The following is a 144179-nucleotide window of genomic DNA, read 5'->3' on the forward strand; positions in this document are numbered from 1 at the left end:
CCATGACACTCCATCATGGTCAATGTTGAATATCTTTGTGACCAAATTGTGGAGAGAGGTAGGGAACCTTGATATGACCTCAGATGTCAAACGGAAACGTCTGCTATTAATTAAATCGGCCAAAATAAAGGAGTGGTAGTAGTATAATCTGGTTGGTTTAATTCAAAAAAAAAAAATTTTTTTTTTTTTGAATTGTAAAAGTAATTCAAACAAAAGGTTTTATTCCTTATTTGTTTACACATTAGCTTGCTTTGAGGGAATTTAATTTGATCTTGTGGATGAAATTGAATGCATTTTAAAATTCTGAATGACATCCACAGTATATATTAATATGCAATGGATAACCATCTTTGTTCTGGCGATATTTTGATTTCAATTATGAGTAAAATGGAAAGTAGTTTATCATATAAATATTATATTTTTTAAATAATTAACCCATTTTAATGTTTTTAATTTAAATAGGGGCGTATTTTTAAAGTTTGCAGTTACCAATCCAAATGTTTTATTACATTTCATACAACTTCAAGCTGTTGGATGAATATTTCTATTGAAAAAGTGTTATCAAGCCAAGGATATATCCTTTAACTTACCAGGGCGTTTAATAACTCTTTGATAAATATAGCTTTTACAGCCTTCGTTTTCTTATTGTTCTAGTATTCATTGTATATTAATAAATAATATTACTTTTTGAGTACAAACTTTGGACACACGATTCTAACTAATCATTGATGGTTCTTAGAAACTGATTTATGAATTTATTTGATATTTTTTTATTAAAAACTAACTTGCAATAAACAAATATAATAAAAAATATACTCCTTCTCAAGCTCCATCAACAATAGCCGAAGTCAATCAACGGCTTTTTGTGCACCTTGCCGCCTCATAACCTTTATGGGCAAAATAATCATAATTATTACCTTCTTCTTCCCTTACCAAATATTGAACCTGGACCTTTTGAAAAAATAAGGGATTTGCATCGATTAGATTATCTGTTAGTATGAGATACTAATTTCGATTCTAGGAAAATTGTCATTGTGTAAATTTCTAGTCATTTGCTTACAAAATCAGAATAACTCGGCCAAAACTTGTTTTGTGCAAGTGCATGACCACCAAGCAGGTTAAAACCCCTGCTGCCACATCACAAAGAATGAATGCCTCTTCTGAATACTTCAAAATGAACCCAAGTTCATGGGTAGTTTAAAACTACGGTATGGTACCATTCAGGTGTAAAACCTTCACAAACACACTTCACGAAGAATTAAGCGACCTACAAGTACTTAAATATGAACCCTAGGTACATAGTTTTTAACCTGCTTGGTGGGTTTGCAATTGTACAAAACAAGTTTGGGCAGACATATTCTGATTTTGATATTAAGTGACTTGAATTTTACACACTGGCAATTTTTCCCGGGGCAATTTTTCCAAATGGCAATTTCCTTCAAATTAATTTTCCGTGCATTACTAATTTCATATTTAAAAAAACGTTGAATGATATTTCTTCACTGAGCAACTATTTTTACTGGTTATAGTTTTGTGATGAATGAACACAAAAACAATCATAAACAAATTAATGATATAGACAAAATTCACAATTAAGTTTTTAAATTATATAAACATACAGTACAATATTTTATTGATATATTTTGAAATTCAACTTCTAGGATGAGTTGATAACCCCAAGAATGATTACTGTAGTTTGAAGCCCTTATGTAGTTTATGAGCCATAATTTGATCTTATAATGACAATCAACCATAAAAATAATCAATTTTTTATCCTTTAATTATTTAAGGGTGAATTTTTGCTACTTGAAGTGCAATTTGTGGAACACCAAAGGGGTTAATAGAAGTATTTGTTGATAGAATTGAGGATAATTGGTCGAAAAATACAAATGTAATCCACACTTAATTTTAAGACAAATATATCTGGCTTTTAGCCATACGGACTGCATATATTAGGCTTCATCATTTTTGAAGCCTTGAAGGTATGGTCACTGTATGATTATGCAAAAGGAGTAACTTGAGATCAAGTTTCATGATTTCATCATATTTTATTGGCGTGGCTACATAGTCCACATCAGTTTCTTAATACCTTACAAAACAAACACTTGTCACTTCTCAAGTGAAGACCTGAATAGAGGGTCAAAAACGGTTCGTATTCCTATTCACTTTTGAGTTATTTTACATTGTATCTACTTGTACCTAAAACTCCCTTTTCAAGAAAAGAAAAAAATAATTTTCAATCCTTGAATGAGTCAATTCTTTCAGTAGGGTACAAAAGAATTTTAATTATTTTACAGTCCATTTTTCTTATGGGAGAGAGGCTCAAGAACAATAAAAAACAAAAAAAAATACTATAGTAAATTATGGGAGGAGTTTTATATTTTTTTCCACCAAAAATTCCTTGGATATTATGAAAAGTCAAAGCTACTCTGTTAAAGGAATAAAATCCTTTACTTGATACGAAGATTTTGTTAGCTCAAGACACGAAGTGAGTACTTTAGTGAAGTACAGTTATATCCATTTCTACATTTCGGTTGGAAATTTCTTTAGGACTGAATCAAACATTGATACCATCATGAGTATAATCCTTATCAATGTTCAAAACACATCTTTATTGAACAAAATATAATTTACAGTGTGGAAACTAAATACTATAAAAATTAAAACTAAAATTAAGCTTATATAACTCATCGAGGTTTAGAGATATATCAATAAAAATTTTGTAATTCATAATTGAACAAAAGATCACATTTTTGGTAATCCTTCTTTATTAGAAAAAGTCAACAGAAGCATTAAATCTTTCAGTTTGTTAAAGTCTGATATACATCCAAATATTATTTTTGGTAATGGTTAAGTTTTTCTCTGGAGGTCATATTCAAATCACAAAATGATCGTGCTTAAATGAAAAAAGGATCTGATTTGCTATATAGTATCTATTGAAAACAAAAATTGGAGTCATTGATGGAAGAAAGTACTATAAGCCGGACCTGTGATATGCTCATTATCATTGTGCTCTTGAGGTTCAAAATTAAAAACATTTATTACTTGAGCACCATTCTTGAGAAAGGTTTCTAGCCATTGTCCCATTCCCATTTAAGAGAAGATGTTTATACCTTTCAACAAGATGGTGCTCCCTTTAAAACATTCAATGTGATGTTTAAAATAATTGTGACACTTCTTTTCTTTGCTTTTGGAGAAACAACTTTTAGCCTTTATGCAGTGCGAATTTGAACCTAATGAATTTTTGAATATGCTCAATTTTGAAGAACAGGATCAGCAAAAAGACCTATTCAAATTTGGATGAACTGAAAACCTCCTTAATTAAGGATTGGGATAAAATTAATATAGTTATGCTTTACCTAACAAATTCAAAAGTGTAATTTCAGGAAATATAAACCATTTTGGATAACTATTTCATCATCTATTGGTATGATATCCAGTAGTCTTTATATACAAAATTTTAGGTGTCTAATAATGTAAATGAAAAAGTTATATACAATTATTCATTTTACATTATTTAGGGTTTACCCTGTGTTATGAATGAAGATGTATTGCCATCTCTAATCTCGTCCTAAATCAAAATTACTTCTTGTCTAATTTAGAAGAATAAACATACTCGGAGTTATAAGGTATGAATAATCATTTCCCGTGCTTTAAAAATTTGAACTATTATATGGATACTACAAAAAGATGTGCGACAGATTTAGAGTTTCTGACTAAGGACCAATATATTCATAATAAATACACTTCTATTGTTTATTGAATTTTTGATTATATTTATACTGGAAGTAAGCCAACTAACGAACATTTTAATAGGTTATAGCTGGCTAAAGTATGCCGAGTTTTTGAGATGTAATTAAATGATATCCATTAGATAAGGTAAAAACTAATTACTATACATGACCATAATCATCGAAAGAAGTTATTGAAGAGCTAGGCTGGGACTTAATAATTTTTTTTTAAACAGTAATATTTATAGACTTACTATTCGTGATTAATCATTAGCCACAAAAACTAGGCTCCCGCAATTATAAAACTGGATTTTACAGCACTGTTACCAGATGGTCTATTGAAAACTGAACACTTACTAATTCAATAACTAATGAAAGTTGAGTGATTCAAATTAATTCATAGGTCGATATATTAAAGCATAAATAACAGGTTAGAAACAAAATAAATCTGACCTCTCTAGCTTACGCAAAAGCCAAAAACACGAAATTTGAACATGATCGACGAATTTCCATTTGCGCACTCCAAGTGGTTGGGTGTCTCCAGTACCACCGTCTACATCCTGAGCAACTCCAAAAAGTTGGAAAGGAAGAAGGGCTCTGTCAAAAGACCAAACTGGAGCCGGAGGAGTTAAAGAAAACAGACAAGGCCAAACCCCTCATGAGGGCCAATTCAAGAGATCTCGGGGTTTTCATACAGGCTTTTCACAGAACTATAAAAAAGTGGGTGGAAAGAACTAACAAGTTAGGGTATACAAGCCGCTTTCACCATCAATGAAAGAAACCAATCTCCATTCTTTTGCAATACTCTTTTAAATAAGTCTTTTGTGTTCTTTTTTGACAATTTTGGCCCCCAAGATCCTCTTCGATTTCATCTTTTGGGTGCATGTCGAGAGGAAGGCCAGAAATGGGACACCATGATAGAAAACTACATTTGCAACGTGTTTCAGGCCTCCCACTGCCTCCTGAAAGCCATAATTGTCCCTAGGGGTAATTACATTAACTATTAATAGAGCAAGACACACATCTATTTATATTATTAATTTTGTTGAAATTCTATTGGTAATTAATGTTTTAATGTTGAAGTTAAAAATTCAAAGTGCTCAGATTTTAATTTACCACTTGGTCTATGCTAACGATTGAATAATAAACATAAAAAAATAATAGATGACAAAAAAGTATGAAATAGTAATAATTAGAGATATGAAAAGTGTCAAAATTCCGGTGAACGTAGTTTAAAAAAAATCAGTACATACTTGTGGCCTCTCAAACTATACACATAGGTGCACATGTGCACTCCACATTTTTTCAAGTGAACTCCATAGGATTCCTCAAATATCTATTGACTAAGAATTTATATATCCGATATCTATAAGATATTTTGTCCTACTTTTTACCAGTAAGTATTTGTTCTATTGGATGTGCATTCAGACTGTATCAAGTTTGAGAAATACTGGTACATACTGATAACTTAAAAGAAATTACTTGTTCTTTTTAATTGTGTGTCCATATTCTGAAAATTCAAATGTACTATTAAGCAAGGAAACTATAGTTTATAGTCATATATATCAGCAGATGTGTTGTTTCCCAAATATGCCATATTTTTATAAACTTGGCTTACAGGGGTTTTGACCTCTTTTACGTCTCTAGTAATTATTAATAAATATTAGATTTAATAATAAAAGAAAGAAAATACAACTAGAGAATATTTTTTAACTGTCGACCAAATGCACTTAATATTTGGCTTTAAAACTGCTGGGCAACTATGTTCAAGCATAGTTTTACTCTTTATTTGAATATAGTTTGCTATACTCATATGTTAACGGAACGTTTGCTAGGCAATTATTCTTAAATTATATATTTCTGTACTGATTATATTTTTATAAATTTGATTAGTTTTAGGGATAGTCACAAAGAAACTAGTACATTCATTGAGATAACCAGAAAAATACTATATACCCAATCCAATAATGTAGATTACAAATTACTCATAAGTTATATGAACTATACAGTTCTAAATTGATTTGTTAGTTATTATAACTATTAGGACTATCCATTTTTAGTTCTTTTTTACACTGGTCTTGTATACTTTTTTTGAAACTAACACAACATTACGTACTTCACACAGGTATATTTTTGAGAAATATTATTGTCGGTGTACGTTTAGACACCATTGACTTTTAGTAAATAATTTGGAAACAGTCCAGATTTAGATTTGCATTAATGAAGATGAATAAAATTAATAAAGTTTAATTGATTCATCGCATTGGATGTTGTAAAATGTTATAGGTATTTGTTCCAACACACTAAGTTGTAATCACCAACAGGCTAGTCAGCTACCCCCCCCCCTCACAAAACCGATACAAAAATACAATGACGTATCTTTAAATTATTAATAAATAACACTTGTGTCATGCTTAGTACAACAAAAATCCAATATTTCTAACATAAAAATCAATATTTTATCGCCTCCATTTCAAGGTGGCTCTTATTTTTTGCAAGCACTCATAAAAGAAGCAGCCCCTTTGCAATGTTCCAAATAATTAAAATTCATTCATTACTTCTCGATTCAAATTTCCGACATAAATTTATAACCCTAAAATAATTATTTATAAGGTTCAATTCCTTTTTTTAAATACATATATATGTACATGTACAGAGTGGTATAGAATTATAGTCGTCCCATTAACTTTGACGTCATTAAATTAAGAGATGTAGAGATTTGTTGACCCCAAGGCAGAAATATTGCAATAGCAGAATGGACCCAACCCCACACTGTAGAAGTAGGATGCAATTTTGACAATTTTGCGTACTTTTGGACAAAAACTATAAACCTCCCGCTTAATCTGATCTTTACCCCCTGACTTTGTAATGTAAGAATGGTCGCAAATTTAGATTCGAGGCTGATTAAGGACTCCTTGATGGCAGCTACCCTGACGAAATATTCTGGAAGACGTTGTACGTACTAGCTGCAAATCAGTAACGAGATATATTCGTCAAATGGTTCAGAATAAGGGCAATGAGGCATTAGTCAATTGTACAGAGTCTGAACCCAAAACTGTGCAGTAGCCTTTAATTACGACTCTATACACGTTACTAGTAATACCAAGATTTCATTACGCAACCAAACGACAGCCGAAACAAAAATAAACAAGTTTTGTTCTATCCTAAGTATCTAAGTGTAAAAATACCGTTGCAGAACAAAAAAGGCAACCCGTATCCCATCTTTTCTGAGCCGGTGTCAGTGTCGAGAAGGCTGCAGAGACTTTTGGTATCTCCATCCTGACCGTCCATAACAGAAATAAGTATACTAAAGCTCCATACAGTCAGTGTTGAGATGGCTGCAGAGACGTTCACATCTCTATCTGGACTCCCTTCAACGTCAACAAGCCAATACAGATCCGTACAGCCAAGAAGAACTAAAACTAAAACATTAAGTATATGGTTGACTTTTGGACTGCATTCATGTGGCCCTCTTGCAGCTCTGACCTCAACCCCATGGACTTTGCAGTTTGGGCCGTCTTGGAGAATAATGTTTTCCACAACTCTCATTGAAATTCAAATTCTCTCCGAGCTGCAATCATCACAGTGTGGTACAAGATAGACACGGCTTTCAATATCAAGAAACTTCCAATCTGTTTGCTGCCATGTTGACGCTATCATAACTTGTGAATAAGGAAATATTGAATACACAAATTTATAATTTACACATATCACAAATTAATTTTGAATTGTTTTTTCTTGATTTAAAAAAAAATCAAATCTTTGATCCTTACTCAGTAGAAAAAATATTAAGTCGTTAAAAAAGCATTTATAAATATTCCATTACAAACAATATTCTGCTAGTATTTTTTGATGGGTTCTAATTCTGAGCCACTCTGTATATTATATAAGAAAATAATAAAGAAAGGAATCTTGATATACTACAACTTAGGGCATTAATTGCATGAATGTCGGCATATTTATGGAGGTACCAACTTTTGTAAATTACATAGCCTCTTACTGATAAAAAATCCAACTTAAATTTCTCTTAAGCAAATAGTCTACTTTTTATTGCATAGATCCATGGCAATAAAGAAATATGTAGGTAAGTATTCAAGAATGCACAATAATAATAATATGCAGGACAGTTAGGCAGAAAATAATTATTTTTAGTTAATTTCATATGTTACCCGTCAACACAAAAGCAAGTTAGAATGGGATAAAATTATTTTAATGGAATCTGAATTGCATTTGTATTTTTTGACTACTTATTCTAATCAATCCAATAGGACCACTACAAATTGCACTAAAAGTATTCAAAATTCGTTGTTAAAGTTGGTTACCAATTATATCGTGCATGTACACGTCAAACTATATATATAAACTCTTTAAAGTTGATTAGAGGAATTCTCTATCAGAGCAACTCTTCTCTTGATGTCATATGAATGAATATAAATATAAACGTATACCTATGTATACACTTTACACGTACGATAGATGTGGTAACCGGCCTTAACAATAAAAGGAATTGAAATTGATATATTTTATGGCGGATATGGGGGTCAAATTAAGTATGATTAACCAAATAAATGCTCTAAGTTACAGTAAGAATTTTGGGTATTTTAAAATATCTCAGAAATTCGAATACAATACAAAAGTCACCCAAAATATGATCATGAAATATTGGGCTGTATTTAAATACTTTAAATTATATATGAGGCTAAAAAATTGGACATTTCTAGGACGAAGTTTTATTTTTCAAACGATCATACTAAGAAAAAATATTTAGGATCCTGATAGAACATTGAAAACTGGGCATTTCATGGACTTATAAAAATATTCTGGAATAGGATCTAAATATAGAATGAATCTTGATTTATTTAGAATCTATATTTTGGAAATTATTTTATTTTAGAAGTGGTCCTATTAATAATAGATATTTAGGATCAGGAGCATTGCTAGATTAAATCTTCTTCTTTTTTTTTTCTTTTTTTTGTGTGTGTGGGGGGGAGGGGGGCTGAGCCCAAAACATTATCCACACCATTATATAAATAGTTTTATTCTATATATTTACTAGGTGATGGTGGTAATTGTACATTGGGCATTGTAGGGCGGAATAGAAGAATGTAAACAAAGAATGAAGGCAGAGGAAAATAAACGGAGAGAGATGTAGAAAGAGACAGAGAGAGACAAGAAGAGGGAAAGACAGAGAGCAGGGAAAAAAAATTTCATTTTTTGTCAAAAGGAACCTTTTAATGACATTCGAGGCCACAATTATTATAAGAACAGGCTGGGTTATTTTATACTTCAACTTGCTAAATTTTATAATCATCTGCTCGACCTTTTTGGACCGAGATTTTACAAAAATTTTGAGGGTTCTTCATACACTTTAAGGGCGCCTCAACCCCCCTTTAAACATGGCTTGCAACATCACTGTTTTGGATATTGATAAATCTTTTAGAACAATGCATTTCATGGACTTGGGTATAAAAATGTTACGGAATAAGGGGTCAATAATAATTTATTCTTGATTTTTTATACAATATATTTTGTATATTATTTTATTTAAGAAACGATTATAATGACAAAAATATTTAGGATTTTGATAAAACTTTTAAAATCGGACATTTCATGGACTTATAAAAACTTCCTAGATAAGTTGTGAAAAGAGGACGATTGGTATTAAATATATGGGTGTAGGGCTATTACACCTAGACCAACTACCCCCTTCCTTTAACCCCCGATCAATTACTTCCTTTTACCCACAAGCCTTTCACCTCCAAGGCTCTCTACCCCCAGCATTTAATCCCTTATTACAACAAATATCAACTAGACGACCAAACATTCAACCCTTGAAACGTAATTATAACTTTAACCAAGGAGCCCTTGGCTTAACTTTATGACGTAAATATTAGTGATACGTACTATTATTAATTAATATATCTCATCAAATACATCTAAGTCAGTATTTTGAATCTTGTCATTACAAATTTTGGATATGCTGAACTCTATTTCCCCATTTTTAGGGAGTTATCAGGAAATTATCTCAGATTTTATAAAAATATAATTTTTAAACATGCTCAATATAATCCATCCCTACATTTCTCGTATAAATAACCTACTAAAACTCAATGTTTTACTAACTTTTTGTCAGGGGATTAAGGAAATTAGATTAGGTGTTATTATAAATACTTATTGTATCTTATATGTCATGCCTATCGTTAAACAATCAGGCTACGTATTCATTTTAATTGAAACTTTTATTTATTTTAGTATTAAAACTTTGATGATTTATAGAACTCATAATTACTTTCTGATTCGAACTTGAAAGTGTTGTAGCTCAACAACCACTCCAGATAACCATAACAGTCATTTATTATTTTGGCCCCCTATCATTTACTAATTGTAATTCTCAATAATATAAATAAAAAAGGATGGGGGGGGTTGAGGGTCCAGGGTTTTTTTGGTCGGGGTTTAAAGGCTAGGGGGGTAGTTTGTTGGGGGTTGGGGTAGGTGGCCTGTTCGCTATTTATACGTATGCCTGGTCCTAACATATTTTGCCATCACTATTGCTTCAAAGAAAACTCGATACATAAGTATGTAATATACTATGAATGTACCATAACACCAGCAGGTAAAACGAAAAATAAAAAATCATAATTCAATCCCAACCTTTACTTCAAGAAAATTAACAATCACTTCAACCAAAAATCTACCTGCTTTTATAGCAGGTTACACACCCAAATAAGTACATTTTCTTCTTGTCTGTAACTTCTATTAAGAAATTAAAAAAAAAAAAAAAAAAACGAGAGAGAGATATGTACTCGCATGTACCTACATTCAAATATCTAATTTCGATTACCTGAAATTTCCGTGGGCCCTTCTCTTACTCCTTTGGTTCATACTGGACTTTTTATTTTTTATTTCTATGGAGCTTGCCGTAGAATCATACAAATGCTATGAAATACTCCTATATGTTTTAAGACAGAAAATATGTATTGCTTTATTTATTTTGTTCAATTCAAACCTTGTGACGTCAATGACACCACGTCATTGAGCTTTTTATATATATTATGTAGGTTTTATGTCTAATAGCTTGCATTCTAGAGTGATTTGATTTTTATCTTTTTCCGAATTTCGATTACGGCTAGTGCTGAAAAATTGTCGTATGATTAGAGAATTACCTATAAGAATTTATTTGCCTGAAAAGGTCATCTTTAGGTCACACATCTTCATTAAATGATGAAAAATGCAAAGAAATCTTACAAAATGAATTAGATACTAACAAGATATTTTACATTTTTTGTATAAAATAGTTATCATAGATATTTTTTTATCCTATAAAAATACAAGTAAAAAGGGTTTTTCTAAAATTTTCTAATGGAACAAAAAAAGAGGAAAACGTTAGGAAAATTTGATAAACGGATTATATCGCGCATCCCTCTTTTTAAAATTTTAGTAAAGATAGATGGATCAAAATTATTATATGTTATTCTCAAATCAGGAAGCTTTAGATAAAACTTTATTAATATTTTTTATATGTTAGAATAATATCAATCATAATTAATGATTGTAAAATAAGTTTATGCTGTTTATTTTAATCATTATTGACGAAATAAATAACTTCTGTTTCCTTTCAAACTTTGAGCTAGATTACAAAGATGAGATCGTAAGAAAATAAAAATCTGTATCGCTTATTTTCTTACTAGACCCGAAGTATCTGTAATCGAAACTATTCCACATATATAAATATATATAGGTACATTTCGTAAAAATACATCTTCAAGATTCACTTGATGGTTGGACCACTACGTACGACCACCTTACCTGTCTACACATGTATTATTATTTTATGATTGTTCTTTCTTTTTCATCTACCATCATACACTGAACCGCGGAGTCTTACAGGCGAGCGAGCTTAAATTTTTTTTTATAATCATTTTTGACTTATTTTTTTCTTTTTCTTTCGTCTTCTTTAGTCTTTCAAATGATTCTCAATCATTTGAATCATCTGTGAAAATAAATAGTTTTAGTTTGTATTCAGTGATACTTTTTTCAACCAGTAAATCGTCACTAAACCTTAGAAAACCTTAAGAGTATGCCTTCAGATTCCAGCATCTAAAGAATCACGGTAAGAAAAATATAATTATTACACAAATATTTAGTAACAGTTAGATAATTCGAACCCTTTTTGCATAGTGTCAATATACTTTTATACATATTGAATTTTGTCATATACAAAATTCCAATAACTGTCAACAGTTGGGATTGTATATTTTTCTTTAAATGTATAAGTTAATTTACCAGCCAATAATATATAATATTCCATCAATTAAATTGAAGATAGCTATTTAAAATAATAACATGATTATGAAATTCAACCAAAAACAATGAGAGAAAACCTAAAGCATTCAACAAATTGGAAATAAAGTTCACTGAAATGGAAATAAATTTCGTTATGGAGTATTATAACTATTTATTTAAATCATTTTATGGTTTAAGAGATTTTTACAGTTAGTATTATTGAAAGTAATAAGAAATAGATATAAAGAATTATAATAAACTTGAGAGATTTGTATTTTTTTTATTGGTATCTTAAACAAAATTGATGCTGATCCTCTCCCAAGTTTGAGATCTCCGTTTGAAGTCTACTATATGTGATGTAGTTTCGTTGTAGAACCCCAAATCAGTCCAACACCCTAATAACTTAATAAGACCTAGATAATTCGATCCATGTTCTACACAATGTTGTTCTAAATCGATTCCACAAAATGACACGTTTTTTGGGGGGAAACTGAACATTTTTTGCAAAAATAATTGCTTTTTTAATAAAAGTCCAGGTTTTCAGAACATGGTCTAACACAGGGATGTCCAACCCGTAGCGCACGGGCCGTATTGCAGCTACTCTTAGTGTTTAAGTGTGACACATTATTCTCACTTGAAGTAGCTTTTTTTTTAATGTCACAATATCATCAAAAGGCATAGGACACGCATAATACGTACCAACATTTAAAAAGTATATATATTTGGCCTAAATTTGAGATAGATACGTATTTAATAGTTTTGTTTTATGAAGCCATTTTTCATTCAATTTAATTTAATAGCTTCTATGCCCCATTAAAATATTTCAAATGACAATGCAGCCCATTATATATTTAGAGGTTAGTCATCCCTGGTCTAAAAAAAAATATCGATCCACATTGCTCTAGAAAAAATCCTTTACGATTGAACCAGTAAAAAAAAGTATGTTTCAGAGGTCAAGTCTAAACTCTAGTCATTAATAGTGGAGTACATTTGATTAAGTGTTTGGTGCAATAACATTAAATTTAGGATGTATTAACAAACGGTAGAAATTGATATAACCAAGACAAACAGGTTAATTAACTTATCTGCAAGACATGCGATTTAATTATATACTTGTACATATTAATTACGTTTAATAGCTATAAGAAAGTATTCATGAATAAGTAATTAATAATAATTATTAAAATCTCCACTGAGAAAAAAATGTTATTCGTCAGTGAAAGATGTTTTTGAACAATAAAAAAGACATTGGAATACAGATAATGGTTGATGCCAATTCTCGTAATAAATTGTTCCCTAATAAAATTTAATACCTTTTTATTTAGTAAGGACATTATGGCCATTTTAATTTGAATGATTTATTTTATTGATGAAATTTAATCAATCAGACGATAACTTAAATAATTTAGGCTACGAGTATTTTTTTTTTTCTTAACAACCCTTGTGTATGTAAATTTGTATTAATCACAAAACTAATTAATTATCCTTCATATAATAAGTCAATGCGATGATTGCGTTGATGCACTGCAATTTGGGTTTAAACTTTGCACAAAAAATCGTCAGAATTAGGTTAAAGAAAGTGATAGATTCAACCTTTTTAAAAGATTATAATATAGGAGTAAAATAAAGGCTCATAAATCAAATTCTAAGTTTTATACCCTGTACTTATATTTGTGTATTTATCAATTAGTCCCTAAAATTTGAATATATTTTGTATTTACAAGATTGATTTTTTATTGACACACCTTATTCCATTTCATTGGTGCCATTGGTCTTTGATTGGGTGAAATTTTAACTGTTCAAGAAAGAAATTAGAATATAGTTAAAAAACTGCCATCACAAATCATTTCATTTGACTGCGATGTCTAATCAAAAAGAAACTGTGATTGTCCCATACAGAATTCAATTCTCGTTTTATTAACAAATTCAAATTTTTAAAATGATGTTGGTATGCAAGACCATAACATTGGGGTTGTTAGTTTTTTACTAACAAATAAAAAGATTAGACTTTTTTTTAGTTCTCTGTGATTTTTACTTTTGAAAAAAAAAATTAAATAAGATATTAATTCAGAGGACACTTTTTAAAAGAACTTTTAACAAATTGTTTGTTATTCAAAGTTTATAATTCTAAAAAAAAACTATTTTTCTAATGACATATCAATTCAAAATTAAAATATAACAGTTTTTTTTTATCAAGGTACATAAATAAAACATGAATATGATTAAATAGAGTCATTAAAATACTTTTGATGAGGATAATGCAATAATTGAACTCTTATTTGATTGTTCTTATATTAATGACGTAATTTTGGGCTTAATTTTTAATAAAAATTACTAATTGACAAGTAATATATGACCCATTGCATAGTTGAAGTGTCCACAATTGTATTACTTTTAAGTAGTAAATAAATAATTTACAAGAATAGATATTATATTTAAATATATCAAAATGAAATTGATAGTATCAATTAATAACTGATTAATAAAATGAGCTATTGTGTAATGTAGTAAGACGTAACTTGTACAATCTGATTATACAAGTTACAACTTGTACACTACATTTATGTACAGGGTGTTAAGATAAAATCGCCGCATTTTACAAATTTAAAAAGTCACTGAGGCAATACTTTTCGGCAGATTTACTTGAAAATTCGCTTGACTTGGTAGATGTGAATGTTGAGAAAGAGATCATTTGATGAATCGCCCTCCAGTATCAGTTAAGGCCTTAATACAGGCCCTAAGGAAGAGCAGGCGTTGAAGAGGAAGCTGTAGGTCATTGTTTCCATGAAGGAGACAATTAGAGAGTCATTGATGGCGGGAGATGTTCAATTTGCTTTTTTTTTCGACGTAGTCTCCGACAAAATAGTCCATCAGATTAGAATCCGGACTGCTGGGTCATATTTTATTCTCAATGATGTCATAGCATTGCTCTCTCAACTACTCTAGTCACTTGTCTGAGACATGCCATGAGTCTTTTTTCCAGATCAAAGGCCGATCTCTAGCGATTTGCTAGATCCAATGCAGAACAATAAAAAAAACTTTTTAGATGAATTTTCTTGTCTTATTTCTCCTCGTCAACTTTTTTATGGGTGATGACGGATCTGGGAAAATCAATCTATAGAAAAGTCTTAGGACTCTTTTGAACAAGCCGGTTTGGGACACTATTTATAAAGAAAACATCCAAATTTAGAATCTCCATGTTTTTTTTAACAAATTCAATTATCTTTATACATTTAGCAGCTGTCGCCATGACCCCAAAACTTCACTAAAGTTTGTTGAAACAACAAAATTTATTTTGGCAAAAAACAGGACGGCATTCGACAGCTGCATCATTACAAAATTGCCGGTGCACGCAAGTATCAATTTGATCTTAACGCCTTATACAAAAACGAATGAAAAATTGTCTTTTATAAGAGGTACATTGAATTTCTGAGAAACATAAAAGTATGTATGGAATGGCTCTATTAATATTCTGAATGTGGTAATGAAAGTAAAAAGGTTAAGAGCCACTGTTTTATTAATAGGAAATGCCATATTCACTTTTATTTATATAACCATGGTGTGCTCTTTTGCATCCAAGACAAAAAAGGGAAAATATTTGAAATTACGTGAGTAATTTTATAGGAGCATGACGTCATGGATCCATGAACATACCATGATTCATCACTTTTATACACAAGTAGTGTTGGATCGGTTTAAATAGACTGTAATTCCATCAGTCCGGTTCTAATAAAATTTTCGAGTCCTAGGGCCGGTTCTTATCGATCTTTTATGGTATTTAATGTAGCTACTAACTATACTATTTCAGCTATTCAGCATTACTTCTTTCAAAAAGAGAAGTAGTGTTGTGTCTGTCCCGTCCAGTTCTGTCCTAAAATTTATAATGTTCGGTCCTTGATAACATAACTCAATTTTATTTCCTGTTTTTTCTTTTATCAGTTCTAGTACTCACAGTCCAAAGTACTGGACCGGTTTCAAAGATTGATAGTACCGGTCTGAAGACTGGACCGAACCGAATAAACAAGAACTGACATAGCACTAGAGACAATATATCTTAATTTTAAAGTAGGAAATGTGTGACTCAATAGCAGGCATATACAGTCATGTTATGTTAAAATTTGAGACGTCTAAGTCAATCCAACTCAGAGTAATTGGCCAAAAAATAAAGTGTGTACCGTGAACAATTATATTGCAGACAAAAACGCTCAGTACTATTTGGTTGGTTTACAGAGATGGGAACATCTCTCGAAGAAATGTCTTGAGTTACAAGGATACTATGTTGAAAATAAGAATTCTGAATAAATGTTTTGTATGTTTGAAAGGTCGGAAACTTTTCAGGCCCTCCTTGTACAACAATCCCATCCATCTAGAAGCAAAGAAAATGAAAAGATAGAGTTGAAGGCCCGACTAATCGGTGAATTGAAAATGTTGACCGTTAAAAAAGATTTAACTAATAAAAAGAAATATGGAGACTGATAAGTGAATGAGTCCTAAGACGGATCCAGCACTATATACAAGTTGATAGTTTATGTAGGTGGTACCTTCAACCTTCGTTTTTCGTCACATATATAAATATCATACTCTATTTTTTTTTATATATTTTTTTTAATAAACAAGATTTTTAGACGATTAGCAGCAATAAGAAGATAGGTTATGTTTAATAAATCGTTTATGACTTTAAATGTATTTATGTTCTTTAGAAGATTTTTTTTAAATAATGACACGAGCCGACTTCTTATCCGTAATATCTTCTTTTTTTTTTGTACTTCTTACTTTTAAATCCTTATCTGTTGTTATAATTGTAAAAGAGACTGAAAGAGATAAAATATGTAATCTTTTTCTAAGCTTCAAGACATAAAAATACATAGATTTTTATCAATCTTTTTTTTTTTTTTGTGTAGGTGAACTTTTTTTCAAAGAACAGAAAATATATTGATATATTATATGACATACCGATAAATATATACTGTACACTTGAAAGTATGTATCTTTTGAACAACTAATCGACTTGTTGACGCACATATATATTGTATACTTGTTACACAGATGATGAAACTCTAAAATAATCAATCAAGCACATCATTTTGCTTATTTTTTTTTATATAAAAATGTTATTGTAAAATAACAATATTACGAGTAATAAAAACTTTTAGTGTCTATTATATTAAAGAGAAACATTTTAACGAAGAAATTATATAAATGTTTTCTAAAGTGAAAAGTTGTTACATCACATTCATTCCACGTATCAAAGTATGTACCGTGTGCGTACATATATTTATCTGCCATAGGTAAAAGGGAGTAAACCCTTTTGCAAGCTTTAAGAAATGTACACACGCCCATACAATAGGGTTCATCACTATGATGGGGAAGGATGTTCATAAATCTAAAAACTTAGGGTTGTATTGGTATTTTACGTCCCAAGCCCCTTCCTCTAGTCTCTGATGTTTGTTCTCGAAAAAGTATCACAAATTTAATTGCACCTTCTAATAGGGCATCATTTTAATCAAGATTATGGTAAAGTACTATGCGAGGGGGATCTGAAAAGTCTCCGACGTCAATTTGAAGATGACAGCACTTGTAAATAAAAGCTACTCACATCGATATACTATCTGTTATATAATAAATATTCGTTGTCTAAAGTGGGTGAAATAGCTAGGCACATCTGTTAGCGTCGTTGAGAGTTACTCAACAATGTTCCAGCCATTTCGGATAACAAATATTTATAAACAGCTCGATACTCAATTATGTCCATTTTCACAAAAAAAAAAACTCTAATCAACACACTCAAACTACTATTATATAACAACCACACCTCCAAAATGGATGAAACTTTGGTGAGTAACTGTTAACAGATGATAGATAGATGTGACTAGCTTTTATTCACGAGTGATACCATCTTCACGTTGAGTTCGGAAATTTTTCAGACTAAGCCCCTAGTTCTTTTAGTAAGTTAAAATACATTTCCCTTTGAACGCTTGTTCATACTAAAAACTGACTGCATTAGTTAAAATTAATGTTTTAGTTATGACAATAGTCTTTTATAAAGAGATAAAGTCTAGTCATACCCGTATTCATAATCAATCCGCAATTTTAACAAAAATTACCTAATTCATTAATTGATAAATAAAGCTTTTTATACTTTTAATGTAAAATTTCTTACTAAACAAAAGTACTCACTCCGGAGCTTCCAAATCTCGTGCAATAGGCAAGAAAATCACACAGATATACCCTTTCTCTATCAATTGAATACCACACATAGAATTTTGTAAAGTAAATAGAATAGTAAAGATGACCCATAATCAAAATTTTACAAAAGCACTGGTTTTGTTGGAACTTTCAAAACGATAGGGATCCCAAAGAAAGGCGTTGGAATTAGTGTTTTTGAATACGAAAGATGTTAATGCGAACAAAATTTCGAATTATGAACCTTTAGTTGCTGAGGATATAACTTCTGTTATCCTATCAGCTTTTACAATACAAGTTCCATTCTCTCTGATAGTTCCAGACACATTTGGATTGAAATATGGTGCTGATGTGATAAAGTATTACCATTTGATGTGGGGAAAATATTAAGACTCTTTAAAATCTTGGATTGTTTTTAAAATAATTAGTTTTACTATGACTGTTGGTACTTTGAATGGTTAATTTCTTTCTATATGTTATTTTTATTTACACTTTGGTCCTTGTTATATGCTTGTAATTGTCTTTCGAATTCTTTATGTTGACGGACTTTATTTAGTCGATTTTGCTTTGTTTTATGTGTATAATGGTTAGATAGTATTATTAGAAGAGGTATACTTATAAACTAAAAACTTTATTTATCTAATTTTTTTTTATTTGATCCTTTTTTCTTCATTTTTTTTATGTCATTTATGCAGATAAAATGAAATCCTCAATATAAAAATACATTAAATTAACATATATTCATTCAAATTTTTTTATGGTGGTCAAATTAAAGAGAATTTTGAAAGAGAGGTTACATAATTCAAAAGATGTGAGACCAGTTGGCTAAAAAACCCACATAACAAGTAAGTTTCTAATTAATTCAAAACTAATATATTGTTAATCCAACCAAAATAAAATATGATAATATTTTATTTTGGCATACTGACTTAAGAAAATATTGACTGCTCAAAGAATATTCAAAAATATTGTACCTAAATTCAGTGAGGTAGTAAAACCCCATTGCTCAGAAAGTCCCGTTTAGATTCAACACTTGTATGATTAAATAAATCTAAAAGACTAAGGAACTTGCAAAGTTTTACATTTATTTTAAATTCATTGGTTAGAATTATCTCTAAGTTTAAGTTCATGTAATTGTTGAATAGTTCATAAATTTCCTTTTTTATGAGTAAATAGACCTTTTAATCATTGCTCAAAAGTCGACCAATGTCCATGTTCCCTCTTCCGTATAAAATTATGATGTCCTTCACATAATATCAATATTTTACTCTATTATGAGACCCAAAATACTATACACCTAGATAAGTGTATGTATATCATTTTGAACATACCTTGGTAAATATTTTTGCATCCACCTTGGTACAACAAACAAATGACAAATCATTTACTAGGAAACATCATACTTAATAATTAAGCAAGTGAAGGTTGAAATTTTTTTTCCACAAAATATATATTTTTGAAAAATACAAAAAAGTGAGGATCATTAATTTAAAAGTTGATTAAAGATTTCATTTTATTATCTTCTTCATATTCTACTCATATTTTGCTAAACAAATGGAAGGGGATATGCTTTGATATGTATTTAAGTGATGTAATTAATCTGAAAAGGGGACATTTTGGAAGAAAGATAACAATCGAATTAGCTAGTATTGTAAATGAAGTTTGGGTATATGGCAGCCATGTCGAAGCTTCATGGCTTCAACGTTCGGGTAACAGATGCTACAGAATTTCTTCTAGATGTACGATCAGAAAGAAAAGTTGGGGGAATTGAAATCTACACTTTATAGTGGCCCACTTTTTGATCTATAATGACAATTTTTTCTGAAATTTGATTAATAAGAAATCATAAAAAGATATCTAAAACTTGAACACGTCAAAAGTTTAAAGTTTTCTTCTTTGTATATAGTGGTGTCAGGATTTTTTTTTAAACAGTTCTGGTATCAAAATTAGTTTCTGTATACAACAAAAATATAGTTAAGAACAATTAATATGCTCTGACAGAAGTGGTTGTTGGATTTTTTTATAATGGCAGTAGAAGTGGGCTCGTTCATTTATTTGATGACGTTATAAAAATTAATTTTCATTCATCCTACGTTTTATTTTCTGGAATATTTTCTAGCCAATATTTTTTTTTACTTTACAATAATGTATAACTTGGGATGCATGCATTCTTCCTCTAGTGCGTAAAATTTTAGTACTGAAGGGCAAAGCCAATTATTTCTTTCAGTTCAGAGCTGAACATGAACTTTTGATAGTTTATGTAATTTGGGACGTCAGCAAAAACGCTCTCCAGTTATTTGTTTGGATTTTTTCCATACAACTTATCTTGTAATGGAAGAAAGGAGAACAAGTTTTTATCGAAGAAATTGATCAATGCGTTACCTAATTTGAATTCTTATTAACCCTGGATATTTGTAAAAAAATATGCCATATAACATATATTTTGTGTTAAGTTAAGAAAAAAACCATTTCAAACAAAAAATCATAAATAAAAAACACCCTAAAACATGGAGGAAGAGGATCAAGAGACTAAAATCAGGGATAGAAAGCGATTTACTGTTCAATTTCAAACATCCTTGGGTTATTTAGATTTTAATACTCCCTGTAAGGAGTGTGGAAAAATGTTCAACACAGTTATGCATGTGTTTGCAAATTGCCCAACACTTAAGATTTTGAGAGACTGTATCCCACTAAACATATCTGGAATTACAGAAAAGTTTCTATCGCCTTTAGTTTTATTTGGGTTCTCCTTAAAAGTCCAAAGTGATCCTACAAGAACAAAAGCTATTGATTTTGCCTTATCAAGCTGTAAAAGCATGATTGTAGAGAAGCTGGTAGTAGTGGAGCCTTCCAGAATCGAAGAAATCAGAGCAATTCAAATAGTGTTCATTCATTTGTATAAAATTTTAAGATATTTTGTGGCTTTGCTTTGATTATTTACTTATTGTCGAATTTTTGTATAAGGCACGTTTTGGTGACAAGGGAGTGATTACAAACATCATATATAGTAATTTTTCAAGATGTTTGACTTTGGTTTAGGGAATTAATTTTAAACTAGAATGTTTATATAAATATATATTTTTTTATATGTAACTTCTCTGAATAAATAAAGTCATAAAAAAATTATGAGAAAACACTTTTTTTATATATATAAATACAGTCCAATATTTTGATCAATTATATATTTTGTATTCACAATTTTTGGAATTGGATGAGAGTTATAAAAAATTTAATTATACTCTAAAACCTTTATTTGATTACAGAAAATGTTAATTTGACCCCAAGTTATTGAAATTATAAAAAAATATATTTTTTCTAATTCTTCTATCTATTTTGTTGTTAATTTTTGCTACTGTTTGTAGAACTTGTGACGACTCTAAAGGATTAATCTGAATATTTATTTGATAAAAATAAGTGAGATTTCGTTCGAAAATACAAACGTAATCCGCATCTATTTCGAGAAAAATTATTTGAAATTACTTTTATATTGACGAAACAAGAAGTAAATAACATTGATATCCTTGAATCTTCATCATAAGATGATGCTATAATTTGTATGTTAGACGTAATCACATTTTGATATGTGTTTTTTTTTTGTAAATTATTGTTGTTCCAAGAAGATAGAAAAATGTTTTCGATCTTGTGGATTACATAGAAGGTTCGACCTTGAGTACAAGTACATACAAACATATAAAAAACTCTCATGTGCTGCAATAGCTTCTTATAGGAATGATGTAAACAGTTCTCAATGATAAATACCGTTTATATCAATCAATAAAGGTTGTGTACCACATATGTAGAAGTATATACATACATATATAATTATAAAAATACTGAATCAGAGTGTTCAAGTTTTCCCATAGTCAGTTTCTTTTTTTATTCATGATAATGCATTCATTATCATCAGCCGAATCAAAAATCATTTCAAAAACCAGGCTATTTAATCATCATTCACTAGTCTACATAAATATGTAATCTGGCATGGTCTCTATCATGGATCGAAGCAGTGTCAAAAAGAAAAAAATTTACTCGATGAACATAAATTAGTATTGTGACAGTCCGATTTTGGACTACAGTCTGATTCAACCATACCTAACAGCAGTGGCGTTACTAGCCATTTTTAGTAGAAGGGGTTGAGCCCCCTGAAAGGTTCTGAAGCCCCCCCCCCCTCCTCCAAAAAAAAAAGTATCAAATCTTATATATATAATCATACTTATTAGACTGCACTGAACTGATAAAAGTTGAAAATTTGGTATCGCTGGATATTTTTATTCTGCATCTTATTCCTCTAAACAAGAAAAGAACCATCAAACGTCAAAAAAAAAAAATGGTCCTTCATGCACGCGTTTTGATTTGAAAATTTGTAAAAGGTCGAAAAATAGGAAATTTTAATGTTGCTTCTTTAAAATTATCGATTATCGATTTTAATTCCATTAAGTATTATTGATAAAACATATATCTAGCAAGAGTATTTATTTATTTAGACGTTTCCTTTCATTTTTACTACTCAAATCTTATTTTTTGATACCAAATCGGAAATATATTATTACTAAATATACTTTCGTTGTTCATTTACGCCAAATAAAACACTCTATTTTACCAATTTATAATTATGATCTACAAAAACTGTCAATTAAACTCAATTTTATTTAATATTCCTTAACTTCTATTGGGGATTTGTTTTATACTTCAGCATATTTTTATTTTTATATTATAAAAGTTCGGTATTCTTTCATTTATTATGGACATTTAATTTCTTTTTTTTTCCAACTAATATGTTGACTTTGAGAAATGACTACCCTGATAAAACAATTTGTGGCGTTGTCCAAATACTCGATATTAATAATGAATGTATCATCCCAATTGAGATTTGGTAAATAATATGATCGAAATAAAACCTCTTTTCTCTTCTATCTTTCTTTATATCTCTCTTTCTCTCTGTCTCTTCTCTTCTCTCTCTGAATCTTTCTACATTCCTCTCTCTGTTTTTTTTTCTTCTACCTTCATTCTTTGTTTCGATTCCCCTCTGCAACGCAGTCGCCCTATGCTAGTATATAGATATATAATACACCTATTTATATAAGAAATAATATAAAGGTGTTGGTAATTTTTGGTGCTAATCATCCTGCCCCTCCCCACCCCAAAAAAAAATCCTTGATGAAGTTGTAATTTTAATATTTCTCATTTTCAATAAGATTTGTAGAGCAAATAAAATCTTCACAATACGTATGTATGTAAGATGTACTTCAACCCATAAAGTGTTTTTATGATCATCTCATACCAAATAAATTATTTTATTTGCAACTATGGTGATTATTATTTAACAATTAGCTTTTTTATGGCCAAGCCTTATACTCGTATTTCAATATTCAATAGATTTTATGGTTGTAATATAATGTCGACTATGTATATACAAAGTACATAATTTCATATATGGGAAAATATTTTGGAGTCTATCCCTTTTGTTGGAAGGTTATTAAATGAGGCAACAAATTTTAATAACAACGAATATATTTTAAAGCAACTAGCTGTAAAACTTGGCACCATCCTTATAATTAGGAGTCAACAAACAGACAAACTATGCTTTAATATTGTGAAAATATTTAGTGTGAATTAAGATTTTCATGAACACACTCATATGTGTATACAATCAATACTTATCATTATTTTTTTTTTCACTCATGAAGTGAAAACATCAAACTTTTTTGAGAAAAAAACAAACTATTCTTCTCGTTGACAACTAAAAAAAAAAATTCCTCCCTAAAATATGCTTAGGATTTACAACCAAGTACGATCGTTGCTCATCTAAAATAAAACTCCCAATTTTATATAAAGTACTTCCGTTATCTTTTTTCTTTTATTATGAGCTATATCTACACATACTCATTGCTAAAAATGAGTGTGTGTAGATACTTATATTTTATACGACTCTATACAGCCGGTGTTTCTAAAATAAAAAAATTTTTGGAAAAAAATTTCAAATATATTTAAAATAAAAAATTTTTTTTTAAAAAAAATTCCAAAAATTCAGAGCCATTCTTTAAAAATTAAATCTTTTGAAAAAAAATTACAAAAATCTATAACTATACTTTAAAAAAGTAGGAAGTCACGCTAACCTCTTTCTCCAAAATAGACTATACGGAGAAGTCCTTTATTTAGATCTAGGGAGGAAAGAGATTAAAAGTTCTTACATATATTAAACTCATTAACAAAAAACACACGATGATGACTTTCTTAAGTATTTGTCTGGATGGCATTCATTATTTAGCTAATTATTATTTCTTTCCTAATAATGGATAAGTCTGAATTATCCTTCACTACAAATCCACTACAAATTGCACACAAATATTGCAAAAAATCCTCGTCATGATTACAGGATATGATAAATTTTATTTGAAAGGCCATATGTAAATATCTGAGCCAAATAATCTCTCATAAATCAAATAAAGGTTGTTAAATCAGAGAACCGCAACTTTTCGAGGAATGAGAACCACAGTACATCTGTAGTTCCTCGTGGAAGGACATGCCATAATAAAATATAATTTAAAAACAAAAACTGTCTTATTTTTGAAGGTTTAATAGGATACATTCTGCACAACAACAGCGGATAGTTGAAATTCAATTATTGTAACCTTTTAATAATAAGGAAATAACTTCACAATGCGAAGAATTTATTATGGGAGTCGAGTGAGAGGGATCTCGACTTTTTCAAGATGTTCGGACAATTAGCTAGTTTGAAGGATAATAAAAGTAAATGGTAGGTCTCAGTGAGTGGAAGAGGTTTTGAGTTTGTCTCTTATGAAGTATTCTGGGGGATTGGGAGAAGGTTTCGTAGTCGATCTGTGGACTGAAGAATGAGGCCGGAGGAGATCACATCTCAATAAGTAAAACACAACAAAAAAAAATTTGCATCTACCATGAACCATCAAAATATAATTAGAGGATTAACGTCATAGGTATCATAGAGAGGAACTTCAATATCATTCAATTCATTAACTCCAGAAAATCACTAAAAATATACATTAATAGAAATATACAGTAAGAAATTCAATGATTATCTAATCCTATTTTGAAACTTATACGAGCAATTATGATCGATTAAGTCAATATTTTTCTCCTTCTACTTCAATAATATACATTCTTTGCTTTGCAAATTTTCTTATTATTAAAAATGTTGCTATACTGGGCCGTTCAAAATTATTTACCGATGATGTCAATATACTTTTTAAGAGGTTTTGTGGCAACCAATCTGATTGTTTCGTATTTTTACTGTTAAAATAAACAAAAATCCTTCCTGTGAGAGCGTAACAACTTCCACACGTGAGACAATGTCCAATCAGGAAACAAAGAGGATCGAAATCGCAGCCCTCCTCCGAGCGGGAGTGCCTCATAACAAAATTAAGGAACAGGTTGGGGCCTCGTTGAAGACAATTTACAACGTTTCCAAGCCCTTGGAGGCTGGGGGTGATCTCAAGCATTCCCCTGGGGCTGGCAGGAAGCCCACTGTCTCAACAAGGCAAGTAAAGGCAGTGTTCAAGAGGACTCCCAACAGGGGCATTGCCGACATGGCCAGAAAGATGGGAACGTCGACATCAACTATTTCAAGGGCATTGAAAAGGGATGGAGGAAAGTCCCTGAGGCGTACTGAACGCCCTCTGCTAACTGAACGTCAGCGAGAAGTCAGACTTGAGCGTGCCAAGAAAATCTTGAATGATATCTAGAGCTCATCTGGACGCATCATCATTTTTTCAGATGAGAAAACTTTTACGGTCCATCCTGTTTTCAACAGGCAAAATGACCATGTTGTGAGCTTTGGAGATCCAACGGGAAGGCCATGAAGCCGGTATGGTTCCCCATTGGCTACAGATTAACAGCGAAGGATTATGTGAAGATTCTGGCGTCCAAGGTTCTTCCGTGGATCAAATCCATAGTCGGCAACTCTCCTTGGGTTTTCCAACAAGATAGAGCACCCGCTCACGCTTCCAAGAAATCTCAGGAGGGGCTCAAGGACAACATGAACTTTTGGCCAAGGACTACTGGCCCCCTCAGAGCCCAGATCTGAACCCACTAGACTTCTCTATCTAGGTGCACGTGGAGACCAAGGCCTGCAAAAAACGACACAAGAACATAAATGCCTTAAAGGCTGCTGTCAACAAGGCCTGGGCCTCCATGGACACTGATTACATCCAGCAAGTCTGTGGCAGCTTCAGACGTCGCCTGACCAGTGTCATTGAGTCAAATGGTGGCTACATTGATTAAATTTGATCACAAACTATTTTATTATTCAAAAAATGTATGAATAAATTGTCATTCGAAATGTCATTATTGTCCGCAATATGTTCTGAACAAAAATCGGTAAATAATTCTGCACGGTCCGGTAGTTGAATTTCAGCTATCCACTGTCACTCTCTCCAAATTTGAAAGAGAATGTATAACGTTTACTTATACTTTATCAGTATCACTTTTTCTGAATAATAAAAGGTAAATAAATAAAAAATATGTCATTGTCACTCTGCCAATTGAAAGAATATTGGGAAAATGAGACGTTTAGTTGTTATAACTTCTTAGTAAATACCACTCCGTATCAAGCAAGGATATACAAATGGAGAAATTAATTTGATGTCGTTTCTCAATTCTACTCTGAGTCCAGCGTAGGCTTACACTAATTTCCCAAATATTTCTTTCTGTTACTCTTCGTCATTCATGAGCACATGCCCTGTTATGAATTTATACTAGGATGTTCCCTCATTAATAAATAACGAATAAGAATAATGAGAACAACTTGGGAAAATAGAAAAAAAAAAAAAAAAAAAAAAACTCGCGTGTACTTTAAGTCATATTTTCAACATCTCTATTTATAACACCCACTTTACTACTGTGATGCTCATAAACTAATCCAATGAATTGGGAATTTCTCTTTGTATTCCTATTTTTGTAGATGTTTGTTTTTTTATGACGCATCAAACAATATGGAGATTAAGTTACGTATGTATGTGTATGTGCTAGACTTTTTAATGTTACAGATTTAGAAAGGTATGTACATCTTTATTTCCGGAATAACATGAATACATAATACCTATCTATGCAGCAATGAAGGAAGAAAAATAAAAGTTCGATAAAGTCGTTTTTGACATTTTTATTTTTGTTCATTTTGAAAGTTTCATAAACAATTTACGAAAATCTTAAGCTGTAGGGTATCAACATATATTGTGTATATACAGGGTGGGAAAGCTATCGATGACTTGACTTTGGTACGAACTCTTGGGAAAACACGTGCCCTTAGCAGTTGATTTTTAGTGCAAGATAGCTGGTTCACATTTGCCATAGTTGTAAAAAAATTGAATCAATTGACAAATTTGTTATCCCAAATAATTAATAAATACACGGAGGCCTTCATTAAATCTGCACCAGGAGCAACAACATAACAATTGCTCGAAGTCTCGGACTCTGTGAGACGTTTGTTTGAAAGATTAGGAGGTAGTTTCAGGCATCTAAAGAAGATTTTGAGGCAACAGCAATGCAAACAGCGATTAAAGTTCGGACACCAGAATGCGTGGACAGAATCCAGCAAATCGTCACTGAGGACACAGTTAAGTTCATCAGGGCAATTGCTCTGGTAGGCAGAGTAGCTTATCCGACTCTGCATTCACGGAAACCTGAGTTATTACTCATACAAGATGAGGAAGGGTCAGATCTTGACAAAAAAGGACAAACAAAAATGTTTAAAGCACTCCCAATAGTTTATCAAGCACCCACTTCATCAAGATATGCTCTGGGTTTTTTTTTCAAAGTTTTTCTCGTAAGCCCCAGAAGGTCAAGAGCCAGACATACAGGTAATTGATCGTATGCCAAAAGATATGCCCGTCGTCATGCAGACCAAGTTCCCAGCTCACGTCATGGTGTTTGGAGTGATTAGCTCCGAATGATATGTCATGTCTCCTCTTATATTTCCCCAAGGTATCAGGGGCATCACTGATGGTTAACTGGACGTGCATGAGACCCAGGTGAAGCCATGGATCGACATGTTTGCCAATGGGAGCCCTTACATGTGGTAACAGGACTCAGCTCCCTCTCATACCTCGAAAAATGTCTTAAATGTCTACAAGATAATTTTGACGAATTCAAATCGCCGGATCTAAATCTGATGGATTTTTTTAATTTGGGTTGCGATGGAACAACAAACCAACCAAAGCCCTGCAAGAACCAAAAAAACTTTTCAGTTGGATCAAGAAATAATTCCAGGATTTGCCAGGGGACCAAGTGGAGAAGGCATTTTTTCGCTTTTGGCCTCGTTTAAAGACTATAATTAAGGATGGAAGTGATTTTATAAAATAAAATAAATCAAAATCCATTAAGCTTTCAAAATCTGGTTTTATTTTTTAAATCTGATAACCAGTTGGAGAGAAAATTGCTTCAGTAAAAAATCATTTTCGCAGCACACATAGCTTACACACCCTGTACAGGTTACATATATAAGTCTTTTTCATTTTTAAATTCTTGATAATGTAAAGAAGAAGTATAGGATATTATATATATGTTATGCATTAAAAAGAAAAAAAGGACTAGAAAAGTGACATGGGGATTTGTTTGTATTTGTGTTCTGTTTTGTTATGTTAGATATGTCGGGCGTCAATTTAATCATGGAACACTTTATATTAATGAAATATGCGGTTATAATTTATATTTCAAAACCAACGAACATAAAACTAATTCAATATTTGTCAGATTAATCGTGATGAGCAGACCTTAGTAATACAGCCTGGCTCAATCTTCCTGTAAAAAGCAATACTTCTTGACGAATGACAAAAATCCAGCAGCACATTTGGATCATCAAAGAAAACCTTAACAGTTTGAGACAATTCTGAGCCGAAAAAAAGCATTTACAATACAACATGAAGCTGATAGACGTGGCCTGTGGGTGTGACAACAAAATGGTGTATCCTGCCCAATTTCTGACTAAAGATAGGACAGATCCGGTTCGCTTTGGATATTTAGACGTAAATACTTTAGTGAATTTTGCCTACTCGAACTTTTGGATCTAGATCTGAGATCGAATTTAGACAGAAACTCTATGCTTATTTTACGAGCATTTACCAAAAGTTCAAATCCTAATACAACAGATTACTCATTACAGATGCTAAAATAATGCGCAACTCAATGTTATTACTATTAGAACGGCATTATTAGTCACTAATTATTATTATTACCATTGTTACAATTTCATCGGACAGGTATTGTGTCTCTCAAACCTATCTTCCTAAAGAAAATAGAAAAAAAGGTCCAAAATCAGTTGGTATATAGCCAATTATAACAATGTAATTATTATTTAATAATTGTTCACAGCTTCCTAAATCTAAATCGTATACAACCAATCAATGTTAAGAACATTCATAAGAGGAAAAGAAGAACAAACATCGGCAGCTGACAACCAAATAAAGTATACCTTTTTGTTAGTGAGGTAACCGTGCGTTGCAACTGTTTATGTAGATGTGGCTCCAATAAATGATCAAGATTAATAGAGATACGTTGTTTGCTATAAATATTTTTTTTATTACTAGGATTAATTAATACTATGAGCTTTTTTAAGATCCAAAAAATACCTCATATCTTTTTCATGAACCATGGAGCTTCGAGTACTTGAATCTGGTTAGGGTCATAAATCTCGTATCTTTTCCAATAATACAAATTTACTTATATGTACAGTACTGTGTAGTTTGGATCCGGATCCAAGAAACATCCTATTTTTAAATTCTGACCTATTCCAAAATAACCTGAAGTAAAAATTGGTATCTAATGGATTCTGGTTGAAGGAGTTTTAACCACTTTAATCTTCCTATTTGAACCCTTTAGATTATTAAGCTTGGTCACATGTGAAGAAAAGAGCTTGTGTCAAGGCTATCTCTAAATGTCCATTGACGATACTTAGAAGACATATACTTTCCGAAAATTAAATTAAATTTGCACAAACATTACATTAACGAAGAAGGGTTGCAATACAATATAAAGATAACCTCCACCATTTATAAATCATTTTTGGTCTTTCTAAATATTCTTAATCAGCCCCAGGCCTAAGGGTCCTAAGGGAGATTGACAGTGCCCAAAGTCATGATACAGATATCTGTCTCTTCGTGCAGATCCGTTAATTATAAATATCCGAAAAGAACCACAGGACAACAGATTCTAAAGGGTATTGGCTGAACTAAATATCGTGATACAGTTAAACATTGAATATTCTTGCTGAGGAGCCATTTTAAATATTCAAAATAAAATTCTGGACCACATGTCGAAAAAAGCATGACATGATAAGGACACCCGTCGCCATATGTATACAAATTAAAGGGGCATCCTAAATTAACCCAGGGGCATTAACTTATTATACGTATATTAGGTTATTCCGAATATACGTAGAAATACGTTATTTTTTATTGTACATTATAACTAAAATTTATGTTTGCGGCGAGTATTTTCATCATGCTTTGTTTCCCTGTGGTTGACTTAACAACCTCTGGATTTGCTCTCTTGAATATTTTGAAAATTGCCTAATAGAGCAGGAATTTCCCTTAATGTCCGAGCAATTTGCAAAATGTCTGACTTTCCACATTGCTCGTAACAAATATATATCACATTTATTTGTAACCCTATTTGTTATAAAAGTTCTCACCCCTTCGAAATATATATCTATCTCTGTATGTTGGATAAGGATAATAAATAAAGAAACAAAATCTATCTATAAATTACCAATTTTCTGTCCATGTATTTTTGTTGGTTGTGTATTCTACAGGGATGAATGAAATTACGTGTTTCTCTCTCATGTACCATTGTAGTCTATTTGTGCCTAAAAACAAAACAATAAGCGGAACAGAGAATTTATGAACCCTTCATGAATTACAAAGATGTATATGTATAAAATGTTACTTTTTCATATATGAAAACTTCCCTCCCTGGATAAATTCCCTAGTAATTTGATTTATATGTAAATTTGTTTCTACATAAAAGTTGTAGAGAAATGATTCAATATGGAAATACTTTTAGATATTGATTTTCATAGTTTTTGACAGACATTCTCATTTCATCATCATTTTATTGTAATTTCTCGTTCTTCATATCTATACCTAAGTAATCTAAAGAGTCAGGCAATATTTCTTATATACAGGGTCTACCCTAAATACTGTAATTGAATAATTGTATATAACTATTTCATAGTACATATACCGGGTTGCTCTAATGTAGTGGAACACTGAATTTAAATTTAATGAATCGAAAATATATTCGTCGATTGTTTTCAAACTCTGTGAAAAATAGATTATGTATTTTAAGATTCCTTATGCCAAGTTTTGACCCAATTAAAAACAAAATAAATGAGAACGAGTAAAATGGAGCAACCAAGGAGGGAAATTTTGTAGCTTTTCTCGAGCGGCATGTCCCCCATGGCCATATCGAAGGAGTTTTGGTGTAGCCTTACGACTGTTTATCGTGTCAGGGACTTATTCACCACCACACTGATCTAAGGCGTTGTAACCACCAAAGACAAAGTCTACCCTCTCATTTTTGTGGGGAGGAAGGTGTGGCTCAATGCAGAGGGTTACATCAAATTCTGGATAACAGAGTGCTTGAGTGAGAGAACAACTTTTTGCCACTCAAGACTAAGCTCCAAGTTTTCACGTCGCTAAAACCCATACCATTCTGAAAGACAACTTTCCGGGCTTTTGAGACCTCAACATGTGGCCACCCTTCTCTTAAGACGCGAACTCCTGTATCAAGGCGCATCTGGAGGAGAGGGTATGTGCTACTCCTCACAGGAGTGTCCAGTCTCTAATGGCGTCCATGAAGAAGGAATTTACCGAGCTCGAATCTAACTACATAGTTAATGTCAGGAAAAGATTTAGGCCTCGTACTGAGGCAATTATTAGAGGTGAGGGCTCACATATTGAATAAAAGCTTTGCCATGTACTATGTTCAGATGATTTTGTTGAATAAATGTCTTCACAAAAACCTCCCATTTAAATTTTAGTGTTGAAAATATTAAAATATGAACCACTAGATAAGATCAACCCTGTATATTAGTAGAAATCTACAAATATTATATAAACAGACTATCTTACAAAAAAATCAAACAAAAAGGTATCTTTTTGCCGAAATTACAGCCTTGAGTGTGTTAAGTAAGATATTCGCAGCAGGCACGGACCATCTCCATGGGAATATTGCCCCATCCTCAAATTAGGGAGGTTTTCCAAGCATCCAAAATGAGATGCAGTTTCTTGCAGGCCCTGTCTCCAAAATGAAACAGATTTGAAAATCCATCAGGTTCAAATCCGGACTGGATGGATGCCAAATGATAATGCTCGAAAAGCTAGGGTGATGAGTCTTGTGAAACACTTGCGTCATATTGGACGGTTTAGAGGAAGCGCCATCTTTTTGAAAGATCTTAGTCTCTTCTTTGAGGTAGGGAATATCCCATGAAAGAAGACATTTCTCCAGGATAGGGTTTACGTACTCTTAGATGTTAATTTTGACTCCAAGTGGGAAAAGACAAAGGTTTCCTTACCGTATCTGTTGACAGATGCCCTACCATCAATGAATGTAGCTTTTGCGTCTGATTATCATATACTTTCATAGCCAAACCCCAATCATTTTGAGAGTTTGATATAGCCTCCACCAAAAAAAACTAAGAATAACTTTAACATACTGAGGATTTTCTTGATTTGGCTTACTCCAAAAAAACAGTTGACTTTTTTACAAAGGAAATTTTTACAATGATATCTCGAAAACTCTTTGACTGATATACGTCTTTGTTACAGTATTTAGGGGCAACCCCTGTAGATTTATTTATGAGAGGATTTTTTGATATCAAAAATTAATTGGCTATAGAAAGAAAATGTCAATATAGATAAATAGTTTCCTTTAAATGTCAATTTCCTTCAATGCATAATTCAGAAAGACTTTTGTTGTTATTACAAAAGGAATATATATTTTGTTAAAATCGATACATTTAGTCAAGGCACATGCGACTCGTCAACACAAAAGGAAACTAAAACAATTTTTCACAAAACTAAGTATGGACTACATTTGTATTCTTTGACGAACTATCATCAATTTCTAAAATCAAATTTGTCTCATTATCCACGGCAAAAATAGCACTTCAAGTACTCACAATTGATTGTAAAAATAAAAGAATTAGAAATCGACAGCTTATATTTAAAAGGACTTATCAGGGTCAATGAAAGTATTTTACATCGAATTATAATTAAATTTTTGTGTATCTTAAATCATAACAGTAATTCGAAATATTATTTGTAATTGAACTTAATATGACCATTTAAATTGACTGTAAGTATATGTATATGAAATAAAAAATTAAAAGGTACTTTCTTCTTAAATTGATTTTTGTTCAAGATTGTTTTTATGTTAATGCATCACGTATGATATGTTTAAAATTGTATTAAATTAGAAAAGATTTAAAACAAGTTTTTATGAGAAGATATATCTTATGTAAATGTCGAGTACAAGTTGCAATCAAAAAATGATTTCAAATTAAGAATTTAAATCCTTCTTATCTTAAGGATAATGCAATAATCGAACATTTCATGTTTCATTAATTATTGATGTAATGTTTGACATTGTTATTAAATACTATTCATTAATAATTAATCTTTGGTACATTATTTAGATTAATAATGTGATTATAGGTTCGAATTACAACTTTTATACAATAATTATAACAAATAGTAATTGAATTGTATTCGTGATAAAGAAAAGCTTTTAGCTTTTTAGTCTTTTAAACCTAATCCCTACTTGATGGGTACAACTTATCTGACTAATAGAGAGAGATTTCTTTTTATTGTGCTTTTATTAAAATTTAATGCAACAATATCAAAAGTGAAATAATAATACAATACATCAAGAGTGATTGCAATACAATTAATCATAAATAAACCCCTAGATCAAAGCCTAACCCTTCAATAATAATAACTTATGATTTTTACAGACTACATAACATATACTATCGTCAATCATTTTGGGTATATAAAATATGAAAATAATAAAATTAAAACAGACAAACAGAAAACATATTCGATGTTCTTGTCCTCATCATCAGGTATCTTCTTACTAAACGTTGAAGGGATGATGCGAACATACATTACTATTGTGGGAAAATCCTACTAATGTCTGCAACGTATTTACGTAATACTCCGTATCTTGTTGCAGATGCAAAGAAAGTTTTCATCGGAAAGTGAAAGCTTATTGGACACCCAGAAATGTGGCAGCTAGCTGTGTATGCTTCAGTGTTAACTAAAGCAAAGCAGACAACCCTTCTTTCTGGGGTAGCATTTTCCTTCCCTTTGAACGTTCTCATAAGAGTGCAGGCAAACGAGTACTGGGGATGGTAGTCACTCAAATTAAAAAGATCAATATTTAAATAGAAGAAATATCGAAGACCAGATAATGCTGGGCATTTTGAAATTGAGTTTAAAATATTTCCACAGGCAATACAAAGGTGAATTAAATTAAATTAAGGCCGTCGAAATTTGGAACTAAGTCGTAAATTTCCTATCCTCCTTGACAAAAGTGAGAGATACCATTGTTACCTTTTCCCATTTTTGCGGTAGGTCAAGAATATCATTATATGTTTTACAAATTTTATTTATATTATGCTCTAAGGGAGGCTGAAGTAACATGTTTAACTGCCAAGGAATACGGGAGTGAGATTAATTTATCTAAGATACACTCCTTCGAACATGCCTCTTATCCATATTTGAGGTGCCCAAGATACTTTTGATCGAATTTATTTTTTATAAAAAAAGAATGGACCTTAATCCATTTAACATCATTTACTCTGATCGTTAACAAAAAAGTTAAACATAATTTGAATTTGTTTTTGATATTGCAATTTGATTTTTACCTTTATGTATTTGTTCAGTAGTACTTGAAATTTTAGGAAGCAGTGTGTTTATTGTGCATACATACATATATAGAATATGCAACAACTTACATTAATTAAATTAGCTACAGCAATTATACTAATGAATATTAGTGATGAGACGATTAATCGGAATTGGGATCTGCATCGAGAAAATAATGTTTAAATTCCAATTCCTATTTATTACTGGTATTTAATTATTTATTACTTTTCTAAGTAATGAAAAAATAGCCCCCAACCAAATCAAAATATTTACTTGTTACGAGAAAATTGATTTTTTAAATTTTTTGTTAATAACCCTGTATTTTTCATCTATTTGTCCAAAAAATTTAATATTTGATTTTTCAAAAAGTTTAATTAAATTTTATTTTCAATTTTTTTTTTTTTTTTATTCAGATTAGCTGGGGATTTTTAATTTTTTTTACAAAATATTTAATATTTGTCATTTTTCTTAAAAAAAATTTAAAACATATCATGAATAGTTCTCGATTTATGAAATTGTTTTGCAAAATATTTAATTTTTTGTGAGGAGGGTTGGATTTTTGAAATGATTTCCAAATAATGTAACTTTTTCAGGGTAACCATGGGCTTTTGAATTTTTTTTCTAAGAAGTTAATTATTTTGATAATAATTTTTGGATTTAAAAAAAAATTTTGAACAGCAAATTGTACATTTGATTTTTTTTTTCAAAAAATTATTAATTTTATGATTTTTTTTTCAAAAAAAAATCCAAAACCCAAATCCTTCCTAAAATATAATCCTGTGGACGTCCTGATAGCAAAATTATATGATGTTAACTGTTATTTAAAATATTAAAGAATCCACATCGATAATGTTTACCAGAACCGCATCGGAATCGACATCGAGATTTTCTTTGGAATATTCCCATCACTAATTAATATTACTCTTTTCATAAAGGTGGAATATTTTGGAGGTACATATCAATGTATTTGTAATAATGTATAAATGAACGTTAGGAATGCAAATAAAGTTTATCATATGCTAAAAAATTTATGTTACAACCATTTGCATTTTTGAAGGGTAGCGAGTTTAAAAAACAACAACTATTTTTCAAAGACTTTTTAAATTATCACATGTAAAAATATATGCAGGGTGCGCAAGATATCTATGCTCTCGCTTTGGAGAACTCTCTCTTGGGAAAACACAAACACATTGTCAGCAGATTTTTTTTTGTTATATAGCTTAATCAAACCTGCACAAGATGTACTTATCAGTGGGATATAGAAGGACTCCAGGATTTGTCAAGGGACTAAGTGACAGAGGCAATTTTGCGCTTTTGGGCTTGTATACAGACTTTAATTGAAGCTGGAGGTGATATCATTTAATACAATTGGATGAGCATCAATGAAGCTGCAGAACTTCATGGTCTTTGGGGTGGTTAGCTCTGATGGGAACTTCATGCTTCTTCATGTATTTCCCCAATACCCCAGGGCCTACACTGATGCCTACTTGGATGTGCTAGAGACCAAGGTGAAGCCCTAACTCGACATGGTTGCCAATGGGAGGCCTTACATGGTGCAGTAAGACTCAACACCCTACCATACCTCGAAAAAAGTATCAAATAGGTCCAAAATAATTTGACGAATTCTACTTATAGGATCTGAATCGGATAGATTTTTTTTTGTGTGTGGGGCACGATCGAACAACAAACCTACCGATACCCGGCAACAGCAAAGAAGAGCTTATAAGTCGGATCAATAAGGATTTCCAGAATTAGTCAATAGACCAAGTGGTGAAGGCTGCTCACACTTCAGCTTCGTATAAAGGCTGTAATTAAAGCTGGATATATATTTTTTTAATAAAACAAGTCTGAATGCGTAAGGCTTTCAGAATCTGATTTTATTTTTTTAATCTGATAAGTGGTTGGAGAGAAAATTACATTTAAAAACATACTTTTTGCAGCACAGATAGCTTGCTCACCTCGATTTTATTATTTATCTTAATAAATAAACAATTTATGCAGTATAATTTAAAAATTGACGATAATATAAAAGTATTATTCCTCAATAAACCATTAAATATGAAATTTTATTTCTCTGAGCAAATTAAATTTCTCATATCTCTATAAATCACCTTCTGTTTTCAAATTATGCTGCATAAATGGTAGCATAGTTTTATATAGTTTTTTTTATTAATACAACCAAATAAATTATAACAAGATACAATTATGAATATTACACGTGAGTTAGTTTAAAATTACAATATTGCTTAACTGTCTATTGAACTTCTTAAAATAATTGAATGAGAGATTTGCAAGGCGAATATTATAAGATTGAAGTAGGAGGAGAAAGGATCTCGACTTGATCAATCACAATTTCTCGAATAAGTTTCCAATCAGGATTATACAGTCATTGGAGTTTTTAGGACGTAACGTGTCGTTTTAGTAAATCTGTATCATCTTTAACTACATCTTGAACAATGAGGAAATCATTTCACTCAGTTATTTCAACTTTACAGTTTGAGGTTTAGCCTTTGCTTGAAGTAAATTGCGCAACTGCTAATTCAAAACAGGTATTTAAGATGTAAGAGACCTGGAGGAACAGAATCATGTAAGTTGCTTGAACAGAAGATAGACCAGCATGCACCAAGAAGATGCTCAAATATCCATAGAGCACAGTCTACGACGTCTACAGCCACTGGAAGGAGAAAGGGCATATAAGATAAAGGCACAAATATGTCAGAGCATGGATTACTTAACATCTGGATAAACACATGATATGCAACCTCGTTATTAAAACTTTTAACTCACCCCTCAGTCCGCAGATGAACTCTGACCTCTCCCCCCAAAAAAAAAAAGAAGACAAATTCACAAGTTCTTTCAAGGAGCAAGACTTTCCCTTTACTTTCATGATCCTTTAAAGTGCTAATTGTCCGAATATCTCGAAAAAATTGAGATTCTTCTCTACCGAATCCAATAATATATTATTCGGTTTGTTAAATTATTTCCTTATTATTAAAAGGTTGCAATAATTGAATTTGAACTATTCATTGTCGTTGTCTCTAATTTTGAGACAGAAAGATTAAGTATGGTATGCGGACAAACTTATACATTATATTCGTTACAGAAATACGTTCATATCAATTACCTTTGAAATAATTTATGCCTGATTTTTTTACTTATTTAAAGAAATTTCTACTTCTAGCTTGTTTTTGTGTATATGAGCCACATATATTATTAGGCTTGTCAACTTTCATTCGGGAGGGGCTCTTTTTCACATCCCTAGATATAAAATTGATGTTGTTCTTTAACTGTTTCTAATATCAACAGTTCCTGCAATTTTCTTTGCACTATTCTTAACCATATATATATATTTTTTTTCTTTTTGAAAAAGAACAAGGATTTCACAACCTTTCTGTAGATGAGCGGTTTGATTTTTAACTTGTTTCGAATTTCGATTATAAGTATTGGGAAAAAGTTGTCATATGGTATGAAAATGACCCTTGAAAAATTGACTTGTCCTACAGGATCATCTTTAAGTCGTACATCTCGATCAAATAATGAAAAAACTCTTTACTTATTAAATATAGATACAAAAATAACTTTTTTGTGATTTTGCTGTCAATAGTTTTGACGCTCATTATTTTAATCTATAAAAAGTATAAAAAAAGTTGTCGTTTCTTTCCTAAATTGTCTTAATCATTAAAAAAAAAAAGGAAAAAAAGATAGTAAAATGTGATAATCTCCGTATAGCGCGCATTATTTTTTTTATTATTTTTTACATTTTTAGAAACGAAAAATCTAAAATAACTTATGTAAATCTCTGTTTTTCTCCATAAGGAAGCTTTAGAAAAAACTTTATTTTTGTTTGTGTAGGTTTTAGAATAATGTCCATCATAATAAATATATGCGAAATAATAATTAATACTGTATTTTAATCTTTATTGACGAAATAAACAACTTTTGTCTTCTTTTAAACATTGAATGAGATTTACTAACAAAAGAAGACATTGTAGTACAATAAAATTTTGCATAGCTAATACTTTTATAAACTAGCCGTAATCGAAATTTGAAAAAAGTAGAAATACAAACCGACCTAATTTATAGCTTTTGTACATAGGATATTTAGGTATGTAGATACATTTTTATGACAAAATCCATTTGTGTTTTTTTTTTCTATCTCTTTCTGTGTTTACAAACATATTTATTATGTTATTTTGCTCCTAGTTTTTGGTTCTCATAATAATAATATTTTCTGCTGTTCATCTGGAAGAAAATAGTTGGTGCCTACACAGCGACACAAAAACTAAAGAACCTTGAAGATTTTATTTTATTTTTTGCTTTATTTACTTAGCATATGTACATACATTAGGGCGGTTTGATTTTCAACTTTTCTCGAATTTCGATTACAGGTAGAAAAGGAAAATGTGGGATATGGTAATAAAAATACCTATGCAGAATATCATTGCTCTAAGATCTCATCTTTAGATACTAAATCTACTTCAAAGTTTGAAAAGAGACAAAAGTTCTTTATTTCGTCAATAAAGATTAAACTACAGCTTTCATCATTATTTGCCCAAAGTGAACTATGATAAACATGCTTCTAATCAATAAAAAATATTAGTATAGTTTTTTTCAAAAGCTACCCAATGGATCAAAAAGAGAGAATAAATTAAGAAAAATATGATCCTTCTTTTCTTTTTTACGTAAATGAATCAAATTTTCCTAACTTTATTCTCTCCATAGAAGAATTAAAAAAAAAAATATAAAATATTTTTTATAGATTAGACAAATGTCCATCAAAAATATTTTTTGCAAAACAACTAAAATGTCTTTTAAGTATCTATATATATATATTAAGTATATATATATTTTCGTACCATATGACAACTTTTCCGCAGTAGCCGTGATAGAAATTCCAAAAAAGTTGAAAAACAAACCCCTCTAACCTACGTTTAGAGCTGTATCAGTCCATAGTCTATAGGACTAAAGATAGGAGGGATCCCCATTATCTCGGATCCGAGTCGTTTCGGATCTTCAAACCTAAATACTCGAGGGTCCAAACTTTCGGATCCAGATGAAAAACCAAAATAAGACGTATAATTTTATCGAATTTATAAGCAGTTTACCCAAAATTTAGGCCTAAATAAAATAGGTTAGATTAGTTGGGATATTTCATAAGTTGAGGCTTGTAAAATATGCAAAAAATCCAAGTTGTACTCACCAAATGTGATGAAACATATATAATGAAAATTTGCAAAGGTATTTTAAACACTATGTAATCTTTCGTCACCTTTCTTTCTTCCAAGAATATCAAAAATAATAAGAATGACCCAACATCATTTTAGAGTAGTTTTGGATTAAACCTGGAATTTTGGATTAAAATGTTAAACTCCTGCTTAAATTGTAGTCTTGAAAAAAGGAAAATCATAAAATGTAATCCATCACCATTATAACTTCACAGAGGATAGACAAAAGGGATTCACGGTTTGTTTTAAAGATGTAGCCTTACGAGACAATCTTATCCATTTACTGATTCAAGATCCTTAGGTCTTCTTCCAACTTGTCATAATGAACTTTGTTTACAGATTAATGATGATTGATGACTCCCTCTTTCCAAAAATTCAATCATCGACAGATGATGATATACAGTTCTCACGAATCAGGGTTATTATATTTACTTGATATTATCTCATGTTTTGATATTTTCAAAAAAAAGTTATTTGTAAAAAAAATCCTCCTTCAAGGAACTGACATGGATTTAAAAATATATCAATACGTAGAAGGGTGAAATAATACGTATATTAATGACTTTCTCAAACTTTCCTCCTCGAAAAAGAGAAAAGAAAATGGCTCAAAATCAGTTTGTAGTATACTTTTTACCATCTATTTAAATGGCTCGTATACTAATTAAATAATTGTGCATGATTTGCAAAATACCAGCTAACACACAACATAACATATGGGCTGAAAATTCCCTGGCTTCTCACATACATGGTAGTTTTTAGTCCCCATAATTTTCAATTAGTACCAACCTTCAAAATACTTAATATGGTTAAAAATTCATGATAATTTTTTTATAGTTTGTGATTTATTTTGCTAATAGTAATCTAAAACAATTTCCTGCTTTAATTTTAAACTGCTTCTTGATGTGAAAAATATCTTTCAAACGAAGCAAAGGCTTGAAAACTGTAAATGAGTCTCCACTACTTAAATTGAATAAAAAAATAAATAATAATAATATTTTAAATAAACCGATTTTGAACAAAAAACAACGTTTTTTTCTTTGTTTAGCACATAACTTTTAAGCCCATGTGTTACATATTAGAATACATTCATAAGGAGGCCTAAAAGGTTTTTTTTTTCTTATTGTATATATTTTTTCCTTTTATTGTGTAACATCAGGTGGTATTTCCGAAGGGTTCTATTCCTCGGAAAACAGATTTCTATTTAAGTACAAAATTCCCATTTTTTCCCTTGTCGTGGTCATCTGTCATTTAACCTTTAATGTCTCCAGTCTGTAAATTTGATTTTCAAGAAGTCATCTGTGTTTTATTATAAGTATTATTATATTTTAATTTGTGTGTAAATGTTTGATGTACTTACAAATAAGGGTGTGCTCTTTAAAAATGTACATAATAATCCATTGATTGTACATTTGTTAATTTGGGTATATGTTATTGGTAGATTACATAAATAGGTTTTTTATTTATAAAAGCTTAGGATATTATAAATTAGGGATGCAAAGTTTGACTAAATATTCTATAGTGATACCCATCATAAGTATTGGGACAGCAACTTCAATATTATATTTCTCCTAGACGGATGTCTATTTTTTAACTTTGTTTCTTGCAAAAATATCCACACGACCTATCTCTTTGTGTTCTTGAGCCTCTAAAACGACATTATGAAGCCGGAAAAAACCATCATTTCGATTTATTTGGAAGTGGAGAGCTGGAGCTAGCTTATAACATCCACAACGATCGGGTGCTGGGTCGGAGCATTAAGGATATTACCCTGAACAAGCACACCCTGTTCATGGACCAAAAGCCGCCCTTCGGTCATGGTCTGAGCGGTCGTTATCTCCTGCGGGATGAAGGCGTCCTTTATCTTCATTCCCTAGGATGTGAAGGTAAATCAACGTGTTTATCTGGATATTTCGGTCCTAAGTATTTCCCTGGATCCAGAAACAACACTGAGAAGGGTATATTGCTTCCATCACAAGTTCCTTTTATCACATAATGCAAAGACTGTGCTGGAGTGCTGTGAAGCCACTTTTGAGCTCTTTTGGAGCAAGCCCATATGGCACTCTTTTGAAGGAAATTTCACGTTGATTTCAATGGTGTAACAATATGTTTCGAGAAAGGAATATTTGTGTACTTTCTTGTCTGTGGAGCTTGTCCTAAGACATATGGGACGCCCTGTCTAACGACATAATATATGTTACTTTTTTAAATGACAAACTACAACTAAATCATTTTCCCGGTACGTTGATCATAAATTGAGTTTAAGTTAGAAATTAAGTAAAATAGACCAAATAATATTTTTTGAGAATCAAATAGCTATAACCTTTAAGATGTTGAGTTCAATGTATTATAGCAGGCTAAGATTTATACTATAGAGTACTAATTAGTACTGATACATTAAAAAACATCACTCTCACAAACTCATACGTGTTTTACACCTTGTTAGTTAACATGGCTGCTATGCAAATGAAAATATTTACAAAAATAATTAACAAATCCTGGGAAATGGAAACACTTGTTGAAGCAGTTTACTTTGTACTGAGAATACAAAATATCAAAATATATTTACTCAATAACTGTGTTCTGAAATTTAACAATAGTATATTTACTGATAGAAAAATAATTAATAACTCAAATGATTTAAGTTTCAACAAAAACAAAAAAAAACGAACTGTAAATTTTGTGGTTGAAATTTCGTTGCTACTTATATTTTTGGTCACATAGAAACTATGCGTTATAAGCTCCATCTGTTGAATCCAGTTGATAGCTTGGTATTTACAGGTATCAACTATATTTCAACGTTTTGTTATTTACAAGTTATTTGTGTATTTTATAATGATTTAAAGAATATTCTTTCCTTTAAAAAATGGAATTGACTCGTGAAAACATTCGAAAAATCATTTTTTGTAAATTTCGACGTTGGTTATCAACACAACAGTGCATCAATAAAATTAATTCCTTATACAGCGATCATGTACAATCCTACAGTATAATGAAAAACTAGTATAACGAATTCAACGAGGCCGGAGTTCGTTCCACGACAAATTTAGTGAAGGTCGTCCAAAATAGATTGTACTGACAGAATACAGCGATGTTGTGCATGAACTAATAAAACAAGAACTTCATGTGACTTACCGGGAGATTAAGGCATCTTTGGGAATCAGTATAACTAGCATATACAAAATATTTCATAAAAATATGCCACGTAATTTAACAAATGATCGAAAGAAGGGCCGCGTCAATTGGTGCATGGAAATAATGAAACAATTTGAGAGAGGTGCATCAAAACCTATGTTTAATATTTACACAGGTTCCTTTTTTCTGCTGCAAGTCTTCAAGAAATCCGAAAAAACAAAAGAAGAGGCGATTCATTCTTTAATTATGACAAAGTAAGTGATTCCACTTACTTAACCTCAAACAAAGAACATTTTGGCAAGTCATCGTTTGGCATCGAAATGATGGTTCATCTACCGTGAAGCCCTGATTAAGCCACAATTGATTTTTTTTATATTCCCATACATCAAAAATAAATTATGTGGTCAGCGGTTTTCATCACTAGAAGAAGCCACTATTGTATTCAAAACCTAAGTTTTGGAATTACCTCAATCAGAATGGAAAAAATGCTTCGAAGACTAGTTCAAACGTATGCAAAAGTGTATTGATCTTGATAGAGAATATTTAAAAAAATATAAAGGCACCTTTGCTACTAACTCTTTTTTTTTTTTTCATTATAAAGACAGAAATATAAATTGCAACCTACGTAGCTTTTTTGATGTTAAAGAAGCAAACTTTTTATTCATCTAACGTCTTTTGACTGTTAAAATATGCTTGCCATTAAAAATATACATCATTATATTCTTTGTCAATAGGTAAACTTAAACACTCGGGAAGGGATCAAATACTTATTTCCTCTACTATACATGTATACAAGCATTGGTTTTCTTTTGATATACCTACTCCATCTTCATTCTGTAAAAGGTGCTAATTAAAAAATACACACCAGTCAAGAGAAGTATTAAGATACTCTCCTAAAACTTATGGAGCTCCCTATATTTTCCTCAACTAATTATGCTTCTTGATCTTTTTTATACACTGCAAATTGCCTTAGAAGTTACAAAAATAATTGATTCCCACAATTGATGAAAAATATATATTATAAATTCTATATGAAATACCATAACGGAGGCAAATACTTATAGTCTAATAAATTAAATGAAGGCTTTTGACTATATATTTAATATTCCTCTTGGAAAACTCAACTTATTCCAGAAATGTAATTATAAAAGTCATAATTGAGCAAAATACGAGGGTGGTATGAAAGTTTCCGACCTCAACGTGAAGATGGCAACCCTCTTAAATAAAATTCAGTCGCATCTGTTGCAGATCTGTTGACAGTTACCCACCAAAGTTTCAGTCTTTTTGATGGTACAGTTGTTCTGTAAAAGTCGTTTGAGTAAGTTGATGTGAGTTATTTTGTGAAAATGGACTAAATTGAGTATCGAGAAGTCATGAAATATTTGTTTCTGAAAGTTATCTTTTAAATTAATTCAAGTAATAAGAGACAAAGGAAAGGTTTATTGTGTTTTAATTTGACGCGTCTAAGTTAATCAAACTCGGAATCATTGAACCCAAAATAAAATTTGTCTCGTGAACAATTATTTTGCAGAGAAAAACGCCGAGTACTATTTGAACTGGTTACAGAGATGGGAGTATCCCTGGGATAAGTATGTAGAGTTACAAAGAAACTATGTCCAAAAACATAAATTTAGATAAAATGTCTTGTATCTTTGCTAGGTCGGAAACTTTTCAGACTCAGTCTATGAATTTGAGAATCGTGTATTTCTAATTTTCTTAATTTTTGTTCAAGATTATTAATTTACCATATACTTATTTTGTTAATCAAAGATCCACAATTGTGTGTTCACTTCTTTCGAGCTTTAAGATGATATATTCATTTGTTGAAGAGTGTGGAATTATTTGATATAAATATAATATTTAAATGAACTTAATTTCTGTCATTTTCGTCTAATACCCACTGAGATAAATGTAGACCGAGAAAAAATATTATAAGCCTTTCAGGCAAAAAGTGTTTTAATGTATAATGTTACTTGGGGCAACATAAATATACAATATGTAGATACGTTTAAGTTGCTTGGGTAAATGAAATATACAGAAATGGAGCGTGAAAAAAGAGTTGAGAGTCCTCAAAGAATAATATTTTTTATGTTCCTTAATTATATACAGATAGATGGAGTTTTCTGCTCCCTTCAAACATAGAATAATTAAAACAAACGGAAGGCTTGGGTTTAGTTTGAAAATTCCAGACCGGTCCGAGACTGTTTTAGCTTTTTAAAGTCTGTCCTAGAGAATTTTTTGGGTCTAAATTACTCCATTATTAAAATTTGTTCTAGAAAAAGTCATTCAGACCGGACTGAAGAAGTTCATTACTGGTCCTTATATTATATTTAGTGCTGCATCAGGCATGTCTACCATTCAGCGGTCTTAAGTACCGAAACGTCAGTGCTAGCCATCTATTTATTTTCTTCAATCCTTGCTAGGATTGAATAATGCAAAAACGAAGAAAATAATAAATGATAGCTAATAAAAAGTTCTAGTACCACATTTACTACTTTGAACCTAAGTATTAATTTCAGCTGTTGGAGTACCTTTACAAAAGTGATAGGGACCGTTCAAGTCTACAAATGTTATTCGGACCGAACTGATAGGACTGCAGTCTTCAATATTTTTTTAGACAGATCCAACACTAATTACATTATATTTCCCCTGAACCGCATACGATTTTTTCAAATTTTCTAAATAAAAATATAGATTTGTTCATACTCAGGTATCAATATATGCCAGGGCCGATGTCATCCCTTTTTAAGGGAGAGGGGGGGGGGTTTAAGCCCAATAGTTATCTTCACTGTAATATAATCTTTTATATTTCTAATAAAATTTATGTGTGTGTCTCTTATGGGTGTCTATTCCATTGGGTCTAGGAGGTTGAATTTTTTGAATGGGTTCCTCATTTGAACCTGGTTGGGTTAAGACAAGGGTCCTCATTTTTGGAGGGCGGGGTCATATAAGGGGTTTATTCTATATCCAGAACATAAAAATTGGTTTATTAGCTCAATGAGACTAGATAGGGGTTAATTTATAAATCATAAAGTGGCCGGCGTTCCATAGAAAGAGTACAAATAAGGACATTTTCTAAATTTATTCAAATTTAGACAAAGTTATGGGTAAAACGAGAAATCAGTAAAAATTGCACTTTCGTTTTTTGTTTTTTTTTGTATTTGCATAAAAATTGAAGAAGATGATGGAATATTGGTTTCTAGAAATTTGTCTGGAGATTCATTTGCATATATATTTGATAAATAAAAATTGATCATTTTCTAAAAAAAAATTCTCAACTATTTTCATTTCCTCCCTTTTTTCATAAAGATCAAGTTTTAATTTACAAGAATTAAGAAAAGTTATATAATTATCTTATTATATATTATCTTCAACTTCCGTAACATTTTAATAATCAATCATTTGCAAAAATGAACAAGTCATCAAGCATGATTTGTTTGACAACATTGTTTTCCATAACTACTTTGATTTTGAAACTACGAAAAAAATCTAAATAGGTTTATTTTCCTCTTTGCCTACTTTATTTTAGAACTTTCACAAAGTTCGCTAGCAATCAAAAAGTTTAACTTTGGATTTATATTTCCATAGAGGAAAATATACAAACATTTTTTATTCAACCTTCTGAGGTCCATCATGTGTTTCCAGAAATATAAATATTGATTATTCCTTATCATGTGGCTTGTTATCATATCTCTTTATTTTCAAAAATCAATGTTTCCATAACATTGATTTTTTTTCCAATTTAAAAAAAATAATATTATATTTAGTTACATAATATGTAAATTAAGTAAGTTTGAAAAAAACGGTTAGTGTTCATCTCACGCTGCTAAAAAAGAAGGATCTTCAAAAACAAGAATAACCCAAGAAACTTTTATCGGGCACCTTAAAAGAAAATATAAACAACTTTCTAAGATTTTGAGTCCATATATATATTCATGTTTATGAATATATATATGATGAGGTAAAAAAGAAAAAAGAAATGCTCCATTGATTTTTTCACATTATATTTAGATACAGCCCAATATTTTTTATAGTCATATTTCAATCAACTCTAGCCTTTGCATTCAAATTTCCAGTATGAATAGAACTACCCATGAATTTGATCTATATATTCAAATCTTCCTGGGATGTGTGATACTTAATTTGTTTCTGATATGACATCATTCAATTATAATAATCCATCAATTTACTTATTCCGTCAATCTTGATTTTTTTGTATTTTAAGTGACGTTGGGGGGGGGGTAAGAAATGATATATAATTCATAGAAAAATTCAAATGTATGTAATCCAGACTCTATTTTTAAACAAAAAATATTTCAAGATAATTTTTGTGTTAACAGGTCAAATGTATAGTTGAATAAATTTAAAAGCACTTTCTATTTATACCAAAATGCCAATATAAAAACAGTGTTCAGTGTGCAAACTAAAATCAAATGGGCCAAACTTTAGGATGAATGAAAAGGAGAACAATAGTGAGGTTTATCAGAGACTTCTTTATTCATATATCTTATGGCCTCCAACCCTGGCCTAACAACACTGCAACACTTCTTCTCTACCCACTACTGCGTTACAGAGGCTTTGTGGTCATTCACATTGCGGTGAGGGGTAGAACAAGCTCCCTTCTCGAATCCACTTCAAATGGAATAGTCGAAGGAAGAATAGTTTATGGAGGAAACACATTATTTGACCCATTATGCTTTAAACAAGTCAAAAATTTCTGGCCTCTCTTGAACCAGTTGACCCAGTTGCTGGCGAAGCACTTGCCAATCTTGTCATACATAAGAGGTCTTCCCCAAATCTTTCCCATATCTCCTCACAGTTCAGTCACTGACATTAAGAACCTTGGCTGGCTGTCTCATCAACTTGGCTGGACTTTTGGTGATCAAAGTGTCCACATCCTCTATTATCCAAATTTTTAATAGTTTTATTATTGTTTATTCATCAAAATAGTCTCTACTTTTTACTTTGCAACCTAGTATTTTAAAGTAGTAACCCTAGAGTAATACAGATTGATTTAAAGTTAGGTCCTTGATTTGACCTCGCACATTGTATTGCTCGTAAAAGGTTGTAGGTAGTTTTTTTCTTATTGCTTTTTGATTCTGTGGTCACCCTGAATTATTTTTTTTTATTGTGACCTTTTACTTTTAGTTGCATGATAACAATTTTTTACATCAGTATATAAATTAACTATATAAATATATTTATAATAAACCATATTTTTATATTATTCGTTTTCATGATATTTTGTAGCAATACTTGTGAGTACTTATAAAAGTATTGATATTTATAAGGTAATTAGTTTGAAATATAATGATAGTACTTGTCTGTATTTTTTGCAACAATTATTCATTAATGTCACCCTTCAAATTTTGACTCTGTTCTCGTAAACCAGGGAGGGTTTTAACACTTTAGAAAATCAAGTTGGAGTTATAAATTAAGAAAAATAGAACACATAATATTTTTATGAATAAGTAGTTATATATTTTAATGAGTTAAGTAATTAACTGCCAATGTAATACAGTGTATTATAATGTAATAAGATTTACATATGCATATTTTAAAAGGTTCTAGGAATATTGGGAGGAAATTGCTCGAAGACACTTTTGAAATAAAATACAAGGGTGGTTTGAAAAGTTTTAGGCCGAACAATGATACCAGACATTTTTATGTTGTTTTTTTTTTTATTTTTCATCATAGTCTCCTTGTAACTCTACACACTTCTGCTGAAATGCTCCCCCCATCTCTGTAGACCGTCCAAATAGTACATGGTGTATTTCTTTAATATGAATATTCCTTTTTTATGAAGTCAGTGGATTGCCTCTTCATTTGACAAAAATCTTTTGAGTCCCCTGTTTGGGCTATATTTTTGTTTCGAAGTTATTCACTTACAGTAATTAATCGGCCCAAAAGCACGGATTTATTGTGTCTACACTGCAACATGAGGACGATACTCGATTTGGTCCATTTTTGCAAAACAACTCACATCAACTCACTCAATCAACTGCTACACAACAACTGTGCCCCCAAAATGGCTGAAATTTTAATGAGTAACTGTCACAGATGCTAGATAGGTGTGACTAGTTTTTATTTAGGAGTGATTCACATTGAGGTCAAAAACTTTCCACACCACCCTCGTAAATGAATATCTTTTTGGAGATTTTGGAGGGTGGTGTGTTTCTATACTGAACATAATTATGTACATTGTACATATATTTTTTAAAAGGGCACATTATATATTTATGAGGAATTAACCACAAAATGCTGCACATATCTATATATATGTATGTATTTTGTTATTCACATAAACATATCATTATATGGACTGATACGTCTTCTTCCCCTTTCCAAGAAAAGATGCTATAAATATTTTCCAGGACATTAATCACTTCTCACTCTCAATTTGTGTTTTTTTATTTTCATATTGCACTTTTTCTTTGCTTACATTCTGCCCATTATTTGATGTTTCTACAATGGATATAGATATAAGAAGAATCTAGACCCCCTTCGCCAAAAAAAAATAGGGAGGTTTGTTTTTCAACTTTTCTCAAATTTTGATTAAGACAAGAGACAAATCATTGGCTCGAGCATTTTTTCCCCTAAATTCTGCCCTCTACTTTGAACAACTCGAAGGTTTGAAGGTTCTTATGTATCCACCCTACAGTTCAGACCTGGCACCAAGTACCTTTTCTTGTCTATAGCTAACACGCTTGGGGGTACCAATTTGGCCTCAGTAGAGGGGCTGGTAAAATTGGTTGTCCTAGTATTTGGTCAATAAGGACAATGGGTTCTAAAGAAGGGTATAATGAAGTTGCATTCTTGTCAGCAACAAGCTATTGAACAGAACAAGCCATCTTTTCCTTACATTGGATGATTGTAACACATATTGTAAAGCACTGAAATAAAGTGTAAAATACGAAATTACTTTTCCCTAACCTATCATGTATTGACTTAATAAAACAAGTCATTTTTTTTTTCAAACTGTGACCTAAAGATGGCATCGCTGAAAAATGAAATTTTGCAAAGGTCATTTTCATACTCGAACTTTTGTTCAAAAAACATAATCAATTATAGGATCTGAATTCCTTATACAATTAACTAATAAAAAACAATCACACAAAGGCATGTTAAAAAACACCATCCATTTAGAGCAGAATATGGACTGTAATTTCTTAAAAATCATGATTTGTAATTTGGCAAAAGGTTGCCATTTAATTCAAATCGGCAGAGGCTCGTAGTTAAGACCATTAAAGTTTTCTGCGTGCGTGTGTCTTTTTAAATATATATAGTACATTCCAAATGCATCTCCGTACACCAGGTTGAATTTAATCTCAATAAACGTTATCAAGTTCAAAAAACAATAAACAAACAAACCACTACTCTATTAAAGAATCTTCCTCAAATCCACACCAAAATTAAACCATCTCATAAGACCCATTCAATATCGTTTCTATAAGCACATACATATATTTGGGATATTGTATTTAAATATTATGACTTGGCAATAATGATTCTTTGAAGAAAAAAAAATTCTATATTGTACATATAAGAACGAATCTTGGCAGAGGGCGAATGGAAAAATCAAATGAAGAAAAAGAATCATTTGTTTGAGCAAACTTTCATAAAGGTATTTGCTTTTCTTCAGATACAAGTTGTGTGTACGTACGTCTTTTTCTTTCCCTGCCTTTATCCTTCATTAACTGATGACCTTTTACTTTATAGGTCTGGAATATGGGGTAGGGGGGGGGAGAGTCAAAATGAGCCAAAAAATGGGATAGATTACTGTTAGTAAAACATTTATTAATTGTACCATGAACGTTTATAGATGGTACATAGCCCTCAGATTTTACGTACGTAACCCCAAACCCAATTATGAAACAATATGTCAATTTTTGGTAGAACAAGAACAACAGTCAAAGTCAATGTCTTATTGCATATTGGGCCTCCCCTATTGTTCTTAAGCCAACAAAATGAGTTTTTACCGATAAAGTCACGAAGCCGATATTTTAACCTCAAAAAAATTAAACATGTCCTTTCTCAATTTCACTTAAATTTGTATATCTTAATTTGTAATATATCATAAACGTATAGAATAAGCTTTTAGAGATGCATACGATTCCACTTAATTACTACCTACTAAAAACCAAGCATATATATTGCAAAAACTTGAGTTTAGTATTTAGTATATTGTATTTAAGTGGAATGGAGTGCATCTTTAAACACTTATTTTGTATGTTTATAATTTATAACAAATATTTACCTCGAGGTCTTATGGGCAAAAACTCCTTTTGTTGGCTTACACATACAATGAAATACATCAAAAGAATAAAATAATTATCTATTAAATGATTTTGAAAGAAGATCGATATCTTCAAAATCATTCAAAAAGCAGCTATTTAAAGATAGTGTAGGTTCCTTTGAGGAGAAAACTTTAGAGGCCTCTAAATCCTGAACCGGAGGGCAACAAAAGTCTAAAGCTCTGGATTTTTGAGTTCTTAACTAATGATAAAATATGTCCTAAATTTGAAATTCCCAAAAATCGAAGATGAAGCTGTTTTTGAGTGATTGATTTGGCTGGGAATGACCAAATAAGTAGATTTTTGGTGGAGAACAGGCAAATTAGAATATTGCCCTATTGCCCATTAGATATCTCCCTAGTGTCCATATCATTTTTAAAAGATTTTGTGGAGTATGATTTCATAGTTCTACTTAGCCTATTTGTACAAAGTTTTTAACGTCATATCTGAAGGGTAGTTTTTATGAGACTCTTGTACAACTCAAGCCCAATGGAAACGTTATTAATTAATTATTTTATATGAATGAAGAGTTGAGCTCAAAGTTAGAGAAATGTTAGATTTGATACTGAGATTTATTTACACATGATCCATTCATTATGAATTTGCAGAGGTCCGAAAATGATGACACATATGTATATTAAACTTTTCTCTTTAATTTTTAATTTTTATTAAAGTTAAATACTCAACCAAAAAGCGACCTAAAGGCCCAACGGAAAAGTGACACGGGCCATAGGAAAGGTTTCATAGGGCAATTTAGTGTAGTTCAACCCCCCCATTGCTCCACTAAAAATCTACCTACTGTGAACATTTTCTAGAATTGCCCCATTTCTGAGTAGTTTAGTAGGTTGAACAGGAGTTAAGCACTTTTCCTCCTAAATAACGTCATTTTATTCAGTCTACTGTTGGCAGCTAAGTAACTTTGGATACTTTGGAATTGGCATTCAGTATGCCAATATCGTTTTGTATCTAAAAAATGATTTGAGAAATTAGAAAACTTAACTTTTTGTATATGCAAATGAGAAAAATAAGAGCGGAACTAATATTATATATTTTAATTTATGGATTGTAATCCAGACAAAAATCCTCTTAAAAAAATGTCATTATTCTACGTGGGTATTGTAGCCAAATACAACTAAAAGCATCACCTTATTTTCAACAAAAATGTTACTTGTATTCAAAGTGTATCAAGAAAGAAATAGATTTTTATATGTATACTTAATATGTAATTAAATTTTTACCATATTTTGTCCATTAAATCATTCATATGTCTTGGTTTTTACACATCTATTTTACCATAAAGTCAAATTATAGCGTCAATAGTTATTATTTAAAAAAGAAAACAGAGCATAAATGTAATCATTTTTTCCCCTGAATATATTTTCAATGAATTTTCTACATATCTTTTTGAATGTACATATTTGTATGGTAAATTGTTAAAATTTACAAAGTTGCTTATTGAGTAAGAAAAATGGTTTCTAAGTCAAAATTGTACTCTCTTGAGTCTTTGGGGATGATGTTTTGTCTCTCTAAGCCAAACTTCCCAACTTGTGGGGCACGATCCCAACCTGTGGCTCTCAATCCCAAATGGGGTCGCGACACCAATGAAAAGAGTTAGTTAATTGATTTTAAACACGATGAAAAACATATTAAGACAGTTTTTATAAATTCATACTATGAAACTAAATTTAACAGTTACTTAAGTCAATCAACACAGATGAGCCAGTATTGAACATGATAGGTTTCTGTTTCGTTTTGGGTTGCGCCACTGATGTTCTTCCTTCTATCGGGATTGCCAAATTAGCCGATTCTCCAATATATTAGCCAAATCGGCAACTGGTGGATGTTTTTTTCACGTAGTAGATAGATTTATTGTAAGAATACCGTGTCAATGATGATCAAGGCTGTTGTTAAGAAGTCAAGGAGATTTGCTTTAAAGGCAATTCTTGACTCAAAAGTATCAACAATTTCGTATGATGCGTTATAGGGGTCTTCCTAATAACATCATACATTTTTTTATTTGTCTAAAAAAATTCAAATCACAATTTGGAAAGAAAATTATAAAACACTTTTTGAGCAAATTATACAAAAAAAAAAAAAAAAAAATCATAAATAGTATTTATTGGAATGGCAAAGAGGAACACAAACTTACCAAACTAAAATTCCTACTTGCAAAAAAAAAAGTTATGGAGAATAAAATCGTCGAAAAAATAACGATCGATAAGTGGTTCATTTCTGTAAATATTGTTAAAATTATATGATAAATTGTTCTGGAAATTGAAGATATAGTAATGTGGTAAAATTGACGATTGATGGAAAAAAAGAGAGAAAAAAATTATAAAAATGATAAAAAAGAGAGAAAAAAAATATAAAAATGATAAAAAAGATCTTTAAAAAATCACAAATATTTCAGTTGAGCATCAACTTTTTTTAGCTAATTTATATGTAAACAAATTTCCAGCTCAATTCTTACAAACTTTACTTAATTTACGAATCCAATTGGAAATTCATCTTCTTGTAATTGGAAATAACCAAATTGCAATTTACATCGATTTCCTTTTTTGCCCTTAACTTCTGATGGAAAATTCAACAGCTTATCTAGTCTTCTTGTGCTTCATATTATTTTTTTGAGTGTGTTTTGGATATAGAATAAGCCCCTATTATATGAAACCCCCCAAAAGCGTGTAACTCATCTTATCTTAGCCCAGTTCAAAAGAGGCACGAATGCAAAGTTTGTGGGTAAGGGACACACACAAATCTGTAAATATATACAGATTTTATGAATTGGGATCGTTTTCTGATTGGTTCTGGGTAAATGGGTCGCTATATTTGAAAGGTTAGGAAGCACTGCTCCAAGTGTTAAGTCTGATACAATATTCTCTTTTCTTTTATAATATTATCTTTCTCATTTCCCCTGTATTAAACAATGGAGCCACTAACCCCTAGAGCAAACACTTCGGACATATTTTTTAAGGACAATAGTTAAAATGCATCTAGAAAAGATAAATAAAAGACCTAAGAAAACAAAGTTGATATAGACACAACAAACATTCATATAAATAGAATAAGGATAAAGCATTAATAAAATATGGCGAACATAAGTATTTTATTTCATTATATTTTTTTTATAGGACTATACATTAATATTACATAAAGATACATCCACAAATCCCGGAATATAGGACATAAAAAGAAGGATGGGATGTCTTCGATGCTTTACGAAAGTCAAGTCCTTTCATGTCAAGATTTTACTTTTGGATAAACAGGAGCTTATCCAGGAAATTCAAGTGAGTGGATGATAAATTATGATATTTTGAAGATTCTGTTTGTTTGATTGTTTTTTTAAAGGAAAAAACGACGGGGCAAGATCTTTTGGACAATGTTTTTAAATATTTGAATCTAATCGAAACGGCATATTTCGGACTCCGCTATCAGGATAATAAGAATCAAACTGTAAGTTTAACATTTAGCCAAATAAATACAATGTATGCCCAATAACTAATCCGTTAGCATTGGTTGGAGCCGGGCAAGAAAGTATCTCATCAAATCCGTGGAGTGGCTCCCATTACACTTTATATGGGAGTCAAGTTTTACGCAGCTGATCCTTGCCGCCTCGTTGAGGAAATAACACGCTACCAATTTGTTCTTCAAATCAAGGCTGATATTCTCCAAGGGAGATTACCTCTTAACATGGACTTAGCCATTGAGCTTGCGGCCTTGGCACTTCAATGTGAGTTATTTATCATAATAGTAATGATTATTTGCAACGTCTCCTTATTTCTCTCATTGATGGGGTTTAATTCAGTCTTATTCAGACTATAATATTTATAATAATGTTGGACTATGTAGATTTCTAAGTAATCATCCCTATTTTTGTGTGTGCGGTACATAAGGCCAGCTTTTGTTATTTTGAAATTCATTCGTATTAAATTTTTCCCTTTTCCTTCATACTTAAATACCTCTTAATTGATGAAAAAGACTCTGTGCACTTTTAATGGCTTTTTTTTATTAATATAAGGGTAAAATGTACAAAAATCAGCTGAGTTAGTATCAGATATTATGTGTCTTTGAAAAGAAAAACACATCCAAAATATAAATGTGACCACTACATTGTATTTTGTTATGAACCGTTGAATTTTCACCTAATTCCTCTGTCAGCTTTTTGAATATCGATTGGTTGAAAAGTTATAATTACTTATTGTTAAGCTGCTGTAATCCATTTCTATCCATTATTCAATAATAACTATTATTATCTCAGTCCTACAGTCTTAAAGACTTATAAAGTTCGGTACTTTATGACGGCACTCTACTATATCTCTTTATTTTAAATCAGTTCTATTGCGGAAAGTCCGAAGGGACGACAGTTTTAATAGTCGGTCCTAAGACCTGACTGAGTAAATAAGGACGGGCACAACAGAAATAATAACTCCACAGAAGTTAGAAAGAATTTGCTGTCAATTTTATGACTATTTCCAGCTCTCGGACTATTATATTTTATTAATTACAATAATATCAAAGACACTTCTTTCAAGACAGCTGTTTCGACACTACACATTTATAATTAAACATCCTGTGATGTTGATGAGAAGGATGTTAAAAAAATCAACCTTGTCTCTATAAAGGCCATTGTTTTTTCAAGTACAAACAAACAAATGTTTAAATTCATTTAATCAATATTCAAATCACATTTATTATATCTAGGAATCATGTGTATGTAGACAAATCAACAACTGAGAAAAAATATTGAGTAGTTGTGATATAGTTATAAGTACCACTGTTCCATTGTGCAATAATACTTCTCTTAGACCATAACTACGTGCAGTTCTTTTATAAAATAAAATATAGAAATTTCTTTTGACAAGTTTATTTTTTTAAATAATTAAAAAAGTTATTTCATTTTATTTAAAGAATCCATTTTAAGGAGGAAAAAATCCATAGATGGGATTTAAAATTATTTCATTGTGGACTTTTGATATTTAAGTATTATTTTTATAAAAGTGCTTTCACTTTTTCTTTTTTTTTTTTAAATAAGGGTAGAAAAGCATTTGGGATATTTATTATACTATTTTATTAGACTGAATTGAATCATTACATATATAGACTTGAAAAATATATTTATATATGTTTGTAATCATGAAGTTAAAGGTAGTAGTATACATATTCATGTGTGTACTGGGTGTAAACTAAGAATTAAACTCTCCCCCCCCCAAAAAAAAAAAAAGGAGGTTTATCAAATCTTGTATATATTTATTAGTCTGTCGAAAGTGTTCTCACACCTAGAACACAAAACAGTCGAACAAATCAGTCAAAAACTTAGCAAGTTGACCTATTAGATAACCAAACAAGTTTCTAGGATATTTTTTTGGGACTCTGAGATAATTAAGAGCCTGTTTTGGATCAACATAAAAACTTATTTTCCTTCTTTAACTATTCCCGTTTCTTCCTTCTCTCTATGTATATTTCCACATCCCCTTCTGTCTCTTCTCTATCTGTATCCTTCTACATCTCTCTCTCTCTCTGCCTTCATTTTTTGTTTCCATGCCCTCTATTCAGCCCTGCAAAGGCAGGCACCCTCTTCTGGTATATACATAAAATAAACCTATTTATATAAGTAATTATATATAGGTGATATATATTTTTGGGGCTAAGCCCCCCTCTAAAAAAATTGTTAAAGCTAGCAACGCCTTTGCTTGAATAGCTCAAATATTTATTTTAACAAAAATATTATTTCATACAAAATGATCTCAATGACTGTTAGCTATTGATTTATTCAATTATGTTAGCATCAGTTGTTACTATGACAGTTATTTGATAGCAGAAAGAGTGCTGATCTATTTTAATCGAGCCCTAGTCAACAGCTATCTTACTTGCCTTATTTTAAATGCCCTTATTTGTAGCCAGAACGAATAATTAAGATGACTAGTTTTGAGGCTTTAGGGTCATCATTTTGACATCTTCCAATGATTTTCTTGAGGTTAATAACATTGAGAATTGGTTTTCTGGTACTGCCATCCTCTTCCAACTTATTTTTTATTTTATAAATAGTATTTTTGGCCACTCCAATAATCTCTAAAATCTGCACAAATTAAAGTTGTGATCTAAAGTTTTCTAACAGCGGATATTTCATAAATATAAAACAGGAGGGACATTATATGGTGTACATGTTGCACCTCGTAAAATGTATATACTAAACGAAAAGAAAAGAAAAAAGAAAGGCAAATCGCTTATAAGATGGATGAACTTTCATTCAATCAAGAGTGGTAAGGAAAGAATAAATAATACTACCTTCCTACTTAGTTAATACCATTTTATTCATTTATTTGTTTGTAATTCCCCCACCCAACCATCACGATTCTCATTAGGGATTCATTTAATTTATGAATGTAGCCATCTCGTATTACGTTGTATTTGGATATAGAAGGAAATAAATATACATTAGACACTAGCGTAATGACAAAATTTGAGAATTTGGTATCGCCGGATATTTTTTTTTATTTTGCATTGTATTTCTTAAAAACAAAAACATAACCGTTAAACATCCAAAAAAATTATCCTTTAAAGACGCATTTTGATTTTAAAATTTGTAAATGTCGAAAAAAAATGAAATTTTGATGTAGTTTCTTTAAATTATCTATTTGAATCCAGTTACAGGGTTTTTATCTTATTAATTATTATATATTAAACATATATTTGGCGGAAAAAAAATGAATTTTAAACTCTTAAGAAGACAACCATTTTATTTGTTATTCCTTCATTTCTAGGCCGTACACTGATATCTCTCAAATCATTTAGATCCCCTATTTGTCTTATTGTGCATATCCCGAATTGTTAATCTTCTTGCTTAGAGCTTGATAGTAAAGCTCCCAACTTTTTTCATTAGGGTACATCCTAATTTATCAATATTTGACAATTATATATAAATATCATAATTTGTAATACTTTAAATAATATTGCAGCTGAGTTAGGGGACTTTGACCCATCTCGTCACTCCTCTGGTTACACATCCGAGTTCCGATTCATATCCAATCAATCAGAGCAAACGGAAGCGGATATTGAGGCAGTTCATCAGAAAATGGCAGGTCTAAGACCTGCAGAAGCAGAAATGGCCTATTTGGAAAAGGTCAAATGGTTAGAAATGTATGGAGTGGACCTGCATCCCGTTATTGTAAGTTAATGAATCCTTATTATTTTCTCATATACTGAGTTGTGTATTGAATTTGTCAGAAGTGTGACCCGTCAATACACAAAAACGAAGTAAGATGATTTTATACCCCATCTTTTCATAACAAATTTTCAATATTCCACATTAGCGTGTTGCTAACTAAATATATCAAGCTTTTGAAAGGTAGTGTATTGCTTTATACATACTTGTTAGTGTCGATATTCTGAGCTAAAAGAGACCTTGATGTTGGGTAAATTACCACTAGGTAATAGCAGTTTCAACATACTAGCATGCACATTACAGTGGTTTGACTTTCAAAAATTTTTGAGTTTTGATAACAACTGGTAGGGAAAAGTTTTCTGATGGTATGAAAAATTACCTATGCAAAATTGCACTTCCCAACGAGTTCATCTTTAGGATGAACATCTTGATCAATTATGAAAAAGCAAAAACTCTTTACTTAGTGAATATGGATACTAAAAAGAAACTTTTAGTAATTTAGCCTAAAGTAATTTTGATATGCATTTGTTTAATTAAGAACAGTTTTAGAAAAAAAAAAATAATAACACTTTTTCTATGGAACCAAAAAAGACGAAAAAAATTGAGGACTCGCGTATAGCACATATCGTTTCTCTACCGGAGTTTAGCTCACTTTATGGCAAGGAAATGTTTGTTGGGTTTTTTTTAATATTAATAAACTATCATGAATAACCGTTTGTAGAATTTTGAAAATTGGATATATCTATTGTTAAAATTACATAAATAGATAAATTCTATCTAAGAACCAAAAATTTTCATAAGGGAAATGAGGAATCTAAGTTATAGCTTAAATTGTCTTCTAGAGTATTCAAACCCACCCTAGAGAATTAAACTTAGAACCCAGAAAAATCCAAAATAATACGTTCATACATTTGCTATATAATCATATTATGCAATAATAATAAAAATAAAAGTAAATTCAAGTGTCAAATTTGAGATTTCTTTGAAAAAAACAAATTAAAAATCAACAGTTACTCATAAAAAAATTCAAAGATCCATTGTTATTTATAGAAATTAATTTTTGTAGAGGAAAATTTCAAAATTCACTGCGTTTCTCGACTACCACCATATACAATACTAGGGAGGAACAGTCTGTGTACAGATACAAAACTTTTGACCCATTATGCTTTAATCGAGTCAACAATTTCTAGCCACTATTAATCGCGTTCCTGATATTGTCGTACATAAGAAACCTCCTCACATTCAATAATAGCTTAACATACGAACTTTAAATCCGCGTCATTGAGGGCTTTGGCATACTGTCTAAAAGACTAAGATAGACCAAGTTTAATAGAAATACTAGGTTACACCATAACGTGGGTACGATCGATGTTTGACTTCCACCGCGCTTTTTAATATTGACGTCATAGTGTATTAGTGGTTGTGTGTTTTCTTAAAATCTGTTTTTCTTGCCCAGCAGTCGGTACGATACATTCAAATTGAAAATTCTAGCAATAGTGACTTCATAGACTATAAGTGGTTGCGTGTTTTGTCAAATCTGCCTATATGGCCCAGCAGTATGTCCGATACATCAAATTGAAAATTCTATCAAGCACAAATGCATAATGATCTAACCTTGAGTAGGCTATATGATGCCGATTGTCTGGAGTCTACAGCCGCCAAGGGACATCACAAGGCTCTGATCTCGACATTCATAATCTCCTACACACTCAAATAGGCGTGGAGCAAATCAGATACCTTTGGCCTTTTCTCCTTCATGATGAAACCCGTTCATTTTTGAAAGTGTGTTTTTCATTTGGTTATTAACTGGAATAGTCCCTACTTTTAATGACGTCACCTAGTATTTTAGAATATTCAAAATAATCATCTAGATTAATTTAAAGTCAAGTCTAAGATTTTACCACGCACACTATATATGTACCTACATACAGAACAACAAATAGATTTTTTCAATTATTTTCTTCAAGAAATGTGTCGTCCTAGTTTATTTCCCCCCTCTAAGTTTCTCTCTCTCCTTGTCTTCAGAATAATCACTTATATCTTCCCTCCATCAACCTGTCCTCTAATGATAGTTCTGTCTCCTACTTCATGGTATTGTCTAATGTGTTAAATATACATTTAATGTTTTAAAGATATAAAGAATGTAGAACAGAGAGGAAGGAAACAAGGTTTAATTTTAATTGCTTTCTTTTTTTTTCTATTTTTTTTTTTTACAATATCCTATTAAGATATATTTTTTTCTTTCTTCTTCATGAATATCTTGCCTACTTTTTTATTTAAATAAAGAACAGATTTAAAATAAGAAAGATTAAGAAGAATCGCTCTTCCGACCAAGTATGAATAAATTGTATTCTTATTAAATGGTATTAACTGACAATTTTTATAGGTAGAATGTAAAAGGGTAGGGATTTGTAGCTACCTGCATTGTTAAGGATGTACATAGAACTAGTGTTGTGTCAGACCTAATTTATTTGGTCAACTCGAATCTCAGGACCGGTAGTATCAGTCATTGGGAAAGGTACTAAGGTCTGGCCTTCCTTTGGACTATCAGTACAATAACTGATAAAAAAAGAATAAATATATCGGGTGTTCCATTGAAATCTGAACACTTACTAATTCAATATCTAATTAAGTTTGAGTGATTGAAATGAATACATATTTAATTATATGAAAGCATAAGCAATTAGTTACAAAACAAATCAAATCTGAGATCTCTAGCTTACGTACAAGTCGAGAAAATTACACTTTAACTTGAGCGACGAATTTCCATTCGAACACTCCAAGCAGTTGAGCATATCAAAGACACCCTTCTACGCCGTCAACAAATCGGAAGGGTTGGAAATGAAGAAAGGCTCTGACAAAAATACCAAACAGTACCCGGATGAGTTACAGAAAACAGCCAAGGCCATGCAAGAGATCTCGGAGTTTCAACACCAGACTGTCCATAGAGCTGTCAAAAAATATGTGGGTGGAAGGACCCTTTTTAATATGGAGAGGCCAAGTTAGACACCAGCTATGAAGGAAGGCCATCTCCTCTGTTGCAAGACTTTTTTAAATGAGTATTTTGAATTCTTTCGAACTCTATTTCGTCACATTTGGACACCCTACAGACCTGATACCAATCTCCTCAACTACAGCTTTTAAGTACATGTCGAGGGGAAGGTCTTTAGTCTCTGTCATCCATAAGTATTTCCAATTGATATACGAGGGGTGTCTAAAAAGTTTCTGACCTAAAAGTGAAGATGGTAGCACTTGTAAATAAAAGCATGTCAGATCTATCTGGGATCTGTTGACAGTTATTCGCCAATGATTCAGACATTTTGGAGGGGCAATTGTTATGTAACAGTCGTTTGAGTGAATTGGTGTGACTTTTTTTAGTGAAAATGGACAATATCGAGTATCTCTGTGTTTAAGTGCAATCAATCCGAACTATAGTTTACATCCTTCTACCTAGAATATCTCAAATCCTCCCCAAAATTAGATTACAAATTATATAACTCAGCAAAACATTTCTGTAAATTGTTAGGCTGTATTCATATATCATGTAAAAAGTATAATTGAACATTTGTAAATAATCAACATAATCTTGCACAAATAAGAAGAAAAACTCATATATACATACACTCCCATAAATTATGGTCTTATTTAAATCAATTATGGGCATTCTATTCAATTTTGTAGGATGGGTTAAGATACGCCAAACAGTTTTAACTATAATTTAGAAGCTTTTTTTATTTAAAATACTTTGATTGACTTGGATATGGCCTTTTAAATAGACTTTTAAAGTAGCTAATTTTCATTCTTTTATTTCGATAATCAATTTTGGCTACTTTAAGAGCAATTTGCTGCGCCTGAAAACACTATCATGGCTTGTGTATCTCTTAACAGGCCACAATTCATTTTTCTCCATATTTTTGTTCAAGATTGTTTTTATCTTGACTAACTCCAAAAGTGCTTATTTTTCAAATATATAATTATTTACGTATAAATGTGGGTATAATTATTATTTTATTATAGGGTGAGGACAATATTGAATATTTTCTGGGCTTAACACCAAGTGGAATTATTGCTCTTCGGAATCGTGCAAAAGTTGGAAACTACTTTTGGTAATATTAGTCAAATACATGGAACATACATTTTCCCCCGTTTCTATTTATTGACCAACTAAAGGCTATTTTTATAACAGTAGATTGATTTGGAAATGACTGAGGGAATTGAATTAAAATAACTTTTTTTTATTAATCATTTTTATCAGAACATACGTAAATATATCAACCCAAAAAAAATATTTTAGCTCCTTCAGAGATTCATTACAATTCAATTCACTTCCTCAGTTTTGACTATTCTACTCTTTAATCCTTTGTTAGTATAGTTAACAAATATTATAAAATTGATTGAAATCTTTTCAAGGTAGATTTTATTGCCGGAACTTTAAACAATGTTCCTGAAACATTTATTTGAATAAATGAAACCTTTACTTGACGTAAAAAGGTATTTTATTGGAATTGTTGCTAAATATTTCAAATTTTTATCAATATTTTGATGAATTTGTTTAATTATTTAGCATTTTTAATCATTCTTTTGCTTTATTTATTATTTACTTTTATTCAATTTTAGGTATATGCACGCTACTAATGGAATATTAGCTGTTATTTTATATAGCATACTCAACTTTATCAAAATTAATGAGGAAATTTTTTATAATAATTTCATTTTTGACAAAAATGAAATTATAACGTTTTAACTAAAAAATAACAAACTGTAATAGATGAAGAAAAAAGTTTTGTGCGTTTTATCGCTTTATTTTGAGAATAAAAATAAAATAGTTTGGATTATCCGATTTAAATGGTTCCAAATGGTTTTCCGGGTAATCTTCAGTTCGTGGGAAGTAGAGTAAGGGATCAAATGCCGTTCCAACTCGACAATTTCCAGAATGTTACCGACATTTTCGACGTCCATATTACCGGAACGGGTTGGAACCACCACATTGCTCTTGCATTTTGGGTTCATAAACAGGACAACTGTTTTTTACCAGCCTGCTGCATTTTCCCCCTTGGTTGTAGAGACACTGAAGAATGTATCAAATTTTCTCTTTTTTACTTCTATGTTGGAACGTTATAACACTCAACAAGCTTCACCAAGGACAAAGCTGTAAATGAGCTTTTTTTAAGTGTACACTTAACTTTTAAGCATACGTTAAGCTTTTCTTGATGCAATGCATCAATCATGAGATATAGCTCACTAAAGACATCTAGCGAAAAACGCTCAGAACTTTTTACTTAAATTAATATCTTGAAAATATGATATTTTTTTTCCTTGTTTTAAGCACGTGAAATTATTTTGAATATATAAAATTCGATGATTACATATTTCAAAATGAATGAAATAGTCAAGACAATACTACAAATAGTATAGTTTTGAGGCTGTTGACAAACAGAGGGTTAAAAAGTAGTTGGTCAAAGAAGGGAAGGCAAAAAATGTCTTGTCCATGTAAAAAGTATTCCTCCTATTAGTGCATGTAATAAAATTATACAATGTCATCTAATTTTTTCCCCTACTTTCTTTTTGGTGTTTCTGATTAGGCCTCGAATTACAAAAATTTACTTCAAAGGGATATACTTTATGCTACGAGTAAGGGACAAGAATGTAAGTATTGTGTTTCAACATTTTATTTTATTTTTTTATTTTTTTTGGGGTTTTTGCTTCTCCTACTTCAAAAAACTTCCTTTTCTACTTCTTCGTCTTCTCTTCTTTTTCATATTGAAAAGAGGAAGAAGGAGATAGGGAGGGAGGGGTCCCCTCTGTATCTTCTTTGTCTTGACATATTGATGTAAAAACAAGTACATACATACAATATACACACTGATAATAAGAAATTGAAGCAGGAAAAGACCCCTCACTTGCCTTCTTCTTCTCTTCTTCCCTCTTCTCCCATGAGATTCCTCTTCCACAACCTCTACTTTACCTTCAATATGGAGAAAATAAGGAAAGGAATTAAGGAAATAAACTTTTAATTACCTACTTTCGATTGAAGATCATAACAACCTACCCATTATATGCAGACATGTAACATAAATTGAGTAAATAGCTTATACTTTTGTTTGAAATAGCCACCCTTTGCCCAGATTAACCGGCAGAGACGATGAGGCACTTGGCAGAGGGAGCAGGTACAAAGTTGTTCGCCTTTGAGACCATCCACAACAGCTAAAATTACTGGGATTTTTTTAGTGTACTCCTTAGGAGCACTGCATCATTACCAGGTGTCAGAAGCCTGGCAGTGTTTTGCTCTGGGCCTGTATTATCTAATAATAAAGGAAGAAGATGACCCACATTTTCATTGAGGAGTGTGTTGATATCAACCAACATGTCTACAATGTCCACCTGATTCTTACCTGGCTTAAGGGCACATATGCATTGGCAACTGCATGGGGTGGGCTTGAGGAAGTAGCCACCTCCGAAAATACAGAATTTGTGTCTTTTACAAGAAAATTTAATATTTCATTTTTTTTTTTCTAAGAATTTAAAAAATTCAATAGCAATGGATTTTTTGAAATTTTTTTCTATAAAATTTAACTTTCTTTGAATATCTATATATTTTTGAAATTTATCTCCAAAGATATTAAATTTTGAAATTTTTTCCAAAAAAATCAATTTCACTAAAAGTTGTATATTTTTGAAAATTTTCCAAAAAATTAATATTTGAAATTATTTCTGAAATCCCTGGATTTTTGATTTCTTTTATCAAAAATTAAATTTTCTGTGATTAGCCTTAAATTTTTCTCTGAACAAATCAATAATAGAAATTTTTTTACAAACATTTGTTCACTTTTCTATTTGATCAAGCCTTGAGGCCTTCTACCAAGAACCGCCCCACCCAAGACTTTCTGAAGCTTGCCCTCATCCAGAAATTGGCAAATATCTCTGAAAAAAGGTCCGTGCTGCCTCTTCCTAAGTGCCTCTTTGTCTCCAACATGTAATCTGGGCAAAGGGCGACTATTTTAAACAAGTTGGATCAACTTCACAAAAATTTTATATTCATTAATAAATTATTATTGAATTTATAAGCTAAAGTATATTTGCACGAACTTATTCCTCATCCTGTAAGTATTTGATCTCTTTCCAATTCTAATTAGTTGGCCTTCTGACAAAGACAATAACAGTCATCAATTTTAGTGGTAGATATACCTTAACAGTGAGAGACTGAATATGAACAATAAAAAATACGATGAACTCCTCCTTTCCCCTTAACAGAAAAACACCACCAAACCATTATTTTTACAGTTTTTTTAGGGTTATAATTACTCACAATGTTTCCTCTTCCAAACACAGCTAGTTAAGTATATGCCAAAAATCTTGATTTCTGTCTCATCTGTCCACTTCATCTTCCCCATTTCCTTATTTGAGCCATTTAAATGTTCATTGGTAAACTTCTAACGGGCCTGTGGGTATTGATAACTTTCTTGTTATGTGATTTTCTAGATATTTTTTTTAATATTCTGACTCAGACACTTAAAATAAGCATATCATTAAAATAATAGTCTGTTCTTTTCTTTATCGGTGGTTAAGCTGAAACATCGCTAAAAGTCCTCCACTTTTTATTTAAAAAAAAAGAGAAACCGAAAAATGACATGTTAACCCTAACAATTTGTAAATGTTTAGGAAAAGGCAGCAAAACTATCAAGATTGTTTCTTATATTAGCTACAAGGAGCTATGAAAGATAGAAAACAAACACAAATCCCACTTTGTATCGAGTTGAGACCGAAAATACCCCTATGTGGATTCACACTTTTAATCCTAGTACAATTTAACACTGCATAACTACTTTAGAAATCCTTTACTTTTATACTTCGATGTTATCTCCTCAAGAATTTTAGAATAATGATAACACCTCCGAAAAAAACAATGTCGTGCAGATTACCAACTATGAAAAATTTATAACCCTAATCTCTGTCTCTCGTACTTAGAATGAAGAAAAAACATATGGTTTTGAGACTCCATCCCGCTCCGCCTGCAAGCATTTATGGAAGTGTTGTGTTGAACATCATGCCTTCTTTCGATTGGTACAGGTCTCTCCCTCAGGTCTCTTTTCCCTAGGATCACGCTTTCGTTATTCAGGAAGAACAGAGAAGGAGGTTATGCAACAAGTCTCTTCAATTCGTCGCCAGCCACCTCAAGTAATTAATCTACAATTTAATATCTATGATAATCTTCTCTAACTATTTAAATATTTGTTTATTTTTAATTTTGCTTTCTTTAGTTTACTCGAAGGCCGAGTCAACGCTACTCTCGTCGAAGTAATCCCGAGCTTGGCTCCCGACAAAACCTACATCAATCTCATTTACAGCAACAACAAAAACATTCTGTCCATCAACAACAGCTCCAGCAACCGGCTTTCTATTCTTCAGACATTAATCAAGAAACACCAGTGAGTCGACCTTCTCATTTGATTGGAGTTTCTCAAATGAATCATAATCTTAATTCATCCGGAAATGGGTAGGCTCAAAACTAAAAGAAAAAGTGTTTGATTCTAGATACCACTTTCAAAATGACAATTCCTTTACAGCGACGTACGAAGCTATGTTAACTCATTACCACGGATATCTCGGAATCCGAAACTTCAGAATCGGAACTTATCAGCACAATCCCTTCAGTGGTTAGAAACCAAAGGACTCTACGGGTATCAGCGAGAGAGGCGCAATTCTGTTCCAGATCAATCCCTTCTTTATCAATTAGGGTAAGAGCTTTTATTTATTATAATACCGGGTGGTCATTTGAAATCTGAATAATCTTAGTAATTAGATAATTATTGAAATTAATTCATATTTCGATATATTAAATTATAAACAAATAGTTACAAGATAAAACAAACCCAAGCCCTCTAGTTTACGTTCACATGTCAACATAGTTACAAGTGAACATGATTGACGAATTTATATTCGCACACTCCAAGCAGATGGGAGTCTCCTGGACCATCGTTCACGCCGTCAGCTAGAGAGGATCAACAGCTATCCCAAAAAAAAAAACTGGACCAGGTTGATCTGAAGAAAAAACCCAGGACAATCCCCATATCCAATAAAGCCCATGCAAGAGATCTTGAGGTGTCACACCATACTGTCTAGAGAGCTATCAAAAAAGTGGATGGCTGTAGCCTTGCAATTGTGGAGAGGCTACTTTTGACACCAGTAATGAAAGAAACCCATCATGTCGAGGCGAAGTTCTGGTGTGTCCTTCATCCAAACACTGAGACCCTCAAAGCTACTATCAGCCTGTACTGGGCGACATTGCAGAGGACTATATCAGCAGCAGGTGCCGGGCCTTTTTTCCGCCACCTAGAAGCCATTATTGTCTCTAGGAGCAGCTACATTAGCGATTAAGAGAGTTCCACAAATCTATTTATACCATCAATTTTGTTAATTAATAAATTATATTTTGTACAAGTTTAAAATTCAAAGTGTTCAGATTTTAAAAGACCACTCGCTATAGATATATGTATTTGCTTTCACTCATCTCTACCATATACGTAGGCCCAACCGACCCCGAGCTCGGAAGTCAACAAGTGTATCCAGTTGTCATGGACAATCAGATAATGAGTCAGATGCATCAGGAGTCTCGTGGAGCTCAAAATCACGTCATCGACAGGAGGAATCAACAGAAAGCACTGTTGGTGGTGTAGGGGGGGTGGATATGGGAAGTCGACGCCGTGGACGAAGAAAAAGGTATGCTAAAACCTACTATTTTGAGAAAGGGCAAACGTGAAGAATAATTAATCAATTTGTATTTAGACAAGGAAGTTACAAGCTCATAGACCCAGAGGATCAGCTGCAAATACTTTCAGCTCAACAACAACAGGGCCCAGAACGAGTATCTCGAAAATCAGCCTACTCACCACGCGGAAATAATGTGATACAAGAAGCCACAGTGGTTCGGCGCTCTGGATATTTAAACTCGGGAGCCGATACTGAGACAGAGACCCTTGTTAACTCGACGACGAGTGTCAGAAAAAATCGTAGACGTCATAGGTAGGTATCATACTTATATACATGGCATTATTTAATGCATTTATTTTTAGATCTAGGTCAAGATCCCCTGGTGAATCTCGAAATCGAATACCACAGGAGCTTATCAAACACATGGAATTTCAGCTTATAGAACCCAGTTCTGATATGCAAAAAGGGGAAATCCCATTTACAAACGTTGAGACAAGTTTGCCCGGACGACCTCTTCCTGGAAATAATGGTCTTATTCGGTCCGACTATAGCACACATCATCTACAAACAAGGAATCTCATCAATAAAGCTCAAATGTAAGCCATGAACTACAAGTGGTAGATTTATTGTAAAAATACAAAATTTTCTTGCCTTTGGGAAAAAATAACAAGCATTGAATTGTATGTATCTGAGAATGTTACTCAGACAAAGGGTGTTGTAAAAATTCTTCTGAGAGTGTGTCACTTTTTTACTCAACAGAAATAAAGGTATAGGATTTTCAGTTAGTACCAACCTTCAAAAGACAGCTGTCAAAATTTCATAACGATATCTTCTTTAGTTTGTGAGTTACTGTACTAAGTGTGACGCTACATTTGTTGTTTCCAAAACAATTTTGTTTTAAAAAATTTTTTACCATATCTGCATGTCAATGGCTTGAAAATTGTCATGGGTACTCTGATCTATAAAGCAAAAAAATAAATAATAATTAACTTAATGTAAAGTAATCTCTAGATAAAAAGTTTCCAAATATGATGAACTACGAAGGAACTGGCATTATAATAAATATGTCATGGGTACTCCCTCCAAAATGTCTTCCTTCTATGATATTTAATAAGAGGGCCTTCCTCCATACTCACTAATAAAGGAGATATGAGATTATAAGTTAGATCTGAAAGGAATAGAAGGAAATTCTATTAAAAAAATTACCTCTTTCTTCGACCAAATTTATATCATACTCAATTATTGCTTTTGGAGCACTCTTTCAAATTTCACCCACAAAAAATGCAATCTCTTATCCTTTCCCAGTCCCATAATTAATTAAATCGCAAAGGATGGTTATCCATGGACGATTTGATCAATTACTGTCTGCGCGCTCATGATTCATAACTTTTTAACAAAATTATATTCTTCTCTTTTACAATTGTTATCTTACATAAATTATTTATTTGCAAAGGCTCTACTAATGTGGAAGCTTGGCTAGTATTTATTCAGCCGTTAAGTAATCTAATGTTCAACCTGGGTCTTTTCGGCCCATGGGGTAGACCTCTAATTGAATATTTTTGGATTCCAACTAAAACGAGGGTGGTCTAAAAAGATTCAAACTTAACAATAATAGACATTATTTCTTTTTTCAGCATAATTTCTTTGTAACTCTACACACACATCCATCTCTCTAACCCCTCCAAACAGTACTCACCCTTTTTCCTTGGGAAATAATTATTCACGAGACATTTTTTTTGTTTTTGGCACAATGACTTTGAGCTGGATTCACTTAGAGACGTTAAATTCAACACAAAAAGCATTTTATATGTCCGCTATTGTTTAAATATATATTACAAAGTTGCACTTTCAAAAAAAAATGTTTAATGACAGCTCAAACGTCAAGTTTGTCCATTTTTAACAAAACACTCACATCTACTCACTCAAACGACTATTAGATAACAATCCTACTCCAAAATGGCTGACAGTTTGTTAATTTAATTGTCAACAGATGTTAGATAGAAGTGACTCGCTTTTATTTAGGAGTGCTGCCATTTCAGGTTAGGTTGTTAACTTTTCAGACCCCCCTCGTAATTAAGTACAAGAATTACGTTGTATATACATAAAAAAAGTCATTGCAACTTTCTATTCTAGTTCGAAATTAAAATTTGTTATGAGATTAATAGCATTGATAGCAGGTTGTATAAATATATACATATACTTTGGTACATACGTACGTAAGGAGCAAGTCTAATAAAATTACCCAGGAGCAAGAAAAAGGTGGAGGAAGGAAAAGAGAGGGGGCTGGAGGGGAATTTAGCCTTGAAAAACAAAAAACAAAATTATTCTGCCTACTTCTTTCTCATCTTTCTTTATTTAAATAATAATAATATTATTACAGAGTTTCTCCAACACATCGTGGTAGTGCCGTTGAAACTAGAGGGGACGGAGAAGAGAGAGTCATGAGAAACGAGGGCTTTCTCATGGCTAGTTCTTCTTCATGGCCTCATCAATACCACCATCAAGTACTACCAAGTAGCAGTAGCACTCCTTTGGCAGGCATACCTTCGGCGGATAATAACAATAATCACAAAACCAGTCGGCCTCACAAAACTAACACCAACATCCATGCCTACTCAAACAGCAGCAATAACAATAATCACAACAAGAACACTACTCCCAGCTCTTCCTCCCACCATCTAGAGACTCTACAACCAAATGAATATCTACAACACTATCACCATCACCCGGTAATTAACACTCAAACACATCCAACATAATATTAAAAAAACTTTGATCATGAAAATGCTTTTAGAAAAACTTTATTTTCTCTCCTCTAACTTTCATAATATGACTATATATATATATATACATTTATAGACAATGGGCGTTGTCGAAGGGAAACATGGCCCACCTCCTCCTCCTAGGCCTTCTTCAATCATCATCAGCGGCTCTCCATCTAAAATGAGCAAGGTATACAAACAAGGAGACGAAATGAGTACAGAGCTGTGAACGCCTTTTTTATTCTTTTGTGTTTTTTTATGTTGGTTGTTTTGTTGACAAATATACATACATTACTTAACCAGTCTGCATAAATTGTTTTATTATTTTATTATTGTATTATTTATTTGGCTAGTTGGTAGGCGAAAAAAATAAAAAAAATACATCCCATAAATCATGAAATGTAAGGGTTTTTCTCCTTTTTCCTTTTTTTTCCTTCATAGCTCTTTTTCTTCTCCTTTCTTCATTACCCTACCTAAAAAAAAACCATGAGCTGGAAGACTTTCTCGGTTTCTTCTTTTTTTGCGAAAAAAAAGAAGAAAAAGCAAGATCTGTAAGGCACGGCATACTCACGAAAAAGTATTGATTTTTAATTATTCCTCAGTTAAACTTTTTTAAACAAAAAATATACAATAGCAGTAAGTAGAAGTAACCATGGATAGGGGGAAGGGGGTGTCCATCGATATTTATGTATGTACCATTATATATTCACCTTCACATGGTATATCCATTATTATATTTATTCAAGCACAAAGCAACCTCCTCTCTGCAGAGAGAAAGAGGTGGAATTCATGACCTTTCATATAGGTATATAGAATCGTAAGTCTTGGATTTGATTGTTTTAAATCAATCTAGTTAACTACTAATTTTGAGAGGCTAAGAGTCTATTTGTCTACAATTTTCCTATGAGCAATGTTGTAAAACATATAATTATCTCTGGATACCAAAGAAAAACATTGTCGTAGTCGCCACACGTTACGAGAATAGGATTGAGACAGCAGAACTCCTCCACGCAAGATTATCCCACAAGGTCATCGAGGAGCAGAGTGTGGCCTCAAGGAAGACGATGTACAACGTCTTCCATGCATGGCTATCTCAGTCCTCTTCTCGTACTGAGTTCTCATAGCCGCGACTATTACAATGTTTTTCTTATCAATCTAAAGCTATTTATTTGTTTTGCAACAGAGTGAATAATACAGTTGGCCCGGTATGTGGTTCTCGGGACCTGTACGTATTTAAATTTCAGTCCGGAGAATAGTTATCCAAGGTCTGGCTCTGGATTAACGAATGTATTGGTCTTACTTACAATACTACGACTAAAGCAACTATGTAGATCAAAACTTTTTACTTTCCTGCAGTGGAAAAATACCCCAGAGACTTAAAATATCCATGTTATATCTTATGTATCATTTTATGATTCATCTTCCTTATAAATTCTTAATTAGTCTTATACCTTCTTTATCCTATTTTTTGGGATTATATTTTATTTTAGTTTCTGAGTTATTGAGAAATTATATAATCAGTTATTATCGAGATTTTAAAGAAAGTTCAAATGCATTTTTACTATTTTTTCACTCCAACGATGAGTATGAAAAGGGGAGATGATAGCCTTATTCTGTATAGAAAATGTTTTGATGTAAAATAATATGCTTATTACAGCATAATATAAGCTAAAAAAATGTAATATTCTTTTTTCTAAATACTATTTTTGGTTGTAAATTTACAAAAATGTATATGAAAAATTGTGCACATAAAATTGCCATGGAGAAAATTACTAAAGAAAATTGGCAGTCTGAATTATTTACTAACAAAAAAAGAATACCAGAGTCCAAAACTTGTTTTGTACAACAACAGAGCCAACAAGCAGGTTAAAAGCTAACACTTCCACTTCCCAAAGCATTTAGGCCCTCTCCAAATACTTAAAAATTACCCAGTAGCCTATGGTTTTATTTTTGTTTTCACCTTTCCTCTATATGTACAAAGCAATTACGTAAATAAATAAACATTATCATAGTTTAAAGTTATTGCTTCATATAAGACCTTTCGAAAAGGCCAAAGGAAAAATAAAAACAAAACAAAAAGCTGTGTATTCTAGTGGGGGAAATTAAGTGTCATTGATTTAAATAAAATTTTAAAAATAAACATTCTTAATAAAACACATCTATAAAATTTACTTTATAAAAATAATTGAAACCAAAATAAATACTAGCAATCAAGAGTATGGTTTAGAAATTCTAAAACTTCTGACAATTGACTTTAGTAGCTTCTTATGTTGGAATGATACTGATGGATAGAATTTCACTTCTTTTGCCACTGGGATATGGACGTGTTAACTACATTGGGGACATTCAAGGAAAGGTTTTATATCTAGCAGTGGATGCCATAAAAATTGATCTAAGTTCGGTAAGGTATCTTAGGATGTAAGCTTTCCAGCAATTAGTGCCTTAGAGATTAATAAAGCAAAATCAATGGCTTTAGACTTCTGTGGGGACTGATTCTTCCTTTGAGATAATCTGAAGAGTATAGAATCTTGGATTAAATTCAATGGTCCATTTTCCAGATCTTTAGTACTGATGGAGACGAATCTTTGCAGAATTTTGACAGTCCTGCAATCCACAAAAGCATGCAGTATATAAATTTTTTTTTAAATCCCTCAATGTTTGCATTGTTTATAAAATTTGATACAATTGGCAGAGATCTGAAATTGAGCGGTAAATTTCCTACCATCCAATTTATAAAAAAGAGAAGATAAAATTATTAATTCCTCCAATTTTCTCAAAGTCCTAACAAATTTAAATAGTATTCAAAAATAGATTCAGCTTCGTCTGTTGGTTTGATAAAAGTCATTTTAAGATGCCAGGGTCTAAGAATAATAAAATCTTTTGTAGCTCTTTTTCAAGGGTAGTAAAAACAACCATAGTCAAAGGGGTTTGCTCCTTTAGGTCAAGAAAGGTGAAAATATTTTTTTCATGGGCTTCTTCCTCTAAATTCTTCGGAGTGTTAGGATTCCTAAAGGAAACAGGCTTCTTAACTTTGCCTCGGATTATATCCAGAATAGAATCCCTATTGAATTTAGGAGCAGCTGTTGGTGTTTTTTAAACAAATTGGTGTCCTTACGGTAGTCTTCAGGGGCCATCCATAAACAACGTCGGTATTGTTAACCTCTCTCCACTCCATGACGTCTAACAATCGTTTTTTACGTCCTTTTCTTGTTAAGTTATCATTATAATCAGTACAAATATTCTTGGAACCCTTAAGAACTTTGAAAGCATAAAATCATTGATAAGATATGGGATATAATATCAAAATCCAGATTTCCAAGTTGGTCTTAAAATAAATATTTGTTTTATATAATGATACATATATATTTTTTTTTTTTTGGTATAATAAATACATAAACTGAGATAAACTATAGAAATGGATAGAAAAATACCAATGATCAAACATCTTCAAATGGTGATAATAAATGTTCTTCTAAATTTTCCACTACTGGCTATACATCATTTAAATGATATTCCGGTATTTTCATCATTCTCATTATGAGATTTAAGATGACACTTCATTCCCGCGTAGGAAAGCCATCATAAATTACATTTTGAACAAATACATTCTTCTAATTTGGACTTGACTGAAGGATACTAAGATTAATAAGACATTGGTTTAAGGATTTGGTTTTGGTTTTCCATTAAATGTAATTTGGTTAAAAGACGCTTTTGCAGATACCAAAAAAATGAAATTTGACAAATTCTCAAAATTTACACAATTTCTATTCCACTTGTACCATATTTGTAGACGGAAGGAGGAGGTGACAAAATATGTCCGAAAAAACAATATTCCAATTGGTTTGAAAGGACTATATTTTTAGTCGAAGCATTTAACTATTCCCAATGCATAACGCGATTGAATACATGCATTGAAAGCCATTAAGCACTTGGTTCCTTAGAAATAAATTCTGAGCCTTTTTTAAGTGGTAAATAGTCAACTAAATCATTATCAATGACAGTGTTTGACCAACTTCAGAGAGAGCTTCAGATGCAGTGAATTATTTTTTCTCCAGTTCAGGATTGATAGTTTTTCCAGATTCATTTAGATGAGAACCATAAATGTCATGGGGTAGAATTATACCAAATAAGTAATGACTTAATTTTGCCATTCTCTTTTCTACTGAGTTAAAAGCAGAGAATCTAGACGCATTGATTCCATGTATCAAAGGAGCAAGCTTTATCTCTTTGAACAAACTGACAAAACAATATAATGACTTAATATTCTTTGGAGCCTCCTAAAAAAATACATTGGCAAACATAAGATTTGATACTATAATACAATTGATTTAAGTGATCATAATATGGCTATTTAATAGTCATACGGAGATTTTTTAGTTGAGTTAATTATATTTAGTAACGTCTAATTTGAGAAAAAAAAATACTTTAAAAAATATTATTCAGAATATATATATATTTATATATTTTGTGATTCTGAGACATAGAGTCAACAAAAATATAGAGCTTCGACCTACATCCTGAGCCCCATCTGTTTCAACAACAAAAATAGTGGGAATTTTTTTTATTGATCCTAATATGAAAAGGTTCCTTAAGTCAAAAGCATGTGTACAGGCAGTTGAGGAATCATCTTTTCCACCTTTGACTCTAATAAAGGTTTTTCTGAATAGGAGACTTTTCCCTTTTCCAAGATTTTATACTCAGCATTAGCCAATGTCTTGTGTCAGTGTATGTCTTGTGACAACTAAAGTTATAATCTGGGAGTCTGGCTTTATATTTAAGACTCATCAGAATCTGAGCTTGAAGATTTGCTGCTGCAAATAGTAAAGGTACTCTAGCTTTATCATCATGAGATAAATAATTAAAGGCTTTCAGGTCCACATAGTGGATCCAGGACCTTTATAAAATCACTGAAAGAACTTGCAAACATTCTGTCAGCATTGCTCTTCCTCAAGCTGTTCTCAGGTCTAAAACAATAATGATTATGTTGAATTATTTGAAAAAATCTGAAGAAATTAAGTGTATTTGAATTTGTTCATTCGTCTGACTTATTTCAAATTTTCTTATACAGGGTTGGATTTTCAAAAATATTAGAATATATCAATTGCCTTGTTAGATCATGGGACAGATTAAAATTCCATATTCTTTTCTTTTGAGTACTAGGTCTACACAACAATGATGAATATGCACGAAATTGAGACCATAAATTCATTTTCTTTGCCTTGATACTAGCAAAATGAACTGAAACTCAGTCATTTCCGTGCCACAATTTCAGGATTATGTTGGACTCCATTCCATAACGTCTGAGCACTTTCAAATTGTGATTTTCTTACTTTGGTTCGGATGGGCATGTCTTAAGGCTTCGCAATATTTATGGTATCTTCCATAATAATCGTCTCTCTGACTCATGATGGTTTCATATTTAACTCTTTATGAATGGCTTGTAAACTGTATAAATTGCTATATTACGTTATTTTATGTTTTATATTTTATACAACTATATAGTTTTAATACGGTCGATAACTATTTTATATTACATAAGTTATAAGTTATAACTAGCACGGCGTATTTAACACCCGCTCCTTTTCATTTAACTCTACCTCTAATTATTTATATAATGCTAATAAACATCGTTATTTTTCAAATCCCCCCTTCTTGTAGTCAACAAACATCTACATTGAATGTACCCCCTCCACGGTCCTACCAAAGCTTCCGGCGCCTTTTGACCAAGACTATCAAGAGACGCAGATTACCACTATCTAATGATTGAAACTCCGATTATATTATGGTACAAATCAAGACTGGTCGAGATCGAATTTGGACTGAATTAGTTTTCTCTAAGAAATATGATGAACGGCTCACTCTTCTCAAGAATTTACAGTCTGCAAACCAACATTAAAAATGACCCTTTGACTCTTAATAATAAATTCAAAAACAGATAAGTATATTGTGTTCAATTCCAACTTTGGTTCATTGAGATTAAAGAAAAAATGTAGCAACTATTCCTGGTCTTCTTTACTATTCTGTTGTTGATGTTACTCACATAAAATAAATTTTATTATTCTGAATATGTAATTAATATATACCTTCCTCGCCTACATCTAGATATGAGAAGAAAGTCGTTTGAATTTGTTTCTTGTTAACAGAAATGGACAAATATGTATATATATATATTTTTTTTTTTTTTCAAGAGTTGAAAAAAAAATAGTAACAAACTTTTAAAGCATAAAAGAAAAATAAAACTTTACCCTTTTTTTACCTAGGAGATAAACCCATTCTAATAATCATAAAAAAGAAGACATCTAATAGCAACAGAAAGAAAGAATTCCTTTTTTGTCCATGTACTTTAATTTTGGAAAATATTTTTTAATATAATAATTATAATATATTTTCCAAAAAATTAAATGCAAAGTAGTCCATTGGATTAAGATCTACGCTGCCAGGTAACAGTAGATCCTTCCTAATCATGCCCTACAAATATATTCCAGTGACTGACGTGATTTTAGTAGATCATTTGTGCTCTCTTAGATATTTTTCAAGATCTTTATGGATTTCACGGGATCATATACCTCCTTTGAAATCCCTGAACATTCCAAACGTTATTTTCAGATTAATTTAACCATGTCCACAGACGAATTCGAACAAAAGACGTTCTTTACCGGTCTAACGTGTTAAAGGTGGGCATGGCTACTAAGGTGAAGTCAAAGAAACTTGTGGAAAGGTCATTCTTGACTAAAAAGCATCAAAATACCCAATTGTAAGAGTCTTCTAAATGACGTTAAACATTAACTCAGAGACCGGACCTTAACCAGTCACATAGGGACGTAAAGGGAGTTCAAAGCCTGTGGAGCAAACCCCAGCAGCATTGGCGACAAGTTGAAAAATAATGTTTCTCTGTATGGGTTGTGTTGAAATTGCAATATCTATACAAGTTACAACTTATTTAAGGAAATTGTACAAGTAACAATTTCTTCCTCTATAGATACATTATTTTACTACAACCTTGGTCATGCTAATTATCAACTCTACATTGATACATCACGGGCATCTGCAAAATTAGATACATTTATATTTGGGGAATGGGATTTTTTTTTTTTTTAATTTAAAAAAATTAAATTTTTTATTAAAAAATTTGAACAACAATTTTTTTCTTCTTAAATTGGAAAATTCAACTTTTAAGAAACAAAACAAATCAAAAATCAGGGTTATTTATATAAGAAATATTTTTTTTGGAAAAAATTGAAAGCTATTTTCAAAAATTAAATTTTGGGGGAAAAAAATTAGATATTATATTTTTTTTAATAAAAATTCACTAATGCACAATTATTCACAAAAAATTAAAAAAATTTTATTAGTTTTTTTTCTACAATCTATAGATATTCTCAAACTATTAAGTTTTTTTGAAAAAAATTTCAAAATTTCATAACCATTCACAAAAAATCAAAAAAATTCAAATTAAATTTCAAATACTTTATTTTTTAGTAAAATTAAAAATTCCTTAATTTGGAGGAGGGTTATACAGCCCCTCCAGCGCACCTCTTGCAGACATACATTTAATTTTTGATGTATTAAAAATACATGAATATTATGGAACTATAATTAATTGGCATTTGAACATTAAAATGTACCAAAGAATACTTATATATTAGTAATTTTGACTAAACCAGTCAAAAATTAGACCATTAAAATGTCTATCATCCACGGAATATTCAATTAAAGCATAATTCTCATCCTAAGTACAGTAAATTTTTCATTTCAAATTATTCATCTCATTTTCTATTTGCAAATTGTATAATTTCCTTATTTAAGCTACAACTTGTACACAACATATATATTGAATAAATGTATCTTTCATGTCCAGCATGTCTGAACTTCCGTGCATATTTAAAAACAAAAATGTTTGTTGTGCTCAGATTTGAATTAAGGATAATATGTATTTCATTATTAAATCAATATAATTTAGTGTAATTCAAAATAAATACATAATCTGATTAAAATGAAGTACAGGGTGTCTCCAAATATCCCGGTTTTTGGGAATAAGAAAAATCATATTCGTTCTAAAACCCGGAAAATGAGCGAAATTATTTTTCAAAGTACAAACACTGTTAAAATTCTTTAGTCTGTTTGTTTAGTATGATAAAGATAATAAACGCATTATATTCCGGATAAATTTCCTAAAATAATGTATGTCAGACAAGATACTTGTAAGAGGATGGTAAAATTTAATCTTAATGTTATATTTACTTGATTTTTAATCCGGTCATTTCAATTCTGTAAAATTTATATAATTGGAACTCAATTGATATTTATTTAGCATCTTTTTTGATTCTAAGTTTGTATAGTAAGTAATAATCAAAAGTTTTAAGTCTAACTATCAAATAAAATACTTAGAGAACACTCCCTCTTATGTAAAGTTATAAACTTCCATTAAATGGATACTCTTATATGGGAATAGTATGAACAAACTCATCAAGAACTACAAAAATTCTTGTTTACCTAAATATATAGTTATTAATAATTTATTATGATAATAAAATAAAAAAAACGTGATATAAGCGAATGTACCGCAATATACCGAGTGGTCCATTCAAATCTGAATAATTTGAATTTTTGAAATTTAACAAGAAATAATTAATAAATTCTGTCATGAAGTCCTTGTGCTAGCTGACAGTGGCTTTGAGGGCCTCTGTGTTTGAATGAGGGAAACTGGGGTTGCATCAGGGCTGTAGGGAGGCCAAAAGAAGTCAAAAGACCCATTCAAAAGAGTTTTACAACGAAGGAGATGGTTTTTTGCACTGCTGGTATAAAAAATGGCCACTTTACCCTCACAAGGCTCCTTCACCCACTTTTTTGTATCTCTCTGGATAGACTGGTTTGAAACTTCCAGGACATCTTGTCCAGGAGACGCCCAATTGCTTGGAGTGTACAAAATAAAATTTGTCAATCACGTTTGAAGCGTCATTTTCTTGATTTGTAAGTAAGCTAAAGAGGTCAAGTTTATTTTGTTTTGTAACTAATTATTTATGCTTTAATATCTCAACTTTCATTAATTATTGAATTAGTAAGTTTTTAGATTTAATGGACCACCCGGTACAAGGTGGTGCAAGACATTTTCTAATAACTTATTCTGTATAGCAACATATTAACCAATTTTTTCTACTTTCTGTCTAGGAGATGTTAAGATGGAACTCTTTGAATTCATCTTATAGTCTTTAATTTTTAACAAATATATTTTTGATATATAACTTATTCAGGGCTTCGATGATATGGGGGTTATTAATATATAAGAAATCCCAATAGTTGATTTAAAGCCAAATTGCAAATTAGGAAGGTCATAAAATTAGTGAGCACGGGAATCAAAGTAAAAAACCTACTCCTATACATTATATGCAGAGAGTTTTTATATAAAGTATATATGTTAAAAAAAGATAGAAATACCATTAAGATTATTTTTTCTTCTTTATTGTTGATAATTTATTTTATGTTTATTTCTCACAATTCTACATATTATGTATGTATATTATATATAAATAGTTTGAATGACATGTACTGTAAGAATTATAATTTCTAAGCATTTATTGCACAAATGTTTTGTTGTAGTTGGCATTCGGAAGAGTTGTTGTTTTGTTTTGTTTTTTTCACAGTTGTTTTCATTATTCCTTCATTTTTGGGGAGAGAACAATATCTTAGTATGCAATAACTAGGTTTGCGTGTACTCATGAATGATAGAGAGTAATAAAAGTATTTCTTGGGTTGTTATGAAGGAGTATAAAAATAGAGTGTATTTTGGGTATATTAAAAAATAAATCTAGAATTAACATGGTAACACTGAATTTTTTTTTGGAGGGGAGCAGGTTAGCTGTCTTGACGTTTCATTAGATAAGCTAAAATCAGCTGAAATAAGGGAGAAGGGGGTGAAGGAAATAAACAAGGAGTTTGGCAAGAGTTACTCTTACTACTCATAGTCCAACAAGGACTTACTACTCTCCAACAGAGACCATATAACCATATACGCCCGTCTTTTATAAGGCAGATAATTGTTCAATTAGGTTTTGAATATAATTGAATTTATTTACCGTATGCTGCGAAAAAAAAGGTTGCACTTCGTTTTTGCTACATAAATCAAAGTTGTTTTTTTTAATGGGGTAAAATTGTTCCGGTCAAATACTAAAAAAAAAACCAATAATATCTTCCTAAGTGTCTTAGAAGCCAAGAAAATGTCATCTTAACGTGACCAACGAATTTTTGTCCGCACACTTTTGAATGCTGACAAGAAACCAAAGGAAAAGAAGTTGTTACTATGGGCCCAGGCCCGGACATGAACGTGGTGTTCCAGCAGGATGATCCACCTACACACACGTCAAAAAATAACAAAAGTAGTTGAAGGACAACAGGGCCTTTTTGGCCAAAGAAAATGTGTCATTCCTACTCACCAAATTCCAACCCTTTGGACTTCACTTTTTAGGTTCATGTTGAGTCTAAGGCCTGCCCCGTCCGTCCCCCAAATATCAACAACCTCAAGAACACCGTCAACCAGCTTTGGGATGCAATGTCTGAGGACCATGTCTGCAATGGGTGCAAGGCCTGCCATGGCCGCTTGGAAGCCATCATTACTGCCATGGGGGACTACATCGATGATTAGGGTAGGCAAGACATCATTTTAGTTATTTTTATTTTATTGACATACGTTATTACAACTGGTTGTTGAAATAAATCTTGACTTGAGAAGAACTAAAAAATTACCATTTGACATATTTTTAAGAAGAAAAAATACACATTTAAAGCCCCTGAGAGTCTTGATATTGGAATTAAATAATTTCGTAAAAACTACGATTTATGAATTTCAAAGGACTGATGTATATAAATGTATATGTTAGAGTATTTAAATCTAATAAATACTTTTTTCCCCATAAAAATATGACAAATGTTCCACAGATGGCCTTTTGATCTTAGTTTATGTCATTGTTGCAATTGTCAGTTGAGCCTTCACTTACAGGTTTCTAGTATTATATGAGTACACCGTCTAATCATGCTGAATAAGTGCAATCCTTGCACTTAGTGGAAGGAAATACAGAAAATTCCCGAAAAAAGTAAGTGAATTCTTGGGAAGTCCTATTTTATGCATTTATCTCTCTCTCTCTCTCTCTCTCTGTCCTCTCTTTCTTCATTTTATTTTTCTTCTTTTATCTATTTTTCTCCGCAGAAAAGAGCAAATACTCCCAATAAGGCATAGAGTATTGTGCTGGGACCATGGCACGTTACGGCCCCGTCTTGGAAGACCCCCTTGCTATGCACAAGAGTTTCTTATTTCGAGAAAATTGGTCCCTCAGCAAGATCTTGGAAACATTATTGGTAGATAAATTATAAATAAATGGCTGAAACAGAATGGGGCAAGTATTTGCAAGCTTTGTAATGAGCTCGTAGAGGATGATTTTCATTTATATCAGTTGTATGCTATTCTAGACTTGGAAGGAGAGGAGATATGTAACATTTGGAACCCTAAATATGGGAAATTTGAAGAGACTTCGTACCAAATAGGATTAGGCTTAATTTTGTCTCTACAATTATCGACTTTTATCCATCAACAAAAGAACAAAAGCGCTGAATGGAAGTTTTATTTCAACACTTATTTGTTTTAAATATATATATATTAAAGGCTTGGTTATTGCTTTTTAAAAGACAAAAATATTCCTTTTCATTGAATGAGTTTCATTTGAGTATCCCCAAACTCGACGCAAAAAAAAAAAAACCCTTGGAAAAAAAATTCTTAAATTTTGGGATACTACGAAATACAGGAATAAAATAGTCATTAATTAAAGTTTGTGAACATTAATTAATAGTTAATATTGAAAAGAGAATTTTTCAGCCTTGCACTTTGGAGAAGTAAAATTATATTTACTGTACATTACAGCGGTTTGATTTTTAACTTTTTTCGAATTTTGACAACGGGTCAAATTGTATGAAAATTACTTATGCAAAATTGTTTTGTCCTACGAGGGGATCTTTAGGTGCACATCTCCATCAAATTATGAAAAAAAGGCAAAAACTCTTCACTTAATGAATATAGATACTAAAAAAACCTTTTTTAGTTATTTTGTATAAAATAATTTTGATAAACAATATTTTAACCAATTTGAAATTTAAAGCAAGTTTTTTTTTTTTCATTTTACCTATGGAACAAAAAAGGAGAAAAAAGTTCGGGAAATTTGATAATCTGCGTTAAGACGGCATAATTTTTTTTACATTTTCAGAAAGAAAGGATCATAACTTCCTTATGTTAGTCTCTTTTTTTTGCTCAATCAGGTAGCTAAGAATAAACTTTATTAGTGTTTGTTATAGGTAAGAATAATGACTATCATGAATTTTAAATGCAAAATAATTATTAATACTGCATTTTATCTTTATTCCCGAAATAAATGATTTTTGTATCCTCTCAAGTTTTAAAATAGATGTGCTACCTATAGATGTCGTTTTAGACCAATTAAATTTTGCATAGGATATTTCGCTATCATACCATAATTTGTTTGAACTAGCCATAGTCAAAAATTGGAAAGAAGTTGATAAACAAACCAAAACAAAGAGCGGTAGCACTTTCAGTATTTCTTCAACAGGCTAATGCTCTGATTATAATCTATACGTTTTGGACCTCCAACTCCTTTTTTATGGCTCTCATGTCTGTTAGAAATAGACAGATAAGGAAGAAACTACTAGGTCGGGGAGAAACCTCACAAGAAAATCTAGTAAACAAAGAGTTGGGCAGATTAGGTCTCCCAATGTCTGACATCGATTTAAGAACACTTTTTAAAAACCCTATAACTCCGTCTATCCAAAAATTGATCCGTTACAGAATCGCTACTTCATCAATTTATAATAATAACTCAAATCATCAAGATGAGAAGATAAATTGCAAATATTATGTAGCGAAAAACTAAAAACATCAGTATATATTCTCTACGAATCTGATAAAATTTATCCTTAAGTACGAATGTGTAAACAAAAATAAAATACAATCTAAGAGTCACCACCTCAAAAATTAATTGGGTAATGGCCAGGGATCCAAATGTTCCTATGGCTCTGAAGGTGGAGGCCATCATCAGCAAAAGGCATGATATTCTTTATTCATGCAAATGCAACAAGATACGAATTCCAACAAATTTGGAATGTATAATTGCTAAAGAACTCGACGTTTTGGAAAAAAAAAAAAGATTTCCGACAAGGTCATTAATTCGGACATTTAAATAATTCATCTAATAAAATGAAAAAAAAAAAAGACCTGTGATTTTTAATGTCGTTTTATTCTGTATTTCTTATGATTTTATTTTCTTGTTAGATATATTTAGGGATTGTATTTTACTAAGTTAAATTTTTGTTTTTTCCTAATGTATAATAAAGATATGCTTATTAGGCTTTTTAAAAAAATAAATAGAAGAACATCAATTATATCCGGAATTTCTCGGGAATTGTTCGTAGGTATAAAACTCCAGTATGCTCCTATATACTTCTATGAAAGCTAATGGACGAGTAACCTGAAGTTTTTGTAAGTTAATGTATGTCAAATAAGTTCTTTATTGTATGTTAAATCTTTTTTCTTATCTTACTTCAATAGAATTTTCTTTGAACAGATACTCAAAAAGAAAGTTCATCATCCCTCGAAAATAAAATAAGCATAGTTAATTACTTTATTCAATAAAAATAAATAAATTGTTAGTACCTGCACGTAAATATCATTAATTGTAAAGATAATTTTCTTAAAAGTAAAATAAGTAAACCATCCCTAAATATGATTCATTTCTTTTGAAAACTAACTCTTTTATCGATAAATATAGATAAAAAAGTTCTTCAATGTCTTTGTTTGTAAGTTGAGGACATTTTGTTTGCTTTCATGTCCATTTAGGGAAGAAAAAAAATAATGTCTTTATGAACATTAATTTATAAATTTTGATCAGGAATATTTACTTATCCAAAACATTTCAAATCAGGTACTCTGATTAAATGAAGATCCACAAGATCAAAATATGTATGTTGATGAATCCAAAAAACAAATGGTAAATTGAAAAAATTACCAAAAGTATAGATGTCAGAGAATTGGAATTAAATGAATATGGAAATTAATTATTTCTTATATTATTAATTATATTATGAAGGATTGTCAATTTCTAGCTGTAAGCGTTCTTGATAATACAAATGAAAATACACAAGATTCATTCATTTATGGTCTTAAATCTTTTCATTCAGACAAAGAATCTTGGAGAGTGCTAAAATGACATTAAACGAGTCGTTTGACTAAATCTCTAGTAATGGTACTACAATAATCAGTGACCTATGATTCTGTACGCGTAGCTACCGTTGCAAGAGATAAAAGGAAGGTGATAGACTTATGGCTGCAAAGGATGGTTATTTCTTCTGTGGGAAGGGAATTCCATGTCCAGCTGCTAGGAATGCAACTTTAAGAAGTGCACTAAACTAGGATATTTTGCACTATGAGACACGAGAGCCTGAACTGAACGTACACGTTGTGGCGCTCACATCCTTAAGAAAAGTGAAAAATAAAGGGTCAAGATTTTTGCTAATGGAATTGGGGTAATTGCTCTTTTAGATTCCGGACGCTCTGACAGTTATATTAGTCACAGTAAAGTCAGAGAGATGAATCTAAAAATGAAAAAGTCAGACAAATTAATTTTGATGGCTTCTAAAGTTTGTCAAACTAATACCTTCTATGAGCATGTCAGGTTGTTTTTTCTTTCAGAATTATGGACCAATGTGACCTTGGGATTGGATTTTTTAGGCCTTCATTCAGGATTGTACATGATTCTGGGAGGAAAGAGGTAGCTTTTTCAGATAGCAATTTGATGTGTATCAAAGTTATTTTTTTACCTGCATAGTTTCAAAACCTTCTTCCAGATGTTAAACCTATGATAACAAAGATCAGAAGAGGATAGAGAGTATATTCATCAAGAAGTGAAGAGATTAATGAACGAGGAAATTTTTGAGCCCACCACGTCAGCATGGAGGGCTAAAATGCTGATTACTGAAAATGATAGAAAAAAGAAAAGAATGATTCCCAAACTATATATAAATTTACCATGTTAGATGCATATTCTCTCCCACAAATTGAAGAGTTACTGCATAAAGCGGCCATGAACAAAATTTGCACAAAGGTGGATCTTAAATGTACTAATCATCAGGTCAGGATTGAAGAGAGTGAAAACACCTTTCTGTCTCTGCGTTCTTGGATCTATCAAAAAATATTTTGGATATACTTTTGGTATAATTCTATACATCAAGACCAATCCACTTCCGAGTTTGTCTTAGGTATTTTCAGAGCAGGTATGTAACTCCAGTGAAATAACTTCTTCAACCAACAATTTTCTTCATCAATTGGGTTCTCAACGAACCAAGGATGTTGTCTTATTTTGTATGTTAGGAATAATTAGGAAATGATAGATGTCCATCCTCTTTTGAAGATTGAAACTTTAGCATTGGCTAAATTTTTGTCTAGAAGGGAAAAATTAAATGATTAATTAATTAAATTAAACTTTATTACAGTTATAACAATTCTATGATTATTTATTTCTTCTATTTTGCCGTTTTTCTTTTTAAATCATATTTTTGTTTGTTAATTTATTTTTAACTTATGACTTGAACACTCTGATAAACGACCAGGGTTGATCATATATGGTAGTACACATTTTTTTATTTTCAAATTTTCAAGAGAAAAATTTAAACGAGATTTTTTGTGAGGACATTAATTTAAAAAAGATCATCTAAAAATAGTAATTGGCACAACTTTTATTAAATGTTTGTGAGCCCTCAGTTCTTGCTGGGTTTGACTATCTAGTCAGACTCAAGCTTGGTACACTCCTTCTTGACGGAAGCCTCTAGAGACTGGGCACTCGTGTAGAAGTAGAACACAACATTTTCTCCAGTAGCACCTACATTGCGTAATCCAAGGGATTTGCATTTGGAGAGGAGGGTCCCAAATGTCCTAAAGTTGTCACTCAGGAAGGCTTGGATCTTAACGTTGTATATTTATTTTTTTAATTATAATTCCCTTGGGATTATTCCAGTTGGTTGGGGCTTTGGAAGGAGATGTAATATGTAGTATTTCTATATGTCCAAATTACGATTTCTGAACTACTTACATTTTCTACGTATCATTGCGCAATATTTAATTACATTTTGTAATTATTAATTGCTTTCACCTTTTTTGTCATGTGTCATTATCTTTTTTACGTATTTATGAGTAATATAATTGCCAACATTTGACCTTTATAATGTAATAATGAATACTTTCATTTGGTAATGTTTATACGAAAAAAGTCAGCAACTCTATTGTTAATATATTGAACATCCATAAAATATTCTATAACTGCATTATTATCATCTCAAGTACTATAAATTCATTGTTTTAAAATTATTCATCTGATGGAAAAAATAAAGAAAAATGTTGATATGACAAGGTAATAAGAAGTTCACGGATCTGGAATCATAATTTTATGGACTAGTTGCAACTTTTTCAAAAGTGTATGCTCTTAGTTGATCTTTGAGAAGAATGTTAGAAACTCCATCTATACATGGAAAGAAAATAATCTTTTAAGAGTTAAAACTAAAAATAAAGTTCAAATCTATAATATAAAATATAAAAAGTCAGAAAGATGTATCATATGACAAAATCTTCATAAGACGAAAATTTCCACCACAAAATTAATATAATGTGCATCCCTTTTATTACACGGTTAGTGAACTGGGTAAAAAATAAAACGTATTTCATTACACTATAAAAAGTTGAATAAATGCCCGGTGTTCCCCGAGAAATTAAGAAATTAAAATTAATTTAGAACTCCTCTGCTTAACATAAAATAAAGCCCGTAAAATTTTAAGAATTATTCACATGTTCGTTTTATGAGTATGATTATACTATTTTGATGATTAGTTCCTTATGTTTTCATAAAACACATATTCCCTACATACCTACATATTTCATGCCTTGATAGTGGGGAAAAGATTGAGAGAAGAGAAAGTTGATGGCATAATAATATATACTCCTTTTTTTCACAACAATATAAATGCGTACCATAAATAATTTTATGTTAACTAACTAGAAAAGATATAAGATAGATTCTTCTCTGCTTAGTGTCTACTAACTTACATATATTCAAAGTATCATAATAAAAAGCTAATGTGTTTTTTTTGTAGGGGGTCATTTATGCGGTAAAAAAATTGAATAACTATTATTCAGTGGAACACTCATTTGTTAAAAAGAAATTGAAGACAACATACGAATTTATCTTTGAGCGCAGAATCCAAAACTGGTCTCAGTATTTCTCTCAGTTATCTGAATTCTAAAATATCTGGGATTATACTAAATTCGGGACTATTATCGTTTAGAGACGTTATTCACCATTAAAACAGTCCCCAAATTAAAAGTAGGATTAATAAAACTTATAGAAAAGGGTTTTTATTGATTCCGTATCCCGTTCTGAACGGGATATATTTCCATTTTTAGGCTGAAAAATAATCAACAACAACACTCTTCTTCAGACCCTAATAACTTATTCATAATAAATATAGATAAAAATATCACAGATTATATTATAGAACAATATTATTTAAAAAAAGATTTATTTAAAAAAATTGCATCTCCAAAGATTTTTGTTCAATTTCGTATTTTTTAAGGGATCAAATTTTGAGATATTAAAATTATCTACTCATCGTGAATGGATTGCTTTATTATTTCAATCCTGGTATGTCATGCCCAAAGAAGGAGTCCACTCTACTCCTTGATGAGGTCTAGTAGTTTTCCTCGAATGAATTTTCCTCCTGCCGTCCCTTGTGGAATTCTGAATCCGAACAACTCTTGAGATTGATGATCAAGTTAGAAGTATGTATCTTCTTTTTAATTGCCTTGATCTTCCTTTTACGAGGCATGACGTCATGAAATTGGCACTGAAATTGGAAAAAATATGATGATAATGTTGTCTATTTGCTAGTACACCCATTAAAAAATTGGATCACAAAAAAGTCCTTGGAGATGCATATTTTTGTTCATTGGTAAATTCGATTGTTGTCTTCAATTCATTTGTACAAAATCCCCCATCCCTATTGTTCCCTGTGTAATGAACTATATGAGTTGAGTTCAATATATAACACACTAAAGATCAATAGGTTTTATGGGTGTTTAGTGTTGAGACTCGATCCAAGACTGACTTTTTTTTCCTACAATTTAGTCTTATTTCTACTACACCAACGGTATAGATTTACATAGAAGGGGTCTTAGACTTATACGTGTACGGTAAAGTAAACTTATATTATCCAAAAATAACTGAGATCCAGCCTGGCTTCGGGTAATCAAACTTTTATTGATTATAAAAAAGATCCCTGGGATTTTCAAGATCTTAAAAAGCTTATGTTATACATCTGTAGCTTTATAAATCATGAATCTTTTCTGTATGTCAAAAAAAAAAAAATGAAAACTAACAGGGTAACCTGTACAATGGGAAGAATGTTTGAGAGGAGAGAAGCTCAGCTGTCATGGTGTTTTATAACATTAGCTGCGAGCAGATGTGAAATGAAGGAAAAATACACAGGTCCACTTCCGTATCAAGGAAGGACATAGGCAGGAATTACCCTGTTTTCGAACCTCCATTCTACTTTGAGTCAAACCAGAATTTTCACTTATAACTTCACAACAAATCTTCAGATTTACTCTTCGTCACACACAAAATCGTAGTTACACTTTATACTAAAATGTTATCTCCTCAATAGTTAAAGAATAATGAAATGACGTGGATCAATGGACAACAGGCTAGGGAAAAATTCCTCTCTTGAATTCAAAATGTGTAGCTCCGCGCCCGGTCGTTCCTAGATAAGGAAATATACTCCATGTTTATGGACTTCAAAAGAAGATACCTTGGTCAAATGGAGTAAATGTAATAGCAAAATGTTTTACTTATACTTAATTAGTACAACTCTGTCTGACCAATTTAGTAAATAAAAAAAATTACAGCCATAGTTATATGTAGATATATGTCGGGTCTTGTACCCAGATCCGATGTACCCGATTACGGGATACGTAAATTATGTTAGCCAAAAAGATGACGTCTTTGGGTACGCAAACTTTTAAGGGTCATAAAAAGATCCGAGGGATTTTATGGATCTTAAAGTGCTTGTACTATTGCATAATACTTTATCCTTGTAATTAAAAAAGATGTTATCTAAATCGAACATACACTCTATTTAACTTGATTGGAGTGAGATCTATATAAATAGTTGCATCGCATAGTTGTTTTACACGTCGTGCTCACAAACACAAAAATGTACATTGTATTTGTTTGTCAGCTGACAAAGTTTCTTCTCATTTTTCTCTAATCAGCGGTCTTCAAATTGATTGTTTTGATACAAATTAGTTTTTATTAAGCTGTGAACAGTTTTTTTATTTATTTGAAAGTTTAAAACTCTATTAAAAGCTTGACCATGTTTCAAGCCTATCAAATGTTTTATAATATCTTTTTTTTACTTTAACAATCTTTTTATTTATTGACATAATTATCACATATTAGAATACAATAAACAGGGGAGTGAGAAATTCCTTTTTTATAAAATAAAACTTGAACAAATATTTTTTTTTATCCAAGCAAATAGATCCATCTAAAAAATTATTAAGAAAGAACTGTAATTGAATGTAGCGGGTGATAAATAGTTGTCAGAGTTAGAAAAGGATGGTCTCATTTTGATTAAGTGAATACGCATCCAATAAAAAAAATGATCAAGAACCACATAACAGCAATTATTTCAATTGGTTCGATATACATCAAAAATTGTAAAAGATAGAAGATTACTAAAAGTACAAAGAAGATTTAAAAAGAAAGTTCATTAAGAGAGATGGATACAAAAGTCACCAGTATTGGAAAAAGAAGGAATTTATCAACTTAGTCCACAACTTTTCCAAGGTAAAAAACACTTCCCCAATGATATTTCCTTAGAAAAGAGGTCTCAATTATTATGTAACCCCATTGCAATTGAGCCTCTCCGAAGTAATGGTAGATTTTTTTTCTCAAAAATCAACATTGAATAGAAGAAATGGTAAAACGGAAAAAAAAATTAAAAAATCATGGATTGCTTCAACATTTTTTAATAAAAAGAAGCCTTGGCATAATTGCTCCAAAGAGATAGAGTGATAGTCATTAAACCTGCTGATAAGGGATCGGGGATTGGCACACGGACTTTGAAGACTACATAGAGTCAGCCAAGAAGCATCAGGACAACCCAATCTATTACAAGAATATTAATGAGAAAGTACTGACAAACACTCAGTCAAGGATCTTGCAAAGATTAAAGGAAATTGGAGTCACTGATGCCATTTGTAAAGAAGATGTCAAGGCTTTAGATCCAAAAGAAAAGCACCAATGCAGATTTTACCTTCTTCCCAAGGTTCTCAAAGTAGCAAAGACAAAAGTTTCCCTTCAAGACCAAACATTAATGGGAACAACTCTATCACCGAGAACATGAGTATACTTGTAGATCACTCTGCAAGAGATCTAGTAAAATATAGTCAAAGACACTCCCCACTCCTTAAGGGACTTGGAAGAAATCAACAAATGTGAACTACTTTATAACAATACCTTCCTAGTTTCAGTGGATGTTTCTGGACTTCACTACAGCATACCCCCCATAATAAGGGAATGAAAGGTATTGAAGAAGCCTTGAATACAAGCAAGGACAAATCAGTTCCTACAGCAGTTCTCATGACGCCCTTGTCCCTGGTTATCACCTGCAACATATTTAAGTTCAACAAGGAGTTATTCATTCAAGTACAAGGGACTGCTATGGGGACTAGGGTGGCTTTAGCAACCTGAAAAAACTGCTCATGTTGTCTACAAAAAAAAACTCACTCTCTAAAAAATGCTTAGCCTTCAGAACCATTATCAAATTCAATTTTTTAGAAGTTCTTGTACAAATAAAGTATCAAATCAGGGATGATGCAACTTTGGTAGATCGAGAAGAAAAGTCCGGAAAGAGACATGAGTAATATTAATTTAAAAACTTTTTTTGCGTATCAATTGCATGTTATATTATTAGGAAGGCACGGTGTTACCTTCATCTCACTTGATACGTCGTGTCTATTTCATAATTTCTTATTTTTGATTGAAAAGGAGTAACATACTTATTATTACTTATACTCTGTTTCCAAAAAGACAAGAATATAATTTCTTGTGGATCCCTAGTTGTTTATGTGTTACGGACAATGTGAATGATCGGGCATTTTTCAAAATGTTACCGTAACGTAAAGTAACATGTGTCAATATTTAATATAAATACATTTATGCAACAGAAGTCTACCATATCGTCAGGCCCAGTCAAAATAAACTCATATTTATATTAATAAAAGTCCTAGTATTGTTATTTTGTTTCATACTGTGAAAAATCCCCCCGTAATCGAATATCACAAGGTATAAAGGATATCTTTAGAACCAGGAGGATAGTAAAAAACATTTTAAAATGAACTCCTGGTATCCATTGCTTTTTACAACAATTGGGCATGGGGTTCATTTAGGATAACTAAAAAAAACCCTCAGCAGATATGCATAGGTGGGTGGCTTCATTTATCTTGCTATGCAGCCTGCTGAAAAGCTTTAGATATCGTGTACCAGGAGGGTCATTTGGAATGAGCCCTCAACGAGTTTTCATAAGGCGGTGAGGGTCTTTATCATGTTCTGCAGTCCCACATTAGCCTTTTTCGACCAGCAGGATAGGAGTTAATTTAATATATTTCGAATTATTTTCTCAGAAACTCTACATTTTGGGGCGTTAATCTGTATCATGTTGTATGGTTCAGCCAATCTACTATGGAATATGTTTACCTGTGGCTCGTTTAGGATATTTATAATGCCCCTTGAACGTGTCTGCGTACAGAGGCGAATATCTGGATCATATTTTGGGGCCTCCACTGATTTTTGTTTGAACCCGTCGGTCTGGGTTGAATTAACTATATTTAGAAAGGCCCTGGAACGCCTTATATAAAAATTAAATAGTTAGATCGATGAGGAGATGTAATCAGAAGCCACTCTGCCAAGGACACGATAACGTTGAAAGACTCATCAATAACACCATGACGTCGACATATTGTGTATTTTATTTTTAGCATTGCCCTTCAACTCAGGGGCGCCCACTGGGATTGGGTTAGAGGCACTGTAGCCCCTCCCAAAAAAAAAAGATAAAGGAATTTTTGCTTTTTACTAGAACATTTAATATTTGAAATTTAAAATAATTTTTAATTTTTTGTCAAAAAAAAATAATTTTCTCTGAATAGCTATGGATTTTGAAAAAAAATTCCAAAAAATTTAATTTTTTGAGCATAGCAAAGGATTTTGGAAATTTTTCGACAAAATTTAATTTATTATTTTTTTTCCAAAAATATTAATTTTTCAATTTTTTTCAAAAGAATTCCAAAAGCCCCCTTCCTTCAGACACCCCTGCAACGGGTCTCCATACAGAAGCAAATATCTGTGTAGTCTATTGGTGCCCTGCTGATGCTTTGTATAATCTGTTCATTTAAGATCATTAGATCGGGCCGGTCAGTAGGTATACATTTTCGTATGTCATGCTATACCACCCTACATTTTTCAAATTGCCCAATAGAGGGTCATTTGACATAGTGGCCAGGGCAATTAATGCCCTTAATATATAAATACCCTTCAAATTATTTTATGAATACATTTTGGCTATTATATACAAATATATAGCTATTCTTTGGATAAAATATTACATAGAAATGTTATGATACCGTATTTAATAAAATACAATGAAGAATTTATAAATCAGGAAATATATACATATAGGTATATAATTCATTTTAAAAATTGTAAGGACAGAATATGACAATGATAGTGTGGGAGTACAAAGGAGGGTCGTTTGAAAAGTCCAAGAGACGGCACTACTGGCTCGTATATTTGTTTATATAATGTATGCATAAATATACATATCTAATGTATTTGTTAGTTAAGGTAGGTCACCACAAGCAACGTGCCAGTCCAATGTATAGTTGTATATATACACTTACTCTTGTTATTTGATTAAAAGACGTATCTGTAAACCAAACACGCGTCCCAAAATCGCATACACAATATAACGGTTAGGACAAAAGTCCCGCTACCATTTTGATTGCTATAACTTTATTCAAAGAAAAGATAAGTAAGTTTGGTTTTCATAAAAACTTAATATGGTCTTTACATTTTTTTTTTTTATTATTATGATTGGAAAAATATATCGGCTAAATGGTGACCACGATTCGAAAATAGACGAAAAATCTTCAATTTCATAATATTAGGATTGCATTAATGAACTCAACTCGTTGATCATGATCTTTCGGTAGCAATTTATGGAATAATTGAATTTTGTACGGGAACATTTCATAATAAGTTTTCAAAATTCACCTTAAACTGCGTGGAGAAACGTGTAACTGGTGGTATTTAGATGTAACATATGATACTAAAAGTATCAGTGAACAAATTTAAAACTTTTTTATTTAAATATACTATAGCGACTTCTATTACTTAAACTAACTAACCAGGTGGGAATTTCGACGGAAAAAAAAAAGATTCTAAAAGACACCACAAAAAATATTCATCTTCGGGCACTTTTTAAAATAAATGAAGATCCAGGAAAGATATATACGTCTATGATCAATCAAAATTTTAGAACCTCGAAACATACTTTACAAAGATAGTATCTCACTACAACACGTAAAGGAATTGAGAATAAGTATTACTTTATTCTTGATTAATTAAGGTTATTCGAACTTGGAATAAGATTAAGTAGACCTTTGATAAGCTTAAGAAAGAAAGAATGTCTGTTAAGACTTAGTTACAAAAGTTATAAAGATCTAATCTGTATATATATATATATAATAAAGTTTGTGTGTGTCCTTTATGGGTTCCCACACCATTGGACATCTTACATTTTGTGTGGGTGCCTCTTACCACTTTGGGGAGGGGGGATGTCTGAAAAGGGGGGTGTGCATATTTTAAATCCAAAAACACAAAAGTCGTTTTTGGAGCTCAAGGAGACTAGAGAAGGGGTTGCGTTATAGAGCAAAAAATAACGGGAGTCTCAAAAAACAACTATAGGAATAACGACTTTTTCTAAATTTACTCAAAATCAAAAAAGTTATGAGCAAAATAAGAAACTCTCGAAAATTGCACTTTTGGTTTTTTTCAGGTGCAAAAGAATGTGTTTTCAATGAAATATTGGATTTGAACATTTGTAAAAATTTGTCTGGAGATAAGTTTGCATATAAATTTCATCGATAAAAATTTCTATTTTACATAAATAATTATCTTTTTCTGATTCATTTTTCAATTTTTTTAATTTTATTCCCTTTATCACATCAAACAGTAATTTTCAATTTTTAAGCAGAAATGCCACAAAATGATTAATTTTGTAAATAAAATTTGAAGCTCTAACTATAAACAGTTGAGTATTGTCAATTTGCAGAACATTAGCAATTTTTTTTGCAATATTTGCATTAATGAAAGAGTTATTGTGTGTTATTTTTTCGACAACATTATTCAAGATAACCTTTTTGCTTTTCCAAATTCCAAAAAAATTATTCGTAGGCTTGTGTTCCTTTTTACAATTCCATTAAATGCTATTTATTAATTTTTAAACAAAATTAGTGAAAAAAAAAAGTTCTTTGCAAATTTCGATTTGACAATTTGTTCAAAATTAAAAGATGGATTTCTCATATAGACCATTTTTTTTATTTTTATATCTTGGTATGTTATTTGAAATTAATAGCCTACTATATTTTTTTTTAATCCATAATAATAAATACATATATTGTAATGCTCACCTACGCAGAAGGAGTCTAAACTTTAGAAATAAAATACATAAAGTGACGACATTTAGCAATAGTAAGGGAAATTCTTTGATGCCGTCACAGCAGAGAAGAGAATTGTTTACCAAAACATTTGAAAACATAGTATTTCCATCTCTAAGATCCAACATTTCTTCTTTCTTTTTTTTTCAAATTAAAGTAATGAAATCACATCAACCCCCATATCATTTTTACACTAATATATTATTCAAATAAGATATGTATATATATTTAGTCCCAGATTGAACAAGCTGACATTTGTGGCCTGTAAATATACCGCCAGAGCGGTAAGTTTTTCAAATCCTCCAATTATGGGAACAATTCTCAGATCCATCATGAAGATTGTGACCCCCAAGGAAAAAATGATTCAAGAAACTGTTCATCAAATTAAGAAACAGAGTGAGGTATGTCCCATCAAGGAAATTAAATGTTTTTTCGCTGATGTATTTTAATATTAGGACTGATTTACTATTTAGGTCTCTGATGAATCTGAATATTAGTATCATAGATCTAGAGGATCTTTACTACTTTTTTCAATGATCCTTATTCAGTATAAATAGTTTGGGTTAGATTCTTACTAAAATAGTAGACAAGACAAAGTTTATTATGTTAATATAATATTTTATTAAAATATATCCTTTGAGAAAACGTTAAAGTCAGAAAATTCAAGGGACATAAGTTTGGGCCATACTCATGAATCTTATTCAATTTAAGAATAAGAAATTATTGATCTTTAAATGGAATTAGAGTGAGAATAATCTCCCAAATTCATTTTTATATTTTGAAAGGCTACATAAAGTTATATGTAAATTAAAAATTGGAATAAAATATTAAACTACTTTATAAAATAATCTGTTTTTAAAAAATACTTTAATAACATTGCTGAATTTATATAATTATTACAATACACTTTTTACAAAATAAAATGTTTTTAACATGTCAAACAATTACAATTCGAATGTTTTTGCAAAATATTTATTTTTAATTTTGATGGTGTCAATTACTTCATTACATCATCACTTTATGTATTTTATCTCTAAGGCCCAAAATAGTAAATCAAAATCTTTTAATTAATACATTTTAATGTATTCTATAGGATGTGGGGAATTGATGTATATTTATATTGATGATACTATATTAGTATCATAACATTGAATTCATAATATGAAACAGTATATTTTGTAGACATTAGAGTAGACTGGTCATTTTTTACTTTTTTAAATATGCATTTTGTTTACATACAAAGACTGAAAATTTCTGAAATGTTTAGAGGTTGCCCAACGTCCATAAAGCTTTGAAAATTAACGGTTTCTTTTCGAAAATTATTTTATTATCTTTGAATTAGAAGCAAATATGATTAAATTTATTTTAATCATATTTTGTACATAAGTAAATTATCTTTCAACAATATTGATATTACTTTGTTCTTAAATTAGTTTCTTTGATTTTAAACGGAATATGAGTAAAGTATATTTTTAGCCTATTACTCAGAGCGTGGATTATCTTGAAGAATAAACAAATTATTGATAAATAATACATTTTCTTAACAGAATTAGACTCCGATTTCCCTTCTTCATAGTCATCAGTGGAGTAGATAAAGAATAATAATAACAAATCACAAAATTATTTGAAACCTCGATCAACACTGATTTTAGAAAATATATTGTGAGAGAGTCCAATCTTCAAAATTAGAAATGATAGCATCTAATAAATTACGAGTTTAGATAGCAGGTGTAGCAGAATTATGATAAATTTATATTAATAAAGAAAAGTGTGTCTGCTTGCTTGCCTTGTCCTCCAAGACGCACCAAACAGAAAAGTCCAGGGGTTACTGTCGGGCGAGGACGAAGGCCAGAAGTCTGCCGGTCATAAGGCAGCCATGTTCTTCCTGCAGAAATGTTGTACCTTTTTGGACTTGTTTGCCGGGCACGGTTTAGGTAAACAGATAGTTGTCCCTGGGGAATGTGCCCTTCAACCAAATGGCAAAACATGGTACCCGAGGACCTTATAATAGAGGTCCGTGTTGACTTTCTCCTTGGCCTTGAAGAAGTAGGGAGACAACTTGCTGCCATCGGACGCCATGACGACGAGGACAATGACCTGAGCTGGATGTTTGATCCTGAAGGATCCCTCGATCTGAGCTCTTGATTCAGCAATGACCCATCATTTTTTCTGTTCGGTGTCCACTGTGAAGATCTTCTTGTCGGGTTCTTCACAGTGGACACCGAACAGAAAAATGATCGTTCATTGCTGAATCAAGAGAAGAAAGTTCTGTCGTTCTTCAAACACCATGGCGACACGCTCAAGTTGTCGGAATAAATCTTGACCGTGTCGCCATGGCGTTTGAAGAACGACAGAACTTTCTTCGCCTTCTCCAGCCTCTAGCTTTCATAGACTCGTTCAGCAGATGCCTCGGAAACTGGACGAAGCTTTTCAGACCCAGATTTTCGTTGATGGCCTGCCTGATGGTCTTGAAGTCGATTTCCATCTTGCTTCCACCTTCCTTATAGATTTTGTCAGTTCCTTTTCCATTTCCCCTTGACCATGGCCACAAACTCGGCACTCCTCTTCCTATGATGACCTACGCTTCCAGGCTTCGTGAAGACTAAGTCAAAGTTGTTTATTGCCTTCCTTGTTTTGGAGACACTGGCCAGGGATACGTTGACAATGGCCAAGATCTCCATGGAATCGAGTTAACACACCCTCTGCCATTTTGTTTGTTGCTCGGACATTGTCAACTCTTTCGAATGGTGCCAAGTAAAAAATTGTCAGACTTTTACTTCTGATGCTTGACGACCTCAAAGATGATTCTAATTTTTGAGTCGTCGCCCTGTATATTTTGGGATGTAAATATTAAGTCTTTTATACCTGGCAAATTTTGTAGTAGTTGAATACATGAATAATGTTTTATTTTTTCTGAAGCTTTTGTCATTATGCTGCCATTCTTGAGTAGATAACCTCTAAGCATTAAGTAACTACGGATGAGAAACAGAAAGCTTTTATAAATTTTGTTTGTGACTCTAATTTCCCAAATTGAAAGAGCAATAAGTGATTGCGCCAAATCTTTTACTAAATAAAATAAATATTTTTAAACTTCAGTACACAAAATAAAGAGAGAAAAAACTGTCTTCCTTTTTCTGTTACTAATTATCCTTTTAATATAATGTTAATAAAGTATTTAAATTAGAAAATGGCCACATTTAGGGTGTTGCAGTTCCCCCAAATTATAGATCATTCTCAGAATCAAATTGTCATTTCTATACTACTGCAATAACGTCAGTTGAACACATATACAGTCACGTGTATATTCCTCAAACTCTACTGTGTTGTAAGTATTCATTTCTTTATTACAAGTATGTATATACTACTGAGTAATAAATTTGCATACACAGTGCAAGAATTGTTCATTAGTAGTTTTGGTCAACTTATGATTGTTGTGTTAATCGTGTGTGTAGTCTGATTCATTATTTTGTCGTGTATTTTATTAATGAATTAATATGTACACTAGATGTTATGATACTTGCTTGGATTTTTTACTTGAGACGCCAGAGCTCAAACATAACAAGATAACTGGATCTAGAATCCCAGTATGGAATCAAATTCTGCTATCTTAAAAGGTACACGCGGAGAGAAATCAAAGAGGGAGGATGTAAGAAAATCTACCAAAATTTTACGGATGGCCTGTTGTGGAGGAAGTGATGCTACATTACCAAAAGGCACACATTATTACGATCTCCAATATGAAGATGGCTGAAAGGGTATAAGCTCTGTACCAAGAAGATGATCATTACAAAAATATTTATAACAAAAGGAGTATTAACTATCCAAAAATCAAAGAATTTAATTAAAAACTTTTAACAACAATGGTATTTTGGGCCAAAACATTTAAAAAATCTTCGAATAGAGTAAAGAACAGGGTTAAAATAATTATCCATTTTCGAAAATATCAGATTTTCAAAGAGTATATATGAAGACTGATAGGGCATATATGTATTGTGGAGAAGATATAATTGCTCCAATATGAGAAGGAAAACGTCTTTAGCCGGCTGTACAAGAAGAAGCACAACTTCTTTAGGAAAGTGAACGGTTGTCAGGGGTAAAGGCTCAATCATCGACGTAGAATCATTTTGTTGAAGATGAAAAATATGATGGCAAAAACAAAAATGTGAATCATAAATCCCCTAAAAGATCACACAAAAGACTTGTTAAATCAGGTACAACTTTATTTATTCCTCACGTCGTTTTGAGGTCTATAAAGTTAGTTTCAACATCTGTAAAAAAAATAATCGATAACTTGTCGATGGTAAATATTGAACAAAGCTTTGGGGGTCAATTGAGAAAAGAGAAAAACTTAATAAACACCCTTCAAATCGTTGAAAACGATAGATGTGTTCCCCTTCAAGTTAAAGAAACAGAATCCAAAAAAAAAGTAGACGGTATTTAAAAATTGACGAATAATCTATTTATATGTGTAATGTAGTTACTAATTTAATTATATTTAAAATGTATATTATTATCAAAATATGATGATAATTAGTAAAAAAGAAAATAACTAAACAGGGAATATTATTTGTTTTTTTCCTCTTTTTTCTTAACTAATGACTTTCTTAAATAATGTCTTCTTTATTTAATAAACGGTCTAGGTGCGAACAATTATTTCTTCCTACCCTCAAGGAATGTAGAATTAACGTGCATAAGAGGTACCCTAATAGATATATGTATTTGATTATGTCTATCAGTTAAGGCAGGTCACCACATGCAACGTGCCTGTCCCATGTATACACGTAAATATATATTAAATCTTGTTATTTGATTAAAAGACGTCTTTGTAAAAGGAACTCTTCTTCTGATATGATAAATATATGTACGCGCGAAGGCACACAATAGAACCTGCCTTTGTATGAGGTAACGTCTGTGGTACAGTGCCTTAGTTCCTTAGTGCCTTCCATTAAGTTAAACAGTCGACGTTATTTATAGGTCTATTAAATATTGTTTTAGATGTGGATTCAAGTCCGAAAACACAACTTAGGTCTTTCCTTTGAAAGGATATTAGTGTATTTACTCACATTGTCATGGAGTCTGGGATCCATCGTACAAGAAGATTTGGTGATCACCACAAGAAAAGGAAAGATCCGAGGTGTTACTCTGAAATCTGCAACAAATAAGTAGGACCTCAATAATGAAAATAATCAAATAAATTGCATTTTGTGTACTAAATAGGGAAGTAGATGCATGGTATGGGATTCCATACGCGCAACCTCCCGTGGGTAATCTTCGATTTCGTCACCCCAAAGACATTAATGCCTGGGATGGGATTAAAGAAACGACCAAACATCCAAATTCTTGTATTCAAGTAGTTGATACATTTTTTCCGGGCTTTGAAGGCTCAGAGATGTGGAATACGAATACTGAGCAAAGCGAGGACTGCCTTTACTTAAGTGTTCATGCCCCTAAACCCCGTCCTACAAAATCAGCTGTTCTGGTATGGATCTACGGTGGAGGATTTTATTCTGGAACTTCAACTCTGGAACTCTATGATCCACGAGTTCTTGTGTCAGAAGAAAACATAATCTTCGTCGGCATACAATATCGTGTTGCAAGCTTAGGATTCTTATTCTTTGATACGGAGGACGTTCCTGGGAATGCAGGGTTGTATGATCAAATGATGGCTCTCCAATGGGTAAAGAACAATATAGAGGAATTTGGTGGTGATCCTGATAAAATTACCATTTTCGGAGAGTCCGCCGGGGGTTGCTCCGTAGCCCTTCATCTCCTTTCTCCACTCTCAAGGAACCTGTTCTCTCAAGCCATTATGCAAAGTTCTTCAGCTCTTGTTCCATGGGGAGTCATATCAAAAAAAGAAAGTATCCGTCGTGGTCGAAGACTTGCAGAAGAGATGCGCTGTCCTTATGGTGAAAATAATACCAATGCTATGATTGAATGCCTGCTGCAAAAGGACGCGACAGAGTTGGTCAACCAGGAGTGGAGTGGTACCGTCTTTGGGATTTCAGAGTTCCCATTTGTTCCAATTGTGGATGGAAAATTCATGGATAAAACCCCTGAAAAATCTCTTAAAGAAAAGGACTATAAAAAAACCAACATTTTAATGGGAGCCAATAAGGACGAAGGGAACTTTTTCATCATGTATTATCTTCCAGAACTCTTCAAAAAAACGAAAACGTTTATATTAACCGAACAGATTTCATCCGCAGTGTTTCAGATTTGAACATCTATGTGAACAATGCAGGAATAGAGGCAATAATTTTTGAATACACAGATTGGCTCAATCCAAACGATCCCATAAAAAATAGAGAAGCAATTGATCGCATGGTCGGTGACTATCAATTCACTTGCCCAACTGCTGACTTTGCTCGTATTTATGCTAGTACAGGAAATAATGTATACATGTACTATTTCACTGAGCGATCTTCCACTAGCCCATGGCCAACATGGTCTGGTGTACTTCATGGCGATGAAATTGCTTTTGTTTTTGGAGAGCCCCTAAATACGTCAAAAAATTATGATGATTCAGAAATTGCCTTATCAAAAAGAATAATGAGCTATTGGGCTAATTTTGCAAAAACTGGGTAAGTTTAAAAACTTAATTTTTAAGAGAATTAATAATTTGCACATCGCATTTAACAGGAACCCGAATGTTTTGGCTAATGGAAACTACAGCAACAAAAATCTGGCCCTTACATACACCAATAAAACAGGAGGTACTTGAACTAAATGCAAATTATTCTCGAGTTTTTGAGGGGCTTCGAGTTAGAAAATGTGCTTTTTGGAAAATATATCTTCCTAAGCTTTTATCATTAACTTCAAACAGTAAGTGGATATTTATTTTTTGCTAATATATTCTATTTTTTTCAATGATTTATGTTTCGACAAATTGGAATATCTGTATGACCAATTTCAAAATCATTTAATTTCCAAATTAGGCTGTTGAGACAATTAGCTTATTAAAAAAAGAAGGAAAAAAGCACAAACATGATTTATCAAATAAAGATTTACCAAAAAAAAAATCGATTAAGAAAATTCCATCAAGTCTGCAATATACACAATATGAATATCTCTAGACAACATGTACTTTGAAAAATCAGTCTTGAGTAAAAGGTGTAAATTTAAAGACATTAGATGATCATTAATGAGTATAGCTCATTTTTCATGGTTTAATTTGTCATGAAAGCTCAATTATTTGGAATATCTCTAACGTCGATGTCATTTTATTAAATAAAACAAATCAGAATCCATTAAGCTTTTCGAAGTTGATTTTATTTTTGTAGTATAACTGGTTGGAGAGGAAATAGTAATAAAATAAAAATAAAAATTGAATATTTAATCAATTGTTTAATTAAAGTCCTAAGATATAAATCAAACTTTTCTTTTAAATTATTAATATTATAACATACAAAAAAATCCTTAAATAAATCATTATAAGATGGTTTGAACTCAATTCCCTCTTGGTTTAATTAGAACTTTTATTCCTAAAAAATCGATTTACAAAAACATCTGTGGGTGTAGTACTCTATGGTATAGACAAATAATTTTTTTTAAAGTGGGGCTACTATAAAGTACAATTTGCACTTAAAGTAGCCGAAATTGATCGTCGCAATTGAAAAATATTTAAATGACAGCTTTTATTTAAATGGCCGGTTCGGGGAAAATAAAAGTTTTTTGAATCAAATAAAGGTTTTAAAATATAACTTTAAGTTCATGAGTATTTTAACTCACCCCACAAATTTGAATACAAGGCTTATAACTGACTGAAATATGTCTATGAATTATGGGGCTGTATGAATATTTGATGTAAAAAAATTATTCGGGATTTTATTATTTTCTTCAGCTTTGTTCAAGATTGATTTTATATTGACGTACCACAATTGCCTTTATTTATTACAAAAATTTAAAGTACCTTCCATATATATAGAGTATTCCTAGGCTACATTTATAAGTAACGAGTTATTTTTTTCCCCTATTTTAAGGGTTATTCAATTTATAAAGTTCAATATTTACCTTTTTCATTGTTTTAGATACAAAGTCTGAAGTTGTAACCAATCCGTCATAAAGATTGAAAAACGTCAACTACATTACTGGAGATACACATTCAATGGTATAAATAAATAAATTTAACACTAGCGCAATGATAGACTATAATTAAATATGTTCATACGTACGTACCATCCATCGTATAATAGTTTGTTTTGTTGATACCAAAAAGACAAAAAGGCTAAATATGTATACCAACTGCAATAAAGATTATTCTCTATAAAAAATATCGAATTGTCTAAATTAATCATAACCTAACTTTTCTCTTTTGTTGTTACAATCATCAATTGTATAGTTCTAGAGTCGGTTTACTACATATGTATGTCAGGAAGTAATGGTTTAAGGAATAACATACGTATATACAGTATGTGAAGTAAAATCCCAGACTTTTTGATAACAAACAAATAGGTTAAATTTTTGAAAAAAATATTAAAAGAGGCTTTATCACAGACGTCTTAATTGATATATATTTTTCTATTTTTCCTAATGATTTCCTTTGACTGCTACCTTAGCCTCCAACGTGTCCCTAAGTTTTCCACAGAACTAATGATGAAGGCCTTAGACTTGACCACCCACTGTTGCTCGATAGATGCCTTGAGGTCATCCAAATTTCAGTGAGGAGTAGCACCAGCTCTCTTGTCGACTACAACCCAAATGGCATAGTCAAGGGCGGAAGAGTCTGTGAATTGTTGAACCATTTTGCTTTAAACAAGTCAACAATTTCTAGCTTCTTGTTGTATATAAGAGGTCATCCTCAAATCCTTCACATATCTCATCATAGTCCAATCACTGACATTGAGTGCCTTAACATGCAACTTCATCAACAAAGCTGGACTTTTGGTGATGCGTGTGTCCACATTTTCTATGAACTCGATTTTCGTGCGTCTACCGCTCCCAAGAGACCTCTCAAAATACTGACACGAACCCACCATTCTTTATATCTTGTAAAAAATATTACTGGAGCACCTTACAATCTTCATGATCTTCTCAAACTCACTTGGGCGTGGAGCAAATCAGACACTTCTTGTCTTTCCCCCTCCATACTAGCAACTATTGATTTTCTTAAAGTTTTTTTTTATTATTGTTTATAAACAGGTATATTTCCTACTTCTTCTTATTTTAACCTAGTATTTTTAACTATTAACTCTTAAGTAATCCATATTCTTTTAAAGTCAAGTCCACAATTTTACCTCTGTAGTACTGATTAGTGTTGAATTTGAGCCAACATTTTCGAGTTTGTTGGAGTTGGAGTTTTTGAAAATTCCCACAAATGAAATGTTGTTTCTCATTTGAATACATCAACTCTCATTGAATAATACAAGATCATTATCAAGTGTTTACTGTCCCCCTGAGTAACACAAAGGAAAAATCATTTTGTACAGATGAATTCAAGCCAAAAAAGAAATTTATTTTTGAGCGCAGAATCCAAAACTGATCTCCGTTTTTCTCTCAGTTATCCTAAAATATCTGAGATTGCAGTAATTTGGGACTGTTATCGTTCAATGTCCTTTTTACACTTAAAACAATCTCCAAATTAAAAGTAGGGATAATAAAACTTGTGTAAAAGGGTTTTATAGGATAAAAAAGTGGTTCTATTGATTCTGTATCTTGTACTGAACTCGATATATTCCCATTTTTAGGCTAGGAAATGATGAAAAATGACACCTTTTTTTTACTATTATAACTTATTCATAATACATAGTGATGAGGATTATCATGGCTTCTATTATAAAAAATATTCTATATATAATTGGAAAAAATATTTTTGTTCGACTTTTTTGCGATCCTATTGTTTAGGGGGATGTACTAGCAAATATTCAGAATTCTTATCATATATTTCCGATTTTACTCCCAATTTTATGATGTTATGCCTTGAAAAAAGGATCAAGGCTATTTCAGGAAGATACTTCTAAATTGAGCACCCATCTCAAGAGATGTTCGAATTCGGATTCCGAATTAAATAAGGGAAGACGCAAGGACATTTCTACCAGAACTCATAGGGAGTAGAGTGGACTCCTTACATAGGAATGATATACCAGATTCGACATCATAAAACAATCCATTCACGACGAGTAGAGAATTTCAATATTTCAAAATTGGATCACTTAAAAAAATACTAACAGGAATAAAAATCCTTGGAGATACATTTAAAAAAAATCATTTTTAAATTATGCATTGAATATTTTTCTAATATTTAGGTGACTGCGAGAAAAACAAAGTCCACGTAAAGTTTAGTAGCTAGTAAAGTTAGTAGCATCTCTTGGAAGAACATACACCAACTTTCAGCCAGATCAGTCTATTTCTTTCTGTTTGATATTCGTTTAAATCAAGGAATTGGAGTGATTTTCAAAAATGGACGAAAAATAGTTTTAGTAAACATTACTTAATGAAAGACAAAAAGCCTCAAGAGACCAAAGGAAGCTGGGTAAACATAATATGGACTCTCCACCTTCAATTAGAACAGTTTATAAGTTTTGTTTTTTTAAACTTTGGAGGAGCCATATGTGGACAAGTGAGGCGGAACGGGCTGGACGCCCTTTTGAGATTACTACTAAAGAAATCATTGATAAATCTATGATATGGTGATAGATGAGAGAAAACTGACGTTTTGTGAGATTGCTAGTTCTGTGGGTATCTCGAGTTGGAGCCCTATTTCCATTAATTTTCTGACCATAATTATTAAGGTGTGAGCTGGTGGATTGTCATAATAGAAAATACTTTTATGTGAGTCAATCGTGAGCGGGGTTTTTTTCAGCTCGGTTTTTAAATTGTTCAATAATGATGAATCATACCTGTAATAGTTTTCACCTTTTCCAAATAGTCGTTGAGGATTATTCCTTGCAAATCCTAAATTCGTCATAACCTTTCTTTTTCAAACAAATGTCAAGGAGGAAGAAATAGTCTGATCTGCCTGAAAATTGGTGTGTGTTCTTCCAAGAGATGCTTCTAACTAAACATAACCTCAATTTGCGCAGGTAGGGCCATCTCTCAGACTTTGAACATACTTTTCAATCGACCCTCCTATATAGTTACAAACGTTAAGATTATCCAACTGCTCAGTATCCAAAGATCTCAAGATCGTCCCAAAACTGACAACCCAGTTTTTTTTTCAATTATATATAAATGCAAAAACGGCAATGGATATATCCTGTGCAATTTCTACACTAGTTGGGAAAAAAATGACTTCATATATTAGTGGCAAGTTCTATAGAAGAATAGATACTCTACTTCAGGAAGACAGACTAAGATAATTTTGAGGGAATAAATGATCCAATTAAGTGCTCTGAAATTTTAGAATACCTATCTACTTACAAAAACAACCATAAGTCAGGTTATCAGCGATTTATAAAATGAAAAAAGGCTTTGCTGCATCTTTGATAGCTATTAAGAAAGCGTTTGACTCGGTCTCTCATGGTGATATACTTTGGCAACTAATCAGAGACTGTTCTGCGTCTAACTCCCTGTAAAATTTAGAAAGGTGGCTACTTTTTCTTTGTTAAATAGAACAAGAGGCTGTAGCAAAAAAAAAAAAAAAAAAATAGCGTGTCCTCTTCTTGATTCTTTTTTGTTACCAATAGCACAATGAATTAATTGGTAATGACCATATAATAGGCCTCAGATACTTAAACAGAACTTACAAATTATTTTAGTACACTGACAAATTCATAGTGATCCTTAACTCGAGAGAGCTTAGCCCAGTCTTTAGTTGCTGCTTTCCAAACACTACATAAGTTTAAAGATGAATTAAGTGTTGATGTAAATCTCGTCAAAACGGAGGTTTTTAAGTCTAATGAGCAAGTATTCAGAACTATGTTTCCGCTTTTTGCGGCATCATTTACTATTTATACATATTTGTTTTCCAAGATTGATTTTGTACTAATATACATAGGTACTGTTTGATTTCCATATAGAAAAAAAAAATGAAACGAAATATTAAAAATAACACCAATCATCTTGCCCAATGAATTTTGATGAATAAGTCGTATTTTTTAAGTAAATGTGGAAATTTTGGTTTTCAAAATCCAGTTTTATGTCTATTTAAGCATCACAAAGGGTCTTCTATAGTTATAATTCTCTATTTTGCCACTTCATCGATAGACTCTCTAAACAATGCTAATTGAATCCATTATTATGTTAAACACCACAAATGCAACCCCATTGCTTTGATAGCTGTTCTTCCCGATGTAGGGTGTACATTTTATATTCTAGGATGGTATAAATAAGATTAAAACCATTTACAGGAGCAGAAGTTGAAGATTGTGCGTTTATCCGTCGAGGAAAATAATAATATTCTAAGAAATGTACAAATTGATTTAATTTTTCCAATTGTTATTTTTGTTCCATATGTTCTAAAATGTTATTTTCTTTTTCAAACTGTTCAGCAAAACTTTCTTGGCATTGCTAAAGAAGAATGGTATAGTTTCTTCTGTGTTTCATCGAAAAGGAAAACTTTGTAGTGAGTTAATCTTCTATAAATAGAAATTTAAGACAATTTTTGTAGTCATTGTCATTGTCATATTTCTTGTATTGCTTCCTTCAGTGATCAAAACTATTTTTGCTTCATTGTTGAAAATTTGAATTTTATTTGTAACTGATTGAGTTACTTCCCTTTGTAGTTTGTGTTTAATGTTTGCTAAATAACATAACAAAACTTCTTTGTTACTTGATTATTTTGATCTCTTTAGATATATACGATCTTCACTCTTCTTTGCATTTTCATTCAGTACTAACTGATTAGTAGAGTAACGATGCTAATAATCCCATATTATTGAGAAAAATAAGACTTGGACAACCCTTAAAACATATGATTTTTGTGTAATAAAACTGATCGAAAATACGAAATTGCCTTCACTAGATACTTTCCAATTTTATGAAATTCCAGGCTTAGCATCAAATTACCAAACCTCAAGACTATGCAAATAGCTATCAAGATCGAAAGAGGTTGGGGCATAGCGATCACACTAGTAGTCCTAAGGCAGGAGAAGTCTTAGTATTTCCCCTTTTCCAGTGATGATCTCAAAGTGCCGCTGGCTTATAATGATGGACCGGTAGTGTATGAAAATATGAATTTGGATGACATAATAACAGATTTCATACCATCAATTTATCAATATAAACAGAAAAGTAGTAGTCCCATCTCTTCCTTGTTAAAACATTGAAAAATTACATCAACATATTCCTTGATGTACTTCGCTGGTCTTCTTTTTATGGTATGATAAATTTATATTATTTATCTAACATACATATGTTTCTTAAATGAAAGTAGGAAGGAATATTATTTTAGCACATATTATTTTTTTTAAACTATTTTTAACTATTTAGTAGTCGTTAAAAAAATTTATTTGTTAATTATGTTTAAAATTATTATCAATCGGTCGAAACTAAATAAAAACACTTGAAACAGAAAGACTATGGACTACCATGAATCCTTTTGTTATGGAAAAATATGCAAAAAAAAAAGTCAAGGATCGGTTAGATCCCTAACACTGCACACCATCTGATAAAATATAGAGACTAAACTGAATATTATACGATAGAGGAAGTTGGACTTATTTATGACATACCTTCACGTACCACTAGAGGGAGATCAAGTACCAACAAAGGTAAATGTTAGACAGAGAAAAGTTAGAGAAAAAAAGATTTTACAGAATTTTTGCCACTGAGGACAATCAAATAAAAACCTGATACAATTATTATTTTTTCTGAATATACTATTTTTGTAAATTGTGAAAACTGTTGTTGACAATGATATTATGTTTAATAAAATTGAACAACTCATACCAGATCCATATTTTTTGTATAGCCTAAATATAAAATCTTGTTATTTACCAGTTTTAATAACAAAACATTAGTAAAGGGTTACCCGGCGTTGCTCGAGCCAAGGAAGAGTGACAAATCACATAAATGGATTTTTTTTTTTTTAATTTTTAGTCCCCCTTGGTGCGGGCGAGTGTTAGGGTATTCTTTAATGCATTATAATATAGCGCTTGTATATTATATGAAATGTATTATAATGAATTTAAAAAATAAAATTGTTTTATTAATTTCAAATATAATTGTATATTCATGAAAAAATTTGTTCATTGTAGTTTGTCATTGTTAATTGTAGTGAAACAATTCCAAATCGAAATTAGCGAAGCTAATTACAAAAAAGCACTGATTTTGCACACAAAAAAGTAGTTAATAGTATATATTATCATTGTAAAGAGGCACACAAATCTACAAAGATTATTTTGCACATCCAAAACCAAAAAATTATACAAAATAATGTTGTCGAAAAAATAACCCTCTATAACTGGTTCAGTTTTGCAAGTAGTACAAAAATTAGGTAATAAAATATTCCAGAAAATGAAGATACTATGAAGATTAATGAAATTCTAGATATTAATGTCGAAAATGTATCGTTTTTTAAATATTTCTGTCGAAAATGTATCGTTTTTTAAATATTTCTGTCGAAAATGTATCGTTTTTTAAATATTTCTGTCGAAAATGTATCGTTTTGTGCCATTTTCTCTTAAAAATTAACGTTTGATAAAAAAAAGAAGAAAAAAATATTCAGAAAAGGACATATATTTCAGTTAAACATCAATTTTATGTGTCAAATTTATATGCAAACAAATCTCCAAACAAATTTCTTCAAACTTAATTTTTTCTTTCAATCCAATATTCCATTTATTTTCTGCTCCTGAAAAAAAAACCCAACTAAAATGTTCACCGATTTATTTTTGCCCATAACTTTTTAAATTTTCAATAAATTTAAAAACTATTTTATTTGTATAGTTGTTTTTGAGAAACCAGTCACTTTTTTGATTTTAAACTCAACCCCCTCTCAATTCTCCGTGATATCTTCTTTTGTGTGTGTGTGTTAGTGTATAGTATGTATTTTCGGTATAGAATTACCCTCCCATATATGCCCCCCCACCATGAAAAAATTGAACCGCCGTCTTAGTCTGACCAGATTCCAAAGATGCACACATGCAAAGTTTTAGATTCCTAATTCCAACGGTGTGGGCACCCATAAAATCACACACAAACTTTATTATATACATTGGGTCGGGTCCACATAAATGGGAAACAATTTCAATAGCTTATATAGGTTGTGTGATAAAAATTATTTTAGTTCCGAATAGTAAACAAAAAATCAGTCGACAGTTAGGGATGGAGCAGACCATAAGAACCTTTATATGCGGATTCTGTCGAGTGGAATTCACTCTGCATGAGATTATCAAGCGTCTCAAAAACTCGAAAAGTACAGTTCCCCGGATTTGTAATGAATTTGATGCCGAGGGAAGACCCACAGGAAACATCATAAGGTGAGAGGTGACGAAAAACGACTCCCCAGGTTCGTGGGGGTGATCAAAATGTCCATCCATGCAAATCGCACCACCCAATTGCGAAGCTCAAATGACGAATACAGACGTTAATATGAAAATGCTTGAAGGAGTGTAGTATAAGTAATTGAATTTCATTCAATGTAGCTTTCGAGTAATAAAAAATTTATGGTTCTCACCATGTTGTTTGTTCTTTACATGCCTTTAAAGATTTCTTAATTTATCTGTACTACCCTGTATATAAATTATTAAAAAAATTATATGACAACTACTTTTAATTTTATAACAGAATATGTAGGATATAACAACTGATTATGCTTTTCTTCGACGATAATTTTTTTATATATTATCAGGTACCTAAGTTTCTCCTCTTATTGTATATACATCGTTTGTAGGTTTATCTATGTAAATATATGTATCTATAATGATGTATGGTACATCCAATAATAATCTACCATGTTAGTAGTGGAAATGCAAAAGAATAAGTGAATCAACTTTCTTTTCTCTCAAATATTTCCCCCTTTAACAAGACTTCTTCTCTTGCAAGACAAGTAACAACATACCATCTAAGAAACTAATCATCAAAGAAGAAAAAAAAACTTTTTTCATTTTTCGAAGAATATGTATTAGTATGTACCATCTACTTGCTAAAAATGGACACTTTTATAAAAGTTCATTTGATAAGATTTCAAATATTTGTTATACATAGCTTTAGGATTCATTATACAAATTCTGGACTATATTAAATCTGATTAATAACTTGGAACTAAAAGCAAGCAAAAATTATTTGAAGGTGTAAAATTAGGTGTTTTACAGTATATTTATTCTCTCGTATACAAATAAAATAATGCTGAGTCAGCTAATGGGGTTTACTTTTATAGATTATACTAACCCTTCCCCCACCCCCTCCACCAAACTGCCTACAACAGTTATTGTTATTAGAAGATCATTGCTTCATTTTCCGGATGGTCTTAAATGTTTCCGACTTCAACGTGAAGATGGCATCACTCGCAAATAAAAAATTGTAATATATATCTAGGCATCTTTTGAGAGTTATTCACCTAAGTTTCAGCAATTTTGGGCGTCCAGTTGTTGCGCAACAGCCCTTTGAGTGAGTCGATGTGAGTGTTTTTAGGGAAAGAGTCGAAATTGAGCACCGAATTGAGTCATTAAATAATTGTTTTTGAAAGGGTAACCTTTAAATAGATTCAAACCATAGCTGGCATATAAAGACTTGTTATCTTAAATTTTGAGCCCTGTATGTCAATCCAACTCAGAGTAATTGAGCCAAAAACAAAAAGTGTCTTTGAACAATTATTTGGCAGAGAAAAACTCTGAGTTCTATTTGGAGGGGCTACAGAGATGGACCATTCCTGGGAGAAGTGTCTAGAATTACAAGGAGACTATGTTCATAAATAAATAAAAAGTTCAGATTTTTTTAACACATTAGTTTTATGAAACTTTTCATTACTGCCAAACCAACCTTTTATATTTAATTTTACAAATTGCTTTCCTGTGACTGACAATGATCTCTTTTTTATATTCGACAAAGTTTGTGGTGGAATATAAGAAAAATGTTAAAGTCATAGTTTTTGATCCAACTAAAGTCCCACTCGTTTTGAAGTATAAGAATGCGGCAGAAATCTTATGGTTTTTGAAGCCGTGGCCAGCGATTATTCCATCATGCTATCGAGACTAAACTTCAACACAGTACATGAAGGACGTCTTTATATCCTGGACGAAGGAAACGTTGGGCTTGAACAATGAGGTACTTCTGCAGGACTCTGTCTTGTGCAATTATTCCAATGTATCTCAGTCATTCCTATCTGAGAGAGTCCTGTTTTTCTTGAAGGCTGAAATTTGGTAATAATCCAGATTTGCACATTCTTGATTACTATCTGTTAGACATACTTCAAGAAAAGGTCGAAACACGGTTCTACAGCAGTGTTAGGTCCCTACAGGCTAGCATCACCGATCACTGCAGGATGATACCACCTGATCATGTAATCAAGACTGTAGTACGATTCAGGCCAAGGATCACAAAGGTAATTGAGGCTGGAGGAGGTAACATCGAACCAACCGAAATATAAAAAAACTTGCAACAACTTCAGAAATTTTCCCAAGATTTGATGAATAAATGGCCATGCTACAAATATTATAATTTGCCGATCATAAATAGGGGCTTTTAACCGTAATTTATTTCCCCATCATTAATTCTTCTCGACGATGATCTGATTATTTTCTTCTTATTTCCAGACCATACTCAATCGTCTTCCATATGGATCGCATAGTATGCCCGTTTCACTTTCAAAATTAGGCAATACAATTTTTAAAATAATAGAAAATTAAAATAGAGCAAACTTGAATCTCCGTCATTGAAGATATCTGAAGAATTTATGTCGTGCAAAGTTGAAATAATGTTATAGCACGTTCTTTTCAAGGCAGAGGGATCCTCTAATTTCCGAAAGAAACACTCTTTACTCACATTTTTTCTATTAATATTTAACGTTGAGAGTCCATTAAAGACCAGATCATTAGTCAATACCACTTGCTAAGCAGCACCCCATACATGAGGCAATAATGTGGTCTCTTTGTGGATGAGTTTGGTTCCCATCATAAGCCTTATATATAATCTGCTCTCAGTAATTGTCCTTCTCCATTCCCGAGAAAGAGTCACCAAAATTTCCGCAAAGTTTTGATTGTAAATTTGCAGAACTAAAGCTGGTGACTTGGTTATTCCCATATTTAGCTTTAAAATTATAGGCCTTGCCATAGGCTTATAAACTACTGAAGGAATAATGAATAAAATGTAGATATATTAAGAGAAAAAACTACAAAGGAGTATATGGATGATGGAAGTAATATTTTGAATCCTAGTAAAGAAAAATATTGGTGGGAGATTTCAGAAAAGCCATATATATATTATAGATGGTGACATTAGTCCACCCACGATAGATGATGGAAAGGACTTTATATATAAAAAGAAATTCAGTTAATTATGTTAGTGAAGAGGTGAGTAATCCAACAAAAATTACCCAAGCTTCACTTGGAGGTAAATAATATTTTAAAGTTTCAAACTCGTGCAATCAAAACTTTGCAAATTTTTTGGTCGTTCGTCATTCATCTTTAATATGACTTCAATTGAATTTATATAATCCTCTTCTGTCAAATTAATTGTGTTAGCATTCGATGATACTTTTCCATCTACAAACACTTTTCAATCTTTCTACCTATCTACCTATGTTTGCAGCTGAATCTCTAAATGTTTTTGCAGTCAGTGGTCTTCCCCACCTTTAAGGATATCAATGTTTTTAGATGAATTTTCGTTTTTACCTACAGGTCAAGTACAGGGTTGATGTTATCTATTGGTACTCATTTTTTTAACAGTAAAATTTAAGCAACAGGTTTATTAAGCACACTTACATAGTGCGACGGGAAAATTTCCATGTCATTAATATTATTATTATTATATTTTATTTGTACAAATTAAGGTTTCAGGTGACATCTCAAGTAATGTTCCGATACATGTGTTGTTTTCTTGCACATTGTTTTAAGTTGATCCAAAACGGACAAAAAATGAGTGAACAGGAATTAAAAAGGCAAAGGGTTTTGGATCTTCTCAACTTGGATGTTTTTCCAAAAAGAATTTCAAACTTTTTCGGCGTGAGCATGAGAATAGTCTGGAGCATCAGGGTGACCAAGGAGAATGGGAGTTGAGTCAAAAGGAATGCAGAAAGAGAAGGAAATGGTTTGAATAGAGATAAAACATCTATCAAGTCCCTAAGGCCAATATCAAGGAAGATCCAAAAACATTAATGTACCACTTGGCTAACGAGTTCAACGTGGACGAGATCACCATCATGAGGACAGTTCATGATGAGCTCGGCCTGAAGTGCTTTGTCTGGACTCCAAGATATCTCCTTCCTGACTGGATGAAGATCTGAAGGTTTAAGAGATGCAAAAAAGTTCTTTATTACTTGAAGAGTAATCCATCTACTTTAAAGATCTTCTAAGACAAGAAGATCTTCACAGTCGACCAGATCTTGAACCGTAGAAACGACAGATTTAGAGCAGCATTACCTCAGAATTTCCAGGGCACCTTCAGAGCAAAACATGCGACCCAAAAAATATGCTCGGGAGTTGTTGCCTCTGATGGGAAGAAAATGGATCCCTTCTTGTTCAGGCCCAAATAGAAAATCAGGGGCTGAGGCCTACTATAAGGTCCTGAGATGGAAAATTTTGCATGGGGCTAACTATCCTGAAACAACTATTTGTGGAACAAAGATGGTACCCCCAGCCATTCGGCCTTGAAAACACAATAACTTATGAAAGGAGCACTTTGCTGACTTCCAGGACGATACCCTTTGGCCCTCTTCCAGTCTTGATCTCAATCCCCTCGACTTCTGTGTAAGGAGCGTCTTAGGGAGCAAGGTTAGGAAGGCATCACACACAAATGTGCTGGAGCTCACCAGCATCAAGTTGAAAAGGGGCAACATGTCTTCCAATTATATTGTGGCAACTTGCACCAAGTTCTGACCTCGTATAGAGGCTGTGATAGAGGATGGATGCCTCATATTTAACTATTCTTCCCAAATTTGATTGCTAAGATTTTTTTTAATTATACTCTTCTAATATGAAGCTATAAGGGTTTTGGTTTTGCTTCTTGATCACGGAAAGTTTCCCTGACGATTCCTCTGTATTTAAAAAAATGATCAAATAATAGTGTGCAGCACAAGTTTTATATAATATGTGATCCATCATTCTAATAATAGCATCAAAATGAGCCCTAAATCCCTTCCAACCCCTGACTATGTAGATAGACTTGAGCTTGGTCCACTCCTTATTGAGCTATTCTTTATATCTCTGTCTTGAGTGAAAACAAAGTTGTCTCCCAACTCTTCACATACCCAAGGTAGCACTTTCTTAGCTAGAAGTTCGATGTACGCATTTACATTGATCCGCTCCTTCTTTTTAACCAAATGGGAGGGCAAACTTCCCCTGTGCAGGCCATAATGCCCAATAGCAATGTTCCGGCTGGATTTCTTGTTCTGAAACTTAGTCTCAATTTTTCTGCACCTGAGCTCCTTTGATATAGTTACGGTGACAAATGCAAGAGTGAATCTTCACAATCTGTAATATGGTGGACAGGTCAGTCATAATTTACATCCCTATTTCCTCTCTGAACTTTATTGGAAGGATTCTTTCGGGGGTAGTAATCTACAACTTCTCAAAACTAACAAACAACTCCATGACAGTTGATTAATTAACTCTTTTAGAAGTGATAACTTTTGTGATGAAGACTCTCTCCTTAGTATTGAATTTGATTTAATCTATTCCTTTCAGCTTTAAATTAATATTGACAAAGTACATTTGTTTTTAAATGAGTAACATTGATAACTTGTTGGTGAGATCTACGAGGGTCCTTTGAAAAATCCGTGCAACGTCCGAGAGATGGCACTACTGGCACGTATCAATGTGATGCTTAAATAGTAACATCTCTTGGAAGAGCACAGACCAAATTTTAGCTTTATCAGTCTATTCCTTTACTGTTTGATATTCGTTTGAATCGAGAAAGTGAAGTTATTTTCAAAAAATTGACGAATTAGAAATACGAGTGATTATTAGACATTACCTTATGAAAGGCAAGACGCGTCTAGAGACTAAAAATAAACCTGATAATGTTATGGGGACTGTGCACATTCTATTAGAAGAGTTTATAAGTGGTTTCAAAATTTGCAGATTGTTCATGAGGGCACAAGTGACACTGAATGTTCTCGACGCCATGTTGAGGTAACTACTTCCGAAATCATTGATAAAATTCATGATATGGTAATGGATGACAGAGCAGTGAAGTTGATTTAGATTGCAAGTGCTCCAGGCATCTCAAGTTGTAACCCTATTCCCATTAATTTTGCAACCACAGCTTCTGAGGTGTGAGCTGGTGCATTGCTGTGATGGGAAAAAACTTTTTGTGGACTGATCTTGGGTGTTTTTCTTGCAGCTCTGTTTTGAAACAGTCCAATTAGGATTAAAAATATCCACTTGTAACAGTTTCAACCTTTTCCAGATATTCCATGAGGACTATTCCTTGTTTATCCAAAAGACAGTCACCATAATTTTTCCGACCAATTCATCGATTCAAACGAATGCCAAACAGAAAAAAAATAGATCGATCCGTCTAAAAGTTGGTGGGTTTTTTCAAGAGATGGTACTAACTGAATATAAATTCAATATACTACAGTAAAGACTCTAATAAAGTTAGTTGAAGATAACCAACCTATGTAGACTTCTTCATTGGTGACCCCAACATTTGACACAATGCCAATCACTAGGTCAAAGGAAATTACTTCAGAGCTCTCTACTGTGGAGGAAGCAAATGCTTCAAATCCTCCAGTGCAGCCTGTCCCAGATGTACCGTGCATCGGTACGATCTCGAATCACCAAAGTACGCCCTCATCAGGTCGATGATGAGGACGTAGAAATCTGGTTCGCTAGAGTGGATTCAATCTTCAAGACATACAGGAATGTAGAGGACAAAGAGAAGGCAAATATAATGATAACAACGCTACCCTGCCATGTCCTCAGAAACTTTCCACTAGAAGATTTGGTGGGTTCTTACGAGGAGATCAAGGATTGTTTAATTAATAAGTACGGCTAATCTCTGCAAGAACGGATTCGGAGTGTGCTAGATCTTTTGATGGACGAATTTCTTTCCCCAAGTAAAATAATAGTGTAGGTTCGCCGACTCCACGACCCAGCATTCGTACCTATTTTGGGGGATTCCTTATACAGGAAGATGCTCATACGATCCGTCCTGGACTCACACACACCCATGTCGCCGGCCTAGACAAACATGAAGTCTGAAGAATTTGTGAAGGTTTGTGATGGTATGAAGGAATCCGCTACGGCTGGGATATCATCTTTTGATTCTCCTTACTCGAGCCCTGAGGAATTATTTGAAGCGTCTATGGTGTGAAAGAAAAAAGATGTAAATTGGAAAGAAAAGAAGAAGCGAACTTCAATTTGCTATAAACACAGGACTTTCGGCGTTGAGGCAAAGACGTGCTCCGTACCCCCATGTCCCTTCTTTTCCCTCATCTCAAAAAACTAAGGAGTATTAAACCCAGACAAGGATCTTATTTACGCGGTCGACACTATAAACAAAATTAAGTTCCTTATCTTTAGCTCAGGTCACTGTTATACCAAAAACATTTGCGTTTAAAATTTTTAGAATCACTAAGCTACCGCCCTTGGTTACCTTCGGAGGACAAAGTGTTGCTCACTCTTCGATTTTTAATATATAGTAGACGAGGCTCCTCTAATTTGGGAGTTGATTTTTACGAGGGGCCCTTCTCTAGGCCTTGGGGGAACCAAAGTGTTCAGTAAGCTTGATTCATTCAAGGCATATAATCAGATCACCGTAGATGATCAAGACACTCACAAGACAGCAATCTTTACTCGAGTTGGCCTCTTCGATTATACTCACATGCCTTCTGGGCTCAGAAATGTAGCACGGTCTTTCCAAGGGGGATTCCTAGTTCAGAAATGTGCAGAGAGACTTTGTTTATTTAGACGATATCCTTATCGCGTCTAAGTCCAGAGAGGAGCATCGAGGATTATTCTTTAAAGTGCTGTTGAAGCTCCAAGAAGCAGGTCACCGTCTCTCCGGATATAAATGTAGATTGGCAGCACACTCTTTAGATTTCCTACTATTAATTGATTGGTTGATTATAGCTTGGCGTAGAATCTAGGGGAAGCACTGAAAGACCTCTTAGAGCTTTTCTTGTTTATACCAATAATATGTTTCATAGAAGGACTCTAATAAAGTTAGTTGATTTAAGATAACCAACCTGTGTAGACTTCTTCATGTACGATGTATAGAGTTGTAAAAAAAATGAAATATAGTGGGGTAAACACGTTAGCAGATAGCCAACATTGCATATGGATTGATATATCTCAACAAAATATTTCCTGTGTAGAAGTAAGTTGTTTTGGTTTTAGTATCTAACTAAAGATAGTCCTAAGAGTATAGAAGCTTCGATTAAATTCCAAGGTCCATTTTCCAGACCCTTTATGTTGATGGTGACAAATCTTTGTATAATTATGACAGCCGGGCAATCCACAAAGGTATGCCGTATGTTTTGCAAAGTTTCCCACAATCTCTGCATGGCTTATAAAATTTGATGATATAATTGGCAGAGATTTCCTACCATCTGAAATATAAATAAGGGAAAATAAAATTATTTTTCTCGAATTTTCTCAAAGTCCTAACAAATTGAAACAACATCACAAAGCTTCGTCTGTTGGTTTAATAATAGTCATTTTAAGATGCCAGGGACTAGGAACAATAAAAAAAAATGTCCCTCTTTTTAAAGGGAAGGAAAAACGACCATTGCAAAAGGTCTGCACCTTTAGGTCATGAAAGGTTAACATATTTTTTAAGGGTTTCTTCCTCTAATTTCTTTGGAGCGTTAAGATTCCTAAAGAAGACAGGCTTCTTAACCTTGCCTCGGATTATATCCACAGTAGCATCCCATTGAATAAAGGAGCAGCTGATCAAAATAAATAGTTAAGATGCATTCCTTACTGGAAAGTGAGTAGCAATTTTCTCGATGGTGAGGTGAGTACCAATCATGAGCCTATGGTAGAACTCGTACGATGAGACCTGTCTCAACCATTCAACGTCCAGTTTGCTGGACATATCGATAAAAATCTTGATATCTATTTTCGGAATTATATTCACTAGAAGTGCAATTACGCCTCCAATGATTGATTTAGGCATTATTAATGGGGGTCAAATAGCATTGGTGAAATAGCTTTTTAAGCCACTCTTGTTCCTCTTTTATCACCAATCTACAATTTAATTTTTTTTTAAATCCTCAAATTCATAGTTAAATTTTATGCGGTTTATCAGGATTTATATTGCTGAAATTGAAAAGAAAACTAGTCAAAAATTAAGATCATGATGTACTTTTTTGAGTCAAAGTTGAATTGAGAATCGGTATGAGATTTGTATATCCCGTTACTAAATGCTTGTAGCTAATGTAATGAAACGTCATGAAAGCTAAGTCGCTCTCTTGCCAATTATTCTTCAAATTGTCAAAGTTATCCGCTCAATTTTCGATTCATTTTTTAGTCTAGCGATAATTTTCAGATCTTAGATTTACTTATTAGTATATAAGGAATTTGTGAAATTGTAAAAATTTATCAGGATATTGAAATTACTCATTCAATGCCTCTTAAAATATAGTTATCATTGCAAGGACCCTTGAAGTAGCTAAATCCGTAGGAATGAGAATCTATCGAAATTATGTCCAATCAATGAATAGGATGGCTCATTCAGTGGGTCTTATGAGTTCTAAAGCAATGAGGCTAACTGTTAAGGAGAATCTTAAAATGAATTGATACAGACTCAGGCGCCAACATCTACTTTCTGACGATTCCAGAAGAAAAATAAGAGGAAATATTGTTAAACTTCCTTAAAAAGGTGACTTGAAGTGGACATTTCGTTTTCTGCGAAGAAAATCTTATAACTGTGGAGGGTAATTAATATAATCAAGGACATCAGATCCTATCCAAATATATATCAAATGTTGTAAAAGATAAGAAAATAAAAACTAGACGTATCAAACCTCCATCTACCATGGACTTTGAAGGAATTTCAACCCTAGAGAAGATACTTTCACTGATTTTCTCGATCAAAGATTAAAAATCAATTCCCGTACATACATATGTAGACACCATTCTGGATCCGGCAATGAAGCCTTGATTCGTAGAAAATACAACAAGGAATAAAAAGTATATTTTTACAAGATTCTGTACCCAGTCATGCCTTAAAAAACATACTCTTGGTATCAAAGCATGAATGAGCAACACTCAATTGAGCGCCGCTCTGAGGAACGCTCAAAATTGTTGAGCGAGAGTTCTCTGATTGCTTTAAAAAACAAACAGGTGCACCCTCATCATTTTACAAGAGGAATTAAATCGCTACGACTCTCCCTCATTCATATAAGTTTGTATTATTTTTTCTATTTCTACCTCTTATGAAATAACAACACAAAATTTAAGAGATAAAGAATAGTTTTAAAGATTTCAAGAATAGATTACTGAAGCTATATCTGAAGATAAGTTCGATTTTTTTTTATTGTATTTTCCCATATTGTATCATTGACTCTCTGGAGTTTTCGGTTAACGAGTTAACCTCTCATGTAGGTGGTCACTTTAAGAAAACTCAGATATTGGTTCTCCAGAGACACAGGCAGCTCCTTTCTGTTTGGAGATACCGTTGGAAGATAAATATCTAATAATGGTAAACGAATTTTGCAATGTATTAATCATGAGATGTAGTTCAATGAAGACGACATCTAGCCATCTACCCAAAAACGCTCAGTACATTTTACTCAACCTAATATAATTAAATAACTTTTCTGGCAGATATTATATCTTGTCTTTAAATTTAATAATATGTCTGCATGGTATTGTCTCATACTGTAGGTTTTGAATCCCTAAATCATTGGCTTTCCAGTGACATCAACAGGGTGGGAGTCATGTAAGATTTTGGTTGAGTGGTATCCATGTTGAATTTGTAGTAATAGAGATACATAATAGATCACGACCAACCCCCAAGGATAGAATAAATTTTAAATAACACATCATTTTTCGAACTTTTTTTAAAAAATACCTTTATTAAATAATAATATTTATAATAATTATAATTTTGTATAAGTCGATAACAAAGGGGAAAACTTTAAGATGAGCTTTTATGGATGAAATACATTAAAAAATTATATATTTAAGAGTTTATACATAATTTATACCATCAGGAATTCAGTTTCAGCTCGTTTTGATAATTGTATATGTATAAGTGTATAATATTTATATATAATGGGTACATACAATATTGTTAATACAATCATATATATATATATATATATATAAAACCAAAAAAAATAATACAAATGAATAAAACACTCTATTGTAATGAACTATTGATTTCTGTCTCTTGATATATTGTATTACTTTTAATAGCGTCATAAATTCATAAATATCAGGTTAAAAATAAAACTGCGTGCTCAGAGAGGAGGGGAAGGGGATGAAAAGTTGGGTTGAGTTGAGGTGAGGGTTACAGATATTGAGTATAAATATATATAAGAACATATATATCTACTATAAAATGTGCGATTAATATTTGTAGCCTAGACTTTTTGAGCATTGACCTACTCGGCATTAGCCCGCCTCCTATTCCAATTAGGATTATACATACTCCTTTGTGACGACGTATGTCGTGATGTGCACAAAAAAATTACAAAATCATACATAAAATTCATAGTGAATAATTTTTGAAAAAAAGTGAAAGTCTGGTTTCATTTTTTTTTTTTTTTTTTTTTTTTTTTTTTTTTTTTTTTAAGGTGTAAAAAAGACATTGAAAATTAACATATAACACGCATGGTTAGGTGTAGTTGCTTCGAATAAATAATAATTATAACTCTTTTTTTGGGCATGCAAAAAAAATAATAATAATAATAACATTAGTTTTCTACTATTGTGAAAATAATGCCAATATCATGCAAATAAAGGGACAAATCTCCATTCAAAAAATAAATCATTTTCAATTTGGTTATGAGTTTTTGTGGAGCCAGGTAAATAGATTCCTCGTACCTTCATTCCCAGTCAATTCATCTCCGGACATTTTATTCCTATGTTGAAAAGGGGTATATCGTGACATCATACGGTGTATGTTTCTAAACTAGTTATTTTGGGTAACGCTGTTGAGGGAGAGGCCCAAGGAACTTACTTATTTCCTACACAGATTTGAATTTTGAGGAGACAACAGTCAGAGAAAAAGGGATGGTTGCTTGATCTGAAAGAGTAGACGGAGTTGTGATAACATAGGAAGAGTTATGACGGAATTTACTTCCATCTCCCGAGGTACCAATAATGTCCACGACTTCCACCTCTACCCAATATTAAAGATGACATAATTTATAATCCATCAACACCATTAATCCTATCCATATCCCAGCCATGAGTAGTCATCTTTTGTCCCGACAGCTCAGCCTTACAGCTTACACAAAAGCTGTAAACTAGCTCAGAAACATACAGCATATGAAGTCATTAAATATCCATTTTCAAAATGGAAATGAAATGTTCGGAGATGAATTATGTAGGGATTGAATTTACTGGGAATGGAACTACCCGGAGTGAAAAGACAAGGAATGAATTTACTATGAATGGAATTACCGATACGGGTTTTTGTGTACTTTTTTTTAATGAGAAAAAATAAAGGTCCCAGTAAATATTGATCTTTTCTTTTCTTTTTTGTAGTCAGAAATCATTCGAAGGCGATTCGGGCAAAGAACGAAAAGATGAAATAATATTTTTTTTTTTTATAAAGAAAAATTAATCAAAGTCATGCTACTTAATTGGTTGATTGGATGGTTAATGAACTTTTATGAAAAAATTAAAGTACTGCTTTAACTTTTTCTATATTTTTTTATACCTGAAAGAAGGGGGGAAAATTGAAGGAGAGAGCTTTCTTATTTGATTGCTATGGTGTTTTGTGTTAAATTATTGTAGTACGGGTTTCTCACAAAATTAAAACTAAATCAATAAAGAAGTATGAACAAAAAATGTCTGTGCTTTTTTTAAGACGCAGATTCAACGAATAAATGCGCTATCAAATTCAACGTTGTTTTTTTTATATATAGGCAGTAATAACTTTCTAGCAAATTATGTATTAAATTATGCAAATATCTGATCATTTGAGTTTACTTTCTTTACCTTCTGAACAAAAAATAAACTTCAAATATATTATGAATGTAGTTTTTGATTTAAGGTTTTTCTCCCAACACTTGAACTACGTGTTACTTTTTCTTTTTCGTAAAAGACTATTATTATTTTTTATAAAATGCGCAGGGGTGGTGTTGGAAAGAGGAGAGGGTGTTTATATGTATATTATTATAATGTGGAGTTAATTTCTTTAAAAAAAAAAAAAACACAAATCCATTGTCGAAATAAAGTGTTCTTCATTGACGTCACAGATAAGCTAATCCTTTGTTCCTAATTTGTATTTCTTAGCTTTCACTTTTAGTCAATTTATATTAAGAGTTATATAATAATTAAGATTTACATAGATTTAAAAGGTCAAAAGGAAGATGGAAAAAGAAAGACCGTCTTCTGTATTTTTCCTCCTTAAAAAAAAAAATGAAAGCCCAAATAAAAAAGGCTTAAAAGCTCATTTTTATTTCAACTTCACCTTTTTAAAAGAAGGATTAATTAAGAACTTGATTCATATCATATTTGTAATGAATTTTAGAATGTGCAGGTTGCTTGCGTCTTTCTTACATTTTTTTTTTTTATATAACACTATCAATTTAAATATTTTTGTAGTTTTGTATTATTTTTTTGTTTGTTTGCTTTAGTTTAAAGATCACAGTTTTCCATTATTAATATTTGAGTAAATTACACTAAATTTAAAATTATAAAATAGATGCACCGACGTTGTTACAATGAATACTGAAAAGAACGTGGATGCAAAGGACGTCCCACTGTTGCAGCATGTTCCATCTTTACAGCATGAGGGAGATGATGTCGAGGATGTTTGACACTGATGGTCTCCATCTAAAAAAACAAAGAAAATCCTTCATTAATAGGAAAAATTAAATGGACAGACCTTATCAGAATATTTCTAAAATTAATCAAAATTGAGATACTAAAAAGTTGCATTTTCATTTATTCATCACCCAAAAAGGTTTTTAAAGTTTAAGACATACAAAAATAAATGATGAAGTTTTAATATAACTCAATCTATATGTAGGGTATACCGAGTGGTACATTAAAATCTAAACACTTTGAATTTTAAACTTCAAAAAGATATAATTTATTTATTGACTTTAGAATTTCAATAAAATTAATACTATAAATAGATGTTTGTCTGAGCTCTCTTAATAATTAATGTAACCGCCTTTGGCGGGAATGATGGCTTCCAGGTTGCGGCAGAAAGCCTGCCACCATCTACGTCCTTTTTTATAGTATCCTAGTACTACCTAATAGTGGCTTTGAGGTCTTTTGGGTTAGAATGGCAGACACTGCAGACCCAATCTTCAAAAGGTATAGTCAAGGGGGTTGGCATCAAGAGTGCAGGGGAGCCAAAAGTGTCAAATGAGAGCTCAAAAGAACTCAAAAGACTCATTGAAAAGAGTATTGCAAAGGAGTAGATGGGTATATTTCATTGCTAGTGTCAAAATTGGAACCTCCATCCTCACAAGGGTATTTCCACTCACTTTTGTGATAGCTCTATGAACAGTCTGGTGTTGAACCCCTAGATCTCTTACATGGGCCCTCATGGCCTGGGGTATTTTCTTTAACTCCTCCGGGTCCAGTTTGCCATTTTTGGGAGAGCCCTTCATCCTCTCCAACGTTTTGGACTTTCTAACGGCATAGATAGTGTTCTGTAGACACCCAACTGATTGGAGTGCGCAAATGGAGATTCGTCGATCAAGTTCAAGTGTCATATTCACGGCTTGTACGTAAGCTAGAGAGCTGAGGTGTGTTCTTTTTGTAACTAATTGTTTATGCTTTAATACATCGAAATATGAATTAATTTCAATCCCTCAACCTTCATTATTTATTGAAAATTAGTAAGTGTTCAGATTTCAATGGAACATCTGGTTGGTGGATAAGGTAATCTTCTTGATAAAGGACTCTTCAAATTTCTTCAATAAAGGGATATTCAATTTTCCTTTGGGGAGGACTTCAGATCTCTACATTATACAATGTTTATGGTATTTTAAAAAGGTATTGACTAATTTTGAAAATGATTTCATAGAATACGATTGAAGTTCCCTAAAATTGGAAGAACAAAGTCCGATCATCGTCGAGAGGAACTAATAGGGAAAGAAAAAAAAATTCATTCCAATTGCAGATTCCGCTAATTCTATTATTTTATTTTTGTCTAGAGGGTATGTAAGGAAAATAGATAAATATATCCATCCATAGAATGCTCTTGTCTAACTATTTTTATTAAATTTTTAGAAAAAATTTAAATGAACAAAGGTTTGCTCTGTTAAGTACTAAAGCTTTAAAGGTAGTTATTTATTGGACGTAGAAGTGCCACTTGGATATATTATTCAATCTTATTATCCAAATCATCGATCATAACTAATTACACATTATCACTGCAGAAAGCTATCATAATGATAATTTTATCATTTTTTTCATGTACTATTTTTGTAAATGGCGGAATCTATTTTTTTCTAATTTTATATCAAGCTTACAAAATGGAAAGGCTACTCATACTAGAACTAGAAGACCCAGTTCAGGACTCACCATTTTTGTCGGACTAAATATATTAGACCAGTTTGATTTTCATTTTTTTAAATTTTGATGACGGGTATTGCGAAAAAGTTGTCAATGGTATGACAATTACCTATGCAAAATTTTATTGTCCTACAAGGTCATCTTTAGGTTGCACATCTCGATCAAATTATGAAGGAAGACAAAAACTTTTTACTCAAGAATAAATTTTAAGTTATTTTACAAAAAAAAAAAAAAGAGTTTTGATAGGCCTTTTTCTAACCTATAAAAAGTATCTAAAAAGTTAGTTTATTTTTAATTTCTAATTGAGCAAAAGTTGGGAAAAAAGTTAGAAAATTAAATAATCTACGTATTGCACGCATCTTTTTGTTATATTAGCAGAAATAAGAAAGATCAAATTTTTCTAATGCTATTTTTTCTATTTGATAAATCAGGTATCCTTAGGAAATACCTTTGTTATGAGTTAGAATAATGTCTATGATCATTCATTAATGTAAAATGGATTTTTTTTTGTCTTCGTATACAACTTTGACCTAAAGATGACTTCGTAGGAAAAGGAAATTTTGCATAGGTTACTTTGTTAACAAATCCCACCTTTTCCGAATCAAACATAATCGAAATTCGAACAAATTTGAAAAACAAACGAGCCTACTGAAAATAAAGTACATCTCTGAAAGGAAACATCAAAACTAGTTTTTAAATGGTGTATTAATCCAACTCTTAAAAAAATGAATTTACTCATCCAACAATTAACTAAAAAATACTCTAGCTGGCCTGTAATTTGTCATCAAAATATTTTGTATCAACAAAACAAACTTTAATACGATGAATGGTTTTGTTAGTATGTGAGTGTTTAAGCAAAGTCAATCATTGTGTTATTATTAAATTTATTTATTTATACAATCATAAGCATATCTCTAGGACTGTAGTTCACGTCTTTTAGTTTTTTATTATCGGTTACAACTTCAGACTTGTTATCTAAAACAATATAAAATGTTAATTTTCAACTTTATAGATTGAATAACTATAACTGAAAAACAAAAACCCATCACTAATCAGTGTAGGCATGAAATACTCTATGCATGGAACTGTCATCTTTTTTCCTCCTCTCATTTTTACTAACTAAGGGTAATCTTGTATATAAATCAAGAAAATAAAAAGTATCCAATTTATTTTTTAACTTCAAATATAGGTACAATATTTATACAGCACAATATTTCATATGCATATTGAGTCAATTATAAGAATTGTATTCAAATTTGAAGGATGAGTTAAGAAACTTTTTTACTTAGTTATGTATCCTATTATTTTTAGCTTAGCAAAAAAGTAATTTCCTATTTCTTGATATATAAGAAGTGTTACAATCATCCGATTTACGCCAAATATACACCCTTCTGTTCGATAACTTGTTGCTAACGAGAATCTAACTTCATACTGCCTTTTTCAAAGAAGCTATTGTACGTATTGGCAAATCCTCTGACAGCCAACTTTCACAGACTTCTATTGAGGCTAAATGTGTACCTTTAAGCATGATGATCATACACTAGAACAGGTGGTAGACGCTTGGTGCCATATACAGACTTTAGGATGGATGCAAAAGGGTTTCCCATTCGACCTCCCTTAGCTTCTGACCCGTCATCAAAGATGTCTGCGGCCTGGTGTTGTCTTGTTGTCTCCTATTCCCCAATGCTGGCTGCTTCAGTTAGATCGTCTGCTTCAAACAGTCTAACTGTTCAAAGTAGAGGACAGAATTGAGCAAAAAAAAAAAAAAATCACTCAAACCAATTTTACAGAGGATGAACCGCAAGTATGCATCTGTTAACTGTATACATCACAATGATTCTGGGTCACTTTCGATGCATTTTTACTACCTGAAAGGTAGTAAAATATGTCGAATTTCTTCCTTTGAGACCTCCATACTTGACGCATGGTAATTCACAACTAAACCGCAAACACAATACTTTATAAAATGCAATATTTCATGATCTAATGGGATTATTAATGAACAAGTTAAAAACAAATTAGCGAGAAATAATACGAAATTACTTTTTCCCAATCTAATATCCCGGAATAAGTAAAAAAAAAGGAGGAACGCTCTCAATAACATCACAAGAGATCGTTTTTAATTTCTTTAAGGACTGATTATTATGACTACATAGAATGAATGGGACCAGACTAGACTTGACCGCATTCCTCGGTCTTATATAAGGAGAGAGACTTCTGCAAGATAATACTTTTGAGGGGCGGGGGTAATGCCTGCTTTTTGGCATTTTTTCCAAAGGATTTCCAAAATTACAAAATTAAAATTTTGCTCTACGCCATAATTTGGTTGAATGACCTTTTTTTTAAGGAAATCATTAATCCAAAAAAATTTTAACTCCTAATTTCGTGATAAAAATTATCCTCCTGCTGAAAAAAATTGAGGCTACAACTTCTCCACCCCCCTCCCCCTGCAACCGACACAATACTAAACACAACCAAATGTCCATAATATTCAGATTGTTGATATTATTTCAATATGTGGATATACTAGTCGAAATTAAAAAAATGTTAGTATAGAAATACAACTAATTTTCATAGCAATGTACATTTTTAATGCTGTCTAATATACATACATATTGAAATGTAATTCAATAATTTTCAACATTGTAAAGAGTATTTTTACTCATTTAGATTAATTTCTTTATTAAAGAACAATTAAATATTATTGAATAATACTTTTAATATCATTAGCTAAATTAATGAGTGTTTTTATGCGTTTTTGTGGTTGAATGCCATTGTCAAAGACAATTTGGAAAAAATTTATTACACCTAAGGATATACATATGTATATTTATTTAGTACTTTATAGCCAAATGTCCTAGAATCAATTATATCATGTCGTGGTTAAATTATCCATACTGTAAACAAGTCCAATTGTTTTTCAGATAACTTTTGTTTAAGTTCTCAAAATAAAGATACTTTTTTGTGTATTTTCTAAAACAGTATTTGTGAAATATGAAGTGTTATTATTATTTTATTATATCGTTTTGAATAAAAAAGAAACTTTGTACACATTTGTTCTGGACTAACGACATGGTCAATTATAGATTCAGAGTTGAGGTATTTGAGGGAATCAGGTTGTAATTGGGAATACCCCTCTGTTTATGGTGTTAAAATAAAACTTTAAAGCCATGTCAGACTAGTTGGGTCTAGTTAATTGTAAATAATTCAAAAAAAATGCAACTCGTTTATAGTTTTTTAAGGGAAAAATGTCTCCAATTTTTAATAATAAATTTTCTATTAATCACTATTTCAAATAGAAATTATTATAAATAAAAATATTTTAGGACTGTTTCAATCAATTAAAAATAAGCTAACTCTATGAATGGCTTATGGAAGCTTTAATTGTATACGTACATTTTCAACGAATTCTACGTTAGGGATATTTCAAACAATTGAGTTTTCATGACACATCCCATTATATATAAGAATTTATTGCCCAATTAATTATGAGATAAGTAATATCTGTATTTATAATAAAGATATTTCATACTTGTCAATATATAAATCTATTAGTCAAACAGAATATGGAGAAAAATTAATATCCACTTACTGTTTGAAGTTAATGATAAAAGTTTAGGTAGATATTTTTTCCAAAAGGCACATTTTTTAACTCGAAGACCCTCGAGAACTCGAGAATAATTGGCGTTTAATTCAAGTACCTCCTGTTTTGTCGGCGTATGTAAAGGCCAATAATTTGTGCTCCAAGTTCCATCAGCAGAAAGACTCGGATTCCTATTCAATGAGATATATGGTATTATTTTTTTATAAATTAAGTTTTTAAACTTACCCAGTTTTAGCAAAATTAGCCCAATATCCCATCATTCTTTTAGATAGGGCAATTTCTGACTTATCATAATTCTTTGACTTATTAAGGGCCTCTCCAAAAACAAAAGCAATTTCATCGCCATGAAGTACACCAGACCATGTTGGCCATGGGCTAGTGGAAGATCGCTCAGTGAAATAGTACATGTATACATTATTTCCTGTACTAGCATAAATACGAGCAAAGTCAGCAGTTGGGCAAGTGAATTGATAGTCACCGACCATGCGATCAATTGCTTCTCTATTTTTTATGGGATCGTTTGGATTGAGCCAATCTGTGTATTCAAAAGTTATTGCCTCTCTTCCCATTTTTTTTACATAGTGGTTCAATTCTGAAACACTTCGAATGAAATCTGTTCGATCAACATAGACGCTCTCCGTATTTTTAAAGAGATCTGTAAGATAGTACATGATGAAATAATTCCCTTCTTCCTTATTCGCTCCAATTAAAATGTTGGTTTTTTTATAGTTCTTTGTTGTAAGAGATTTTCCAGGGCTCTCATCCAAGAAACTTCCATCCACAATAGGAACAAAAGGGAACTCTGCAATCCCAGAAATGATACCAATCCACTCCTGATTAACCATCTCTGTTGCATCCTTTTGCCGCAGGCATTCAATCATGGCCTTTGTATTTTTTTCATCGTAAGGACAGCTCATCATTTCCGCAAGCCTCCGACCACGAATAATACTTTCTTTTTTTGTGATGACTCCCCATGGAACAAGAGCTGAAGCACTCTGCATGATGGCTTGAGAAAACAGGTTCCTTGAGAGTGGGGAAAGGAGATGAAGGGCTACGGAGCAACCACCGGCGGACTCTCCGAAAATGGTGATTTTATCAGGATCACCACCAAATTCCTCTATATTGTTCTTTACCCATTGGAGAGCCATCATTTGATCATACAATCCCGCATTTCCAGGAACATCCTCCGTATCAAAGAAAAGGAACCCTAAACTTGCAACACGATATTGCATGGCAACGAAGATTATGTTTTCTTCTGACACAAGAACTCGTGGATCATAGACTTCCCAGAGTAGAAGTTCCAGAATAAAATCCTCCACCGTAGATCCATACCAGAACAGCTGATCCTGTAGGACGGGGTTTAGGGACATGGACACTTAAATAAAGACAGTCCTCGCTGGGCTCTGTATTCACATTCCACATTTCTGCGCCTTCAAAGCCTGGAAATAATGTATCAACTACTTGAATACAAGAATTTGGAGGTCGGGTCGTTTCTTTAATCCCCTCCCAGGCATCAATGTGTCTAGGGTGACGAAATCGAAGATTACCCACTGGAGGTTGTGCGTATGGAATCCCATACCATGCATCTACTTCCCTATTTTGTACACAAAATACAAATACATTTTTAGAAAACAAAATGGTGGATTAATTTCATTTTAAGGGCATTACCTATTTGTTGCAGATTTAAGAGTAACACCTCGGATCTTTCCTTTTTTTGTGGTGATCACCAAATTGTCTTGTACGATAGCACCCACGCTCCATGACAAAGTGAGCAAATACACTAATATCTTATTAAAGTAAAGACCAAAGTTTTGTTTTCTGACTTGAATCCACATCTGAAACAATATTAAAGAGATAAATAAATAACGTCGATTATTGTATTTAAAGGAAAGACGGGTAACCACATTTATAGTGCATGTTCGCATATATACATATGATATCGGAAGAAGAGTTGCTCTTACGAAGACTTTTTTAATCATCAAACAAGAGTTAATAAATTTATATTATAGTGTACTAAATTTGGTATTGCAGTCCACATTTTTTGTTGTCTATTTTATTCATCTAAACAAGAAAATAATTTCAAAGAAACAGCATTAAAAAATTATTTTTTTGGTATTTTTGGTATTTAAATTTAAAACAGATGTTTTGGAGGATTGAAGGTGATTTTCTTGTTTAGATGAATAAAGTGAAAAATATAAACTGTTGCGCACAACCAAACTAAGCTATAGTTTACGTGTACATGCAGGATAGATGTAATTCCCAACCTTAACGGAGAAGCAGAATACAAATCATTTATATATACGAGGTGTCCCAGATAAATTGGGAAAATCATGAAAGACTTATAACAAGCGAACTAGAAGGGGTATAAATATAATTTATTTAATACTTGAAAGGTGCATATAATGAAATTCAATTATTGATAATGAGATCCACAGCTCTAGATAACCTCGCCCACAAGGTGCCGGAAGCTTCCATTAAACTGGGTCTGGTTTTGCACTACTTAATGGGTACTGGGCTTCTTTAGGCCTCCACAGACGACTGATACTTGGAGCAGGCCTCATGTTGACCCTCCCCTGAGATAGAAATCGCATGGGTTCAGGTTCGGGATGTTTTCAGGTCAAAAATACGGGCACTAAATTTGTGGATATTTTGTGGCCAATATATCTTACATGTTTTTGCACTTGTTGACCGGTGCACTGTCTTGATAGAAGGTATAATTTCTTCCTTTGGCTACTCCATCCATCCAAGGAATGTAAATTAAGAGTGCAAAACCAGTTCCAATGCAATGCAGGATCTGCACGAGTTATCTGGGCCTGTCAAAGCTTCCGGTGCTTTGACAGGCCCCATGTGGCCGAAGTTATCAACAGAGGCGGATCTCATTATGAATAATTGAATTTAATTAAATGTAACCTTCAAATAATAAAAATATATGATTCGTTCGTTATATGCCTTTAAATATATTCCCAATTTATCTAGACTACTCTGTAGACTATATAAGTAAAAATGAAACCAAAAGGAGGTGAATAATAATATCATAAATATATATTCATTAGATAACCATTATAAACTTTAAGCAAATCATTTTTCGTTGTTGGTACAATTAAGAACGTAGACATATTATATGCTTGCTTGATACCGACAATATTTCTCGTTCTCTGTATGTTCCAATTATTCATTAATAAGGGGATGCAGCACATATGCACATAAAACTATTTGATTCATTCAATTATGTACACATAATTAATTACAAATCCAGTCTTTTGACAGATGCCAAGAAATAATCAATTAGGTAAACGTAATCTTACTACTCTCTGGAAATGAATTATGAAATGATAAATTTTAAGGAGGAAACAGATTTGACTAAAATCTTGTATGTGCCATTTTTAAGAGTATACCAGCTCAGAAATGAAATTGTAGACATGTAGCTCAATCAAACTTAGAGCTTTAAGGCACGAAGAGATTAACTTTTCTTTGCTTATATATCTATATATAGTGTTGGATAGGTCCTAGGACTGATTTTCTAATCAGTCTTCTTTTGTATCGATCCTAAGGGTCGATTAGTCGATCTTTCAGTGATGCAGTTCTAACTATCTTTAGAATTGATTCACTCTTGGCTAGGATTGAAGAATATAAAAATGAAAAAAATAATACTTGATTATTAATAATACTTGCTTTCATATACGTTCTAGCTATACACATTCAACTTTAAACTTGAAGTATCTTGTCTCTTTGTCTCATTTCCGCGATTATAGTTACCATAAAAGACCAATAAGGACTGGTCTTCGGACTGACAAATGTTACTAAGAAAGGACTCATATGACTGCAATCATTTTAGTGTTTTAAGACCATCAAACACTAAAGATATATAGTAAAGCAAAGCAATCGTGGGGAGGTATAATACATGCTTAAAAAGCGATCAGTTAGCTAAACAAACTATTTTAAACTTTATCAAATTTTCAATTTGAACCAAATAAAGCCATTGTTATGATATCGCTCCTACCACGGATTTCAAGGAGGGAAAATATTTGGGACAACAAGTTCGTCAATTGATTCCATTTTTTCCAACTCATTCAAGTTTAAACAAACTTTCTCACAAAAAAAAAATAACATGCCTTAGTAGCCACTTTTACCCAAGATATTTAAAAAATAAATAAATAATCATATAGCGGCATAAATATCTTGTGCCCCCTGTATATCTTGAGCACAATAACGCTAGAGAACTTGCCCTAGCTATACTATCTAATGCAACCAGTGTGAAGGTCTTCTTTCCCTATATTTTAAAACGACAAATTACTCGGAGCAACCGAAATCTTTTAATTTGTTTAACAAGTGTTGTACCAAGCGTCTTGATATCTATGGAAGGGAAGTTTTTATTTTAAAATAACCCTACGTAAATTTTGTCAACAACTTGTCCATTGTTAATCAAAAGTTAGAGACAGAAAGTGCCTTAACTTAATTGAAATCTAAAACTAAATAGTTACTGAGAGGAAGAATTTAAAACATTCAACACATATATAGAATATTAGTAGCGTTTACTCATTATTTTGGTTATTCATTCATATTATTAGCATAAGTAAATATGTGTAGAAAATAAGGTTACATGTTGCTTCTTTTGATTCAAGAAGGAGAGAGAAAGGAGTCAAATGCTGATGTGTTCACATTTAACCTAATTGGAAAAAAAAACAATAAATAAAAAAATTTGAACGCTGTCAAAATATTTAAAAAAAAAAAAAGTTTTTTCTTTCATGCATTTTTTCCCCTCTTCCCTCGTATATCTTGAGGGAATTCAAAAATAACCTCTTGGCCCTCTCTAAAAATATTTGATTGTTTTCTTAGAGTTGTATCAAATATGACCAAGAATACATGAGAAGCTTTTAGTAGTTGTAACCTGAAATGGCTATTTTATTTTTTCATAACTGTTATCATTTTTCTTAATGTTCCTCTAATTGAATAGATGGAGTGACACAGTATATGTAAAAATTAAAGTATTACATACTCTCCATGTAACTTTGGAATCTTATGTGAAGTCCATATACATAAAGTATTATACTTTCTCTAGGAATAACTGGGGCGCCAGCCTATGCACAATGAGTTCAAAAGAATAATTTCTCCCGAGCTGGTTGTCCATGGGCTACGGTGATTCCCCTTGTTATCATTTCATTCTTGAGAGGGGAATAACTAAGTAGGAATTTATCGTGCCGGAAAGTTACTCTGGATAAAATTGTCATAAAAGAAAATTGAAATTGGGAAAATTTCCCTTAATTTACTAACAAACCCAGAATACTTAAGCCCAATACTTGTTTTGTGCAAGTAGGTTACAAACCACTTCTGCCACTTCACAAAACATTTATGCCCCTTTCTAAATACTTTAATATAAAAAACGAATCCATGGGTTCAAAAATTCAAAAGTACAAACAGTTATTTACGTACAGGGAGCGGGGATCAAATTATCCCCTACTTTAAACCTTGATAACTTGAAGACGGCATTATCAAATAAAAAACCGGTTGCCCAATAGGAAAGCTATTCTTGTCAGATGACGATACGTAGTTCAGTTAGCATCATGCCGTCATCACATGAGGAGATAAAGAGCTATAATTGGAACGAGGAGCTTTTGAGGTCCGCCGTAGTCATGGCATTAGTTAATAATGGAGGTGAAATCTCCAATTCAACGATTGCTTCAACCTTAGGAGTGAATTTACGGACTGTTCAGCGTATCCATAAGAAGCTAGAGGACACCTGGGATGTTGATGCCACCATAAAGAGAGCACCCATGGAGGAGGGCGTCGACAGGAAGATCAGGGACGCCGACTTTGTCGACAAGGTGAAGAAGATGGTTGAGGATGACCCTACCAGGTCCATGAAGGCCATAGTGAGGGATCTGGGCTGAAGACAGGCCCTGGGTGTGTCAACAGGACTCAGCACCCTGCCATGTGTCCAAAATCTCCATGCAGTGGTTAACCGAGAACTGTTATGACGACGTAACCAAGGATTTGTGGCCTCCTAACTCTCCCGACCTTAATCCTTTGGACTATTTTGTCTGGGGCTATGTCGAGAGACATACCAACAGACATCTCCATAGCACCAAGGCCAGCCTGATGGACTCCATCAATGAGGTATTCGGCAACATGGACAATGAGATGGTCAGAAGAGCCTGCGGCCGGTTCAGAGGCCGTATTGAGGCCGTTATTGATGCCAACGGTGATTATATCGAATGAATGGCTACTCTATACCTATATGCTCGTCATAGTTTTAATTTTCAATCAAAAAGTTAAAAAATGTATATTTTGTGTTGTTTTTTGTAGAAAAATATTTTGGCGACAATTTGATCCCGCTCCCTGTAGTATTGTATCTTTAAATATGACAGTCACAATAAAATCGGGAGTCTGGTAACCTATTATAAACCATATAAAAAGTTATATATATCAAATTTACGAGGGCCCAGAATATATTAAGCAGTATTCAGTGGGGACCTTTATACTTTGTGAAGAGTTGGTTGTGGTTTTTAATCTGCTTAGTGGGCCTGTCTTAGTCTTAATCAACTCATGGGCTTGGATTTCATTTTGAAGTATAAGAAGGGAGCCTAAATGTTTTGTGAAGTGGTAGCAGGAGTTTGAACTTGCATGGTGTCCCTGCCGTAGTCATAAATGATTCATGAGCTTAGGTTTCATTTTGAAGTTATTTGGAGGGGGTCAAAATGCTTTGTTAAGAGGTTGAATTGTTAATTAACCTGTTTGGTGGCCCTGCCATTCACAGAACAAGTTTCGGGCCGAGGTATTCTGATTTTGTTATTAAATGACGGGGAATTTTCCCAATCACAATTTTTTTCCAAGGCAATTTGCCCCCATGTCAACTTTTTTAATGACGAATTTATCAAGAGCAATTTCCCTAGAACCGAAGTAATACATAGTTTGTGTGCTAATGACAGACAGAGAGTAACAATCCGGGGTTTCACGTGTTAGTCCTAGTTGGACTTAGAGTAGAATTGTGGATCGACATCATATTAATTCCACCCTAAATGTATGCCCTTACTATATAAGGAGTACGGGATTTCGGTTACTTTTCATTATGTACGATGTACTCATACATTAAAAAAGATGGCAACACGACATTTGTGATTAACACTTCATACAAATAACAAAACAAAAAATACTTTATCTCTCTCAGCCTCATGTTATTTTCACTTTTTGTTTGTCTTTTCATTGTTTTTCTAAATGTTAAACGCAGTTAGTTCTATTGACAGATTACAAAAATATGTTTTTCTGGAGAGGGGAGATGAAAAAACAATTGAAATTACTTATTTCGTAGCTTTTAAAAACTTCCTTGAATAGTATTACAAGTATATTGCATTTAACTAACAAGATTCTTAATTGTTCCTAAATTCAATAACTCTAACTTATGAAAACATAACCTCAATATTCAAATAAAATAAAAGCTTTCATTTGAGTTTAATTCAGTCAATAAGTGAATATAAAAATTTAGTAAAGGATTTTCCAAAAACGTATCACAAAGTCACTCAACATCTTTCAGACCCTGGTTTTTCATAATCGCCTCCTAAACTTCATTATATGCATAGATGTGAAATCGTAATTTTCAAAAATAATTTATTTTAGTAGGTAGATTAATATTTGTTCTTTAATTAATTATTGCTCCTTATGTAAACATTCAAACGTCATTAGGAGTCAAGAAGCACTATTGTGATCTTGGCCAGCAGATCATGTAGACTCTCAATTTCAAAATATTTTTTTATGATATTTAATCAGGCGTGGTTTATACAGTTAAATAGATTCGACCTTTTTCACATATTTCATTATATGTTAACTTATCCTTAGTGGACTTCTTTAGTTGGACATATTAAATTAAATCAAATCATCACGAAGTTTAGGATGCTAATTATAAAAATCAGAGTTTTTTAAAAGAGGTCAAGAAATAAATAAAATATGTTATTTGTTCGTTTTTGTGTTTTGATCAGTTTATTTTACAAATATTCATAAGCTTTCCAAAAAAAATTATGGATTCGAAAGAGTTTATTAAGAAGCTTGGATTTGTCCCAGAACTATCCAAGTATATTAGATACAAATATAAAACCAACAATTTATTTTCCGTTACAAATCTAGGCATTCTAAAAGAAAAACTCTTTGGAATCCATCAAAAAGTTTGCCAATCTTATTTGGATAATATACTGTTCAAAGCACGAAGAAGATATTTCATAGACATTTGACTTATTTTTAAGAAACTCTGGTTTTTATAATTAGCGTCCTTGATTTTATGATAAGTTGAATTATAATAAAAAAATCAAGTCAATCTCTGGTGAGTATCCAGGCTTTCTAAAAACAAAATCGTTGGAGTTCATCAAAAACGAATGAACATAGGACATATCCCTAATTAATACATTCACAACTCTTCTATTTATTTATGGCAGCTGTTGATTTGTTTACTCTCGCTCTTTAAGTACTATTTGTTTTTGAATATTGATTTGTAAAATTTAAAACTCATCTTAATAAGGTGAGAACAAATTGGTATCTAACATTAATAAATATGAAAAAACCAACAGCTGGTGAGAATGAAACATGGCGAACTACCCACGTTATAACCTTTATTGTATTTTGCAAGTCAAATACCAAGAAAAACATAAATTAAACCCAATAGTTATAGAATTATTATTCAATAATTGTTGGGAATTGTTGACAGAGGCTTACTTAAAGCTATTTCAAATTCAACCAATCAACATCCAAAACACTAATAATGGGGGAATCCGTAAAAAATGGACAGCTGAAAACGAAATACAATGTAAATTTATATTCATTTTCCATTTAGATATATGTAAAAAAAAATTTTTTATGTATTTCAAAATGTCATTCTCGATTTTTCTACTCCTTTCAAACACTAGCTAACGTAAATACGGTTAATTCCATTAAAATAATTAATTATTACTGGCCAGCCAATGACACCAATTTTGATGAAATTACAGCTAGTATTAGATATACTCATATCTAATTAGTATACTTTGAATGTGAGTAATCACTCAAAAACTTGCTCACTTTGATCTTTTTCGGAAAAATTGCTCGTTATGCCCTGTTTTGTCAGAAAATTGTTTATTTTTCTAAACTGATATGAAATAAATAGAGAAAATTTAGAATCTAGTCGAATTACACAAGAACTTTTATTATATTTTTTAAGAAAAAATCTACCTGCAAAGACCTCATTTAATAGGCTTTTTTTGGAGGTAAGACTATGTATGTATATGATGCAATTTTGATAACATGATCGGATATGTTAGGTAGTCAGACCCCCACAACAGCCAATTAGAGGAAGGGGAAATTTGACCAAAAATTCTTGTTGAATACTCCCTCTTGAATCTTGTAACAAAGTAAAAATACTTGTGCGCCAAATTACAAAACCCTAATCTTCCAATAATTCAAAAGCTTGGGCGTATAATCAGTGGTGGTGATTACGAGATGCCTCAAATCGTAAATAACAAGACCCCTGAAGATCTCGTGAACTACAAATTTGATTCCACTACTATTGTGTACGTCTTTCAGTATGTTTAAAACTACCAAGACTGATTGAAGACAAAATTTAAGAAAAGAAAATCTTTCAAAAATCTTGATTTGTCGATATAATATAACAAAAAATTAGTGAATTATTATGATAAATATAAGACGAGTCTAATTGCTTTTTATTATCATTTTAAAAATGTATTTTTCTTTTAATACAAATTTTTCTATTTTGATATTTGCGAGAAAAAAATAATCCTAATTCTAGTAATAAGCCTCAATTTAATATTTCAGGCATACATTTGATCCGTAGCAGAAGTAATAAGCGTCTGAAATTTAGCCCGGATTGCCTGGCCAACATTAACCTTGAAGTCTGTTTTAATTTTATACAGTTATTAAATAGAATCCAATCAATATTGACTTATATGAATTTGAATATATTGTAACTACTCTACAACAAAAAAATGAAACTCTTAACATATTGTCCAGGAATCATGTATTGTGTAGAAATGTGAGTCTCTCCCTCATCGTCTTTCCATTAATTTAAATGCTAAAAACAACAGTCACATTAGGCTTAAAATACTGAGCTACTGTACTTTAAAAGATCTGAGTGGTCATTTTTGTTTTAAAGAAACATAATACTGTTTTAAGGAAAGTAGTCAATATGTATTTTTACGTTAATGTTTTTTTTTAAATAGCGGTTCCACTCAATATTTAAAAAGAGTGAAATGGCTTGCGGCTCATTAAGTCCTATAAAATTAGATACTCATCAAAAATATGTCCTATCTCAACAAATCTTTCAATATTTTTATGATTGCGAAGGGTTGTTGAGTTCTACTAAAAAGACTCCGAAAAAATAAAAAATCATAACAATCATTAAAAAAAATCATTGGTTTAATATTACTTTTAGATTTACAATTATTCTTTAAGTGTGCTATGTCATAAAATGGTTCAAATAAGAAGAATTTTGATGTTGGTACAATTAACGAGATTGTACTTTAATAAATATACCAAGTGGAAACATGAAATTTCTTCATATTTATAATAACACTCTTATTACAAAAAAAAATATTTAACAACAAGTTATTCCAATGGATGCCTGATAATTATTAATTCAATTCTGCTAGCATGAACTGTATATATGGCCGTAATTATCTTTCAAAAAGTGATGCAAGTCCATCTTATATATACATAGTCCATATTCATTCTATATAGCCCTTATTTACAGTAGGAACGTGACTCGTACGAATATATGTTGATACCTTAAGCCTGGTTTCCTACTCAAACGACATTTTTCATTTATGAAAAAAATGTATATTTCATAGTAACAGTATAATTCTGAACCTTTGAAAGACCAAATCCTTTTCATAGTCCAATTACTGACATTGAGAGCCTTGGCATGCTGACTCATCGTCTCGGCCAGACTTTTGGTGATTGTAGTGTCCACATCATCCATGATGCCAATTTTCCTACCAAGGGAACGCTCAAGGATCTTAACTGAAACCACCATGTTTTTAATGTTGTAAACAAGACTTCTGGAGGATCCTATGTCCTTCATGATGTTATCGAAACTTACTAAAGGAAAGAGCAAATCAGATAGCCTTTGCCTTTTGACCTGCATGCATGCATGAATTTTGAAAGTTTTTGTTTACTGTTTTTAACCAGAAAAATCCTTACTTTCAATAACACAACCTACAGTCCTAGAATATCCACCCTAAAGTAATCTAGATTTATTTAAAGTAAAGGCCAAGATTTTACCTCACAGAGTGTACATTTCAACTTTTCACCCGGTATATCTTTTCTACAGTATCTAGTTTCCCTAGCAACCAAGAAGATACAATGAAGGATCCTTATAACAAAGACTAATTGGATATTCTTTTCCTTTGGTCCTCTTTTTGCTTTTTTTACATACAAAATGTATGTATTTGCAAAAATTGAAGAAGAAAGGAACTGAATTTATAAAATAAAATGTTTCATTCATAAGAAAGACATTTACGCCTTATAAAAATTCAATATAATATAAAATGTGTGTTAGCGTATTACATATATAAATATATGATTAGGAGCCAATATACATATTTTTGAAAAGATAAACACTGATCTCTCTCTCTTTGTCTCTTTGTCTCACTACACACATAAATGATAAATAAACCTATCTATCTACAGATCAACTTTCAAGTATCTGTATGAATAAATCAACAACAAATTGATATGTTATAAAGTGGTTTCCACCTAAATATTTCAATCGTATGTATATTTAAAAGTGTATTCAAATGGTAAGTAGTCAAAAATCTATTTGTGTATGTTGTTGATTTTATTATTGTTGTCCTTTTGTAGAACTTATTTGTTGATATTTGAGTTATATATATCTTAATTATAGATTACTTAACATCCATCTGGATAGACTCTAGCAACGGCAACTCCTCTATAGAGCCTTGAAAATAAATAATAAATCATTATTCCATTAAATAACAATTGTAGAAGCAAAGAATTAATTCTTGTTAAAAAGTGATTAATCATGAACACAAAGACGGGGACTTATCTCGTCGTCCTTTGAAACTCCTCATTTGTGATATCAGTCATTGACATTATACAGGATGGATCTTATATTGGGCTACATATTTCATTACTTTCAAGAGTAACATTTGAGCAAGAGGTTTTGTGAGAATATTTATTTATACAAATCATCTGAAAATAGTGTAAGGCACAACTTTTATTCATAATGTGAGTCCTCAGCTCTAATAATTTCTTCAATGCGAGGTCTAGATCCCTTACAGACATTGTCTATGTAACCAGACTCGAGCAGGGTCCACTTCTTTTCAATGGAATCCTCAAGAGACTGGACGCTCCTTTGAGGAGTAGCACACAGCCTCTCCTCCAGTATGTCATTGATATAGTATACCAATGGTCTCGCGTCTGGAGAGGAGGGCTGGCACATGATGAGGTCCCAAATGTCCGAAAAGTCGTATCTCAGGAAGTCTTAGCAATGTGATGTGTTTTGAGTGAAAACAAATTTGTACCCGAACTTTTATTTGGCCGAAGGTAGCGTTTTCTTATCCAAAAGTTCGATGTAAGCATCTGCATTGAGCAGCTCCTCCCTCTCAACAAAAATGAGAGGGCAGACTTCGCCAGTGCTGGCCACTGGATTTTTTGTTCTGAAGAAATGTCTCACTGAAGCTTTGTCATTGCTTGGATGTTCGATTGTGATGTCACGGCTGTTCCGCTTATTCACAGTGCCACCAATGGTAAAAAAAAATTCCTAAGAAAAAACCAAAACTTTGCCCGAATTTTTGTTAGCCTTAAGAAAATTTATAATCTTCTTTGCTCTTTCCAACCGTCGTAGTTTGTTCAGTTCAGAGAGAATATGTTTTGCTGTCCTCCTCTGTGAACACTTCATAAGATCAATCTTGTACTAGTCATTTGTTAAATTGTCACTTATGTTTTTAATCCTAAAGAGGATATTGCATTTACTCTTAAGATGAATCTTCTTAATTTTCCATTTTTACTTCTACTTTTTGTTTCAAAATCTTCATGTTTAAAATGAAAAGAGCAAACAACTTTTTTAAAGGTATCAACAAATTTAATATCTATATAAACCCACATCAGATATTACGAGAATAAATATATAGTTGTTGGTATTTAACAAATTATAAAGAATTTCCATGTTTGATGTTATAAATTTATGCAAAGAAGAACTGATTTCATTATCTTTGAGTTTTTGACCAGTATGGTAAAAAGTAACTACACTACTTAAAGGAATATTTCACTTTCAGCAAGAACAATCACTTTCTATGAAAGTAAATATTTATTTTAACTAATAGACGATAAAATAATATAAATTATTGAGTTAAAACAGTAATGGTTACAATAAGGGTTGCATGATTTTAAAAGTGAATAGATTAACGAAGATGTTAAGTAATATGTACATGTCTTAAACCATCTGGTATTTCCTTAAATTATCTTTGAAATTCTTGTACTAGCGATAGTACACTTCATTGCAAAGAGTTATTTCTTTAATATTTATTCAAAACAACCAAAATATTTGATAACATAAACTGAATGTACTGGGTTGACCAAATAAGTTATAAGAATGGAACTAGTTGGAGTAACCCCGAATTTTTTATTATTATTCG

At 31.9% G+C, this 144179-nt stretch overlaps 3 protein-coding genes across 3 annotated transcripts in view; 2 read left to right on the plus strand and 1 right to left on the minus strand.

Annotated features, from left to right (window-relative positions):
* The first annotated feature begins 11592 nt into the window (after positions 1 to 11592).
* LOC121129187 (uncharacterized) lies at positions 11593 to 71677 on the plus strand. The gene is made up of 15 exons (XM_040724868.2): positions 11593 to 11841; positions 54878 to 55033; positions 55095 to 55199; positions 55257 to 55476; positions 58703 to 58911; positions 62926 to 63014; positions 64491 to 64554; positions 66874 to 67083; positions 67167 to 67402; positions 67473 to 67643; positions 68434 to 68625; positions 68692 to 68928; positions 68979 to 69212; positions 70997 to 71345; positions 71476 to 71677. Exons 2-15 carry the CDS (start codon positions 54944 to 54946, stop codon positions 71605 to 71607), a joined length of 2538 nt encoding a protein of 845 aa, XP_040580802.1. The 5' UTR covers positions 11593 to 11841; positions 54878 to 54943; the 3' UTR covers positions 71608 to 71677.
* A 29393-nt stretch (positions 71678 to 101070) lies between these two features.
* Positions 101071 to 104525, plus strand: LOC121129347 (acetylcholinesterase). The gene is given in 7 exon segments (XM_071893553.1): positions 101071 to 101154; positions 101248 to 101414; positions 101470 to 102419; positions 102422 to 102836; positions 102895 to 102921; positions 102923 to 103077; positions 104283 to 104525. Coding segments are annotated over 6 exon segments (1749 nt in total). The 5' UTR covers positions 101071 to 101154; the 3' UTR covers positions 104318 to 104525.
* Positions 104526 to 125018: 20493 nt separating this feature from the next.
* The window catches only part of LOC121128991 (acetylcholinesterase), a 28355-nt gene continuing 9194 nt past the window's right edge, over positions 125019 to 144179 (minus strand). Inside the window, 5 exon segments of the mRNA XM_040724620.2 lie at positions 125019 to 125249; positions 130540 to 130721; positions 130777 to 131837; positions 131839 to 132145; positions 132220 to 132386. Of these exon segments, the coding sequence (XP_040580554.1) occupies positions 125059 to 125249; positions 130540 to 130721; positions 130777 to 131837; positions 131839 to 132145; positions 132220 to 132386 (1908 nt within the window). The 3' untranslated portion in view covers positions 125019 to 125058.

This window comes from Lepeophtheirus salmonis, chromosome 14 (assembly GCF_016086655.4).
Source record: "Lepeophtheirus salmonis chromosome 14, UVic_Lsal_1.4, whole genome shotgun sequence".
Classification (NCBI taxonomy): domain Eukaryota; kingdom Metazoa; phylum Arthropoda; class Copepoda; order Siphonostomatoida; family Caligidae; genus Lepeophtheirus; species Lepeophtheirus salmonis.

Excerpts from the sequence above, each read along its gene's own strand:
- LOC121129187 (XM_040724868.2), top strand. The coding sequence starts at position 54,944 with ATGGGATGTCTTCGATGCTTTACGAAAGTCAAGTCCTTTCATGTCAAG. Across the intron at positions 63,015-64,490 it reads AAAGTTGGAAACTACTTTTG|GCCTCGAATTACAAAAATTT; the intron begins GTAATATTAGTC and ends GTTTCTGATTAG. Across the intron at positions 71,346-71,475 it reads AACACTATCACCATCACCCG|ACAATGGGCGTTGTCGAAGG; the intron begins GTAATTAACACT and ends ATACATTTATAG.